Source organism: Ixodes scapularis, unplaced genomic scaffold, assembly GCF_016920785.2.
Source record: "Ixodes scapularis isolate PalLabHiFi unplaced genomic scaffold, ASM1692078v2 PGA_scaffold2__306_contigs__length_199485367, whole genome shotgun sequence".
Lineage (NCBI taxonomy): Eukaryota > Metazoa > Arthropoda > Arachnida > Ixodida > Ixodidae > Ixodes > Ixodes scapularis.
The window spans coordinates 56,267,241-56,400,457 of NW_024609857.1; the positions used below are offsets into that span (position 1 = coordinate 56,267,241).

Sequence of the window (133,217 nt, forward strand, 5' to 3'; positions counted from 1 at the left end):
TGTAAGACCCTGGGTAATGATTGTTATTGGCTACTCAAGTTTTGTTTTTCATTCCATTCATTCCTACGAGGATGTGCACTATAATTTTGTGTGTTGCTCGCTAGCGACGCCCGTTAGAATACGTTAATGGCAACAATACGAAAGGAGGGCGCAAGATCGTCGTCGCCCTCCTTTCGTATTGTTGCCATTAACGTATTTTAACGGGCGTCGCTACCGAGCAACACACAAAATTATAGTGCACATCCTCGTAGGAATGAACGGAATGAAAAACAAAACTTGAGTAGCCAATAACAATCATTACCCAGGGTCTTACATTTGCACCACAAGCTGCAAAATTCGTTCTACATTTGACTTGTCGAGGCCTATTACTGCACTTGTAGATGTCCATTTCTATTCTGCCTATTTGCTTTTTTTATGTGCTGATATTGCATCGCTTCCCCGCTGATATCAGCGGGGAAGCGATGCAAAGTGCATACGGTACAGCCGCATTCGCTTTGCGACTTCTTGTGTTCGGTGCACAATTTGTCGCGCGCTATCTTCCGTTTTCGGAAATCGCTGCTGCAGCCAACGACTGCGCAGTGGTAGCCCGATGACCAAATATGCGCGGACATGATACATCGACGTATTAACCCACCTTATTACAACTCACTTCGCTGTCAAGGGCTTCAAAACCCATTTAACGCGCACCACTTCAGCACCTTGTCAGCCGGCTAGGCCTGCTCCCGCATACCGGAAGTGTTAGAACCGGAAGAACTATTCCCGCTGTGCGCCGAGTCGCCGAGTCGAGGCTACGCACGTTACGCGCTGGGTCGAGGTTAGACGGAAAAGGTTTCGAGGGAAAGGAAAGTTGCGGAGGAGGAAGCAGACGAATTCCTGGAGAAAAGGGGAGGAAATCTCCTCTCTGCAGCGTTTAGTCTGCTTCCTCCTTCCCAACCTTCCTTTCCCTCAAAAACTTTTCTTAACCTGTAACTGACTATAGACGGGTGTCCTCGTGAAAGCACGGGACGCCATAATCTCAGCTTTTCTTCCTAGAATGTCGACTCAGGTTCCAGCGATATGCAAGCTTGGACAGGCCGGTTTACAAACCAAAGAAAACAAGACAAGGCAGTTTGTTTTTAACAATGGCTTTATAAAATGCCACTCTTACACGTACAAGCATAATTTAGGGGTGATTTATAATCCGTTTTTGTATATTTGTTTAAAAAAATAGATACAATATTATACATGAACTACTAGATGCATAGGTACAATGCAGGCTGTAATAAGTGTCGAGGTGAGTGATGAGTGCGCCCAGGCCTAGGCTTGCAGGGCGGTGTTGCTGAAGGTGTACTCCTTTTCTTCTTTTGCAGTATGAGTCGACAGCTGAGATGTGACGCCAGCTATGAACCTCTGAAAGAAGAAAGGGGGAGGGATAAACGTTTTGTATGGCGAAGCTTCACTCGGTCTTTATGAAGTCGTTATTTACTAAAGCCTGTCAAAATTTATGAAGCATATATACGCATACCACTTGAGAAAAAACAAGCATTCATTGTAACCTCTTTCTAACTGAAAGGGTTGCATATATCAGTATTTTCTTCTATTTATCATAAATCAAACTAACATTTTCCAAAGTTACATTTGCCAAGGTAGTTTCACTTCGAAAAGTTCTCTTTAAAAAAGTATTCTGCAAAAAACAGATACTGCCCGGAACCTCACCAATTTCACTTGAACATTTTGTTGTGAAGCTGCATACTTATATGGTGAACAACCACTGGTTTTCGTTTATGCAACCGAACGTTGCACAATGCTAACAATGTTTCACGAATGAGACGGAGATTATTCAGATTTGTAGATGTTGAAAAGGAAGAACTGACATGAACTCCCTCATAATCGGGAAAAGGTCAGCATTGTAGTGAAACGCTTCCTAAGCTTGTAGTGTTAAAGTTCGGGCCCATAAATCAACGCCGTTCATTGATTCGATATATTTTGTGTGCCTTTCAGAAGAATAAAATCGGTAAACTCGGATAAATGCGGACGATATTTACGAATGATAACTGCAATTTTGCACAGTTTCCGTAATTGAGTGGTTTGCAATGCTGGAGTCTCAGTTGTAGTGCTCAGTGTAGGGTTCCGGTTTTCAGCGTTGTTTTCAGTGCTTCCCATGGGATAGTGTCTGGGCCAAAACTCAAAAACTTCGACCACCTTTATCCGCCATAGTTGTGGCCCAAGCCACAGGTATGGCGGATAAAGCTGGATAAAAAGAAAAATTCGTTTTAATGGATCTACAGGGTGTCCACCCGAAAAATTTACAAGGTTCCTTTTCACCGCAAAAATAAACTACGCATCACCGAATGCTCATTATCCACTCAAATGTAGCGCAAGAGGTGCGAACCAGATGCCAAAGTTTCAGCATTAACAGTTATGTTATTCCAAAGTTATCGGATTTTCTGAAACTTTCGATGAAAAAATGGGGCCCATTTTTGCCCGTTTTCATGTAACTGGCGCGATACAGCTCCATGAATTAGAGAGCTCGGTCGGCCGCCATTTTCCGATTGAAAATTTAAGAAAATCAGATATAACTTTTGAATATCAGTTAGTGCTGAAACTTTGGCACCTGGTTCGGACGTCTAGCGCTACATTCCGTTGGAGAATCAGCGTTCGGCGATGCATCGTTTATTTGTGCGGTGATAAAAACATTGTAAATATTTTGGGGGACACCGTGCACACAGCTGCCGGTCTGCTGTCAATTTATTAGAACTGATCCAGCCTGGCACTATTTTACAGAAGCCTGGGCAAAGCTAAGCCCTTGTTGACCTGACTAAAACATTTGCACAATCTCATTCTGCCCAATTTATGCTCTGGCAACAAAATAGTGTATCTAATTCCTGTAGTGAGCCCTATAAGTAAACTAAAATTACAAACACGACCAAATGTATTAACATCACGATCTCGGAAACTGCTTTTGCTTTTTTTAATGCAGATATGATATGGCAAGTAGAAACTAAAAACAATTAATAGACGAAGCGCCCACAAGAAGAAAAGACAGCGATAAAAACGTTGATAATTAAAAAAATATTAAAAAAATATATTTTAAAAGCTTTATATATACTTTCATAGCCTCCCGTATGTACCTTTTCTATTTTCTCTCGTCCCCAGCCACGTATATAGTTCACACATCCGGGATGAGCGACGAAAAAAACAACAAGGCATTACAACCTGGATCGAGTAAAATAATGTAGAAGAGGAAAAACAAAAAGGATTGACAGTCGCGATAACATCGTGAACACCTAGATGTGTTGCGAAAGCAAAACATATGTTTTCTCTCATACCGGAAGTTCCACAATTCAATTAAAATGTTAAAAGGCGCGAACAAACAGGACGAAAAAAGACACACGTACGACACGGATAGGCGCCAACTTCCAACTGATTTATTGGAACACGAAGCATCGACAAACTCGATCCCAATCGCCTAAACACAAGCAACTGATCAAAAATTCTTATCGCTCATTCCACACATCCTTTAAGAAACACAAAAGCCGTGAAAAGACAGACAAGATGCCAGCGCAGGTGATACCACATTTGCACAAAGTGTCCCACAATTTAAAAAAAAAGATGACTGTTAGACAAAAAGCTAACGTAGTCTTCTCAGCCCCGTGCAAACTTTCAAAGATATGCTCCGCGATGACAAAACGAACGTTTGTAGTGTGCTCAAAAAAACATGTAACAAGACACACCAAATGCGTGACTAAGGCGGTTTATGAGATTCCTTTTAGTTGCGGCCAAGTTTACAACGGTCAGACCGGCCGATGCTTTAATGAAAGAGCTCGCGAACACAAGCTTGCCGTACGCAATAATTCGGATGGGCATCTTGCGGAGCACTGCAAACGATGTGGGTGCGAACCTTTGTTTGAGCGCACAAGGTTTATCAAGAAAGGGAATGAAAAAATGGAAAGAGAACTAATCGAAGCTTTTTGTATACACAAAGCGGCTGACAGATGCGTAAGCATGCCATTTCTTTATCTGTTAACCAAAAAATTGTGTTTCTTAAAGGATGTGTGTAAAGAGCGATAAGAATGTTTATCAGTTGCATGTGTTTAGGCGATTTGGATCGAGTTTGACGATTATTCGTGTTCCAATAAATCAGTTGGAAGTTGGCGCCTGTCCGTGGTCGTACGTGTGTCTTTTTTCGTCCTGTTCGTCCGCGCCTTTTAACCTTTTAATCGGTATAAATCCACTAGCCCCAACCAACGTTTTATTGCTCCACAATTCAAGATGGCGACGACAACACCTCGTGGAAAAGGTCTATAGACCTTTTCCACAAGGGCGCCTCAATCGTGAATGTCATCACATTCAGTACGGGCGAAAACGTAGTTTTTCCGTCGCCACGCCCACAGAACACATTTAGGATATGAGCGTAACCGTAAACCATTCTCGTTTAGCTTTCCCTCTATTCTTTCACTTTTTGTTATTATTATTTTTTCGTCGCCCAACCCCGATATGCCTACCAGGCGGCTGGAGCGGACATAAGGCCGCACTTCCGTTTAAGAGAGAGGAGGATCAAACGGAAGACAACAATCCTCGATATCAGCATTATGCAACGTTAGCGGCCACTATCCGAATCACTTTTCCAAACACGTATGGCAACAGTCAAGTACATTTTCAGAGAATGGCCGCTCCCGTGACATGGCGCCAATATTGGGGATATTTTAAAGCGCTGGATATTCCGGCTGATACAAGTGCCGCCATCATTTGATCGTTACGCGGGCGATTCTATTAAATTCCAACGAAGCTTCGCCATTTCCGGCCCATTTGCGCATCGTGCATCCCGCACGCGAAAGCGCACGCACTCTATTGGTCTAAAGGGACTGGTGCCGACGCGCCACCGGCGATGTTCCGCCATTTTCGGTTCATGCGCATCCCATCAATGTACAAACTTGGCAGTACTAGTATACATAGAATTCAGTCGGTGCTTTAGGGTGCGTGCCTGCCGTTTGCTCCTTGTTTCCCTTTTCCGGTAGCCAAATATATATTGTTCTCGCGGCGAAGTCTTCCCTGCATTGAGGAGGATAAATGGAAATACAAATTCTTCCTCGATTCCAGAATTTCAAGATGTCTTTCGAAACATCTCTGGCCGGTGTAACCTGCCCCCCCCCCCCCCCCCCCCTTGCAGATGTGAGTGCAAAGACCACGTGTCCTTTCCATGACCCTGACTATATCAAACCCAGCCAGGGGGCCAGTTGCAGAACTCTAACTGTGAATGCCAACGGCAGTATGTTTATTCAAAAGCAACCCTGTTACTTCTCGAATCATTCGTGACTATAGTTTTTGCTACGACTACTGTATTTTGTGTCATTCTTACCTGTCGTAGAGAGCCAGGCGTCGTAATAAGGAAGTAGATCATGTAGGCTGGGATCATGACCATGGAAACAAGGGCCATGAACCAGCCCATCATCTCGCCCCACCACGGATAAGCATACGTCTTGGCATACACTACGGGTTGGTACTTGATCACAGAAAAGAGGAATATTGCCTGAAAGACGATTAAAAGTGTCACTATTAGTTGTGCAACTAAAGTAAGAGCCGAAAGCAGTTCTGGAAAAATAATGAACTATATTAAACACATACAATTGAAAACGAGCGTGTTGGTTAATAGATACAAAACTTGAAAGTATAAAACAGGGAGGACGAGGACGGGAACAGGACATGAAAGATCTCCCTTTCCCGTCCTCGTCCTCCCTGTTTTTATACTTTCAGGTTTTGTATATTTTAAACATAATACCATGTTCTACAGCTTAAGTAGAAAGCTACATAAGAGATGTTGTACTACAAGAGGAACAAGTAAGGGATGCAATTACACTATCGCCTCATTCCATTGCCCACTTCGCCAACGCTGCCAACAGCACAATCGGATTGCCTTGGATATGTACACTTCGGATCGCGCCATGGCCGGCAGCGTGGGGGTGTTATTGTACGCAAGGTATCAAAGCAGATTTCAGGTTTTGAACCCTCCCAGTCATTTTTTCCACACAACTGTATTCTAGTAAACTCTACCTCCCTTCTACTCAGAGAAGAGACCTCCCTTAAAGTCTCAGGCCCAAATGCTGGTTGACCGGTCACTAAGAGACATGTGGCTTCTTCAGCTTATCTGCTCTATTTAATCTCTTCATAACATCAAGGGAAAATACTTTATCTTAGTGCTAATGTGCAGTTCATAACGTATGTACTCATACAGCTCAGAGATTTTGGTTACCTTCATACTTATAGTTGCACTCTTACTGCCAGTAGGCCATGTGGTGCTTGGGAGATAAATTAAATGAACCGAAATTGTTGTGAATTTCCTAAAGTAAATCGAAAACAGCCAGAAAAAAGTATTGCGGTTGACTTTTAAGCTCTTATATATTTGTGGTTTATACTGGACATCAAAGACGGTTATGGAAAGTTTGAAGTATGGATAAAATCCCTGAAGCTCAAAACGTTATTAATCATATTTTTATTTGAAAGTTAGTATTGCAATTATAGTATGTATCTTGATAATTTATTTTTACTTTAGAAAAATATCGTCAGAAGTAGTTCAGTATGTAAACATACAAGCAAACAAAGGATGAAACTTTGATGGTCCACATACCACACACATTGCAGGCACAATTATGGACCAGCTCACTCGGAATAGAATGCTAGGCCGGCGTCCAAGCATTTCCTTGATGTTATCAGAGATGTTGCTAGTTCCTGTAGGGGAAAAAAATATTTACCACATTTAAGCGCACTGTCCCGCTATGGCATGACCATAGTAAAAACCGAGCTCTCAATTTAACTTTTCATGAGAAATTATAACTGCAGAAAATGCACTCTGAAATGGCTTTAAAATACTACTAGTGTTTCAGTATCTTACAGAATGTAAAACGGATTATTTTTCTACCTTTAGTCTTCTGTGAAATCTACAAAACCCTTAGGAACTGCATATCAAATCAGGTCATTTACAGTAACCTGTGTACTGAGAAAGTAGCGCATAAACGGAGCAAGGCTTGCCATATATCCAGGCCAGGGCAATTGCTTGGAAGAACACCACAAAGAGCAATGTGATCCCAGTCACGGCATAGTTGTCCATCAGCTGTAGAAGGTACATGCCTCCCTGCACAGTAAGAGGAAAGATACGTTAAACGTCTCAGAACCACTGTGCTAAATGCAAACCTGTATAACTGGCGATGGAAGTAAATGCATATTTGCTCAGATAGTCAAATCAACAGTCTAAATTTTCGGACACGTCACGTGACGCGTGCTCCGCGTATCGGAGTGCTACATCGCCGAAGCCAAGCGTTCTCAACAATCGCCGACGGTTCCTTTCATGTTAGAGGTACTGATCTCTCTACCCTTATCTTTGCTAAGTTTTTACTCCGTTTTATACGCAGCATACTCTGCTGTCAAAGCTACTCGCGGAAGCGTTTGGCATTGGCAAGCCTTTAATTTGTACCTTTTCTCGTGCAGATCAAGTCTGGTTCAGACAGTTGCGTTGCTCGCGTTCCGAATGACCGTACCAACAGCCATGACAAACTCCACAGGAAAACTGCTCACCATACGCCATGTTGCAAGCGATGCAAACAGTAGCTTTTGTAAAGCAAGCATGAGTCATGGTTATGGCAGTGTCCCCGTCGTTGCAGTCGTTTTGGTTACTGCGGACGCACCCGATGCAAACGTGTCAACCAGCCTTTAGACGCTTGATAGAGCTTTGGGATGGAGTCGGTAGCTCTGACAGCGTTGCACACTATGTGTAAAACGGTGTATATACTCCTTACTGCTCGCGAGGAGACATTAGGGAGTTCAATAAAGTCGTTTTTAAAGGTCCGACACTGATCCGGGCGCTTTTAAAGCATGTCTTGAAGTGGAAGCGCGAGTTCCCGATACCAACATTTTTCTAGGGAGATGTTATTTGCCGGCATCAACGCGTACTGCAAAGAGGACAATTTAAGTTGTGTCAAGACTACCGGCTGATATAAATACGTAAAGCCCGCGTCGACAACAATGGCAAAGGACGAGCGCAACTGCCAAGTTACATCTTCCCAGGGTTCTAACTAGCTTGCCAGTGCTCGAAGTAACTTAATTTCGAGTAGTTAATTCGAACATGCGCATTTAGAACATGAAACAAAACCCTTTATAATTGATCAAGTTGAACGTATAAATTTCAAACTAACGTGAAAATATTTCTTTTTTCCGGGACCGCGCCTATACTTCGATTTCATTAGAAGTTCGAAGAAACCAAGTAGAGAGTAAAGTTTAATTCATTCGGGTTTAAAGCAGAACGCCAGTGCATGACTTTATAACATCTAAAGTGTGCCAAAGCAGAGGGCCCATTTACTTCTAGAACACTTATAGGTATCTCAAGTGGCAGAGGGGAATCGGTGTCCGAGTGGGCTAGCGAACTCCAGCTGGGAGCACGTCTAGCGAAAGCTCGGGTTGCAGAGCCCAGGGATCCTTCCTGAGCTCAATTCCCACCTCTGCCAATTTCGATCTGGATAAGCATTATACCGGCGTGCGGTCGTGTATCACTGATGCGTGGTGCACGTTAAAGACCCCAGAGTAGCGGTTGTACTACACGAGATAAATTTCTCATCTACAACTGAGACACCAGATGCCGGATGGGGCTGACGAACTTTCGGTTATATAAACGTATACACAACACAATTACTTTCATGTGGCAGAAGTAGTAAACATAGCCCATCAAATTCGACAGCAAGGGGAACTCGAGAACGATCCCAGGCTCGCGGTAATAACGTTCAAAAAATAAATATAGCCCTTATGTTTCTTGAGTAACATCAAACTTTTAATGCACCTACCTGAGTCACCATAGGAAGCCCCAACAGAAATTGGAAGAGAACCATGAGAAATGTGATGAGTTTTCGCCGGTTCATCAGGTGAGGCCATTGGTCAATTATGCCAGCAACTATGGCTTCTGATGGGCAAAACTGTGAAACGAGTTTCGCATTAAATCGAGGCTCTGGTTTTACATGTCTTCTCTAAGAGCCCAGAGTTAAGGACTAACCTGACTGTTAATCCCCAAGCAGAGCAACATCATGAAAAAGAGTATTGACCACACTGTGGATGCAGGCATCCGTGTGACGACTTCAGGGTATACAAGAAACGCTAAACCTGGTCCTGTAAATACGAATAATATTTTTAAATTCGCGCAAAAAGAAACAATAAAACAAAGCTTGCATATAGGTAGTTTAATTGAACCCGGCTCACTCACCCGATTTGACAACATCGCCAACCGATTTATCTGCCAAGTATGCCATGTGACCGAGCACGGAGAAGATCACTGTCCCTGACAGTATGCTTGTCAAGGGGTTTATGGAACACACAATGGCTGAATCTCTGAAACAAATTAGCAAAGAATGTATAGTCTGCCCAGCGAAAAATTTCACCCCCATGCAACATTTGGAGTGATCCAAAGTAAAGTTATATGCAAAATGCTTTACCTGAAGAAATTTTGGTGAAACTTGTTGTAACTGCCTAATGTGACCACAGAGCCAACTCCAATCCCAAAAGTGTAGAACACCTGGGTTCCCGCAGCAATCCACACCTGTCGGAGTTGCATTAAAGAGATGCTCAACACAATTTCAAGATGTTTTTTTTCTAAAAGAAATGGTGTTTCTATCTCTAAAGATTTAGCACCGTCCAAAATATCCTGCAGTTCCAGAGACTATAAAATAATGCAGAAAGAAACTAGTAGCATACATCAAACACCAAACCTGCTGCTCATATTCGAAAAGAGAGAGAGGCACTGTGGATGTTTGAATCGAATTTGGTGTAGGGTAGTACAAGCGACTGAAAAGGTACATCCGTTTCCGTTTTATTCCACTAAACATCTGATGCCACTGGTGAATCGGTTCGTTTTTTGTTCAATCGATTGGTCGGACGAATCGTTATCTGTTTTATTTAGAACTTAGTTGGGAGTGCCTGGTGTACCTCTATAAAGTTGGTTAATGAGCTAAGTGCCCCTCTAAGAGTGGGCAGTTAGTGACTCGGCCAGCTGCCTGCTAATGCTGTACCGGTGATTGATGGCCGCAGCCGTCTAACTACCTTTGGCTTGAGCAGCTGGCTCCAGTCTGGGGTCACATAGAACAAGAGGCCGTCCAACGATCCATCCAGCGTGACACCCCTCACAAGGAGGATGAAGAGGCAGACGTATGGAAAGATGGCAGTCACCCAGACAATCTGTGCAAGGAGAAAAATACGTAGGTCATGTTAGTTAGCTACATCTGTTATTTGTTTTTCCCACTTACACCGTTATCTTTTTGTTTTTGTTTGTGAGAGTACAGTAAAAAATATTCAATACAAAACACTTAAGACTACTTCAGAAAACGTATACTCTCAGGGTTTCAATAAAGCAATGTTTCAGAACTTGGGGATGGCCATTGCGACCAGGCAAATGAAGTATGTGGGATGATAAACACACTATTTCAGTATATACGGTACAAGAGTGTTCGTTTTCTCAGGCACACACAGCCTATGCGAAAGCTGACTTTTTGATCTATCGCATCTAGTCTGCTGTTGTAGAGATACACTCTCAAGTGCAACAATTGACTCCATGCTTAAGCGTGCTCAGGGTTTATTTGAAAGGATAGTTACTCGCTCATATTAGTTAGTTTTAAACGTGACCAGAAAGTCATGTGAGCTACTGCTGAGCCTACATTGTGCTAAACCTAGTAGTTTCTTTAGTTGATTCTGGTTTGGCTGCCGATCAGCTGGAAAATTGCATGCACTGTTCAACTATCTATTGTGTAAAATGTGTACCCCAAAGTTATTATTATTATTATTTTAACAGGGCACGGTTAGTTAATGCATTTTGTAGGCACACCGTCTTAGGCTTATTGCTGAGAACTTACTTTTCCACTCTGGTTGAGGCCCCTCCAAATGATGACATAAACAACAGCCCATGACACAAAAAGGTAGAGTGCGAGTTCTAGCCTCATGCCTCCCATCTCGTGAAGTCCTGACGAAATCCCAAGCACATGGTTTCTGCAACATTGAAATAACAACAAACAAAAACGATTTTTAACTTGTTTTTCAGATTACCTGACAAGCACATCACACATCTTGTGCTTCCACCTTTCCCAGTACCAGTTCTACTTCACCCCATCATTGCTATTGCATAGGTGAAAAGTATCGGTTGGAGTAGTTCTAAAGCCAAAATGGCATGTCATCATGGTGTCGAATTCTTTGTAGGCCTCTTCTAGTGTATTTTCTCACAGGAAATCTAGGACATTCATGGACAACAAACCACCAAAGGGTAATAATGATGTAATTGAATTTGAACTTGAAACTTAAACATCATATTTTCTATAACAATCCTGGCATTTGTAAACATGAATATATTTTTGAACCCATGTGTCACATAGGATGGTTGATTCAAGAATGATTTGCATGTCCTGTGGAACTGGCGTGTTTAGATGTTCATTTTTCCCGCGGTCTATAAATGAGTGGAACACGACATCCAGTGACACTGTTGAAATAGACTTGTCTGAGCTGTTTTTTGATAAAGTCCAAGAGTATATGTAAACGTTCTTTTTCCATCTTGTAATACTTCTCATTCTAACATACTAACCATTTTGTTCTTAGCCCGAGACTGAGGCAGGAAAAGAGGAAAGTTTCAAAGTAGAAGTTTCATTCAGAGAGAGACGTGTCTTCGACTGTTCATTTTTCTACTATTTTGAAACTTCCCTCTTTTCCTGCCTCAGTCTCGGGCTAAGAACAAAATGGTTAACATCCACCAGCTCGCCTGCGCAATCACCACATTATCACTAACACACTAGTTGTTTTTTTATCCATTGGTTATTTTGAATTCGGTTATAATGTGCAGTTTGCCTTTATGTGTATGTGCCGATTCTACTGTAATGCTTTTCGAGGCGATGTAAGTTTTGATATGAATAGAACTCTGCAACTTCAACACTACTTTACCAAATCTGTGCCGAGGACACCGGACAAAAAGGTTTTAATAGGAAGCTTGAGGGCCATATGCATCATTGCAAAATTTAGAAGCAGGTTAAAACGCCTTGGAACGAATTTTTCTTTGTATTCGCCAGCACCCTTCTTTTTCGGTGCAAGGTTTATCCCAACAAGAAGAAATAACATCAAATGGCGCGCACTGTCTCAGGACTGGGGCTTATCGGTTTCCAACGCAGTTTTCCAAAAAGAAAAAAAAAAAAAGAAAAAGAGATTTACCCGGTTCCAAAGTGATCTTTTTCCTGAAACTAAGGGCGGTTAGCTCAAACAGTCGGCTTAAAGGGCTCGGCACGCAAAATTGGCTCCACGATGGTAAAAGGTAGAGGGTGAAGAGTCCCGGAAGGAAAACACTTCAGAATGCGCGAAAAACACCAAAAACCGCCAACGTTAAACATAACATAACCAAAAATGTATGATCTGGGTGAAGGAGAGGCTAGAAGAAAAAAGGTGCGTTACGTTACGCAAGCACTCAACCAACAAAACGCGCTCCTCTGTTTGCCCATCCGTCATAGTTGGGCGCACCAACAAGGTCGGTTTCTTTCGTTTTCGCTTCAATTGTTCGTTCACTGCGATGCTATCTCTCGCGGCTCCCTCTATTTTCTCGTCTGTCGCAAGGAGTTTCCGTTTCTACGGAAAAATAAAAGAAAACGGCTTTTGGGAAGACAGCTAGACTGCAAGAGCATCTTTTTTGTTTTGTTTGTTTTGGTTGTGCAAATGTAAGTTTCAATTTTAATTTTTTTTTTTACCTTTTGGTTGCAGATTATTTAGGGATCACCTTAGAATATAGGCCACAGTAGTTTGAACGAACATAAAGTATTTTGGGACTTTTATTTAGAGATAAAAAGTAGGCATTTCTGAGAAGTGTATATCTGTGATGAACACTTGGGAGTGAGAAGGCTTTATATCAAGGAAAGGCCATTGTCCTTCTGTGGTGCGAATACAACGCGGTGAGGGGTGCTTAAACAAGAAGAGCTACGTTAAAAAAATGGGGACTCACTCCCAGAACTCAACGATGGGAGTGACCGAGCGATTGTGGGGAGGAAGCTCAGTGCTGTTGTACTCCCAACAGTTTTCGGTGTTCCAATGGTTTCCGCAGTGCTTCCAAGGGAGCACTTCGGTGAACGAAGAGATGAGGTAAAACAGGATCCACGCCACAATCACCATGTAGTAGATATTGGAGAGAGTGACTATTGTCAATGATGCTATGCCAATGCCTGGGAAAAAGAACAGATACATATTACTTCAGTTGTAAAAAAACAGCAATGTTCATCTAGGCACTCTCTTAGAAACATTCTTTTGAATGAAAACGGAGCATTAAGGTAAGTCATAATAATTGTCACTCTCTTTCAATAAGTAATGAAAGCGCACCTTGGCACTTACCTCAAACTAGCCTAATATAAAACAAGGAACTTTGCGATCACAAGATATATGTAGACGTGAAATTTATCTTTTATCACACAGCAATACCAAGAATATAATTGTAAATTGAAAACAAACAACAGTATTCTGTTCTGTGTGTTATGGTAACACACCTCCAGGTAGTCCCGAAAGCACGCTTTTCGTGTGACTTAGAATTCTACGGCATGTCTGAATCTTGATCATACATAGTAAACGACATCAAAGACTTCAAAATCAAAAGTAAGAGGCCGACAGCACAGAAAATATAGAACGTCAGTCACCAAGTGAACAGCAAGCAACGAAAGAAGGGCCCCTACCCTTGAACATCGGTACCATATTCCAGATACCGATGCCTCCTCGGCTGAGGTACTGGCCCATCGCCACCTCCAGGTAGAACATGGGGATGGCCGTTGTGACCAGGCAGATGAAGTATGGGATGAGAAACGCACCTGGAGAAATAAAAATCCATCTCAGGTTACGAGATGGGACACATGAGCTAGCGAGGACATTTAATTACAATGCCCCTATTAGGTGCACCAGTGCCATATTTTGGCAGAAAAGCACAAAGCAGAGAGGGAGAGAAAGAGAGTGAACCTGCATAAATTTGACATTCAGAACTTTAGTCAGCATTGCTGAAAATATTTCCCCCTTTGCATCAACACTAAAGGAAAATACACCAATTTGTACGAAACATTATTTTGTTTCGTACAAGTGGGAAACATGGATATCTACATTGGGCACAGAAGCGACATTCGGAGGACTCTACAGACGGTCCTTGATTTACCTTGCTTGCCTTTGTGTATAAGGCAAAGGTAACGGTTCCCCATCTTTTGAACTGGAGGACGTCCTTTACTGATTTTTGTGTAGCAATATTTTCAGTTTAACTATATACATATCGATCGTGCCGACTGTCATGTTGTCATGATTACAGTTCGGTAACAATTTGCTGTTTTACGTGCTTGGTTATACGCCAAATTTTATCCTCCAAGGTTATTTTTTTTTTTTTGACAAGCACGGACATTGGCGGTTAAACATTCGTTCAGCTGATTTCTAGATACAACTGTTGTGGGATGCATGCAAAATTTAGTAAGGGGTCTCTAACACCAAAACACATATTCAACAAAATGTGGCTTTATATTTTTTGCAAAATACTCAAAAAAAAAAGAGCACGCTCACATAATTTTATTTTTATTTTTAGTCAGGTGTGTACTTCCTGGACTTTTAGCAGAAAGATACCTCTGGTTCAGTACTTAATTTTTCTCGTCTCCATGATCACGTGTTGTCTTCACTCAGGGAAATCCTACTGTTTTCTCAAGCGCTTTTTTTTTGGCGTTTGCGTTGTAGGAACCGAAAACCGCGTTGAAATTAACCAGTGCGGTTCGTACCTCCTCCATTCTCGTAGCAGAGGTAGGGAAATCTCCAGACGTTTCCGAGGCCCACGGCGTAGCTGATGCAACCGAAGACGAAGTCCGCCTTTCCCGTCCACTTGCCCCTTTCCTGAGGCCCTGCCAGGTCCTGCTGGCTTCCCAAGCCGCTAGTGGTGCACGAAGACTCGTCATTGTCGTCCACCTGGAGACGATGTTTGTACTGAGTGGAATACATGAAGGTTAAAGTAATACAACCATGCAGGTACTGATGCTACGGTTATTGCAGTCTTATTTATTGTTAGTTTTTCACTCTGATCAGATCATTTATTCATTTTGTTCGTGGAAGCTGTTTGTTTCGTTTGTTTCATTAACAAATCATCTTGTCTATGCTGTTTCGTTGTCCCGACGAGTCTTGGCTGATAAGGTAAAACATAATTCAAAATGTGTGAAGTTAATATTGACATAGGAAAATATGCCTGTCTCTCGAACGCTAAAATGTAGTGTTTAAATGAAGGGAATGTATCCGCTTTGTGAAAAAACGCGTCTTCCGGAAGTAAAAGAAACGCGTTACTAATGTGTTGATAGATTTATGAGTAGCCGCTTGTCAGTAAACATACTTCTCCAGCGTGCAAGTTTTTTCACAAGACACGTATCAACGGGATGTTACCATAACTGTCAATGAAATGTTAGACAAAACTTGTCAATAATGGATATAAACTGGTGGAAGGGGACCAAGGAATACGGAGGCGCAGCTAACATTTCGACTCGAAGCAACAAGATGTGCTGGGTTTCTGAGAATGACGTTTATATGCGCTCGTGATACAGGGGTGGCTCGTTTTCCTGGACCCCAATATTATCTGGCCATAATTTCGCTGGTCTGGCTCCGACGCTTCCCGGAAAGTAAGCGCACGCGTGCCTTGTTTCCACAAGGAGGCCGTAGACGAGTAACTGAAATATTTGCCCCCAGCTCACTTGCAGCCGTTTTTTTTTTTTTGTTTTATTTTACTCTGGGCTGGTTTTTACCAATAGAAAATATACTGTTAATTCGGTGTGCTCACAAAATAGGCATACGCATAACTCTATAGTTACTGAGAGGGTAAGAAACGCAGGGCGTGATATATTTTGTTCAGGCTTCGTGATTGGTCCGTCGGCGTTCATAACAGCGACTACCGCAACCTCGCTGGCTGTGGAGCGTTAATAAGATGCAGAAGACTCGACACGCCCTTTTCTTAACGTGACAGACAACAATACTAGCGTTATGCAATAGTGCCATTTATAGAATAGTCATGGTAGCAAAATGAAATTACCACTGCAATCGCCAGTAAACTATGTACGCATATGTGCACTTGGGCAGACCTAACCTATACACCAACTCATGTTTACAAACAAACCGGAGCGCCCCTAGCGGACGCCACCGGCGCCGCGCATGCGCGAGGGGGGTGTGGGCAAGAAGCTCGCCGTCGCCCATAGACAAACCATTGAAATGCGATGTTATCGGCGTCGGTGTGAGTCCCCCTACTCTTTTTCGCGTTCGAATTGTTGATTTTACGTCTTCCTGGCGATGTCTGACTACTTGAGCGGCGTCAGCGAAATTACCGAGGCTCGTTACACCGCAAAACTTCGCGCGAATAATGTGACATGTGGCGATTCATTCCGCGTGGACGCCGCAGTATGTACGCTAAAACCTGATTCGCATGATGAGATTTCGCTCGCAATTTTCAGTCGCGACGCCGCTCGGGCTGCAAAAGTGTGAACCGTAGCTGAAATGGTCGACTTCGATACTGAAAATCGCAAGCAGAATCGGACCAAGTCAATTAGGCATAGGTAGTGATATTCACTGGTAACAATGATCAACATCTTGTATTTACTGTTTACATCGAGCCTGCTTACCAACCTTCAAACGTAAGTCTTTTGAGGCCTGCACTTACTTCTTATTGCAAGTACAGGGCCAACATATACGGGCCGGCGTCGTCTAAGAGAGCAGACAAGCAGAAACGTTTGAGAGAGCAGACGACAGCTCGAACGATCAGGCGGCCGTTTGAACTTAGTTCTTCCCGCCCAAGCAATCGTTGTCCGAAGGCGTCTGCTTTTCCCTTTTTACGGCACATATCCAGATTCTCGGACGAACCGAGCACCTGAAAAGTGACCTTCAAACCTTTCTCGACACTTTTGGTACGGCCCCAGTCGCGGCGTTTTGACGAGAAAGCAGGTTTTTGTCTGGTTCCTTTCAAAACAACGCAGGAATACACGTCTGGCATGGGGACTTCTGCCCACAGCCCCAGACCGGAAGTGCGACCGACGCGCCACCACCGCGCCGTGACGTCACAGAGATGAGTTGGTGTATATAGTTCCGCGGGAGAGTATCGACCTCGAAAATTTCGCTCCGTTGCTGAAATTCGATCGAATGACCAGTTCGGTCGGTGCATACCCTCCGGCAGATGGGGACTCCCTGAGTTGTAGTGTACGAAGCAGCGTCGCTTTCCTTGAACGAAGCACCGCGGCTGAAGAAGGACAGCATAAATACGTGAGGCTTCGACGCCTTCTTTTCCATGTTGGAAGCCTCTTGGCGTCACTGGTCTGCAGGAGTCTAAGACAGGGAGAAACACATGGCAGTGGCAACGTGAGATGTTGATGTGAGAGTACTACGTTACTCCCCAATAAATGTTATCGCTTGGTCGGATGTTCTTTAAATCTACACTAAACACTAGTCAATAAACAGTATCCGCATGGTCTTCATAAAGCAAGCAAACATTTCTAGCAGACGGCATCCCGTGGCCTTCGAAGCCTGTAGGTGATATACTTTACGCTTGACTGCAGCAGGAATGTATTTTATATGGTGGCCTTTTTGGAGTATTGGAGTACCATCACGAAAGTTCCGTACAATGAACTACAATACTGTAATGCTTAGATTGAGCGAATGACATAAGGCGAAACACAGGGAACTTTTCCCTTGGGTTACCTTATGTCGTTTGAATATGGGATATAAAAATGACAAGCACGGCTCCATTTTACGCGATGAAGAAAAGGAACTTCTAAGATCCTTTATCAGTCGTACAAATACTACTTGAGCGTCGGTCAGTATGCAAAAAAGACAGATACGCACACTTTTCAGACCATTACGGAAAATATGTTCCCTTGAATTTAGCAGTCCTGACATGAAAATAATCATGGATGCCTTCCAGTGAAGTTTGCGACTTCTTAAACAGTGGCGTTCCTTTACGCTGATTCTAAGTTCAAGGATATTTAAACACCCTCCTCACCGTTCTTCACGCTAAGGTTACCCAGCTATTGCCAAGCCCCAGGAAACCATCACTGTTCTTTCTCCCTTTCCAAATCTCTATCGGTAACTGTAAGTGTTCGTCGTAGTCTTATGTAGCTGCCACGCCATAATTACCGAATACCAATGTTAATCAATATATATCTGAAGATATACTTTTCCAGCAATACGGCGAGACAGTCAACAAAAACGCGTCTCTCCACGTATGAACGAGTTGGCGCGAAAAACGTCCGCGAGTGGGATATATCACTACGCGACCAAGCACAGCCTCAGCAGAGGCCATTCCATTTAGTGGATATACAACATGTCGGCTGTCAGTTACTTAGGTATTAAGGCGAAAGCCTTATATGTCCCATTACGCGAAAAGGCGTCGGTGTTTCCCCTAAAGAAAGAGTTCAAGTCATTAGAGAGGGACTTCCGAAATGAACTACGTGAGATAAACAAAGAGTTAAAAGAAATTAACGAGGGGACGAATTTCATAAATAAGGACGTGGAAGACATAAAGGTGAAACTTGATGCTGTTGTGAGCGAGAACACCGCTCTTAAGAAGGCAAATGTAGAACTGGTTACAAAATGTGATGCGATCGCAATGTCGCTAAAAGAAAATGAACTAAGGCTCGTCCAGTGCGAGCAATACTCGCGGCGTCATAACATTGAGATAAAAGGGATCCCTAAAATTGACACAGAAGACGCCACTGAACTGGTAACTAAGATCGGAGACATAATCGGAGAACCGATTGCTATTTCCGATATTGAAGTATGTCATCGTGTTCCGACTAAAGAGATGAGCAAAGCAAACGTGATAGCTCAATTTCAACTCCGGCAAAAAAGAGATACCGTCCTTAACAAAGCAAAGCAAAAACGGATAACGTGCCAGGACCTTGGCCTGAATGAAGAAACACCCGTTTGTGTGAACGAGCATCTGTGCCCCTCTATGAAAAGGTTGCTCGGAATGGCAGTGTCGAAGAAGGGTCAATTTCAGTGGCGTTACGTCTGGGTGCAAAATTGCAAGATTTTAGCTAGGAAGGCGTATGGAGCCCCTATCGTTCAAATCTCAAAAGGAAAGAAAGTATTTGGTTGGGTACGCTTTTTTTTTTTTCGGTATGGCTGTAAATCTTGGTACTATGACACTAGAAGATCTAAGTGATTTCTTAAAAATCCAGACTAATACAAAAACTAGCTTTTTTCATTTAAATGTACAGTCTGCACGATCGAAAGGAGATGATCTTGCATCGTTTTTGATTCAATCGAAACTCCTTTTAACGTTATAATGTTAACAGAAACATGGTATAAGGACGATGATGATGCTTTTGCTATTTCTGGTTATTATAATTTTATCTTAAATCGCGACTATGGTCGTGGAGGCGGTGTGTCATTGTAGACTAATGTTTCCGGCTTTGTGCTCCTCAGTGATTACTCTGTTGTTACGCCAAACTATGAAATACTCTGCATTAGAAAGAACTGTTGTATTTATTCTGTCTTATATCGCCCGCCAAAAAAAATATTTCGGTCTTTATAAATTTTTTGGAAGAGTTATTTTGTTTTGCGAACGAAGAAGGCTGTAAATTGTATCTGGGTGGTGATTTTAATATAAATATGCTCGAAGCTTCCCGCATTACCGATGACTTTGCAAATTTGTTGGCGTCAAATAATTTCAGTAATGTCATAATTCCTCCAACTCGCGTTTCGTGCCCAACGTCAACATTGATCGATCTGTTTATAACCAACGACTGTGAAGACAACGTTAGTGCTGGTATGCTGGGCTATGGGTTAAGCGATCTCCTCCCTATAGTTATATTCATTAATAACAATGCACCATGTAATAGGGCTATTAAACCTCCAGTAATGTCCCGAAATATTATCGCTACAACACTGGAAAAGTTTAGAGAAAAAATCGGTGCTATCGATTGGAGTCCCGTGTTGAGGGAAACCGATGTTGATAAGTGCTATAACCTCTTTTTAGACCTGATAAAAGGCGCATACTATTCTTCGCTTCCGTACAAGGAAATTCATTGTAATAAGAAGTGCAAAAGACCATGGGTCATTAAACGACTCTTAAGACTTATTAAAAAAAAAGAATTTTCTTTATGGCAACTTTCTTAGGACACGAAATGAAAAAAATATTGCTAGAATTTAAAAAATTTAGAAGCTTTGTCAATACAGAATTGGAACGAGCTAAACACCGCTATTATGCAGATCTGTTTGATATATCTTGCTTAAAGCAGCCCGAAGTCGTATGGAAACATTTGCACTCCTTAATACGGAATCCAACTCAAGATAGAGCAGTCACTAGTATAAGTATAGGCGATAGAACTATTTCTGGCGTAGAACTGGCGAATATGTTTAATGATTATTTTGTGAGCGTAGGGAAAAGTAGTTATAACAGTTCTGAAGCAAATAATGTCCCCAGAATAAACAAAACTATGTTTTTAAACCTATGTGATACTAAAGAAGTACTATCTACCTTCATGAATATAAAAAACAGTCGTAGCGATGACTGTGAGGATCTTCAAATTGGGCCGGTGAAATTTGTAGTTGACTTGCTGTTACCATGTATAACTTATCTGTACAATCTTACATTGTCTTCCGGTATATTTCCTAAAAGGATGCAAATTGCGAAAGTACCGTAGTGTATAAAGGTGGTGATCGCAATGACATAAGTAATTATCGACCTATATTTATCCTTCCTGTCGTTTCGAAACCGATTGAAAAAATTGTGCACTCTCGACTACTACATTTTTTTTTGAAAAATATTCACTACTGACTGATTCTCAGTTCGGCTTCCGGAAACATAGATCTACGGAAACGCGTTATTGGTGCAGAAGGAAATAATATTAAAAAATTTTGAAAACGAACTTCTAACGTTGGGTATATTTATAGACTTAAGCAAAGCTTTCGATAGAATAAATCACCAAATTCTTCTAAATAAACTTGAACATTATGGCATCCGAGGTATCCCATTATCGCTCATAACGTCTTATTTACAATATCGATCCCAATATGTTCGAATTAGAAATTATGTATCTACTACTGAACGAATTTACTCCGGGGTTCCTCAGGGTAGTATTCTAGGGCCTCTATTGTTTCTCGTATACGTGAATGATATAGTAAGCATCGAAAATACCGCTAAATTTATAATGTACGCCGACGACACTGGCATGTTTTTTTTTTCTAGTTTCAAAGAAGACCTACTTACCTCCATAGCAAATGTTTTTCTAGGTAAATTAAAAAATTGGATAACTATTAACTCTCTCATTCTTAATACCACTAAAACTAAGGTTGTCCTGTTTCAATGCCCGGGAACCATTATTCAAATATCACGTGATTTGTATTTTGGGTCATGCACAATAGAATGTGTTGATACCGTTAAGACTCTCGGTGTTATATTTTCCAGTCATATGTCATGGAATAATCACGTAGCATACATTCATAAAAAAACTTTCTAAAGTTGTTGGAATTATGAATAAATACAGTCATATACTTCCCGTAAACATCAAAAGGTTAATTTACAATTCCCTTTTTCATTCTATATTCTGCTATTCCCATTTAGTGTGCGAAACAACCACTAAGAGCAATTTAGACAAATCGCATCTTTTACAGAAAAAGGCTGTTAGAATAATTGAAAATGTACCTCGTGATTATCACTCTCTTCCTCTTTTTGAAAAACATAAAATCATTAATATATGTAATATGTATTCCTCTAGATTGATTTTAAATTACCAGCAATGTGTAAGAAAAAATATTAACATAATGTTAGACCTTGCAAAACTAGAAAAAACACCAGTCCATTTACGCATGGCGTCATAGGCCCCCTGGCGTCTTCCTGTATTTAGAACAAATTTCGGCACTCAGAGATACCGCTACCAATCACCACTATTGTTAAACTTCCTTTTTCCCATGGAATTGATATATACTCTGTAAACAGTCGTACAATACAAGACATTTTGTAATAAAAAATCACTATTTACGTTTCAGATAGCTCTAAATATGTGTACTTAGGTAGATGTTTTGTTGTTGTTGTTGTTGTTTTGTTGCGATTGTTATATACTGTGTTCTTTTTTTTTGTATTCATGTCAGTTCAGCTGCTGCTTTGTATTGGGGCGCTGGGACTCGTCAAGCTGCTAACGTGCAGCTTTTTTTCCAGCGCCCTTGTCACGAATGCATTTTGTGGCAGAAAATAAACTGATTTGATTGGATTTGATTTGAAGATGACCATAAAAATCCGTCATCAAGCACGCGCCGCTCAAGGTCAAAGAGGACGCGCCTCAGAAATAAAACACAAAGAAAAGTAGAGCAACACAGATATGCTTCGTCCCGGAAGCCGTGAAGTCGGCGGGGGCGCCGCGCATGCGCATGGGGGAGCGTGATGTCACCGCCGGAGTGCAATGTGCAAAAGGTGCGCTTCGGACTTCCTCTGTGCATGTTGTGTGCTTCGTGCGATGGACTGTGATGTGACCGCGCGGGACTATAATGCTTTCGCATTCCTACACCGTAAGCAGTCTTAAGTGTCCCGTAATTTTTTGCAGCGCCCCATGTGCTGTTAATCAACAAAAACAAAGCAGCGTTTTAGGAAGTTTTACTTCCCTTTCTCGAAAACGTTGCCCACGTTCGCAAAGAACCGTAAAAAACCAGAAACCCGCAAAAAAAAAAAAAAAAAATGCAAGCCACCATTGCAATGATTAGGATTACTGAGAAGTTAAATGCCTGTATGCGGAAAGCAAGTCGTCTGCTCCTTGAGCAGGGGTTGTGGTAACATCAGAACGACGCCGGGCTCTGATTTGCTTTGACTGAAAGGATAGTGGCTAGATCTCAATGCTAGATGCCTGAAAATCTACCCACCTTTTTTTTTTTAAGAGATCGGCGTTTTGACATTATCGCAACCAATGTGCGAGAAGCAGACTAACTTGCGCTCCGGATAGCGTTCGCGTTTTCGACGTTTTATCGCTTCCTCATTTCCTATATCTTCATCACCTCTCAACTTGCCACAGCATGGAGCCCCTCTCAGTTTGGGAGATTAGAAAGTGAAGGGGATTATCTTTTACGCAGAAAACCGAGGTCGTATGTCGGCTTTCAGGAAACGTAGGGTTGTCAGTGACTATTGGCCTCGAGATCGACCTAGAGGTGGCGCTACGGTCGCGCTATCATCATCATCAAAGCGGGGATAGGAGAACGGCCGCCCCATAGGCTTTCCACGTTCGCGCGCGAGATGGCGTAGATTCTTGCGTTTATTTTGTCGCATACTACCGGTGGTAAAATAATTCTAGCGGAAAAGGGTGCGGTACTGTTCGGTGCTTCAGTGAAGATCGAATCGTATTGCCAGCGTGCGGCCTAAATTTATATAATCGCTTCTGTGGGTGCGTCGTCTGCTCTAGGCGGACGTTGGAAAGCATGGATCACATCGACTGATGCCTGTCTCCGGCTGAACTGGAATATTTGTGTTAAATATTTGTTTCTTTTAAAATGTGTATCGATTCATCAAAGTGGGAATTAGAAACAACAATAAATTCCAACCCAGATAACATAATACTGGTACTGTGGGCTGTGAAATCGCAGCTTCTATGCTGTTTTTTTAACTTCTAGCTTTTGCAGTAATATAAATATTTAGATCGAAGATAAGTTAGCGCTGTATTGGAAATTACCATGCTATTGAGTTCCTCTGCTCTTTTACTTCGCCATAGTGTGGGTAAGTTTTTTGGAGTCTGAACAAACCTACTGCGTTGCGATGAGGAGGGTGTGTCTCTTCTAGTTAAGATCTGGGGGGCTATGTTAGACAAATGTTTTGTTTCTCCTAAAACGAAACGGAAGTGACAGAAGTGACGATATCGAGTCTGCGTGGTTACAGGCTCAAATGACGAAACTTCCCTCTTTCGTCATTTGAGCTTCTAACCAATCAGACGTGATATCGTCACTTGCGTCACTTACGTTTCTTTTTAGGAGAAACGAAATATTTGTCGAACATAGCCCCCCTGCCAACTGCACGGTTGGCAGGACGACTGAAACAAGTGAAACAAACTGTTCTAATATATCTCCGCCGTTCGCCGTTCGCTTCCTAAAACCTGCACCGACAGGCAGTCGGCGCTTCAAAGAATGCCGCTACTTGTAAAAAGATCTTACCTGGAAACTTTCTTATATCAGCAACGTCATCTTGAATTGACGGTTACGGTAGTCGATGACGAAAAGTGTTTTTGTCAGCTTGTTTTTACCAAGACACAACACAACGGCTGCTGCCGCCACGTGTGGGAAAGCATATCTTATCGTGTAATCTTGTTGCGTCGCGACGCGGGTCAGAGATTTCTTCTCACGAGTGCTTACTACCTATGCTTCTTGGCAGCCCTATACGTATACCGGGAGTTTCAGCGAAGACTAACGAAAATCCCCAAAATTAGGGTATTCGAGTTCAAAATATAATTTTCTCGGGACTGCATCACTCGTGTTGACAGATGTCAGAAAATACGCGATACTTACTAATTAGATCGATAATTAATTAAAACGACTAATTAACTTTTTAATTAGTGAAAATAGTCGTATCGTTCCAATTAGAAATTTCCTGAGCGTCATCGAAAACCACTAAGCCAGTAATTTTAAGAAAGACTTTGAGCGCGTGAGAAGCCGTAGTAGTGTGCTATATAATTCCCACTCGAGGAGCAGGTAAAAGGCTAGCGGGTTGCGATAAGACACCAGCGCGATTTTTCCGACTCTTGTCAGAGCCTCAGCTTCGTGCCTGCTCCACGACTGGTAATTTCAGCGCACGACTACGCTTCCCTCGCGCTCAAAATCTTCCCGGAAATTACTGATTTAATGGTTTTCCAACACGCTGAGAACATTTCTATAGTCGAATTCACCTTATGATGTACCGCAGGAAAGGCTACAAGCGCGAGCTCCATGCTCTAGGGCACATCTCGGCGACATAACATTTCAGTCAAACAGCGAAGAAGCCGACCATACTTCGTTTCCTCTCAAGTCCAGACGACGCTGCGAGCTGATGGGACCAATCGAAGAACATCAAGACTGGAGCAATACGAAGTTACGAAAGATGTAGGTGGCAAATAAAATATCGGGACACATTTTCATGTCATGTACTCAGATATCGACAAAGCAATCTTGGCCATCTACATCTGCTACTCAATTACTTTTTTTTTTTTCATTTCGATTGAGCGAATAAATAAATAACACGAAACAGTGTGCTTATATTTCTAGAGAGCGGTTGGATTTTTTATTGAATCATTTAGCGCATGCCATTCTTTCAATAGCAGAGCATAGATCACCCCACTTAGAGAAACCGAGTTTAGATAACACAAACTTTCTTCTATCGAGGTTGTAATAAAAGACTCCTTGCCCTCTGCGGCGTTGACCTCGAGTAGCATTTTCTTCGCTAAAAAGTATACAAGGGATAGTTCAATGCCTCACGTTCGTTTGTAGAGTGTTAACAAAAAACGGCTCATTATTCGAGGCATTATTCTTTTAAACCGAAGCTTCCATTCCTTTAAAGACCGCTTCAACAAAACGTGCCTTTTTTTTTATACTGATTTATTTTTGTATTTTCACCGGCAAGGGGGAAGCAGGGACAAACAAAGTGCGTAGCTGCCTGACGGGGTCCTTCCCTACCCGCATCCAGTTGAAGGCAGAGAAAGCAAGCGAAACAATATGCGACAGTGGAATAGGCTAAATCAGGAAGTTGAACATGATATGGTATGCATAAACAATGTTTACTTAAAAGTCGGACAACCAATGAGTCCGCAGTGCAGTCGGAAGAGCTTGGGCCAAAAGACGTGTTTAGACTGACGATTGCCGAAGACTTAACGAGTGCCGCCACGCCGCTAAATTTGGCAAACCGCTGACGTAAGCTCGTCGCATTTACGCCGTCGTGGCAACAACAACGCGCAACCAGCTTTTTTGCGCGGTTTTTCTTTTCGCGTTTGTTTTTTTGGGAGGGGTTATACAATAGCGGGCACAAAAGAGAAGGTCAAGGCCAAAGCCTGCGACCTTGTCAACAGCTTCACAGACTTTATCTGAATTATGTCAATTGAAACGAGAGTGTATGCATTTCAGACTTGCGGCTCCTGTGGCGGTGATTGAATGCAATCTCTCCTTGGATTTTATAGCCGCCACGTGCGACTGCAAAATGTGCACTTAATAGCTACCATAAAATCTGCGATCTGGTCGATGACTTGGTACTAGCAGGTGGTTAACTTTGATATCATTGCGCGTGTTAGGACGAACAACAGCAACTTGAGTCATCCGCTTTCGTTTGTAACGAATATATAGACATTTTCTACGGGTCAAGGTGATGTTTTATGCACAAAAGGTGGTTCTTAATCGACCGGGGAATTCTCTATGAATTTTCTTTCTTTCCGCTTTGACACGGTGCTTAGATTACCGGTTCTGAAATCTTCTCGTTTCTCTATGGGAATATTCCTCTAGGGACAAAGAGAAGCACCAGACGCACGCGGCCGACATAAAGAGTTCACCAATCAGATCGCTCAAAAAACCTAACGGATAGACGTGTGTTTTCCGAGAAGCCACCATGGAGAAAGTCGTTGAATGCTTCTACTCTTTCATAAAATTTCATAGAGTCGTCGGAAAGACGGAAGATTAGAAACGCTATCTACACTTGAGACCGAGGGGTCATATTATTTCGGAGTAATTGAAACGCCCGTGAGGGGTGCTACATCTGCTTAAAAAAAATACAAACTTTTTCAAGCTTTTTTAAAATTTATTTTTATTTTGTTTACTCCCGCTTGTATCAGCGCCGCTGGTGGTGGCAAAACAATAAAATAATAATAAAAAATGAGAGCCGTTTACAATTCCCTGTAACGCCGGTTGGAGCGCATCTCTTGACGAGGAGGATGGAAGCGTACTGAGGGTTAGGTGACTCCTTGAGGTCACGTGACCTAGAAAAAGGGGGGTCACGTGACCACAGGAGGATCTCGTGACCTCAGGGTGGTCACGTGACCTCAGGCGGTCACGTGACCTCAGGGGGCCACGTGGTCTCAGGCGGGTAACGTGACCTCAGGGGGGTCACTTGGCCTTAGGGAGTCACATGACCTGAGGGGGGTCACGTGACCTTGGGGGGTCACGTGACCTCGCGGTTACGCCGCTGGCGACGGCGACGCCGCTCAAGCCGCAAACGGCCCCTAAGAGCTGCGCTCTAAAATACTAGGGCAGGAGCCTCCGGAGTTAGTGACCAGTAGGCAGCTCTGCTCTGGCGTGTCCTCTCTTGCGCCTTAAGTTCTCTTTGCGATCACAGCTGCTCCAGAGAGTGCACTCCATATTTTCGACTGCTCACGCTGAGACATGACAAACCTAAACGCAACCGTAGCTTCGAAGCAGGATGCAGCCCCCGTACGCTCGTTTTTCCTGTACACTTCGTTGTGAAGCGGAAAAGCACGCTTGCAGTTGGGCGGGGGGGGGGGGGGGGGGGGGGGGGGGGGATAGACAAAAGCGCTTCTCTCCTACTTCGTTTCACTTAAAGTCCAGACGCAGACGGCACCGCGATTAGATGGGACCAATCAAACAGTCCGAAAAATACAAGCCACTGGGTCTTCCCTCTTCATGATTGGGTTCAGCGATGATAGAACACGTACAAACACTTGACAATCACTCGTCGTGTCGTGTATGCGTCGTCCGCGTTTTGACTGAAGGTGAAACGAAGTAATAGTTCCGAACACTATAGTTGCCAACAACTCAAGAAACACGGGGGAGGGGAAGGGGGGGGGCGTGGCCTACTATCTTTCCGCCTCCAGATTGGTCCTTCGGCGTTCTCATCGGCTGAAGCCGCAACTTTATTGGCTGTGGAGCGATAATGAGATGGTCAAGGGACGCCACGCCCCGCGATATACCAAATGGCACACCTAACACCTCCGGCATCCGGTGTCGTTTCCACGGAAGGTTGGTTTCACAACTGAACTGGCACACGTCGAATATAGCTCGATTCTGTTTGATTCTCGGCAGGAGGAAATGGACATATTAAAACACCCTCTAACTAAAAAATAAAAAAAGTAAAAACAATTGTCTTCACGACAGCTGTATTAGCAAACGTTAGTCACACGCGGCGACAGACGCCTTGCTCGAAACAAAGCGAAAACCTGGTGTGAGGCGGCCTGACACGCCTCGCGTAAAATAGGTTTGAGCCCGATCGTACAAGTATATAATGGAGCCTTCCCGCGCGGCCCATCGAGCCACGAACTTTGCTTGCCCATCGCTGATCACGCTTCGTCTGCATGACTGAGGTTCGTAATACGGGCGATAAGAGAGCCTGTCCGTCTGCGGTGTTCGCGCCAATGGCTACATTTGAATTACTGCGATTGCATGGAATCGAGACTGAACGACTATGATTGGCTAGAGCAGGAAGAAAGAGGGCTGGTTAAACGTGATTTGGTCCCCTCTGGATTCGTTGCGCCACGGTCGCGTCCACGCAAACGCAGCCACTTCTCGAGCCTTTACTGGACGGCAATGAACCCTGAGTTAGGTCCAAACCGCTGCTCGCTACTCGAACGAGGGTAGTAGGTCAGACGGCCAGCGCTAGGCAAAATGACCTAAATCCGCTTCCTCTTCCCTTTAACGTTGTATATTAACGCGTGCGCAATTTGTCCCGATTGAGGGAGAGGATGAATAGAGGCGGCTGGGCTTTGGTGTAACTGAGCAATTTCTGTCGGTCATCCCAGTCGTCAGTTTAGAATACCTGTCGACGCACCCGCGATCTGACGGGGACAGCAGAAGCGGCGTGTGATCGAGATTCACACTAAATGTTTCTAGTAGGCTCTTTATTATTCTTTAGTCTTTCGCTCGTTTGTCTCGGATTTTATTTGTTTACCCGGAACGTCAATCACATATTCCTTCCTTCGTTTTGTTTAATATTTTTTTTACGGTGCGTTTTGTTTTTTTTTGTTTTAGGGCGTTTGGGGTGTTTGTTTGAAAGCTATATCCCAACGCCTTCCTCGTTTCCTTTGTCTTGTTTGCTGTGGGAGATAAGTTATGCACTGTAATCGCTGCGATACTTAAAAGAAGAAAAACATACCTTGTTTATTTTTTGTATGGCGGTCCTGAGACATTGGTCATACAAACATTGTCTGCTCACATGTTCGGAGCAAACGTATGCAAGAAGAAAACATGCTTGAAACATGCGTGAGGCGTAGATAATTCTCATCATGTTCAGAGTGAAACACCGCGTCTCTTGCATGGTGCGCGAACAGTGTGGCGGCGGCTTTACAGCTTCTCTCACGTAGAACTTTCTCGAGGAGCCATGCTACGCTAACACCGAGACTAGCGACGCAATTCGAGTGCAAACTGTCCTCGACGCCGGTACGTTCACGGACAATGGGACTACTTTCGGCCAATCGCGTCCTAGGGCAATCAGTAAACTGTAAACGGTGGAGAGTACACGAAACACTGGCAAAGATAGCGGGGCTCGGCTTATCTGTGCTTTGCTATTGTTTACGATGGCAGCAATCGTGGGATGACTGAATGTGGACGAGCGGTGTCGGGGACTGAGCAACGCTCGATTAAGATGCCAACTTCTCGGAAGTCCACGGTGTTATCGGTAGACTTCCGGACGCTGGAGGCTTATCGTGAGTGAATCGCTCTTTTCATTTTCTTTTTCATATTGGTCAAAAAAACAACAAACAACAGAGCAGCCTTGGTGTTTGGTGACTTCGCTTTGTTTCCTTTCAAAAGTGACCGCAACCTGGCGAAGATGGCCCTGGTCAACGATATGCCAGGATTTAAAGAGCATACAGCAGTCTTCAGGCAGCGCGATCACAACACACGTCAGTGATATTTGCGCTTTGTGAAAGCTTCGACTGCGTCCGAAGTGACTATATTCCGTCTCGAAAGTTATACGCTAGCTCTGTAAATAAAAACGGAGCCATGGGGCATTTTTGTTTTTATGTTTGCGCAAAACAAAACAAAAAAGGTCGCGGTTCTATCATATTGGTATACCGACAAATGCGGATAAATATAAACAAGTTTCCGCACAGTAAATGACCTGTACGTCACGCACATTATTCCGCAAGAATGGAGATCTTTTTTATATAAAAGTAACAGGGTTAAAAAGAAAAACGCTCGAGGCGAATGAGACATTAATAGCATATTATACGTCACTCATCTATTAATTCGGACACTCTAGCCTGATAGGTTATGTACATTGGCCGCCATAGTTGACCATGTTTCTGTTGAACGTTTGCTAAAATCAAACTTACACGACGTAAAGAAGAAGAAGAAAAAAAAAAGAAGTCTTTAACTTAGCCGAAAAGTTTATTCCGGCTTTCGACGTCTATTGGGTTACTGCTAACCCAAAAGAGGGTTCTTCATATTATCGCAGATGTACCCTTCTTGATAATGTCGTGATTGCGCAGGCGAGCTGGTGGATGTTAACCATTTTGTTCTTAGCCCGAGGCTGAGGCAGGAAAAGAGGAAAGTTTCGAAGTAGAAGAAAAATGAACAGTCGAAGACACGTCTCTAACAAAAATGAACAGTCGAAGACACGTCTCTAACACAGCTGTGTTAGAGACGTGTCTTCGACTGTTCATTTTTCTTCTACTTCGAAACTTTCCTCTTTTCCTGCCTCAGTCTCGGGCTAAGAACAAAATGGGTACCCTTCTTGCACCTTTCTCGGGAGCTTTTTCTTAAACATAACGGCATTCCTATTGACCACTTGTACCAATTTCGCCTGCTGGTGATGTATAATATGGCATTAAAACATAACGTTTCTATCCTTTTCGCACTGTCGGGCTTAGCAAAACTAGATCATAAATATGTCACACGTCATGGCGAAATTTGGAGCGTTTCAATACCTCGTACGAATTACGGCTTTACATCATTAAAATACGCATTACCATCTTTACTTAATAAACTCGAAGCCAATGGTATCAGCATCTATGGGACATCAAATCGGATGTTGGCAAAAATCATATTACAGACAGCATAATTTTTACCTCTTGTGCCTGGAGTTTTTGTATCTGTGGTGAAACTTTATTCAACTTTAAAAATATTTGTTTTGATGCATTCAAGCTGAGTGCAACAATGTGAATAGTCGTTATTGTGTTTTAGTGTCCATTTTTGTGTTTTCGTTGTGTTTCCAATGCTGCTTTCCCGCCAAAGTGTGTTAGGGCGCCAGGACCTCGTCAAGCTGCAACCGCAGCTTTTTGTCCCGACGTCCTCCCTTTTTGTACCAGCCAGAATGGGAAATGAAATACATTATTATTATTATTATTATTATTATCCTCCGACGCCAGTATCAGCCGAAGCAACAAATGAACTCCTGATAGTCTGTTAATTTTTTCAAAGAGCGGAACTAACCCAAAGGCGTCACAGCTGAATTTGTGACCTTTGCCTGTCTTGTCAGTGCTTTTGCACCTTGACCTCAAGTTTTCACAATGTTGCCAGTCCATCAAGTCGTCTGTCTCTTTGTTATTTCTCTCCTTCCCGTCGCTTCTGCAACGCGTTTCGCATCGTTTAAGACTATCGTTCTAAGTAGATAAGTTTGAGCATGATTTATGCACGCGCTGTGAACAACGTATGCTCTGTGCGAAGTTGTTGAGGTTAGGGTAAAGTCCTTAGATGAACATATCCGAATTAGCGACAGGTACTCCTCCCCCGCCCTCCTCCTTTCGCTCCTGTCGACTGCTAGCGCGCGGTCCACCATGTTCTTCCTAACTCGCTCATCATGGCTGTGTTCGAAATCTTCCGAGTTACTCCGGCGTGTCATGTTACGTGACGATCCAGATAGAACAAAGCTTGACGCAGGTAGGTTTTCGAACGCCAAGGTACCAAACCGTTATTCGAGAGTGAGGTCGAGTCAAATCCCCCATGTTCTTCCTAACCGGAAATGGAACGCCAACGCAGGCCAATGGGGGAGAGCGTCGGCACATCAATCACATTCGCTGCTTCGCAAAGCGTTGACCTTAGGCTAGAGTAGCTTCCACAGTGTTGCCTCCCGCGCTGCTGCACGCGAGCACGACGATTTGTGCAGTTGATTTGTTTTGCGCGTCAATTTGCATTCGCCCTCGTGTGCAGCAGACACCAAACGAAGCCACGCACTCGTTCAATTAGGTTTGACAGCATTCTTTGCTATGTGCCAAACAGAATATAGGTGGTGTTGCTTTTCGGAGCGCTGCGTAAACTTCTCCCGCCTTGACACCGTCGCAAGAAAAGTTCACGTCATGCCTTTGCTAAAGCGCATTCATACACACGCGTCTACAGGCAGATATCCAACTAGCCCATATCTAATTGGACTGAACTTGCAGAAGCACATGCTCTTTGACAGTAAGGTGTAAGAGGCACCAGACGCGCATACAAGCATCTGGAAACCGTAGCCAACACCAGACCGTGCCCAATGGCACCGAACTTGTGGAAGCACATACCATTTGGCAATAACGCATAAAAGGCACCACACGCGCTTGCAGGCACCAAGAACCCCCGGCCAACATTTTAGCCCATGTCCAACACCGAACTTCTAGAAGCGCATGTCATTTGGCAATGAAGCATAAGAGGCGTCACACACGCAGAAGCACCCAGAAACCTTGACCTACACTCTAGACCATGCCCAATTGCACCGAACTTGTAGAGGCTCATGTCTGTCGGCAATGAAGCGTAAGAGGCGTCACAAACGCATGCGGGAATCCAGAAACCCGAGGCAACACCCTGGACCATGTCCAATTGCACCGAACTTGTAGACGCGGATGACCTTTGGCAATGACTCCCAAGCCCATGGCCGGTGGCACCAGCCTCGTTGAAGCGCATGTTATTTGGCAGTGAGAGGCGCCGTCTGTGCTTCGTTCTCGGGGCGCTCCAGTTAAGCCGTTATGTATCTCTTCTTCGCCGCGAGGTCACCGTTGGGGCGACGCCCGGCGCCGTCTAGTCGACGCCACGTGACGTGCACTGCGGCAGTTTATTTTGACCGACTGCGCGATGTTGGCGTCGCTGCGATCCCGGCGGCCCTCTATGTATAGCCGCTGCTCCCGCAGCTACCACGGCGGCCGCGGTTTCAGTAAGACACAAGCTCTACGCTCGCTCGAAGAAACAAAAGCCGTGCCTGGCTAATACCACTCGGAATATTCGGCCTTGGATGACGTAACACCGAGACGTTCTTCGTAGGGGGGTGCACTTTGTGAAGACGACCTTTAAGGGCCTTGTCAAACAAGGTGAACAAACAGTGACTGCTCGCAGACGCGTCCAATAACCTCGTTCCCGACACAGCTCAGCGTCACTAATTGGTCGCAAAAGAGCAGGTTTTAAAGCGAACCGGAATGAAGAAAGGTTGCCTGTGTTGCCAATTTTGCTTTGTTGAAGGTTGAACTTTTGTGCTAGTCGCACAAGTGGAGACAGGGGGTTATAACTGTTTAATAATTTATGAAGCACGGCCACACTAAAGCTCCTTTTTGTCAACATTGTACATGCGCTCTGTGGACAGACAACGCATACTGAAAAGGCATCTGGTGCTAAACTGAAGTTAGAATACTGATGTTATATTCAATAAACAACAGCAGCTAATTTGCTGCCAAACTGCAACAAAAAAAGGCGTTCGGATTTTTTCTTTCGTTGTTTAGAAGCAAACAAAAAGTTAACACAAAAGAATGTGATTTACGATCGCGCATTGAGTTTGATGTTTCAGCGTCCTTACACAGGTGCCAGCGTCCTTACGTAAACTATGACATTACTCAGCCAACGTTATTGTTGTATTTTGTTGTTTTAGCTTATTGATTGCTAGACTCAGGCACCACTGTCGGCTCTTCTGGCCCTCTTTGGTTGGCAAGGTGTACTGACGCTATGCCACAGGACGCATTCCGTGCAAGCGTGTAACGCAAGTTACAGGTCTACAGCCAAATGGATTTAGGTTTCTGTGGTTTCCGCAACTCTTCAGGCCCTGCATTTTGTGCAAACAACTATTTACTTTGTAACCTTGAAAAATAACTGTATGGTATGCGGAGGCCCCACAGGAATTGAATCCCCGCCCCCCCCCCCCCCCTCACACACACATATACATACATACAAACAGTTACAGCCATCCTCTGCACCCGATTGCATCAAACGTTATCTTCGGAAGTGGTCTACGCACTTCGAAGAGAGGCTCAGATTCTCTCGTGGGCGTCTCCAGCTGGAGCGGGCGCCGCGATGCGCTCGATATGTACGGGCTGGGGATTTTCCACCAGCCCCCGCGACCGCCGCCGCTATTATTGATCGAGGAGCGACCGGTCGAATCGCAGACACTTCCGCCTCAGCAAACGCACTGCACGGCAGATCTATTCCAACACCCCGCAAACATCGAACACGACAACGAGCACGCACAAAATCAAACGAGAAGAATACAAACAAACAAAAGAACAGTACGAACAAACATTTGTAAAGAGGTTTCGTCTCGTTGAGGGATGTACACAAGGCAAGCAAAAAAAAGTATGATAAAAAAAGTACTTTGTGTATTTCAAGGTCCTTTCACGTCCTTGACGGTTCGTGGTCACGTTTAGGGGACCTTCATCTACACACTGGGCGACACTGCTAGCGCGAACGCGCCACTGGCGCTTTTCCGCGTTTTACCTAAAAAAGGATAATGGCAGGCAAGAAATGTCGCCACGTACGTTAGTGCCTCATACAAGGACTTCCCATTACATTAGTGAATGTAATAACAGCCGTTTTAACCCTTTGACCCTTGATTCGAGCTAACAGTGTTACACTATGTACTCAAAGCCCAGATACATGTATCGGGGCTCTCAGTCGCGTTCTAGTTCACTGACATCTGTTGTATATTTTGTTGCAGACAGCTCGGATGTATGAACATCGGAGACATCACAAACGTCTATAAACCGTTTAATGTAACGAAAATGAACGAGAAATTCCGAGCAAACTGTAAGGAAATGCCGAAGACTTCATTTAGTCGGAACGGATGAAACATGCGGTAAAGAGTAGAGGTACAGAGTAATTCACAGTTAGTTTCAGAGAGTGTTACTCGATGGTGTCTCGTTTTTCTTCACCGTCGAAAAAGGATGCCCCCGTAAGCGTAGTACGGAGCATTCGTTGGAACGTTATTTGCCGCGAGACAACTCGTCACTAGGGTTACTGATCAAAGAACAATCACCGAGCAGTAAGTGATTTGTGGGGAAAGGGAAAACAACTTCTTTTTAGATCCTCGCAAGCAACACGAAAGAATAATTGTAGTGCCGATGCTTCTTCGTTCAGAGCTGACGCAGGGCCCGAAAGACCCAAATACGCGCAGCAGATATTAGTATGTGATAATTGCGTCGGCCAACATATTTATGTTCTCTTCTAAGAAGTGACCTGTTTTGCGCAGAACAGCAAGTTTAAGAATACCGTACTTAATATTAGCACACGTTATAGGCAGCACCTATGGCGGACGTTAGCGAATATTAGGCAAAGACTTCTAGCATGTAGTGTTTTTTTTCGCCGCGGCCACAAACGCAAATATTTCTTGCATCTCGCGCTTACAGCGCCATCGAAACGTAGCGGTCTTATTGTTTCACGTGAAATGGTGTAACGACGATAATATACTTTAATGCTTGGTTTGGAGAACACTGTCAAGCTGATTTGTTTTGTACCACCCCATCATCAACCCAGCCAACGACAATACAATACGCTCCGGGGCGAGTTCGGGTAACTATATGCGCTATTTCTGACAAATACCGCGTCCACCCCAACCCCAAAACAGGGATCGGGTTCCCAGCCTGCGCAATGGCGAGGACTCTGTTTCCTTGGACGCCCGTGCGTATACGCTATTCTAAAACGTCCTAATTGTGACCTGGCTCGTCGCAATGGAGGCTGCTCTTCGTGGTTATAAGCGTTTGGGAACGCTGCCAGACCCCCCCCCCCCCCCCCCCCCCGACCTTAGTTTACCTTAGCGTTACGATGCACTCGGTACCCAAACTAATTCGCCAGTTTTGCTGCCAGAGTTTACGACGAGGGCACTCAACCTTACGCGTGCCAGTGTTATTTCGTGTACCTCAGCAGTTGTTTTTCATCTCTGCACTGATCGAACGCACATGCGAACGCTAATCGAATAAACAGTGTTAGACAAACAAAACGAAGCTTCTATACGCGACCCTGGCACCCACTATAACAGCGTATCGCCTTGACTATCCGGTACGCAAGCTCGTCTGCCCCTGGCGCATCTCGTGCGTTTGTTTACCTCCCAAAAGTGCGCCCGCCAGCTTTCGCTTCTCCTTCCCACCAGCCTCAATCAACGACGGCGCGTGCTTGGCTGCCCCGTCATCGCGCGTTTCCTGTGCGTTCTTATGGTGCCCTTTGATCGGCGCGCTCCTTCCTCCCTGCGCTCCGATACGCCAAGGACGGATTTCGGAACACTTGCTCCGCCGCGTGGCAAGTCCCAAGACATATCTCGTCATCGTCCCGCCGCCAGTGAGATTGATAACAAGAACGAATCACGAAGTAGGGAGCGTGAACACGATAAGCCACGCTCCCCGTTTATTAAGTTTTCATTGATTATAAGGCGCCTAAGGTACCTACGGATTTGACAGCCACACGTGCTTGACATCCTCCAAGGCCAACACTACGTTTAATTTTTATGTTTTGTACTCGTATTTTTTAGCAGTATTTCTTTACTTTGTCAGAACGCCCGGATAATTCTCGTTCGATCTCATTATGGTCCTACGTGATTATATTACGCAAATACGGTCGCCCACAACTCAACAAGCGCGGGGTGAGGTAGATATTATCATCAAGCTCGTTTATGCGTGGTTCGTTCCTCGGCGCTCCCATCAGTCAACGCCGCGGTCTCGTTGAAGTGAAGCGATAATGAGGTGCTCGCTACACATCACGCCCTGCGTTTCTTAAAGTGACTGGAAAGTGCACCACCTGCGCATCTACACGATTCACTAATTCCCCAACGGAGAAGTGTGTTATAAAGATGGCAGAGACTCTCGAGAAGCCGGAAGTAATTGAGATAGGATCTTCGTTGTATACGGTGGTCGCAAAACGGTCCATGTGTCAAACGCGTTGAGCCGTGACGTGGCAACATAAAAGTTTCAGTTCCTGCATATCTTGTTTCAAAAAGAAAAGAAAAAAGGGGAAAGGGGGGGGGGGGTTCAAAGGCGAGAAATAGAGTCGGTCGTAGGTATAGGTGGCCGCTTTTACTTAGCAGGCTGTCAAGGGTCGCTGTAGGAACGCTTTTACTGTCACCAGTCGCCAAGCGTGTCAGTATGGGGCAATGCACACGCCTCCGCAAAGTGCCCCCGAATAGACGAAAGCGTCACCCGCTCACGCCAAAATACCACTTGTTGCGCGCGAGCCTCTACGTCCCACTCGAGGAATGCGAACTTTTTTCGACATTGTCGCGAGTGAATTTCACTCGTCTTTCGTTGTCGGGATCGCGTATAGAGTCCCGACACTAAATGTAATGTTTCAACCACGACGTTAACGAGTCACACGCTTTGTTCGTATGTATACTTGCCCGCTTTCGAAGTTCAAACTTGTCTTTGTTCTGCCTTCAAATGCTTGGCAGACGCAAAGTAAAACTTCAGCGAAAAAAAAAAAATATATATATATATAGTGCAGGAAAGTGAGGATGTTGCTGCTTTCTTGGCAGACTCACTATCCTGCATGAGCCGCTACATAAGAGGTGTGTCAGACGAGGCAGTGAAGCTAAACGGGAAAAAAAACAGAAAAAAGAGACCGCTTCGTATGTGCGACCACTCGAGCGAGGCGAGCAGGCTTCTATTGGTGACGTGAGTGGTCGAAAGCGCCGCTGTGATCGGTCTTCCACGATAGGCCGAATGAACCCTATGACGTCAGCAAAGGATTTCCCATCGAGGATATCAGAGGAATGGAAGAACTTCAATCTTGACGGTGTTGGCAGTGTTGGTTTGAGAGTGCTATGATTTCAAGCTTCCACCATGCACTTTACAAACACCTTCAAGCTTGTTGTTCACAAGGTAATGACGTCACGAAAGGTAACCATAGGAGGGCGCCACCAAAACATCTCGCCGCCAATAGGGAGTATTCACTGGCGGCCATATCCGTGTGCGCTGCTGCTGAGCGGGTGCTGACGGCGAGCTTCCACAGTCCTTTTGGAGCGTGCATTTAGCACCATCAAGGTTGCCGGTCTTAGCAGGCAATTAATGTGAGCTCGTTCTGAGCATGCGCTCTAAACATCGCCCTCAAATATGGCGTCCAGTGAATACCTCCTATAGACCTTTGCGAAAAAGGGCTCCATATTTTAGTGCACTGTACTGAGGAACCGTAAATATAAGAAGTATTCACTGGCGGCCATAGTTGTGTGCACGACTGCTGAGCGCGTGCTGATGGCGAGCTTCCACAGTTCTTTTGTAACGTGCATTCCGCACCCTCAAGATTGCCGGTCTTAGCAGCCTATTAATGTGGGCTCGGTCAGAGCATGCGCTCTAGACATCACCCACAAATATGGCGCCCAGTGAATACTCGAATGGTGTGTACGGCAGTGAAGGTTGTAGGCTCAAAATTAGGTTTGAAATGTGCTTTTGCGGAACGAGTGCACGCGCTAAAAGGCACGCTTCAAACCACGAGACGTGCTATATAGCTCGCGCCTGTCACCAACGCTGCCCCGTCAGCTGAAAAGTGCACGGAGTATAACGTCACGCGGTCGTGCCTCTCACAACGACGCACAGAAGGCACGAAAGGAGGCGTGTAGTGGAGCCGGCAGTTTTTCGCAAGACCGACTGCGGTCTGCTGTTCAATCGCGGGACTCGGTCGAAATGCGACAGAATTGTATACTCACAGCGAAGCTAAACAGGGAAACCAAGTCCGGCTTATCTTCGCCCGAGTCATTTGCCTCTCACGTAACACATATAAAAAAAAACAATAAAAAAAAACATATAGCAATTTTGAGATTAAAATGTTCATAGCTCGCTCAACAACAAAAAAAAAATACACACAAAAAAACACATATAACATAGTTTTAAGCTTAAAAATGTACATAATTCATCGAGCAAACAAAAAATAAATAACAACGAGAAAGCAAATGTACGGCTGTCAATTCGTGACTAGAAATCTTCGTTGACCTGAGGATCATATGACAATACTCTCGCATTAGTTGTCGATAGGTGTTACAAAATAAATGTTTTGATGTTATATCAGGTGTGCGAAAGTAACGCCGTTAGGCACACGCGTATCGTACCAGTCCCACACAGACCCCTGGAACAAGAAACGAAGTCAAAAACAAATTCGAGATATGTACAATTCCTCTCCTGTTTTTTTTTTTTTTTTTTGTTTTTTATAGGTCGCAGTTACATTGTTTCCTGCAAAAGCCGATGCTCATTACAGACATGAAGATGGGAGTATAATACGGACAGACGTGTGAAACATGTTCGAAACATGTTTGCATCATACATGCTTGGAACATGTCGGTGGACTTTTGTCTGACTAACGTGACGGGCCCGTCGGCACAAGGAAAAAAAAAACACGCTTAAGGCAGTGTCAGCAGACGTTCTTCTGCATGGTGTATTGGCGGCGTGGCCACGGCTTTGTACGCTCGCCTTCCACGACGCACAGCCCGAGGTTCACCGACTGCTCATATAGGGCATGGGCTGGATAGAAACCAGACACTATAACGTGGCACAAGTAGGCATACACACGTATACACACAAAATGAACCTTTTTGGCTGTATTTCTGTCTTTGATACGTGCTCGAATATCTGACGTTTTCGAGAAAGACAAAATAACAACTGGCAAATTCTGTCCATCCCACCCTCGCAAACACGGGTGCGGCGCTTCGAACACACTGCGCTCTTAAATTCGCAATCGAACGTCTCTTTCGATGTGAGATTAGTAGCGATACCTGCACGGAGAACCACCACGAATCCCCGTGTGTGTGTGTGTTGGGGGGGGGGGGGGGGATAGTAGTCTCGCGGAAACAGAATACGTTATGCGTACAAAGCGCGTCTAATAGATGTGCACGCTTACGAAAGTACACGAAAAAGCAAAGTGCGGACGCGACACCCCGCCAACTGCGTTCGTCGGCTTAACGACGAGAGAAGAGGTGGGAAAGCAAGCTGTCGCAACAATTGGCAGAGGAGCGGTTCCCCCGTGAGCCATTAGAGGAGGTGGGAGAATAACGAGACCTTATGAAAGTCACGATCCTGTTACTTCCCCGTCCTTCTAGCCGTCCTTATGTAACCCGTTAGGTGTGCGACGTTTACTCGAAAACTCCATTATTTCCTAGGGGAATGGACGAGTCAAACGGTGCTCTTGCATGGTCAAGGCCGGCGAGCTTGATTGATGTTTACCGGTACTAATCCTTTACCGTTTCAGACAATATTTTCTTTTCACATTTTTACCGCGCACGAAGCAAGCACGAATAATTACGTGATGCTTTGGATGTGTAGACGCAAGCCGATTAATTAGGCATGCAGGCCTTAGTTATAAAAGCTCTGCAAACATCGTGATAAAATGTGAACGCCGTCATTTTTCTTTTCCCCAAGATTTCGTTCTTGTTCGAAGCGCCGAAGGACAGAGATGGTAAAAAAATGTATTAGTTTTTTATTCCTTGGAATTATTTTTCTGGGTGTTAAGTGCTAAGCACGAACGAGCGATCGTAGGTGTTTGATGAGAATATTTCGATATTTTTACAACCGAAAGGCTGTCATCAAAACCCTTTGCGAGGTGGAAAGAGTTCATTCGGTGACATAACCATGCACGGCATATTTTGGTGTTCGAGAAATGCGCTACACAACCCAGAGATCCTAGGTTCAATCCTAACCCCCCCCCCCCCCCCCCCCCCCCTTTTCCGTTGCGACCTGGATTAGTATCGTACCGGCGTGCGGTCGTGTATCACCGCTGGGTGGTGCACGTTGAAGACCCCAGACTAGCTGTTGTGATGCACTGGCTTAACTGCTCATCAGCTGAGAGATAAGTCGCCTGTTGACGCAGACTAAGTTCGGGCTGTAGAAACATACACACGAACTCCCAATAGTGTTCGAGAAAATGCAAAAGATTGACTTCATGTTTGGTCATCCTGCCAACCGCGTTTACATGCGGTAGCTTTATAGGGTGTGTGGTGCACTTAGTTCGGGCGTTGCCTAGGGCAGGATGACCCTTAAGTCGAGGTCACACTGCTTACACATGATACAAAAGACAATCTGCAAACAGATTCCAACGCGAGTCACAGTGATAGCCGTGCTTCGATCATGCTGCATGGCAATGAGTTCAGGGGGAAACATGGAACGCCGCATTCGAACCACGGACATTGCGGTGACTCATGTTTGCAGACTGTCTTTGTATGATGTATGAGCAGTGTGACCCCGGCTTTTGCCTTTCAGTGCCTGGGGTGGGTGGTGCCCTTAGCTCAGGTGGTGCGTCGGGCAGGGTCTTGTATGGTACGTCAGACCATTGCCCTTTTGTGACGCTTCGCGCATACCACTTCAGCCCCACCCGGATACAAAGCATTTGAGCGGAATTCTATGGGTCACCAAGAGGGAGGAAGCGCGCTTTACTGCCCTTTCCACTCCTATTCGTTCGCGCGTTCTTTCTACACCACCTGTTTCTGCTCCTTCCTTTCTTGCCCTATCCACCGCTCTCCGCTCCAGGCGCTTTCTTACACCACCTGCTTCTGCTCCTCCCGTTCCTGTGTGCTGGGCCCGTAGTTCAAACAGCAGCGCACTCCGCTTCCAGGCCGGTGACCGCGGTTCAATCCCTGGCATCGTTTGACGTTTTACCTTGTTGTTTTTTTTTAAATCGTTTAATGGTTACAGATTGAACGACCTAAACATCCCGTACTCACGCGGCTCCTGAGGTTGGTTGGCCCAACAACCGCCTAAAAAGCTATCGCGTAAAAAAAGTTGATGTCGTGCTTGTTCTAACTTCGTCGCGCACTAGTGCACGACACAGCACAAATACAATGCAATATTTCGCTCAGACGGTATTAGCGAACACCATATTTTACGCGTCGGTTGGTGCAGAGAATGAGTACATTCCACTGCTAAGCTGACTTGGTTCGGACACGTGACTGCGGTCTCTACGCCTAGTTGCGCACAGAGAGAATGGTCAGGTGATAAATGAAAGGGATTAGCCTGGCGAGTACTTCTACCGTCGTGCCAGCTATAGTAGCGAACGGAGTATAATTTTGATGACAGCCTTTAGGTTGTAAGATTGATTCATTGGCGACATGTTCATTGAATGGTCAAAAATGGGAGAATCCTACTCTATACTCAGTTAACCCTTAAGCTGAGACTGCAGTGGAAGCTACATCTTCGTTGGGCCAATCATAGACATCTCTTTCTCCACGCCATCCCGCTCCCAGCCGCACCCACGTGCGGAGAGCCGGGTCAGGTGATAATATGGAGGCGTCTGATTGGTCCGGCGGGCAGGTAGCCCCCACCGTTGTTTCAGCTTAAGGATGAAGGGAGTATAAAAAACGCCTGGAAGTTCACTTAACTGCAGTACTCGAGCAAAGCCAATCGCGGCGAACAAAAGGAGGATCTCGGCGAATGATGAAGCTGAGAATACGTTTAGACCTGAAAAATGCTATGTGCGCAGGGACAGTGAGGAAGTGAAGCGATTGTCCCTGCGTACATCGAATTTTTTGGTCTAATGGCACTCTGAACATCGTCATTCGCTGGGATCTTTTTATTGCTCGCCGTGATTGGCTGTCTCCTTGTTCTGCTGCAAAGTGAACTCACAGACGTTTTTTAGAGTGTAGGCTGTAGGGAAATATTCGGTGGCGACGAGGCCTGGAAGAAATTACGCGAGGGTTCACGATAAGGGTCCCTGCATCCGTATCATGGTCATGGTCTAAAAGGGTGCAGATAATGGTTTTGCAACGTGTGTGTGTGGGGGGGGGGGGGGGGGGTCCCTTGGGCCGAGGAGGATTGAACCTGGGATGCATGAATTCTGCAGAGCGAGCTTTCGCTCCTCCTGCTCCATCCCCTGAAGGCGCCATGGCTTCAATGCGAGAAAGGCTATAAAACCCATCGATCGTTCATTCGTGATGACTCTCAACTGCAACGTACATTTTCCATGAAACATAGTCATGAACAGTTTTGCTATGGGGCAACCAGACGTGGACGCTATATCCCTGCTCTTGAGTGCAATAATCACCTTTATTAATCGCGTGCTCCACCGGTAGCTTTTCATAGCTATGATATTGTTTGTGTGCATTATTAGGCACAGCTAATATTGAGACCAAGATAACTCCTGACCCGTGAATGTGAGTGCCTTCTGTCATATCTAAGCAAATTACAATTGAGGAAGGTGATTCATTTGCAACCTCGTCATTAGGGAAACCCCCTCCCTCGACAAAAAAAGAATTAACAGAAAAAAAAAAAAGATTAAGAAAATCGACTACAATTTAGAAAAGTTGAAAGTGGTCTCCAACATCTTTGGAAGCGGTTTTCAAATTGTTTTAGTTGAAAACATTCTCGTTCATCTGTCTTTCTTGTTTGCTTCCCACATTTATTTTGTAGGCGCCTTTCTTCACAGTTAGATAAATCGGCTGCCAAACGCCGTTTCATGGACGTAATTGTTGTCCAGCGTCCTGAAGCTTGAGAGCAATGTGACCCAGTTGGGACACCTGCACGGTCGGTACGCGTTAGCGAAGCCAGTGTGAGCCGGTTTCTTCGAGCAATCCGGTCAAGCACGTTAGCAAACGCGTTGCTCGCTCAGATGAGAAGAACCCGTGCTTGCCGCGAACTGTGCGCCGCTGTAACCTCTATCTTTCATTGAGGCGGCGACGCGTCTGGCCTGTCTAGTCGAGCCATTGACTCATGCAACCCGTGCGGATGTTTACGAAGAACATCTTCAAGGAGGTCCAGAACCCTTCGACGCGACAAAGACACTCTTTGCTTTCGTTTTAGATAGCGTGAAGACCGATAAGGTTGACGTAATCAATTCGTCACGAGTCTATCGAGCCTCCCGATTGGTTAATTGATAGCACGTGTCTGGAAACAAATACCAACGAACGACGTCCCCAAACGAATATCGCCGTTGGTCCCAGCGCACGTGGAGTGCCGTGTTGCAACGGTCGGGTGTTTCCGCGTGTTGGCGTCACGTGCCTATCGCGAGATAACGTACCACTCCAAATCGAGACTCCTGTTTTTTGTGGTTGTTCTTCTCTCGCATCAAGCTTGCCATGTATGACGACGGAACTTTATTTATTTTTTATTTAGAGAGCTTGCGGCTGGGTGTTGGAGCTCAAGACAAAAATAACATAAACACAAAAAAAAAAAAAAAACTTTTAGATTTGAGTGCGAGTAGAATAGACCAATCTCACTAGCGTTCGGCACATGTGTGACGCTACTACTCGCTCTAAGCAGGTAGTTAGGGGGCGCCAGAGTCGAGCGACAGTCAGCGCCCTCTGTCAGCGCCGATACGAAACGATTGGTAGTCTCTGCGGAGCAGCGGTGGTAGTGGTGCACGTTAGATGGGATGCCTCAGATCGTGCTATATTGCGGTTTTAAACCACTTAATGATATCCACTCTTATTCTCGAGAGGAATCTTTAAGAAAGGGGCAAAGGTTTTTAGAAAGCAAACACTCATATGCGACGATTGAAAAGTACGGGACGGATGTTTCGGCGAAGTGTCGCTCGCTCCCAACAAGGGAAACACGTGTACAACCATGACGTTTACGCCCTGAGATTGGGAAGGGAACTGATATATGTTAGAAGAAACAGAAAAAAGTTTCGCCTGCACGTTGACCAATTTTTTACGCGTACGACATCACTGTCGTACGCGTGAAATCATCAGCTGAAAATAGGTGGTATTGTCTGCCGGCCATAGTTGAGCTCGCTGCTGCTGAGCACGTGTTGACGGCAAGCTCTATACTCTGTTTCACCTTATGATGTACCCAGGCACGTAGCCAGAATTTTGTTTCGGGGGGGGGGGGGGGGGGGGCCGCCCATGACAAAATGTTGTATGAGGGAGAGGGGGGAGAGGGGGCCCCAGCAAAATAGAACATTTCGGGGGGGGGGGGGGGTGGGGGGCGGGCCCCATGGGCCTCCCCCCTGGATACGTGCCTGGACGTACCGCAGGAAAGGCTACAAGCGCGAGATCCTTGATGTGGGGCACATATCGGCGGCACAAGCTCTCGTGCGTTAAGAGCAGCTCCCAACGCTATGAGCTCGCGCTTCTAGCCTTCTCTGCGGTACAACATACGTGAAACAGAGTACACAGCGCTTCCAACACACATATTGCGCACCATCAAGAGTGTCTTCTTTGGGAGACCATAAATAAGAACTCATCCTGAGCATGCGCTGTGAGCAGTCCCCTCAAATAGGGCGTCCAGTGAATATTAATTGCCTTAAGACGATGAATGATTTACTTCTTTTATGCAGTTCAATCCTCTATCCCGAAAAATTACTGACAGCGTGTGCGACTATCGCTACGGCGCCCTCGGCGACTGCAAGCATGATCCCGCAATCAACTTCTGCCGCTGTTCCTTGTACCAAAGTTGGGAAGGAAACCGGAACAGGCTCAAGGTCGGGGTGCCATCGTTGTTATGGCAGTCCTTGGCGCAGCAGAACCGGTGCGTCTTCCTTTTTTTCGGGCGATTATTTTCGCCATTGCCGGGAGACTTCTTTTTAACCGTTGCCACTAAACACTACTCGAAAACTACACACATCTGTAGGCAGAACGCAGGTTTACAGCGTTGCAAATGGCGGAACCTCGACGGAACGGACTGGCCATCGTTTCAAAAGCTGGCCGCTTGTCATGGCGCGATATGTCAGGCAAATTGCATTGCACGGAGGTCATAGCTTTAGTTCACAGGAGGCAGACGGCCGTGAATGCGAGGGCTCGTGCCTTTTCGTGCTCTACACGCGCAAAGCTCCAGCGAGCTTGTCGCACGTGCGAAAATACTAAAGATCCCTCGATGCATTGCGGCAGCGGTGGCGTTGTCAAGCTGGCTGGTTATATCGGTCTGGGGACGGGGACTTGTCAAGCTGCACGATGCAGCTTTTTTCCTCGGTCTCCCTCCATTATTTGTTTGATGGAAACATACATTATTCTGCTTCTTCTTATTCTTCTGCTTCTTCTTCTTCTTATTATTATTATACTCCGTTCATCCTTAAGCTGAGAGTGAAAGCTCCGCCTTCTGCTCGAGCTTTCGGCCCTTGCTAACACGAGTGTGAAAGCTCAGGCACGCGCAACCAAAACACTGCGAAAGCAAACGAGCTCGCGCTGAAGGCGGAGCTTCTAGTCTCAGTTTAAGGGTGAACGGAGTATAGGGGCAACATCTATTGGCAACAAGATGTTTCGGTGGCGCCCTCATATGGGTCCTATGACTGACGTCACGACCAAGATTATTAGTTGCGAGTGACAAGTTCGATGGTGCGTAAAAAGTGTGGTGGAAGCCTGATCATCACGTTCCTAAATCCACACCGTCAAAGTTGAAATTCTGATATTGCTCTTTCCGTCGATGAGAGCAGAGCTCATACTACTAAAGACGTAATAGTGAGCGTTCGACCAATCGTAGAAGGCCGATCACATGTGACGTTTTCGGTCGCCCACGTGTCGCCAATACAGGGATTACTAGCGTACAATTGCATGCATGCGTTACAAGCACGTGCGCACGCGTACAGGACGATTCAGGAATGAAGCAATGAAGCGAGCAACAAAGAAAAAGCTGAAACACGACACCTTTACTTGTTTCATGCAAACAGGCTCTCTCTACGAAGTCAGAAGAAAATCAAATGAGAGGCATGTTTATAGACAGCATAAGGTTGTTCTGCCATACTAGGGAGCCACTTGTTCACACTGTAGATGAGGGATCTAGCCACTGTTGCACAACCGCTCTTCTGTTTTCTTTTTTTAACGTAGTATGCACGTCATGCGGTAGTAGTACACGTCGACACGCCGGTACGATGCCGTCATCCATTTGATGTGAACGACTTCCCTATACCCGCTAATAAAAATGTACTACCTTTCTAGTTTTGTGCAACCGGATCAGAGCCTCAGTTGTTTCAGGCAGCCTCATAAATTTAAAATCATAGTCCCCTAAGCTCGTTTTTCACTTTACCGAACAAGTTGCACTCGCACGTAGATATCTCTGGGTTGTACGGCGAAAATTACTACACCTCCCACTTGAATTGTTTCGACAATTTCTTGTGAAAACTGCGGCCTGAAATTGGTTGCGTAAGACTGAACGTGAGTCTTTCTGTACGGGAAGAAATAACTCGCACGTCCCGATAAGCGCTTACAGTCCTCAGGCAACTATGTTGAAAAGGAAATAAAGCCTGTTTCTTTAAACGAACATACAGCGATTACCAAACTTCACGCTGCAGTGAGATGGTCCGTTTTTTTGGCACGTTATGTGCTCTTCGTGGCCATACCACGGTCAAACTGCGTGGTGAAGCTTGGACTCCTAAGTCACAACCGAGCCTGAGAAAGGCATCCCAGCTGCTTCAGTGGCCAAAATAGATTGGAGTGGGCCCCAGTAGATCAATATTTGGGTAACGTAGTGGCGTTACGTTTGACCAGTACTGTACATAGTGTCAATATAGGTTTTTATTTGTGTGCCGTATACAAAGGCTCAACTTACTGTTTTTACATACCTGTTAACTTGGCGTTGAACGAATCTGTTATTGTATAACAGGCTGAAGTTGAGCTAGTTGGTACATAATTTAGGTAAATGGTCAGCTAGAACGAGAGGGACAAACACAGACAGGGAGAGACAGAGACATACACACCGCTGACTATCAACTAAGACTTTATCTTTCTTCTTCTTCACTGTGACCCACAAATTCACACCTAAAGTAATGCCAATGAATGACCCTAAATCCTTACAGTACACTAATAAATGAAAATACAGATTAAATAATATTAAATTAAAATTTAAACTAATTAATTACATTAAATTATTAATTAAATATTAATTTTGGTACAACCCACAGACCACCGCCGAAACATGTCCCTCCTAGTCCCTTTCACGGCGCCGTGCCACACTGCAAAAACTGCCTTTCTTTCTTGCTGACCGTGATGGAGGGCATGCTCACGCAGTCGTCGCCGGTTTGCTCAATGGCCAGGGCCTCGAGGATCTCGCGCGCGAAAGCATTCCTGTGTCTGTTCATAATGGAGACGCTACTAAATTGTGGCCTGCACCCGCACGTGCGGCAATGGGCAGCAAGGTGCCCTGCTCCCGTGCCTTGCACCGACGCCGCGTGCTCCCTGACTCTGTCGTTAACGCAGCGTCCCGTCTGCCCAATGTAGCAGCTCCCACATGACATAGGAATCTTGTATACCACACCGGTCTGGCACATGGTGTACTTATTCCTGTGTGCAGTATTGCAGGTTGGCTGGCGGTTCGTGGCCCGATTTACTTGGCGGCACATAGAGTTCCCTCTGTTCGGTGCCGAGCACACCACGCTGACGTTTTGTCGTGCAGCGATCTTCTTGAGCCGGTGGGTGACACCGTGGATGTAGGGGACTACTGCGAAGTTCGCTCGTGAAGTCTGTCTGTATGCTGCACCACCGCAGCTAGAGGCGGTAGACAAGGTTGCCCTTGTTCGCACCATTGCGTCCCGAGCTCACGAAGAACAGAAATCACAAATCATCACGGAAGGCATTGAGTGCTTCGCAAGCCAAAGGTGCTCGGCACGTCCAGGCTTGGGCTTTGGCAGCGCGGTACAAGAACTACGAAGCAAAGATCTTCGGCTTTGTGTCTCAGATAAGGAAGGAGGTTTCGTAGTGCTTGATGCTGGGACCTACGGAGAGAAGGCCAATGCTGCGGTAGCAAAGAACTTCGTCCAGGTTGATGGGAAACGAAGCCAAAAAGCGAAGCTTGCCGTTAAGCGGCTGCTTGAAGATCACAATCTACCCAGCCTAGGCACCAAAGTGAAGGCTACGAAGGGCGGTCACCTTGACGTTTTCTTCTCGGCCAAAACACATAAGGTGGGGGCACCGTTTCGTGCCATCGTCTCCGAGAGGAAAACCTGGCAAGCTCATGTGTCAACGTATCTTGCAAAGCACCTGTCCCAGGTGCATTGCGATGACCCGTACAGAATTTCCAACTCAGAAGAGCTCATTGCCTATCTTCAAGTACATGGATCCCAGGTAGTATCTGGATTTTCCATCGACATCCAGGATATGTACTATTCTATTCCTCACACTAGCCTCATGCCAATTCTACGAGAGACCATCGAGGAACACGGCGTAACGCCTTTTCAAACCGCAGCAGGGATCAGCATAGACGCCTTCTTGGAACTGCTCGGGGTATATTTAACGGCGACCGTGATCTCGCATGAAGGTCTAGACTACGTCCAAAGAAGTGGGATATGCATTGGGTCTAGAGTGGCACCACATCTATGCGATCTGTTCTTGGCGGCGTGTGGTAGGCACATACAATCCACACTGAACGATGCTAGAGTAAAAGCCATCTTCAGGTACGTGGACGACTTCTTGATCCTGTGCAGCACAGACATCGAAAGTGAAGAAAACGGATGCAGGAGCACGATCATGAAAACATTCCACGAATGTTGCCCCGACCTGCTCTTCACTCATGAACTACCCGTGGGCAAGTCTATTAAGTTCCTGGACCTCGCACTTGAGTTTAAGGATGGACATGTATGCTGGAGGTACGAACCTCGTTCCAGTAAAGGTTTTCTTCCGTTTGCATCCTGCCATTCGAAAACCGTAAAACGGAGTGTTGCCAACACGGCACTCGTGTCAGCGCTGCGCAAGTCATGCAACCATCAAGCTGACGCCAGCTTTCAGAAGCAGATGGCCCGGCTTCGTGACTCCGGGTACCCAGGTGTCCTCCTTGGAGCCGTATGTGAGGCAATTTGCAGGAAATTTTCAAGAGGATCACCCAGTACCGAGCGAGACAGACAGACTTCACGAGCGAACTTCGCAGTAGTCCCCTACATCCACGGTGTCACCCACCGGCTCAAGAAGATCGCTGCACGACAAAACGTCAGCGTGGTGTGCTCGGCACCGAACAGAGGGAACTCTATGTGCCGCCAAGTAAATCGGGCCACGAACCGCCAGCCAACCTGCAATACTGCACACAGGAATAAGTACACCATGTGCCAGACCGGTGTGGTATACAAGATTCCTATGTCATGTGGGAGCTGCTACATTGGGCAGACGGGACGCTGCGTTAACGACAGAGTCAGGGAGCACGCGGCGTCGGTGCAAGGCACGGGAGCAGGGCACCTTGCTGCCCATTGCCGCACGTGCGGGTGCAGGCCACAATTTAGTAGCGTCTCCATTATGAACAGACACAGGAATGCTTTCGCGCGCGAGATCCTCGAGGCCCTGGCCATTGAGCAAACCGGCGACGACTGCGTGAGCATGCCCTCCATCACGGTCAGCAAGAAAGAAAGGCAGTTTTTGCAGTGTGGCACGGCGCCGTGAAAGGGACTAGGAGGGACATGTTTCGGCGGTGGTCTGTGGGTTGTACCAAAATTAATATTTAATTAATAATTTAATGTAATTAATTAGTTTAAATTTTAATTTAATATTATTTAATCTGTATTTTCATTTATTAGTGTACTGTAAGGATTTAGGGTCATTCATTGGCATTACTTTAGGTGTGAATTTGTGGGTCACAGTGAAGAAGAAGAAAGATAAAGTCTTAGTTGATAGTCAGCGGTGTGTATGTCTCTGTCTCTCCCTGTCTGTGTTTGTCCCTCTCGTTCTAGCTGACCATTTACCTAAATTATGTACCAACTAGCTCAACTTCAGCCTGTTATTCAGTTCCTTTCTAGTTATTTGAGCTCCCCTTTTGTATGTTTTGATTCACTTGACCCACGGACTCTGGGCCTTTTGATCGCCACCACAACCTGCCGGGCGAGGATGCTTTCACGCAGCGTCGCGAAGAAGATAATTCTCGACGATGTTCGGCAGTTTTTCGGGGCTGTTGCACCGTCGCAAGGACACGCCATGCGGGTAACAAAGATACTCCGGTCAGAAACGTGGCGCCAACAACGCCTTCTCACTGACTTCCTGCGTGCTAAGTGCCCCACTCACCAAGTCTTCAGAAACCAACTGGCGATGGCACGGTATTCCACAGAGAGCCTGTGGAAATCCTGGTTTCTTCCTGCCCTGAAGCAACATCTCGCACTGAGGAAAGAAGAACACGCCAAAAGATGGCCACTCCAGACCTTTGGTCACGTCCATCTCTCAGAAGCGACAACATCCATTCTCGAACAAGGACCGAAGTATGCTACACCACCGCAGCTAGAGGCGGTAGACAAGGTTGCCCTTGTTCGCACCATTGCGTCCCGAGCTCACGAAGAACAGAAATCACAAATCATCACGGAAGGCATTGAGTGCTTCGCAAGCCAAAGGTGCTCGGCACGTCCAGGCTTGGGCTTTGGCAGCGCGGTACAAGAACTACGAAGCAAAGATCTTCGGCTTTGTGTCTCAGATAAGGAAGGAGGTTTCGTAGTGCTTGATGCTGGGACCTACGGAGAGAAGGCCAATGCTGCGGTAGCAAAGAACTTCGTCCAGGTTGATGGGAAACGAAGCCAAAAAGCGAAGCTTGCCGTTAAGCGGCTGCTTGAAGATCACAATCTACCCAGCCTAGGCACCAAAGTGAAGGCTACGAAGGGCGGTCACCTTGACGTTTTCTTCTCGGCCAAAACACATAAGGTGGGGGCACCGTTTCGTGCCATCGTCTCCGAGAGGAAAACCTGGCAAGCTCATGTGTCAACGTATCTTGCAAAGCACCTGTCCCAGGTGCATTGCGATGACCCGTACAGAATTTCCAACTCAGAAGAGCTCATTGCCTATCTTCAAGTACATGGATCCCAGGTAGTATCTGGATTTTCCATCGACATCCAGGATATGTACTATTCTATTCCTCACACTAGCCTCATGCCAATTCTACGAGAGACCATCGAGGAACACGGCGTAACGCCTTTTCAAACCGCAGCAGGGATCAGCATAGACGCCTTCTTGGAACTGCTCGGGGTATATTTAACGGCGACCGTGATCTCGCATGAAGGTCTAGACTACGTCCAAAGAAGTGGGATATGCATTGGGTCTAGAGTGGCACCACATCTATGCGATCTGTTCTTGGCGGCGTGTGGTAGGCACATACAATCCACACTGAACGATGCTAGAGTAAAAGCCATCTTCAGGTACGTGGACGACTTCTTGATCCTGTGCAGCACAGACATCGAAAGTGAAGAAAACGGATGCAGGAGCACGATCATGAAAACATTCCACGAATGTTGCCCCGACCTGCTCTTCACTCATGAACTACCCGTGGGCAAGTCTATTAAGTTCCTGGACCTCGCACTTGAGTTTAAGGATGGACATGTATGCTGGAGGTACGAACCTCGTTCCAGTAAAGGTTTTCTTCCGTTTGCATCCTGCCATTCGAAAACCGTAAAACGGAGTGTTGCCAACACGGCACTCGTGTCAGCGCTGCGCAAGTCATGCAACCATCAAGCTGACGCCAGCTTTCAGAAGCAGATGGCCCGGCTTCGTGACTCCGGGTACCCAGGTGTCCTCCTTGGAGCCGTATGTGAGGCAATTTGCAGGAAATTTTCAAGAGGATCACCCAGTACCGAGCGAGACAGACAGACTTCACGAGCGAACTTCGCAGTAGTCCCCTACATCCACGGTGTCACCCACCGGCTCAAGAAGATCGCTGCACGACAAAACGTCAGCGTGGTGTGCTCGGCACCGAACAGAGGGAACTCTATGTGCCGCCAAGTAAATCGGGCCACGAACCGCCAGCCAACCTGCAATACTGCACACAGGAATAAGTACACCATGTGCCAGACCGGTGTGGTATACAAGATTCCTATGTCATGTGGGAGCTGCTACATTGGGCAGACGGGACGCTGCGTTAACGACAGAGTCAGGGAGCACGCGGCGTCGGTGCAAGGCACGGGAGCAGGGCACCTTGCTGCCCATTGCCGCACGTGCGGGTGCAGGCCACAATTTAGTAGCGTCTCCATTATGAACAGACACAGGAATGCTTTCGCGCGCGAGATCCTCGAGGCCCTGGCCATTGAGCAAACCGGCGACGACTGCGTGAGCATGCCCTCCATCACGGTCAGCAAGAAAGAAAGGCAGTTTTTGCAGTGTGGCACGGCGCCGTGAAAGGGACTAGGAGGGACATGTTTCGGCGGTGGTCTGTGGGTTGTACCAAAATTAATATTTAATTAATAATTTAATGTAATTAATTAGTTTAAATTTTAATTTAATATTATTTAATCTGTATTTTCATTTATTAGTGTACTGTAAGGATTTAGGGTCATTCATTGGCATTACTTTAGGTGTGAATTTGTGGGTCACAGTGAAGAAGAAGAAAGATAAAGTCTTAGTTGATAGTCAGCGGTGTGTATGTCTCTGTCTCTCCCTGTCTGTGTTTGTCCCTCTCGTTCTAGCTGACCATTTACCTGTTATTGTAACCGCGAAGAATCATAGACCAGCTGTAATAACATCCGCAGTGTGACACCACGCGGAGAGGCAAAAGTCAGATGTACTCCTTTCATTCTACACGATCAAAACTGTGCAACTAGTGTCTTGTACCGCTGCGTCAGGGCCCGTAATGTACGAGATTTGCATCAAAAAATCAGGTCACAGTCAGAAGACTGTCAGACGGGCTCATACTGCTCTAGTTTTCTTCCTTTCAGTATCATCGACAAAAAAAAAAAAAAAAACTATAAATAATTTAGATTGACGTCTGTTCCTCTCATATTTTAATGAGTGTTTCCGAGCAAAATTTACCAAAGCGACTGCCGTGGCTCCTTCCTGCCACCAAATGGCAGGCGTGTCACGATCCGAATTACTGTTTCATATCACAGCATGTGCCTCACTAAGAATCTTACAAAAATGAGTAAAAAACGCCTAAACTCTGTATTAGACATACATTTTTTTTCAGCAAAATTTACACCGAGGATGCATGACGTATCATAAATCCGGGGTCACACTGATCATATATCATACGAAAAACAATCTGCAAACACGAGTCAACGCAATATCCGTGGTTCGAATGCCGCGTGCCCAAGTTTTCTCCTTCAACTCATTGCTATGCGGCATTCGAAGCACGGATCTCGCGCTGACCCGCGTTCGAATATGTATGCAGACGGTCTTTTGTATGACGTATGAGCAGTGTGACCCTGGCTTAACAAGTACGCAGAAATTACACGAGCACGCATGAGTAATTGCGCATCACACCAAAGGACAGCGATGATACTCATAAGGGTTTGTCGCGCGAAGAGGAGAAATGCCGTTCTTACCAGCCGGTTCTCTATGGAAGAACAAAATCCTCGCTCAGTCATGTGAAAGTACGAACCTTGCCCCAGATTTCGGACGATTCCGACAAATTCTAGTGGGAGCGAGGAATTCCCGTTCCCGTCCGTATAAGACGGAGCTTTTTCACCGGGTCAAGTTCACGGAATCGGCTGAGCATATCATACGCACGTGTGAAGGACGATCGTCGCGCACACGATCTCAGAGGTTTCACGTTCGCTCCGATTCGCGCTATCGCTCGTTGAATATTAATCTTGCGACTTCTCAGTTACGCCGTACCACATGTCAACAACGACAGTTTAAGAAACGCAGCGCGTGCATGAGTTTCTTTCTTGCTGTTCTTGCTTTTTTTTTCACCTCTTTTTTTGCTGTTGCCGTGTACCAAATTGTAAGGCTGTAGAAGCCTTGCCAAGCCATACTGTTTTTTTTTTTTTTTTTTTACGTTTTAACTTTGCAGTTTACATTAATTCTTGATGTAAAATATATTGATTGATTGGCTTAATATTGGCTCCGGATCGATTATGACGTACAGATGCCTGGGATTCGCCACGCCCTTTGTTTCTTAAGTTGTCGATGACCAATGTACATAATCGCGCTGAAAACGACCCGTGGGACGGAAGTCTATAAGATGACCTGCCACCCGAACGCCGACCCGGTGCTCGTCTTCTCACTGATTGGACACCAGTGCCAAACGAACGTCCTTTTCGACTGCATCTGCGTTACTCCCGGCGGGGGAAAAACACCACGTGATTAGGCGTATAGCGGCGCCCTGCTTTGTGAAACGAGCGCGCTCCTGGCTTTCGCAAAGAACGAGCGCGAGAGAGAGCGGCAGAAAAGCAGAAAAAAAGAAAAGCAGACGCTCCGTCGCTCGCCTTGCCGTAACGGTGGCAACGGCTTAAAGTATGTACAAGTGCTTAATTTTTTTTCTTTTTCTTTTTACTAGCTGGCGTTAGAGTTTTACTCGGCGCTGCCGCGTTTTAATTGCTCTGTTTTCCGCGCGCTCCATTTACTGCGTCTCACACTCCAACGGGCTCAGAGAAAGTCGCACTCACATTCCCTCCGCAGAAGATGGGAACCAGCTACCATTCGCGCCATCCAGTCTCCGCAGGTGTACAATTCCTCCACACCAACACGCATCGCATCCTGCGCTATCCTTTGCCACGCTACCACTCGTGTTCGTCACTTTACAACAACCCTTCCCAAGCTAGAGCTGGCTCCCTCCACCAAAAGAACACCGACCCGACCTACTGCCACTCTTGATACATCACGTTCTCAACGTGCCTGGGAAAGAGTGGTAGATGTACTCCTCAAACACCGGACGAGGTTTTGTTTTACAATAAATGTTTCCCCTCTCTCCGTAGTACGGCAAAGCGGCAACATTTTTTTCTTCTAAATCGTTCATATATATATATAACGAGAGGTGATGCAGGCACAACTCCCGTTTATATTGAAACCGGGAGGAATAGCAAAAGACCTTTTGAAAACTTCGTCGAGCAACATTGGAGGCCGCCATTTCTTGGGCACGAAGCGTGTGATTGGACCCGAGTCCTCGTCGAGCACTGACGCAGCCCTCGTGTCCAATCCCTGCTCAGAGTACGTCATCAAGCCATGGCGGATTCGGATTAGTGGCGCTGCAGCTACTATAATAGGGGGCACACTTTTGAAAAGGGTACATTGCACTCGTGTTTCAAGAATAAACAGGAATGGAGGTTAGGCCAATACACCGAGACCGCACAAAAGATGTACACCTACAATTTAGCCGAACTCCGTACGCAGCGAACGCTACGAAGTAATGGTACCCACCAAGCAGCGTCAAAAGCGCGAGTCACTAGGCCTTTTCCTGTTTATGATTGGTTCGGCGATGATATAAGCAGGCACTTTTAACGCTGTCTGGGTGGTCCCACCAACTCGCAGCCCCGCCAAAAAACAAGTTTTTGTGCAAAAACGTTTTATTCGTTACATTTGATTACAGTGGAGCTTTGAAATAGGTAAAATCAATCAAAAACTTATTGGGGAAAACAAAAGGGAAACCCTCGAGGATTTGGGGTGACCTGCCGGCATCTCATCCCGCGTCGTTTCCGGGTGCGCCAACAAAAATAAACTGGTCTCGATTCTGCTGGCACACCGTCAAGAACGATCACCGCCTCCGAAACGCGACGAATTTCTCCTGTGACACGTCTTCGCACAAAAATTCTCATCGTCCAAAAAAAAAAAAAAAAAGAGAGAGAAAAAAAAAAAAAAAAAAAAACGTAACTGCGACGTGAGTTGTGTTTAGCGCATCAGACTCAGCCTGCACTGCTCAGGCAAACAACACTGCTACAGCGAGATTCCGTCGCCACACCGATGAGGGGGCCGCAATCGCTGACTGCTTAAGAAACGTGGGGCGGGGCCTGTGAGTATTATCACGCTCCTGGCTTCGTGATTGGTTGTTCGGCCTTCTTATTGGCTCATGCTGCAGTCTGATTGGCTATGGAGCGATAATGAGATGCTCGGGACTCGCCACGCCCGTCGCCTCTTTAGCTGTCGATGGCCATATAGTATTTAGTATCGATATTATTGTAGCCGCTGTAGGGGACCAGCGTTTTCGGAGTGAAGAACGCTCCGAGCCCTGCGGCCTCAATGGGTCTGCGAAAATGATCCACCAATTTCGGTTACTGGCGCTAAAAAAACACTGGTTTTTAGTTGACTACAACAACCAATTTTTTTTTTTTCGAATTATCTAAATTTTTTGTTTTACTGCTCGTTTCCAAACCGGCTGTTTCTGAACCAGTTGGCGAAGCTGAAGCATGAAGCACTCTTGCTTACAAAGAACATCCGAGTACCCCTATTTCTAGCAGTTTATTTTTAGTTCTGCAGCTAGTAGAGAAACCTTTAAATCGACGAAAAGCAGAGGGAGAAAAATTGTATTTTTTTTTATTTCAAAAGAGTGAAATACTGTGTGCGCTAAAGCACAACGAAAAACAGTATACGGTTTCCTTCAATTTAAATTATCCTCTAAGAGTTGCACATATATCTTCACATCATGTCAATTCCTAGCCGTGTCGTTTTTGTCCCTTAAAAAGGTGTACAGAATACACCCCCCACCCCCGGCCCCCACAAACACACACACATATATATATATATATTTTTTTTTTAATTTTAGTATTTAACTAAATATTCTTTAGTATGTAGAATTCGTAGTGCTCTGCTCTTCGATACGCCTCCTCTGATTAAGCGAACGAGATGCAAACACTGGTTTCGCAAACGCAGGAAATATATTTTGTTTGCAACCCTGCTTCTGGAACATAAACGTCGCCATCTGTGCACCGGAACTGGAGCCGTTAAAATTGTGCTGTGTGTACGCATAACAACGGGAAGTTAGGCAGCCGCAATACGCGTCTGGTGCCTCAGTTGTCGATGAGAGATGTATACCCAGTGCAGAACGTCACTGGTAACCTGGGGTCATTAACCTGCTTCACGGAGTAGTGATACACGACCGCACGCCGGTTCGACGCTTATCCAGTCTAAATGTGCAGAGGCCGGGATTGAACCCCGAATTCCTTTGTTCGCAGCGCGAGCTTTAGCGCTACATGCGCCGAGCTACGAGGCGCTAACACTCTCGGCCACCGATCCCCTCACTCAACCCCCGGGGCCATTGCTATCTCGTTATAAACCAAGGGAACATATTGCGTAGTCTTTCAAACGGTTCCCGCAGGTTCGTGAACTATTTGGATACCGTGGAATATACTAACATTGCCGGATTTAAGACCTGGGAAAGCCTCACATTTCAATGGCACACCGTGTTTGTCCGAATTTTATTCTTTTTTAAAATTTTAACTAACATTAGCGGGTTTTTCTTTCAGCTGTATGATTCGGAAAGCGAATCACTTTCATTTACAGAAGTTAATCACCATACGCCCAAACGTGTTTATGCCTTTAAAGGAAAACACACCGCACTGCGCCACCACTAAGACGTTCACGTGCTCAGAATTCTGAATCGAACACCTTTTCTAGCCGTCTAGTGCATCGATGCTGTGAAAATTGTTTCATTTTTCAAGCTTGTTTTCATATACCGATAAAAAAAAATTAAAACAAAGAGTAAAAAAAGACAAACGGAGAATATTTTTAATTAAGACCGCTGAGGGGCCGCATATTTCTTTACGAAAGCTGCAATACGAAATTAATCGAAGTAACCCGGGATTTAGTCTGGGAACTTCCAACAGCATTTCGTAAGTCACGAAGAGACCTGTTTCTTTATCCGTATGTCTTTTTTTGTGGCGACCGCGGCAGGATCGTCGTCGGCGAAACCGCTAAATACACGAGAGCTGCTGTCAGGCATGTACTACTTTTAGAAGAGTGCTGGAAGCAAGAGAAAGAAAATGCTATAACAAAATGCACCGGATCGGCGTTGGGTTTAGGCACCTAAAGTGAGACCATCCAAACACTTATAAAACTCCTAAAGCTGAAAAAAAAAAAAAAAAAAACTACAACAACAACAAACGGAAGGCAACAACTTATTTCTTACCCACAAAAACCGATGAAGATAGAGGAGGTACTCGGTAAACTTTGAACAACCGAAATGCTGCAGCGGAACGGGTATGTTGTTTAGTGATCGTCTATTATATAAGAAAGCATGCACGCACGCAAACGAGCACCCAAGCTCTAAAATATCTCGGAACATCTAGGAACGTACTATATGTGTACGTTCCCAATACGTAGGCACATGCTAAAACATTTTTTTTGTACGTTTCAATATGTAGGCACATACTGGAACGCTTGTTGTGTACGTTACAGAATGTAGGCACGTATTGGAACGTGCTATATGTGTAGGCTCACACATTATGGCCCATACAAGAATGTTACACATGTTGTACGCTTCAATATACAAAGTAACTATACTCTTTTTTGAATAAAAATAAGTTTTGCGAATGGTTCATACGCCGTGCGAAGTATTTCTCACTAGATTTGATTGTCTGAGGATGCTTTTGGCGTTCGAAGCGCGTACTTGTTAATATATATATATATATATATATATATATATATATATATATATATATATATATATATATTAATTCTTCAGATAAAAGCAAGGAGCCGGACTTTTTTTCTTCTTCTTTTACGGTTCTTGAGGTAAAAACGAGTTAAGTGCGTACCAAAAGTAGGGACTTTTTTTGTTTTCCTTTGTTAAAACTTTGAAATCTCTCTTCAGCTGATCAATTGTTCCCACTGTCAAATGGTATCAGACATCTTTCGATTAATATTTTTTTTTCTATAACACGCTCCAAACAAAAGTGTTACATGTAACAAAAATACAGTATCAATGTAAGAAACAGCACCCAGGTGTTCTTTCAACCTAACGCTCGACGCAAGAAGGAAAAAAAAAAAAAAAGAAGAAACACGAAACCTGACCTTGCCCTCCAAACGCGATGCATCACAAACGCCGCAGCGCACGAAAGGCGCCGGTACATTTCTCCTCGCGTTCAGACGGAGTAACTGGAGTAGACCGTTAACGGATGTTGTTACGGGAAGCCGCCAATTAGCACGGCCTTTCTTGACTCCAAACGAATAAAGATACAAAATAAACTATCGCGAAAAAACGAATCAAAATATATAGAAATGAGCGTACGACAGGTTCAAACCACGAAATGGGTCTTCTTACCTCAGCGTGATGGAGATGAATCTGTCTGTCAGTCACGGATGAAGGAACTCAAAATGACAGGCGTCTTGCACGAGATCCCAGTCTGTTGTTTCCTCGCAAGACGCCTTCTCTAACGAGGAATCCTCAGGGTGAGAAAGAAACACACACTTGATACTGTCGCAGTCCGTTCTCTACGTTTTCTTCCCGATGGGTTTCTTTGATATATTTTTTTCCCCGATACAAAAATTGAACGGACGAACTTGCTCGGTGGAAAAAAAAATCCGAGCTTGACCGTTATTTCAGCACGTTGCCGCCGGCTGAGGTGGAAAAATCTTTCTCCCTCGGAAGAGCGCGCCTTTCTTTAGGCGAAGAGCAGACGAACCATCGGAAATTTCCACCCTCGCCGTCCATTGGCCCCGGCACAGCGCGACGCTCGCGACGCCGGTATAGGTCGCGCCCCTGGCGGACGCCGCCACAAACACCGCGGCTTCCGCGCGCCGAGCACCCGCGCACTGGGCCAGCTCCAGAGAGACGATATGGGACTCGCTGCATTCGACGACCGCCTGAGTGGCTGCTGGCTCAGCTGGCTCAGCTGCTTTTGGCCGCGCTCGCGGTGTTACTTTTGCTCTTTATCATTCTGCTGGCGTCTGCCGTAGCATTTTTCTTGCTTCCATTTCGCTTGGGTGATGCTGTTGATACGCGACCTGGCCGTATTCCATCTCAGGAGCTCTATGCGGCGTTGTGAATTTAGAATGCGGATTTGTTTTCCTTCTTCGTTGCTAGAGCGCTTGTGCGAATGAACGAGTCATCTTATGGAGGCTGAGCTCGCGTACCTGTATGTATAACTGCAGAAAATGGTCGGTACAGAATGTTCGTTCCGCTATGACGTGCGAACGCCCGCGAGTTGGGAGGCTACATTGAAGCTCTTGCTGCAATGTTCGACAACGTAAAAGAGCAGTGATATGAGCTGGCACAGTGTGGTTCAGGTAAACTGCACTGCAGTGTTCTGCTAAGTACTCGACAAATGTATTTAAGATACTTAATACCCATTGGAAAATGTATTTAGTGTAACTGAACAAAAGGTTACGGCGCAAACGAGCTAGTCATGGTTAAACATTTGACTAAAACCACCGGGACTGCGAAGAGCAGGGACGGACAAACACAAAGTCTCAAGTGTGAGTCTTTGTGTTTGTCCGTCCCTGCTCGTCCCAGTCTCGGAGTTTTTAGTCAAATATTTAGAATAGTATTTAAGTTACTTTTACTACGAAATATCTTGCGTAAAGTAGAAATACTTTGAAAAAGTAATTGAAATACATTCGAAGATGCTCAGCAAGTAGGTTGCCCAGCTGGTAATATAAAAATAAAATAAATAAAGGTTGTTCTACTTGTGACGACTTCGCTGAAAATGACATTCTGCTGTCATCTTTATGACTTTCAGAAAGCGACTTAGCTGCGGTAATCAAAGTTCACATTAACGGTATCGTGTGACGATATTTGCTTGGGATGTTTTTTTTCCACTTTTAATGAGCTTACTGGCACTAGTGCGACCCCGGTATACTTGCACGCAACGCCACTGACCAAGAAACTCCTCCGTTGCGGCGTAGTTTCAAGGATAAGAGCGAGCGTTTTCTTTCAATCTCCGCGAAATTTGAAGACGCAGCTGGGGGTCCCAGTATCCCCCAGTGAGAATATCTGAGTGCGGTTCATAGATTGGGCTCGAACATTGCGTGAGCACTCGATTTGGACTCGTGATAAGCAATAGCTCGACAAGAATTCGGGTTGGGGTCCGTTCCCAATCGCTGTAATAACGACAATAGCCGAACCATAACAATGTGGAATTCAGCGCGCCTTGTGATCAACATTGGCGGCATATAATTGGCTCCAGATCACGTGGCCGCTTGTTCTGACTGCGAGTGGAGCGGATGAACGCTGCTAGTTTTTGTTCTTTTATTTTTTTTTCTGCATCATCAGGGATTCGTCCTAAGTGGCATTTTCGCAAAGTACTAAAACCGTTACATCGCGCCTTTACATGATTATGAATACAGAACATAATCAGTATCGAAATATCTGAGGAGCAAGGGGGACTCCCCTTGTAGGCATGGTAACTGGCGTGCTTTAGTTTGGCGGCAGGCTCGTGTCATGACTAATTCCGCAAGAAGTTCGTAATATGCCTTGCGGCGATTCGGCCGACTTGACCCGTAGTCCGGCATTGTATTTATTCCTAACAAACGAACTAGGAGTTGATCAGGCAGCCAGACTTGACGATGGGTATACGCGAGTGAATGACAAACGTGCACGCACAGGGGAAACATCGGCTAGAGGAGAGCAGCCTCTTTCGCTGATCAACAATTAAGAGCGAGTATTTTGTCTCCCAAGCCAAGGGTGAGAGGAGCGCGTGTGCCTTCATACTGTAAAAAAAAAAAAAAAAAAAAAAAAAAAAAAAAAATATATATATATATATATATATATATATATATATATATATATTAGGAGGGTCAAGACGGAAGCACGAGTAATCCAACAAAGTGTCCACGAAACCTCTTTTAATCCCTGACTCTACCTGGCGGAAAACTGGGCTGCAGGATTCTGAGAGCGATGCAATCTGCGCAATCGGAAGGAGATAAAAGAAACGCTTTTGAACTAGCTTGGGAGCCAAAGTTAATTCCCAATAGGCACACAAGGGGCTTTGGGGAAGCCCGATTTATATCGGTGCAGCTCAATAACGTCAGCAGGATCTAGCTTTTTTTTTTTGGGGGGGGGGGGGGGGGGGGGGCGAAAGAGCTTTCGCGCTCACTTGAAAACGTGCTCGCGCATTTTCATACCAGAACCCCCTGAACCGGCGATTCCCGAGAATGGTCTACTATGACCATACCCAGCGTAGCGTCACAATCTTCCGCTGACGAACCACTCTGGCTTGAAAGAAAAGGTGTAAATTTCCGATGACACCACCAGCACTTTGCTAGCTCCCAGCATAACGTGCTATTAAAAAAAAGAAATAGACAGGAGGACTCATAAAGGCTGGCGTAATTGGGGCTATTCAGTTAGTCTTTTGTTGGCGTTCCGAGACTGCGTTTTTCTCGGGCCTTGTTTCCTCTCCTGTGTTTGGTCGCTTGCCTTCAATTAAGCAATCGGTTCAGCTTTGCCTTGGAGTCTGACGATTCCTAGTTCCGTAGATTGTTCCAGCAAACAAATATGTTCGAAGGTTGAGAATCGATTTGAGATAGTGAGTAGAAGGTAGTGAGAAATCTAATCAAGATAAAGTAGCAGATACTCTAGGCGAAATGTATTTGCAAGATACCGAAATACTACCAAACGTATTTGAAATATTTTGAGTAGAGTATTTAAGATAGGCACAAATCTGGGCCAAAGCATTAACGTAACCAACACAATATATTGTGTTGGTTACGTTATATATATATATATACATATACAGGGTGTTTCAGAAAACGCAGGCCAAATCGCATCTGCGAAAACTACTCATCGCAAGGAAAAAAGGCTTGCGGCGTTTTGGTCCTGGGCCAGAGACCCATTTAGGAAAATTATTAAAGTCCAAGATAATTAAGTTGTTAATCATTTTTGCGTAATTAACTTTTTTAATATTGTTCCGAAGTGTTTGGAGACCCCTGGTGGAGATAAACACATGACTGTCCTTTTTCTTTTCTCTGGAAAGGGGGAAGGAGGGGGTAGTTACGGATGGCAAGGGGAGAGCGGGAAAAGGGGGAGGGGGTGGGGAGAGGGGGGAGTGTCATTACGTTAATATTAATAATCGTTATTTATTAAACGTATGAAGCAATGAATGTTGAGTGGATTCCAATTTTTATGCTGGCGGGTTAAAGCTGAGGTTTTTGCGGCATGCAGTTAGACTCTTTTGACTGCTCCAGTTTTCTAATTCGTCGAGACGCAGTGAAACACGATATTTTGTCTAGAATGTCCTCACAAATGCGTGTGTCGCAAACAGAAGTAACACTTGCCGTATCTTGACAGCTTATGTTACGTGTCATGTAATCTCTGCGAGAGCTCAAGATAACTGCCGTGGAATGTGACCCTGAGTCATACCATGAGTAGTTTATTTTTAAGTTGTAGATTTTATGCTACGTTGAGATCACGTTAGGTCCTTAAGAAGGCAAAATTATAATATATATTCTACGTACCTTCAATTTTCTCAGTTCTGAAGGTGAGCCCCTGATTGATATTTTGTTTGAATGTCTTCTAAATGCCTTCGTGATCCATTCGCGAAAGCAAAAAGGGAGCTTTGTATTGAGTCACCAATTCGCGCAACAAACATACTTTTTTTACAGCGTTTATAAGCTTGTAATAAAATACTGTGAGTACTTCATACTTTGCTAGACCAGAAAACACGTCGTCCTGTCGACGAGGGTTTTCACAGAAGGAGCTTTTATACTCCGTTCACCCCTAAAGCCGCGGTCAATGCACTGTTGCCCCCCATTGCACGAGCGTTTTACAACAATCTCACACGTTTCAATGTAATAAACTCCCTTGCTCGAACTTAACAACAGTTACTTCTCGATGTTCTTGTCCGCAAGATGAGCAAGTGAAGAAGTGGGTAGGGCTTTTGGAAGGTCAGCCTTGGAAACTACAAGTCCTTCTCCGTGAAGGTTGGATTCGATGTTCAATTTGAAGGTGGGGGACAAAGAGAGAAGGAATAAAAGGTAATTTGTATGAATCTTTTAAGTGACCCATGTTCGGGATACAAGGGTGTGTTCGATTTCTGATAACTTTTTCTTTTGTTGTTACTGTAGGTTTCTTTGTGGAAGTTCAATGATGGCTGTAGGCGACCTTAGATTTCTGGGTGTATGACGACTCGTGGAAGCAAAGAAAGTAGCTGAGTTTGAAACATTCATCTTTCTGTGTCTTTTCCTCCGTCTAAAAGTTTTGCTTTTTGTACCGCAGTCTCTGGCACTGAAAAAAAAAAAAAAAAAAAATCGATGCCCAAAAGCAATAGGCGCCGACTACGGGGGCGCTTTTGAGAGAAAGAATTGGAAGAGGCTGACAAGGTGGGCGTTGACCATCCCTCTGTTACAGTTGTCAGGCAAAGCAAGACCCCACGACGTTATGAGCAAGGTTCTACTACTCGCATATTTCCATCGGCGATGGACATGTGCCGCCGGCGGTTCATCGAAGTGCTCGACACCGTGCTCTTGCCACTGAGGAACAGGTATCCGCCTGGCGTGTGGCAACATATGGCACACATCGAGCAGTTTGCCATAGGAAATCAAGATCTCACGTAGGTCACGAAATTCTACCTGGGCGATCTAGAACCAGGACGCCCGTTGCTACACAGAGACATGCTGATAGATATTGTAAAGCAGCGCAACTCTGTACCCCTACAGACATTCCACGACGTAATGCAGATATTTTGCCGGAGATGGCGAAGTTAGTCAAAATTGCGTTGGCCATACCAGTCACGTCATACAGCTCAAAGAGGTCATTTACTTCTCTATGGCGACTCAAAATCTTTGTACGGTCGATGATGGGGCAGGCTCGACTGGATCACCTGGCGGCACTTCTTCACACTCACAAACAGCTCGCCCGCAAAATAAATTTAAAAAGACACTGACACCCCCCCCCCCCCAATTTTTTTTCCCAGCCGATTCATAATAGTGTCAGAAGAATACCCAATCAATGTTTTTCTACAGCGTCACATATATTTTTAATGAAGTAAAAAAACGCAACTGCTCGAAACCAAAACCGAGACTGGTCTGGGGAGGAAGAGGAAATATAGAAGAGGAGAGACGTGGCAGATGTCACGTGGCTGTGATACCGTATAAACTGGACCATTGGTTGAAGTGGAATATAGGTCGACCCCCTAATTTACAAATTGCAAAAAGCGAAAAAAAGTTTTTATGGCAAGAAATTGCAACCTTACCTTGGTAACAAATTTGGCCAAGCAAGACGAGAAAACACGGCACATTTATTTAATTGCCTTGTACGCAATAAAACTGGAAGTGCACGAGCGTTGCTACTCATATTCTTCAGAACCTTCGTCCGACAATGAGTCCACTAACGAAATTCAAAGGGATGATGCCGTTCCTTTGAATTGCGCCCTCGAGAGCCCGGAGCCACGAGCGCCCTCGACGGCATTCGCACGGATGCACTCCGACGTCACTGCTAGCGATCTCTAGCTCTCCTGCACCCGCCTCCTACCAAGCGAGGACCACACAGAATAAACCCTTAAGATGAATTTCACTTGTAGATACGGAGCGCTTTCCGAAATCCGATAAGGATTCGAAATTCCGCTCCGTGGGACCCGCTTCAAATCGACGAGGGGAAGATAAACTCGCATTTTTGGAGCAACCCAACACCTCCCAGCGACTTCCCCCACACCCCTCCCCACCGCTTCCCCATCCGCCGTTCGAAATGGCCGCTGCTCAAACTTGTCACTATGACTTGACAAGCCCACTAACGCCTCACCGACTGACTTTTCCGACGCAGAAATAACACGCGACACAGGCCGGGCAAAATTATACGTATACGGCGCCCATGTCGCAAATAACGAAGACGTCCGCGTTCGGCACCGTCACATACCTTTCGGCCACCGCGAGGCAGCGGCCGGGGCACGGACGGCGATTAGCGGCGAGATGTTTTGGTGGCGCCCTCCTATGGTTCCCCCTTGTGACGTCATTACCTTCCGAACAACAAGTTCATTGGTGTTTGTACTGGGCATGGTGGAAGCCTGAAATCATTGCGCTCTCAAAGAAACACTGCCAACACCGTCGAAATTAAAGTTCTTTCATTCCTCTTATTTCCGTGGATGGTATACCCTTTCCGACGTCATAGTCAGCTTTTGGGCCAATCGTGGAAGGCCGGCCACAGCGACGCTTTCGGTCGTGCACGTCGCCAATTGCCCGCGGTGGAGTTGTGGGCCGGCTTGCTCAAAGCATAGTCTTAATTGAGACTGCTCGAAGAAAGCGCTGCCAAGGCTAGCGCTCGAGCTTAAACAGAATCTCAGACGCTGGCGCGCCCGAGCGTTGGCAGCGATTTCTTTGAGCAGTCTCAACTGAGTCACTACTTCTAACAAGCCGGCCCAGATTTCTGGTCCGACTTGCTAGAAACAGCGTCTCAGCTGAGACTTTGGGAAAGAAAGCAATGCAAAAGCCAGCGCTCGAGCTGAGCGGGACCCAAGCCGCGTCTCAAGGCAGTCGCGCGCCCCACCCTGTGCACTGCTTTCTTTCACTCAGTCTCAGCTGAGACGCTGTTCTAGCAAGCCGGCCCTGGTAGGACTTTAATGAACACAGAGGTAACAAACCATCACTTGCACGGTCGTTGCCTAATCTCTTCCTTTATTTCACGGGAAAACGCCGACGGAATGCAGTGTAGAAAGGTAAACGATCATTGGCTGCAGAATGAACAGGCCTAGCATAGTCGATCCCGCGGCATAATAAGAATCAAAACTCAAATTTTGATGATAAAATATGATGGTATACGTTACGGTGTATAAATACAATGGCAAAGAATGAATCGATGTCGTGTTCGGGCTAGTTGTGCCGTGCAGTTATAACCTAGCGTCTGCCGGCTTTTCTGTCGTTCTTTTTCTCGTTCTTCCTCTCACGATCACAGATGTCGGCGGTTACGATTTACCACGCTCCACAGTCACGGCTTTGTATCCCTGATCTGCGCGAGGTAGAAGCGTTCGAGCCGTCACAATCCCGCGTAAACTACCGACGCACCCGAACAGATCCAACTCGACGACCCGAACGTGGCCCCACCGGGCCTGGCCCGCTGACCCCGCCAACTAGCGATGGGACGAATCACCGGAGATTCGGATTCGGACAGATTCGGAAATTTCCGAATTTCCCGCGGCGAATATTCGGCAGATTTGGAGATTCGTCGCTGGTTGCAGATGGCAGTGGCGTGAACCTTGTCGTAAACCTCGCGAATTCGGTCAGTTGTGTTTTTTTCTAGGTACTGTTGCTGCATATAACCAGATTTCGTCTTATTTATTTCAACTTATGGTATGTACTGTACTGCCATTCTAAACCTTGGCACGCGCCCAGGTCCAGCTGAGCTGATCGGTGTGGTTCACACAGGCCTAACCAATCCACGGTCTCATTTTCCGTGCGGTTTCGCGGTGATCGGTAAAATGTAGCGAAATGCTGTGTATTATGTGGCGCAACGCACAATAAATATATTCAGGGGAGGAAATGCTTCGTTTCCTTCTCTAGAGCTGCGTATGTCTGTACCTGTAAGGAGCGAGAGCGAGATGAATGCTGTTCGTCACAACTTCGACCGCCTACCGACACCGGTGGCGAAGAAAAACGTCGCGCTGTCGTTTCTCCGTTCTTGGCAGCAAGTTTTGTGTACGTGAAATTTATATGATGAAAAAGAAACAACACAGGCGTGTCCAAAGCAACTTTATTGTTCGGAAACAAACACTAACTAAATCGGATATCATTAACCAGAAGGGTACAAATGCAGTACAGGAGACTAATAGTACGGCGCAAGGTTAACAATACCTCAGTGAACACACGCTGGAGATAATCGAATGGAACATGCTTGTGTGGTGTGTGCCACTATGACCGTAACTATGGGCACGAAATGTGTCTCTATCGAACAGCACGTAAGCATCGATCGCTTGCGGTGATGAAAACATGCGCTTGTATTTCATGTCGTAGAACACCTGAGACTGTGGTGGAAGAAAATGGAAACTTTTTAGTAGAAGGAACACAGAAAGGGACGTTCCTTTCTGTGTCTGTTCCTTCTACTAAAAAGTTTCGAATTTCTTCCACCACAGTCTCAGATGTTATATGACATGATTAGCAATCACCAGCTCGCCTGCACACTCACTGTCCTTTCGCTTGTATTTCCACGTGCCCCAAGCATGCCTATTTTGGTCGTAATCCGAAACCGAAACCAATTTTCCCGCGATACCGTTCTCGACAAACATCCAAAATAATATAAGCAAGCGGAAAATTTTATTTATTAGTATGATATTATATTACAACATTATTTTGTACACTTTGTAGATTTAAGTGAATTTAATATCACGAAAAGCTGAAACACTCATCAACGTGACCTGGCAACCATGGAAACGATCCGAATCTTTCTGAACTTTTCCGAATCTCTAGAGATTTGGCTACTCTTCCGAATCTTTCCGAATTTTCAGATTCGGCTCCGAATCTCGCTTTCGATAAAGATTCGTCCCATCACTACCGCCAACCTCGCCACGCATGCGCCATGCCGAGGAAATGACGTAGAGTGCTCTGTACTTCCGGAAAGATCTGTGAAATACCGCAGAGAAAGTGAGGCGGGGATTTAGAGATCTGCGAGCAGAAGATGACCAGCTCGAGCCAGATCTGCGAGCAGAATATGCGCGCTCCAAATGGAGCGCTTTTGGAGCGCTCGATATCTGCCAGCGGAATTCACCATAAGATAGGTAACCAAAAAGTTAGCAAGATACTGCTCTTCGTAAATATAGTATTTTCATAATCTTAGGATTTCCCTCTTAGAAATAAAATGAAAATTAGCCCAGTGGAGATAAAAAAAAAAAAAGAAAGAACGCATTTCTTTTTTTATTTTAGTAAAAATATGTAACGCGAATAATCCCCGGAAAAGAGTACCAAGGGGGACAAAGGGGACCGAAAAAATCCGCCTGGTCCGGGTTCGATATCCGGACTAGGCGGATTTTTTCGGTTGCGCACCAGTCACTTAGCTGTGTTCAGAGATTTGTGTTTGTCTTTTGTCCGTATTGTTCACCTTCTCCAGGGATTATTTTCGTCATTCTGGTCTAGCTCGCTTGCACCTTTACATTTAATTGCATTATAACCAATGTAACGCGTTCCCGTTCCAATGATGCAAAATGTAACGGCGGCGTTCCTTAGTTCCTCCTAAAAGGAACGCGTTCCAGGAACGCCGTTCCTCGGGACACCGTTCCGTACAACACTGCTGCAAACACGAGTCACAGCAATATCTGCGGTTCGAATGCCGCCGTGTCAAGTTTCCTACTTGAGCTCATTACCGTGCGGGATTTGAGGCACGGATCTCGCGGAGACTCCCGTTCGGATCTGGATACAGACTGGCTTTTGTATGACGTGTAAGCAGTGTGACCCCGGCTTAGGTTAACCGTGCGGTGGGAGCTACGCTCTCGCCGGGCCTATCGACCGCCTTTCGCTGCTAGTGGGTGTGGGCAGGAGGCTGATCACGTGGCCGGGGGATCGGTGGCCGAGTGGTCTAGCGCACACCAGCTTGGAGCACGGGGAGCGAAAGCTCGCGCTGCAGAAACCAGGATCCTGGGTTCAATCTCCACCCCCGCCCGTCTCGGTCTGAATGAGCATTGTACCGGCGTGCGGTCGTGTATTCTACTGCGTGGTGCACGTTAAAGACCCCAGGCTAGCAGTTGTACTGCTTGGGCTAAGTTGTTCATCTACAGCTGAGTGACAAGTCGCTCGTTGAAGGCAAACTAACTTCAAGGCTGTATAAGCATACCTAAAACCATTTTTTTTTCTCACGTGGCCAAGGAGAGATTTATTATTGGTTCAACTGGCACATCGTTTCCACCGCACTGTCATCTCGGGAGAGAAGACTGCCTTAACTGGAGGTTCGGCCCACACGCCTGTAGCCTTTGCTGTTACCCGAATTCAAAACGGATGTGCAAAAAGGAGATAAGCGTTTCTCTTTGCCGTCGAACGCTGCACAGTATAGGATATTACCGACAATTACATCGAAGAAATGCCGCACGAATAGTTCGACGCATTACGGTGTTTGACCGTGCGTTTCACCACAACGTGATACGCAATGTTCCTCGGGACCGCAGACATATGTTCGTAGAATTCGTCGACTGCATTCTCGTAGAAACACTCGGGCATTGGGTTCTCAAAAAGCGGTGACCTCACGGATTTCGTGAGAAACCATCATGACACCGCGGCGTCTAAGCAATTTGACACAGATATATCTTACACTCACATGATTTGCACTGCCGTAATGGTGCCCTGTATTGTGCACCTTACGCCAAAAAAAAAAGAAGTAATAGATTATAATTACTATTACTCTTGGCTAAACATATTCGATTAGATTACTTGATTACTTGAGAGAAGAAGTAAATTACCATTGTATGAAAAAAAAAAAAAAGCACCCGTTGCGTTTTGATTATTTCAGATTTCCGAAACGGCATATCTTTCTGCCGATATGAAAACGAGCCTTTCGTACCGCCCATTATTGAATTAGAATTACTTGATTACAAGCTTTTCCTCTTCTAAATCCACCACTCTTGGTAGACCGTTCCCTTATCGGAAACTTGGTTCCAGGATTCCTTGGTGGGAAAGTTGTGGAAACAAAGGGTGCCATTAGGAAGGGGTGGGAAAAGTAGTAACGGTCACAAGTAATTTTATTACTTTCAGAAGTGATTCGATTACTCTTTGTAATTACTACCTAATAAATATAATCAAATTATTATAAAAGTAATCCGAAAAGTAATTCATTGGAAGTGATCAATTACGTGTAGGGAGTACTTCGCAAGTGGTATGGTGCCATATATCCGCGAAGACTGTTCTTTACTGTAAAAGGTTAACATCACCGAACAGGCATTGCAGAGCAAGCAGTAGGTTGGATTAATCCTCGCCATTGTGTGAGGACGTCACGTTTGGCTCAACAACTATCTCGTGGTCTGTACTCTGTTTACATTCAGTACGCAAGAATGTGTCAAACCAGTTTTTTTTCTGTATGTATTGTAGTTTTTGTACAATTCTGCGTACTTGTAAACTACGTGGTGGAGGCCTCGCTCGGGTGGAAATGCCTTTTGTTTATAGATCGATTTCTTCCAAATTCGGCTCTTGGAAGTCCATATAAACTTCATATCAATAGCTGTGGGTCATTTACCAATTTATAACGATGCGGTTTGACCATTGTCAATGTTTCGTAAAATCAGTGCCAAGATCTCACTTGGATGTCACGTATTGAAGGAGAAAAAAAGTGGAAATAAATCAAGAAGAGCGCTTGTTGTGAGCGCCTTTGCACACCGTTTTCTGTCTCGCAGATAGACTTTTAATTTTGGCTCATTCGTTTTCCTCATTTCAGATAACAACTTCCTGGTCGAAGTTCTTCCTTTTTGTACATCAAAGATTACCCGACAATCAACTGAGCAATCTTCATTGCAAGGATTTATAACAAGTAGACAGTAGCATGGAAAGAATTTGGGTCACCGGAGACGCAACTTTAGCAGCTACCAATCTTTCTTCCAGGTTTCCATTACTCCTTAACTTCCTACGCCAGACAGAGGCAATAGTTGCGAAACACTCAGCACGTTTGTATTGGCGGTGTTTCTAAATGCGACAGGGCATTTCTTTGGGCAGTCTTCCAAGAAAAATTCGGTTCTGTAACACGAAACGCATTCGCATTCGCGGAAGAGTAATAAGTGGATAAATTATGAGGAAAGAACATATTTCTGAACATCCCCTATGGAGGATCAAACACAGGCTGTCCTAGGTTTTCAGTTGACGCTCAACCATAGTGCTCAGACATGTGAAGCGATAGTTATTACGTGCCATTCTAGACTCCTCGTCCCGCGCACGCTTGAGTCGCGGAACGAGTCGCTCGCTGGATGTGCCGCAGTTTTCTTGCCTTCGAAGACGAAGGAGACATCTGTACAGGAGCGGCGACGTACTGAGATTGACCGCCTTTAAAGGAACATGTACAAACGTTAGATTGACTTACCCACTGGCTCACCAGCACCGTTTTCTTAAAGGGACCGTCAAATAAATGTTGGGGGGGGGGGGGGTAAATGATTTCATACTGGCACTTCGCAACTCGCATATCGTTTAGTGGGTCAAACGAAAGAAGGTAGAATTCAAAAGGCTGCTTTTCTGTACGAAGATCTGAAAATATAGCGGACTATCTCGTACCTCCTTTCCTTCGAAATTTCTCCGCCTTTTCACTGTGATGCATCCGCGGCAGCCAAAGCACGTCAGCCGGCCCCAGCTCGCGCTTTGGACACGAGCATGCACTGCGTCGCTCAGACGTATGCGCTCGGCAACGATCAATCCGTCGGCGAATATTTGGATTCGCGTTCGTGGCCAATGAGTGCCCTGACGACACTTATCGTCACCTCACGGATGAAAAGTTTCATAGCGTCAAGCGGTATTCATACGGGGAAGAAATCCGCGGAGGGATGTGCGTCACGTCGACAGCGGACACAAATCCATCCTCAGCTCTGTCGGTCTCACCGGCGAGGGGCAGGGGATGTCAGCGTTTGCAGTTCAATATAGCGGTTTCCCTTCTTTACACCACCGCAGACGAATTTAGCGACCTCTGCATTCGACACCACAGTGTTTAATGAAAAACTATTGTTAAAGAACAAACGGATCCACCGCCGAACCGGGATTATTTGTGTCGCCCGAGCAACTCTACCTCCTGCTGCATTCACAGTCACACTGGCGTTCGAATCGCAACCGCGAAGCGAATCCTCTTGTTTTTATCATCGAATTCGCGTGAAACTGCACTAAATCTTTAACCAACCGCTTTAGCAACCGCTTCGCGAATGAGGTTCAACCGCCAGTGTGAATGAGGCCTCCCTCCGCCGCGGATCTGACACCACAGTCCCACATCGCAAGAGCCTCATGATTTCGTCGCGTGATACGCGCTTCGGGGAGAAATCTCCGGGGTTTCTCTCTCGCATGAATACCGCTTACAAAACGCGGTGGGAGCTTAGAGTCATCGCTTGCGGTGAAATACTACGTCACGACCACGTGATTTCTCATTTCAATTTTCAGTTAAGGATGAAAGCTAAGGATGAATAATTTGAAAAATCATTTCATTCCTGTTAAAGGTCGGTTGTTCTCATTTGAGACGGGTTTGTCCAGAGCAGCCAAAACGACCGCAACGATCAAAACATCGGAACAACAGCGACTCACGAAGTAACTTTTTACATTGCTTGGCTCGTTGTGTACATCTAACACTCCTCCCGGTGACTTTGCCGTTGCTGTCGTTTAAGTCGCTCTGAACGCAAGCAACGCAGCTGTCTGAACCAGGCTTTACATTACGCAACTTACATACGCGTACATAAAAATACGACCGTATGTCACGGCTACATCCGTACTCCGTATTCCGCGTGCCCAGCTGCTTCCCTAACTGGATGCAGCGCTTTTTACGAAGCACGGATGTGCCGGGTGACTTGCGGCCGTATCTCGACGTAAGCCTATCTAAGCCTTCTAGTAAAAATGAACAGTGATGTGTGAACTCGCCTTAGGTGTTCGTCACAATTTAATTTAATTTCGGCCCTTGTCCGCAGCGCAGCGAAGCAACGGAAACACACAGGTCCGTTGCTTTTTGTTTTGTATTTTGTCCGAGTTCTGTTTTGAGGACGTGCTACTGCATCGGTGGAGTTACGCATAGGTAAGTCTTGTTACCAAGAGCAATGCGTAGACTGCGCGAGCGGCGTGTTCAGACTTCCAAAAGAGAGGTCCATGAACGCCTCCTCTGCGTACGCAGCCGCCCTTGATTGTTACACTTGAACCCTCGATTGATTTCGAAACTGGGTTGGCCGACAAACAGGAAGCCCGGCGACGTGGTGTTTAGAGGTCGCCGGCTCGGTCCCCGGACTGCCACCCACTCGGTGGCCCACTGTTAACGCGCACCACAGCTCGGAACATGTGAAACAAAAGCCCGCGCTACGGAACGCAGGTGTAATGTACCTGATAATGCTGATGATGCTGATGCTGCTGCTGCTGCAGGTGATGATGATTGTGCGGCTTCTTCCCTTTTTCTCTTTACTTGTGTTGCGTATATTATCCGCTGAGGGGGTTGAGAAAAAGGCATGGTGCCCGACAGTGCCTCCGCCCCCCGAATTCAGTTCAACAGCTTAAAAATACATACACAATATAGATACAAGAAAACAATACAACACCAACAAAAAACAACAACAACAATACAACACTTGTCTCGTCACGTAGCAGCATCAATAATTCAGAATACAAACGCTCTCAAATACATGGTAATAAGGCGATGTTTATTAAGAAGGTATATATGTATATAAACAACCCGATTTTGAACTTCATATGGTGACACTGCAGATACACAAAGGGAAGACAGAAATAGACACCAGTTCGTATATAAAGAGAAATATTGAACCAAGGCTACACAGATTGTATAAAAATAGAGAAGTAATTTATATCGTCAAATTATATTTATATTAAGTTATCTAGAAAACGAAATTGCGATATCACTGCAAACAAGAGATCCTCTACAGCCTTGTTTTAACCTAGAAAACGGAGAGAGTAATCAATGACGATAGCTGAGCAATTTATTAATTTAGTAATCTGATATTTTAATATTTCATTGCCGTAATTAGCTCAGATGTTTAGGATTCTGCATCTCGGGTCTCTTAATGCGCATGAACTAGAAACCTTTGCCATTACCGAGTAAAACTTATTTCGGTGTATCCATTGAAATAATTTAAGGTGATATATTTGGGTTGCTTTTAATATATTATATTCAATAAAAAATGGTGCGGTGCTCAAGTTTCTTTTTTTTTTTTTTTTGTATCGCCTTGACAATTTTTGCAAATACGAATATTTTTTTTTCTGAATGATAATTTTGTTATACTTTGATTTAGTTGTCGTACCCCACACTAGTATTCCATAACTAATCTTAGAGTAAAACGGAATAATATAACGTAATTTTAATAAAATGGGTATCGATTTTTTTATTTTATATATTATACCAGTAATTCGAGCAAGCTCAGACTTTAGTTTATTGACATGCGTAGGCCATCCGAGTTCTTCTCTAAACCAGACGCCTAGAAACTTTTGTTCGGCCACTTGCCCGAGAATCGTCTCTTAAAATTCGATGTTAATAGGGCTTACGGACTGGCTTGAAAATTACATATGTAGTCTTACATGTTTCAATTGATTTATTCGTAACCAATTTGATAGCTTAAGAAGTTAGGCATCGGGCGAGCTCAAAAAAGCGTCGTGCCCTAGCCAAGACTCAAATAATAATAATAAGGTTTTTATGCTTACTGTCCTAAATAACGCACCACCAGAGCTCCAGTCGAGCCTTTGTTGTCCTCACACACTGGACGCATGATCGGTTCACACGTGTTTCCGCTGTTGATACACCCGCACTGCTCATGTGGCAGTTTCCCCTGGCGCATTAGAGTCCAGGCTGCCCTCGCATGTCGTCTGCTTGAACTCCAAGGCGTCCGCGTGGGTCCATTCGGGGTGAGGCCGGCAATGATCCGTCGAAGGTGGCAACAGGCCCTGGCAGAAGTGCACCAGGGCCTTCTGTCTCTGCGTCTTTCTCGCACACTCGACAGATGGTAGAAGTCGCTTTAGAATCAAATCGTTTCATATAAATCAATGTCGACAGGGCCCCCGCCCGTGCCTCGAACAAAACACGACTGCCTAAACTGTTGTCACACAGTTCAGCTGCAGTCGATATCTGCTTTCTGTTTTCTCTGTAGACCAGCAGAGCTGACTTTCCTTGGGCTACTTCATCCAGCTGAAAGGTCTCGCTCTCGCGCACTCTCCTCCGAACTTAGCGCCCCACTTTTCTTTCCTTGAGGCTTCCACGGGCTCAGAAAAGAAACCATACTTTTTCTCGAGTGGGTAAAGCCGCCCCTGCCACCCGGTCTGCACTCCAGTGAGGTGGGTATATACAAAAAGGTTTTTTGGCCGAACGGCACCGTTGCATGTGCCGCAGTCTTCCATCATACCCTATTTTACTCGCTGCCTCCTTTGCCTCGAAGCTCGACAATCCCAAGTTTCCTTAAGCAAATTCGTTGGCGACATTGCCGCGCCAGCCCAGGGCCTGGCGACCAAGCTCTCACTGTCGCCTCTCCGGGAGGTTGCGTACATCCCCAGGGACGCAAACAACAGCGTTGAAGAATGTCAGTCCAGGCACCGTCACTGGCTTCCACACCTCCCGGATGACCGGGGTTTCTAAGTACCTAGGTACAAGTTATTGGAAATCGATATCTCGGTACTTTTATTGTACCTGAAGTACAAACCTAGGTAGTTTCATTTCTCGGTATCTGTATCTGTATCTTAGGTACATTTTCTATAACTTGTAACTAAGTGAACTTACTTTTTACAGGCACTTTTCTATTCCCTTCGTCAAAATGGTAGAAACTATGAATCTTGAAGGATTAACACACTACCATGTGCCGTGATTAATGTTGAATTGGGTACGACCTGGGCCCGTTTTCTCGAACGCGAACCGTGGTTTAAAGTTAACTATTGCCCCAGAAGAGGAAATTTTAGGTCACGTGACTGGGAGAGCAGGGGCGCCGAGGGAGGAGCAGTACCTACAAGCAAAATGGTCGCGACGTCGCTTAATGAGGGTTAATAGTTCTGCTTGGTTCTGCTGAACATTCATTTCGATCCGGATGTTATATTAATGACGCACCATCAGCTTATTAGCACGTCAAGCAAAGCGGTAGTTCAGAGGGACCACTAAACTACCGACGGCAGCATTCCGCGAACGCATCACTCTTCAGCAGTCCGGGATCCGAGACATATGGCGGTGTTTAACCCTTGCAAGTGTTTTTATGGTGAGTAAAAAAATGTCTTGCGAACAAGTGTTGGTATATATTTATACTAACACGTTTAATTTGTTACACTATGCACGCCAACTCGTGAGTAGCGATTACTTTACAGAGAAAGGGGGTTATCCTCGATAAAGTCTTCCTTCCCGGTGAACAGCTGGGACATTGTACAGTTTTTTTGTTCGCAGTGCAAGGGGAGTCCTAATCGAGTGGCCGTGGCAGTGCGCCGATAGTATGCCGACAGCATCGAGGTTTCTACATGTCCCCGGTGGCCAGCAATTCAACGGGGACGAGAAGCTTAGCTTCTCGACACCGGTGGATCGGTTGGGCAAACGGAAGAGGGGGCAAACAGTTGAGTTCAGCAGGAATCGCAGAAACGTTCATCGCAAGGAACAAAAACAAGACTACAGCACCGGCGTTGACAGACTGGAAGGCACACGGGAAAGTTAAGCGTTGTTTATGGCGAAACGTATTGAAGGAAATGTTTCTTACATTTTCGAATGTTCGTCGACAAAGTCTAGCATAGTAGCAAAAATTTCTTCGTACCATCTGAAGCAAATAAAGTGGTCTTATAGTAAATCACTGTATATTGACTTAAAATACCGTACTCGATCGATAACAACCAACGGAAAAAGAGGATAAATAAAATGACTGACTTGTTTCACCGATAGATGGCGCATCTTACTGCCCAATCAAAAATAATTATGGTTGTTCTATATCCAGCCGTTTATTACAGGACCTAGGTACTTTTTCCTTCCTAGGCACCGTGGTTTACCATATGGGTTTACCATCGCTTCGAGAAAACCGGCCCTGGGAGGCACTGACTTGATCGAACGACGTTTTAGCGAACGAAGCCCCGTCTATGATGTTTCATCGAACGACACTTTAGTGAATGGCGGTGTCCATTTGAGCGAACGGTGGATTATCGATGCCGATCTAGCTACACCAATTTATCGAATCGCTTCGGAACTCCGTTTAGGGAATATAGCGACCTGCTCCGTTCATCTCGAATTGAAATCGACTTCATTGCGTGTTTGAAGCTCCTCTGACAGCAATACAGGGGAGGAGAAAACTCGAAAGAAGATGTGCGCAGTCTCTGTTTCCTGTATCTTGTCCTGGTGGTGGCACTCTTGTGCCATAAATACTATATAAAATATAATTGAAAATAAATTATAAGTACAATCGTAAAACAATGTAACATCGCGGATATAATACAGTTTCCACTCAATAAATCGAACTAAAATTTTGGCAGTTATTAAAACTGAAAACGATCCAAAAGAAAAAGAAAAAAAAAACGCAATTTTCTTCCGACTATTAAAAAAAAAAAAATTGAGGAAGCTTGAAGTTTTTTGCGCGTCGTTGCGAAGCTTAGGTGCATATGCACTCGACTCATGCGTTTCTCATGCGGCCGACGTCTTCTGGGCCCGTCGACGTCAGCACCGGCTCGAGGGCAAGAACGTCAACAAGCGAGTTTCGGCGGTTCCGGCGTGACGTGGTAAACAGTGGATGTTGTGGCCTCGGTGAATCAATTCGAGCGTGGGGAGAAGGCTAATGAGGACTCAACTGTGATGTGGACATCGCACGGACACCAACAAAGCACATTTATCGAACTTGTTTTTCTGTGTATCATTAGTATAAAAAGCTTTGCTTACAATATATTCCGACGAATTTGAGGAAAATAAAGAAAGTACCTTTAAAGTGACCGTACCTGTACCTAGGTACATTTTTAAGCCAGTACCTAGATACCTTTTCGTATGAGTAACTGTAAATGTGTCTTAGGTACATTTTTGAGGTAACGTTTACAATCCTGTGGATGACAACGAACCTGTTGCAGCTCCACAGGCTACGTTTCCGGAGGATGTTGCCTCCTCGCACGGCTGACATGTGTGCATGGTGCTCCTGAAGGGAGTCCGGTGTGTTGGAAAGGATGACTCCCAAGTACTTGTAGGCACTTTCGACCTTCGCGGCCTCGCCACTCAACCGGAGGGAGTTGTCCGTGCGCGTTTCGAGAACTGGACGACTGCCGACTTGTTGGCATTGAACTTTAAATGTCGTGCGGCAGCCATTGTGGCACATAGGTCTAGTAGCCGCTGCGCAGATCTTCCACAGTCTCCGCTGTGAGCACGATGTCCTCGGGAAAGTTTAGCCCTGACAGCACTCAGTTGACTTCCTCGTCATTTTCCAAGTAAGCAAGGGAAAAACTCACTTCCGACGGAAGCCGTCTCTCATCCATCCCAGCCACGTACAACATATAGAGAAACGGGGAAAGCGGGCATTCCTGTCGAAGGCCCCTTGTCACTGTCACTTCATCCGACTCTGCCCCTCCCAGCTCTGCTCGTACCGCATTTTTCAAGTAGAGACGACGCACGAGGTTGGCACACCGCTTCGACAGTTCCAGCTGCTGTAAGCACTGTGTTAGCAGTGCGCGTGGATAACTGTCGTACGCCTTAGCAATGTCCAGAATACAGCACATAAACGTCGTGCTTCCATTCGTGACTTCAATGCACTACGTGAGTGTAAATAGGTTGTCCTCCACTCGGTGTCCCCGTTTAAATCATCCCTTAAGTTTAGTAAGGCGCTTTAGACTGATATCCATTCCTTGAGCATACAAATATAGGGCCCACTTGTGGGCGCTCCGGAGCATTATGGGAACTATGACGGTGTCACGCCCTTCAGCCAAGCCACGTCTAGCCTAGTCGAGCTTTTGCATGCTAGGTGGTGCACGCTACGACTCCAACTGCCTCACCATTCTTAGTCCAGTGATGCACCCATGGCGAGCTAACAGTCCTCGAAAATTGTCGGTAACAGATACGTCTCTAACCAAGACGAGCTGCGTTTTTATTTTTTTTTAAATTTTTTTTTTATGAGCGAAGGAAAATAAAATATACCAACTAGCTCAACTGATTTCCGTAGCAAAATAAATGGAAAACACGTTGGATGCGTGAGTGGTACCGTCGCTCTTTTGTCGCGATGGCCCACGCGCGATGGCCCATTCAAAAAAGAATGCTGGCCTATGCAGAACGATGGCCCATCCAAAAGAGGAAACTGTACAGACGTGCTGCGAAGGAGGGTATCTCACTTCATGTGGGCAACGCAAGCGCAGCACAGGGTGCTACAAGTATTGCCGTCTGCCGTACACCAGGACCAAACGCGAACGTAGGCAACGTGGTTCTCGCAGGCGGTACGGTGGCGCAGCAGACGACGGTGCAGCGACCCTCACTGTTCCCATAATGCCTCACAAGCGCCACTTGAGTGCGCGCGCTACTTTCCAGAAATGAAGTCGCTCAATAAAATTCAGGCTTACTATAGTACCGCCAGCCATTCTTGTGGAAACGTGCAAGACACGTGCCACGAGCGGGTGCTTCGCCGTCATTTTCTTCTAAGCGCCGCTCATTTCAATGCTGTGCCACCATTTGCTTCCGAGTGTCGCTCGAGACACGGGCCTCATGCACTTGCGCATTTGTCACTACTTGAAAGACAAACGCAAACACAACGAGGGGCTGTAACCAGAAATAAAGCCCCTCGATGTATTTGCGTTGGTCTTGCAAGTAGCGTCAAATGCACCAGTGCACGAGGTCCATGTTTCGAGCGGCCCTTGGAAGCAAATGGTGGCGCAGCTCTGAAGTGAGCGGCCCTCGGAAGGGAAAATGACAGCGGAGCACCCGCTCGTGGCACGCGTCTTGCGTGTTTCCCAGGGGCTCAGGAAGCGGGGGGGGGGGGGGGGGGGGGGGGGGGGGGTGCGGGGAAGGCAGTCGCCCTTACAGGTGCTAAATCCCTGGGGCATACCCTCACACTCAGAGGCCCCCCCCCCCCCCCCCCCTTTTCTCCCCTCCCAACACCCGTGAGGCTTCGTCAGTGGTCGTTCATATATATATATATATCGAGAGAAAGAGAAGGAGGTGAACTACACGATGCCACATGAGCCCTTAGACGTCGCCCTCACACATAAGATATACTTCCGGAGCCCCTGGGCCGGTTTGCTCATTTTGCGGATGTGGCCACGGCTGCGGCCAAGAGAGATTTTTATGTCACGTGACCAGCTCCATGGGGACACGGAAGTACGTAGCGTCCCTGCCTTGATGGCGGAGAAATCCGTATCGCCTCAAGCACAAAAGCCTAATTTCGCTCGCAGAAACTGGCTGCAGGGACTTTCAACTGGGGTCCAATTGACCGCCCCTTTATACTGTAGGAGCGGCAGGTAAAGTTACGGCCAGGAAGGGTAACTACGAGCCAAAAAAACAAAACAAAAAAAACACGCTAGATAAAAGCGGTGGCAGTATTCCTATATACCTCCGCCAGCGACGGCGTCTCGCGCTTTCTGTTATGGTCCGATTCCTTTTTCTACGAGACATCGAAGAACCATTTATGCGCACTGTCATTCAAACAAAATTGGCGTAGCTCTTGCCTACTTTTTTGGTCTCAAGCTCCGGGGAGCAACCATCCAAAATAGGAGGGTTTCTCAAGGAGGTTGTCGATACGTAAAATTTTTTGTCAGTTCGCTTTTCGAGGGACTTTTTGTCATCTGTAAATAGGAAGGGCCTGTCCAATGTCCTGTATGACACCTTCTTCTCGGAGCCTTTGTATCGCGCAGTGTACAAACAAAGCCCTGGCCAGGATGTTCTTTGCCGTGTTAAGAAGATGGCGATCTTGCTGCGTGCAAAAAGTTTCTTCTTTAAACTTCACACCTCGACCCTCCCAGTGACAGCATGGCTCCACAAGAAAGGCATTTTTGTTCCTTGGACCACCAACTACGTACTGTGTAAAACACCTGAGACCATAGAGCATGTATTTATTTTTTGTTGGCACGCCCTTTTGTTTTGGGACGTGTTACAGAGGACATTGAAAAAGGACTTAGAAATAACGTCACAATCGATTCGTTTTCCTCCAGTTACTTCTCATGAACTTGTGCCGTACGACCTCATAATGCTACTTGGTCAATACAGTATTTGGTGCTTCATGATGGCAGTTAGAAACGCAGACCTTAATCCACGGCCAGTTGAAGCATACTTCGTGGAATTTGTAACACAAATACGCTGTACCTGCACGTATCAAGGTGACCTGCCTCCGTGGGTAAAGAAATGTGAAAAATTATGTGAAAACTCCAAACTTTCTAATGATATGTGCTAAGCAAACGTATATGTAGCCTGAACATTCCGATGGTGAATAAAACTGTTATAAAGACAAAAACAAAATGAAGAAACTTTCTGCTGTGGTCGAGAAGTTAGAGCGCCGGTACTTGTCGTCGCGGCGTGAAAGTCCCGGGTTCAATTGGCGCCAAAAACTCTTCTTGTTTTTCTTGTATTTGACTGCACTCTCACTAAGGATGTAGACAAGGCTCTATGAGCCCTATAAAATCATTGGGTGGGTAGTTCTGACTCTCCAGTTCGTTGTTTATGACCTCGAAAGAGCGCATTCATGCCTCTTTACCAACTTCCGCCATGCCTCCTGCATCTGCCGTGCACTCCGCGGAAAGTAAAGAATATCTTCCCATGCCCGTCTCTTCGTTCGCCAGGTAACTGTGCTGCTGAATTTCTCTAGAATTTGTTGTTTCCGTTCACCAACTCCTCTAATTAATTCCATTTGTTGATCCAAAGTCATTTTAGGTGTTTGCGTTACAGAGATCATTTGCGATGTCGAGGCCTGATTCATTTCTGCATTCGGTTGTGATCGTTTGCTATTCTAACTAAAATTCAACAAGTAATGTGTTAATATTACAAAACGATTGCCACTGCAAAACGTAAAGAGTAAAAAAATATACTTTTTTTTCACATTCCATGCAAGTAAAAGTATGATCTCTTTTATTTCGGTTTCACGACTTTCTCAAACGTTTCACTTGTTGCCTTGCCTGCAGGATTTCGCTCAATCAATGCATCCACAGCTGCTAGTCTTTATTTTTTTTTTGTTTATTTTGTGGAAGTTTTTTTTTAATTGTTACAGCTGCAGCCTTTATTAGTACTAAATAGGCGCCTCCTGTTAGTGAAAAGAGTCGTAGCAAGAGCGTTGTATATTAAAAAAAAACACGTAAAATGGTAGTTGCCGGGGAAAGGATGCTTGTTTCGGCTCCGTTTGTGTGAAAGTCATACCGATGCTGTTATCTTGGTTTTCTTTTAATGAACATTATGAAACGATTGCATTAAAGCGTTAACTTGACTTGATCCTTCTTTTTTTTTTCGGTGCTTCGATTCAACAGGTGGGACTAACAGTAAACGCCGTGTAAGGCGAAGGAATGCAAGTGCAGGATTCGTAAAAAGGATTACAGTTAAAAAATAAGACACGCGCAAAATACAAAAAAAAAACAACAACAACTTCCTAGTGCGATATGAACCTTGAACTTTCACGCCGCGACGACAGATACCAGCGCTCTAAAGCGAAGAAAAAGCGCCAAGCAAAGCAGAGATGCTTTGCTTGGCGCATCTCCGTTTTTTTTTTTTTGTCTGCTTGGTTATGAGAAAGAATAAGTTCCATCCTATATCACACCCATGTGAAAAATCGTGACTTGCGCGAGTGATGGAATATCTCTTCAAAGCTTAAATGCCGTTTGAGAGCGCTGAATAAGTTACATAGTCTCGCTATTTTTTCTTTTAGTTTTGCTGTTATCGAAGAATGATTGTCTATTCCACCTTACATACCAGAATTTTTTTAGTATAATATGGGAGGCTTTCCTCTGCACCAAAGCTCTGTTAATAATTTTTTTTTCGGCAGCTGTACATTTTGCAGACCTTTGAATACCTAGGTCTTGTTCTGGTGCCAATACATCGTTCTCGTGTAGCATGGATCAATAAAACCGAGCTTTTTTTGACTTCTGCATTCTTAGCCGAAGCTTATACATCAGAAAATGTCTGAATTGATTTCATCTAGTCAGCATGCACCATATGAAAATAAACACCACGACTGGCAAGACAACTATTGCAACTTCGCATGCTGTCTTTATTGAAGATCAATCCCACTTGGAGAAATTTGTTTTCTCTAACATGTCACAAAAATCACAAGTTCCTCTTAGACCCTTTCTTTTTCTCTGCATCGACTTTCTTTTTTTTTTTTTTTTCAAAAAGAAATGCAATCGCGTGACGCAGTAGCATTTTCTCCTGGAATTATACGATTTCATTACGCGAACAAAGAGGCGCCACTTGGCGTCGGAAACAAGGAGTGTTTTTCTTTGCATATGTTGTAACCAGACATGTACATGTTGCCCCCCAAAATTAACCAAATACCGTTACTCGTTACTCGCCCAAAAAGTAACTAAGTACGTTTCTCGTTACCGATTCTCAAAAGGAACACGTTACTTTACCTCGAAAGTAGCGAGTTACTGTTCTCGTTACTTTGACGGCCAAATACACAACTGCTTTTGTTTCATGGTTCATAGTTTTCTTTTCAGTAGTCGTTGCACTTAAATAATAGGTGCCTTTCGAAGTTTTCATCAGTTATGTATCCCCTCTTCCTTGAGAATACATCTCCGGCGATGCTCAAGAGTCGTTCTATCTGACGCGCTCGAAGGAGCGGCAGTGTTGTACTTCAGGAAGAGTTGCTTGAATCTGGGATTCTCCTCTCTCCTTTCTTCTCTTTGCTTCTAAAATTAAAGGTTGACAATGGTTCTGTGCCTTCCCGTGTTGGCAACCTCCGGGCTTACATTCAGTCTGCACGCGATTCTAGGAGCTTCAACCAACGAACTTTATTCCGTTCGCTGAGTGAAGGACATTCCCAACTCTAGATTTCAATTGACGTGTTCAGCGATAAACGTTGCTATGCGGAGAGCAAGTCATCTGCTTCTTGTGCAGGAGTTGCGGTGACGTCAGAACGATGCCGAGCTTTGATTGGCAGATATAATAAAACCTGAAACACCCGAAGAAAAGAAAAAAGGAAGACACACACATCGTCTCGATTGTGTGCGTCGTTCGTATTCTTCTGGTGTCTCAGGTTTTGTTATGTCTGCAATTCACCAGCATGCCTGCACTTTTACTTTTCTCTGATTGGCTTTGATTAAAATGATAGTTGGTAGACTCCAATATTAAATGCTTTAAGGTCTACCCACTAATTTGTTTTTAATCAGCCAATAAGGACTCGGCATTTTGACATCATCGCAACCCCTATGCACGAAGCAGACGAACTTGCTCTCCGCATACTGTAATACTGCCTAGTTGTTTTTCGGGTTGCCCATCTGCATTTGTCGCAATAGACTCAGGTTACAATTAAAATGAGGCTGTTTTAACAGTGTTGTACGTTACTCCTCGAAAGTAATAAAACACCGTTGCTAGTTCTTGGCCTTAAAAGTAACGTAACTAAATAGGTTACAAGTCCCAGAAGAAATTAACTATAGGTAGAAGTAACTAGTTACTAGTAACGCGTAACGTACAGAAAAAAATTACAGGTTTTTTTTTTTTTATTGCAAAAATAAATTACGAAACGCCGATCGCTCATTCTCCGCCGAAAGGCAGCGCTAGAGGTGCTAACCAGATACCAAAGTTTCAGCACGAACCTATATTTTGTTAAAAAATAAAAGACGTTTACAATCCCCTGAAACACCGAATTAGAGCGCAGTTCTTGAGGATGAGGGGAAGAAAGAGGAGGCTATGCTCCTCCTCCTCTCCTTTAATTTTATCTTTCTTTTCTCCTTTTTCACTTCCACCTTGTCGTTCTCTAGATGCTCTATTAAATTTGACAGTTGTAAGTAGGCGCTCTGTCCTGTCCCCTCCTTTTCCTCTTAGTCCTTTGCTCTTTTTAAACCACCGTCTAGATGGCGTCACCCTAAACAGGAGGGCATTGAGACACGCTCGGTCACCGATCCCCTAAGGTGTTTGCTGCTTAATACACTTTGCGTTTCTTTTTTCTTTTTAGCCTAAAAAGAAAGGCCGCGAAATATAAAAAAGACGACGTGACAACGCGCCCGCGCGTTTAAAGCCCCTCTATCCTGGGAAAAGTGGCGCCATTCATTGTTGTAGAAATGCTCGAGGCACGTGCCGCGCCACTTCTGGGAAATTCATGGCGTCTGAAATCTAGCTCAGCTACACTCTAGCGCAGTGCTGGGCTGTGCCCCCATGATCTTCCCAAGGGCTGCACGTTGCACGCGCCTCGTGCATCGACGAACACTGCGCTACTTCTGAAACATGTAGGGGCTTCATGCGCGTCTAGAGTGCGTTCATACACACGCGCGCTTTTGCTTGAGTGGTGACATCTCAGCCACTTTTCTGCCCAATCGTTTTTTTAGGAATTTTGAAGTGCGCGCAATCCGGTGTCACTCAGCTCGAGCGCGTAGCTTTGGCTAATGCATATACGCCATTTTACCGCCCAAGTCACGCACCGAGTGCGCGAGAGCGTCACGCGCTGGCACATTCAGGGCAACAATGGATGTCTTCACCCTGAGACAGACAGACATGTAGGCACCCTACGCGCGTCGCGCTTGCAGCGCTCTCAGACGTCCTTTGAAGGGACGAAGACACGAAGACCCCCTTATCACTGGCGCGCTGTCTGAAACAGGGCTGTCTGAAACGCGCTGTCTGAGGCGACATACTGCCTTAGTCATACAACCCAGGTCCGAGTCGTGCTTTTGTTTACGTCGTGGCGTCTTTGGGGAAGCTCGTGGTTTCGAACTCCTGGCGTGGTGTGAATAACGGTTCTATCTGCTCAGGTTCCAGCATGCCGCGGACATGGGTGGCGAGGAGTGTCCACAATGTGGTTTGGAGTTTCTTAGGTCGGGCGGTCCAGCTCCGCCAGGTGTGGAGGATGTGGGAAGGGAGGAGGATGGGGAGGATAAAGGGGGGGGGATTAGGTGGCTCTGGGGCATGTCCCATAGGTATGTTCGTTGTGTGGGTACGCTCCACACAGTTGGCAGTGTGGGCGTCCTGGACGTTTGTGAATGTGGTGGTGGAACACGTCACAAGGTAATGAGTGCGTTTGAGCTTGTCGAATATAAGTGACGTCGCGTCGAGAGACAATGTAGAACGGTGAGGGAAGCTGACAGCGGTCCGTGCGGCTGGCCTGGAGCCTTGCTCTTCGAATCTTGTGGTGGTCGGCGCGCGCCTCTTTGGGGTCATAGATTTCGGGCCAGATTGGAGGTTTGCTCGGTGGTTGTGTATCACGAGCGAGAGCATGCGCTCGTTCATTATTCTCTATACCTTGATGACCCGGGATCCATTCCAGGAGGACGCGGAGTTGAGGGTGTTGGTGCATGTGTGTGTTGAGGAGGCCCCGGAGGTGGTTGGGTTAGTTGTATTCGGCAAAGGCACGTAGCGAGCTTTGGCTGTCTGTACCTATCGTGTTCGGGTGTGTGGTGTGTTGATGCAGGAGGATGGCTTCTGTTGTTGCTTGCGTCTCTGCAGCGATGGGAGTAAAAACTTTTCTGTGATGTTTTATGACGTCATCTTTTGATTAGACCGATGCAGTTGTAGTGGTGTCGTCCATGTGCCTGGCGTCAGTGTAATAAGTGTCGTGCGAGGGCTCCCTCATGTCGTTAGCCCAGGCCTGTCGACGGCCTTGGTTGACTGTGACCTCCATTATCTCGTACAGTGATACGAAGTATAATGTCCGAGGGAGGAGGACTTTAAGGGTTCGGTGGGAGGTGTTCTGTAGGATAGCCGAGATTTGCCAGGATGGCCCTGCCTTGTTGTGAGGTGGTGGGGCGGTGATGGTGGGCCTCGGTGTTGGGCTGTCGTTTTCTTTTCCAGCGTACTGTGGAGAGCGACGTCTGTGAGAGAAAAGTTGGGTGCGTAGTTGGGAACCCCGAACTCGGCTCAGAGACATTTGCGTAGCGCCGTTTCTATTTTCTGGATTTGCGTTTTGGTGAGGTGTAGGTATGGATATACAAACGTGATATGGGTGTATACGGCGGCTCCGATGAGTTTCTGCAGCTCATGTTCTTTTAGGCCGTGTTTGTGACGAATGACTCGAGTAAGCATGTAGTGAAGTGATGACTGTGTTTCACTATGTTAGTAGTCTAATCCGTACTGCGGCCGTCTCGCTGCCAGGCGAATCCGAGTATGCGAATGTAGGGCTTGCGGGGATGGCTTATCCGTTGACGTGGAGTGTTAAAAAACCTCTGTATTTGTCGTTTTTTTTTTGTTTGGTTGTGGTTGAGGACGACCGTGAACTCCCATATCTCTGAGGCACACTGAAGGCCGATGGACCTCGCGTGTTCATTGATAATGTTCAGCCCCCTTTGCATTATATCTTCTTACTCTCCTGGGCTGCCTGTTGTACTCCAAAGCATGATGTCGTCCGCGCAAATTGCATGACTGAGGTCTTAAACTTACAATAGCTTGAAAAGGAGATTCTTCATAACCAAGTTGAAAAGGGTGGGAGAAAGGATTGAGCCTTCCGGCGTACCTCTGGTGAGGGGATAAGGCTTGGCAAGTTGGCCGTCAGGATCAATGAAGCGGATTGTTCTTTGTGAGATGAAGCTTTGGATGTAGCGGAACATGCAAAAGCCTGGTTGTGTTTCTTGACGGTTTGCAAGGATTGCCACGTGAGTAACACTGTCAAAAGCTTTCTTGATATCTACTCCTGCGATTGCTCAGAGTTGTGCAGTGCTGGGGGCGTCGTAGACATCCTCCGGTGTATCTATTGCGACGTCCTGTGTGCTGATATGCCTGCGGAAGCCGTCGACTGTTGGGGCGACCTGTTGAGTGTTTTTTAGGTGCCATTCTAGGCGTGTGAAGACCAACTTTTCCATTAATTTTCCCGCTCACGATGTAATGGAAATGGGCCAGAAGTTGGCAGGTGTATTCGGTGGTTTGCCATGTTTCGGAAGGAGGACCACACGAGCGTCTTTTCATGCCCGTGGGATCTCTCCTGTGGTGCATACCTGCATGGTTATTGTGGTCGAGTCATTCGTCTTGCTTGTTGCTGGGCACTTTGCGGAGCATTCCACATGTTATTTTGTGCGGTCCCAGTTCTGTGTTCCGAATAAGGCGCATAAGAGTCATGGAGAGTTCCGCATCTGTAAAATTCGAATTGATGCCGGTGTCTTCGTCTGTGGGTTATGAATTCGGATAGTTGACTGAGTTCGAGAGGTGGGAATTGGGGGGGGGGGGGGGGGGGGTTTAAAGTATGTTTCGGATCTTTCCGATCAGGTCGTCCCGTCAGTGAAGATGTCTCGGCTGAGTTGCAGCTTCTGAAGCGTGTGACGGGGTTTGTTTTGTCCGAGGAGTGTCCGGAAGAGTTGCCAGACGCGGGCCGTGTGAAGTAGTCCCTTGAGATTGTCAGATACTTGGAACCACCTTTTTTGTGTCCAGCTTCTCAGCATATTCGTGACCTTCCTGCGTCAGCTCGTAGATGCCAGCCTCTAGGATGTGGTTTCGTTTATTATGGCGCCATCGTTTGACCAGGCTGCGCCGTTTAGTTCTGAGTGTGATAAGGCGCTGATACACTTGGTGGGTAGCTTTTAATGTGACTGATGTCCCTGGTATGTTTATTAATCGTATTTACAACATGGGAAATCCACTCATCGGTGCGAAGGTGACTCGAGTCCGTGTCCTCGAGTTCTGCCCGGGCTTGATGCAAGTTCGTGATGCGTATTGTGTTACGGCTCTTTTTCGGGGACCGAGGATGGTTGCCGATAGTTAGGCAAATTTCAAGGATTTGGTGGTCGCTCCCAATTATTGGCCATATTATCCCATGTCGCCAGGATGGGGCAAAGGGTCCTCGCGAGATCTGGGGACGTATCTGCTTCTTTATTTGTGCCTTGTCTGGTGGGGTGTGTGGTGTTGTTCAGGAGAGTGAAGTGGTTAAAAACCCGCGAATGTATATAGTTTGCGACCTAAAGGTGTTGTTCGGTCATAGCCCCATGGGGAGTGCGGAGAGTTGCAGTGTCCTATCAGGAGTGTCGTTTCCTTTTCGTTTCCCATGAAAGTGCCTATTTTGAGGAATGCCGCGTCTGGCTGGATGGGAGTGCAGTAGCTGTTGACGACGTGTAGCCTGTGGCGGCCGACGAGCGTACTAGTGACTAAATGTTCTTCAAAATGAGAATTGATATGCGCTGTATCTGCTTGCGTAGTGGGGAGGTCTTTCTTGACGTAGATAACCGTCAAGATGGAAGTTATGGTCTCTTGCTGGGTGCCCTTACGACATTGTTGTATGGTCAACAGCGTGTGCATGTCGCAGCCCAACAATGGGTAGGCACTGTAGTTCCGTGCAGCAAAGTATGTTTGAGTGCTTGCGGGTAATGGCCATGTATTGGCGCATGTGGCTGCGTTTTTTGCGAAGGCCTCTGTATTGTTGATGGTGTGTTATTCAGCTTGCGCCGTTTCGGGTGCGGTGATGAATGACCGTTTCTGCGGGTGACGTTCTTCTTCGATTGCGGAACGGCAGGTGGTGATTTCTTGGAGAGACGTTACTCTTTTGTATTATAGGTGTAATAAGTTGTTGCAGGAGGTCGGGGAGGATTGGGTTGAGTATTTCTGTTATCATTTGTTTTAGTTCGTGGCGAGAGATGGGTAGGGGTGAGGGTGGGGCGGTTTGGCTAGGATGGTGGCATTGTAGGGTGGGGTTTTTGAGGATGGGATTCGGGGGTGTTTGAGCTGGACCGCTCACCCGGTTGGGGGGCTTAGAGACCGCCTGCTGTTCATGTGGGCGTTGCGGTGCCAAGGTCCACGGTGGCATACCGAATTTCTTCGCGTGGTAAAGTTCTCCTTCGGCGACGTGAAATTACTCTGGCGGTAGTCGCCGTCTGGCGGTGGCCGCCCTCGCAAGCCGTCCTTGAGTGGTTGGCTGCGGGCGTGACGGGTTGCAGCGGACCCCCTGCGACAGTGACTGTGGCTTCAGCTGCGTCTACAGGACGTGTCCCGGGGGGCGAAGCGATTGACCGTGGGAAGTGCGGTCCACAGGTTGATGCCCCAGACCGGAGGCGGTTGTGGTGGCCGGGCACGAGCTTTACTTCGGAGAGTTTCTCTTCTCCCGAATAACCAGTGTGGTTGCTTGACGGGCAAAGAAGAAGGGGACTGTGGCTGGGTGTTCTCCGTGAAAGTTGTAGCGTTCGAGCTCACAATCGTGGTGGGTTTCCACAGGGTTTTCATTCGAGGAAAATTGTTTGCCGCAGATAGTGCAGCGTACACACTCGTTGCGGTTGGGGCACACGTTCGTGCGGTGTTGTAGGCTCAGTCAATACAGAGATTTAGAATAGGGGGCCCCAACGTTTGGGTTCCCCTAAGAAATTGGGGGACCTCAAACGCAACAAGGTGGGCGTTGACGGCCTATAGAACAGGGGTTTCGCAACGCAACGCAGCGAGCTTACGTTTCCGGCTTGCAGCGCCAATGCGGCTAATGAGCGTAATAATAAAAAATAAAAATATTAAAAAAATGTAAAACACGTGCGCTTAGCAAGTACTTTTTGTTTACACAAATCAGTAAAGGTAAAACCAAATAAATGCCGGCTAAAACAAAATACAATCTAAAATCAGTATAAATGTTGTTGGTTGCAATCAACCAAAACAGTCCAATCCGTAGCACTCTGCGCAAAAACTGAGGCGACACGAGCGAGCATATTCTGCGAGCAGCTGCTCTATTTAGATCGCACCTGGAACGACTTTGAAGCCTTGCAAGACTAGTTTTAGCGCTAGAGGTTTCGTGCCACGAACGAAATCACAATCGGAGCCTCGGAGTAGTGAAACGTTGCCATGTCAATGGTTACCGCGTTTCTTTAGGCTTAGGAACGGCCAGAATCCGAAGACGATCTTTAAAATCGGGCGAGCCAAACACCCACTTCTTTTTTGTGACTTGAGCGAGATAAAGCGAAGAGAAAGCTGGCTGCATCATTCATGGGCAATGAAAGTGGTTAATACTGCAGCGACCATGACGATTTTGCTCCAAAGCAAGCGGAAAGAGCGCCACCCGGCCCCAAGGAAACAGGGGCCCCACGCTATTTTTCGAATTTTGCGTTAGGGGGGAGCGCACACCCAAAACACAAAACTAAGTTTGGGTTCGGCGCATGCACAGTGGGAGGACCCTATTTCTTTGGGGTCCCCAAGCTTTGGGAACCCCTATTCTAACACTCTCTACTATATTGTTGCTTCGGTGTGCGTTATTTCGCAAGACATCGAAACATGTTTCGGTGCTCTCAACCTGTCCTTGGTCCTTCGCTGAGGATAAAAAGTATTTCCTGCTGTGAGAGTCTACTGGCTTTTGAAGTATCTTCGATTATCCTAGGCGCCGGAGACAGGTCGTCTGTTTAGTTCAGTGGTACCCCATGAATCACACCCCTGGCATCGGATGGGTCATTGACCATGTGGGAGCTGGTGTTGTGCGTCTTCCTGTGCATGATGATTTGCTTGAGGGCGAGGAGTTTTTGAGTGCCGATGTTCGGTGTCGATTGAGAGTAGGTTCTGCGGTGTTCTCATTTTGATGTGTGTGTCGGAGCGTTCTTGCTTTGTGAGAACTACAGCGCGCTGTATGTTAAAAGGGGGCGAGGTTGGTGTTGTCAGTGAGTTTCATTAAAAAGGCCGGTTCCCACATGCAGCGAAGCGCTGATGTAGCGCTCCTCACGTGTCGTCAGCTACTTATCGTCTGCCATGAGCAACAGTTTTGACGGTGCGACACAAAGCGGGTGAACGCTCCCGTCAGCACGCGCTTAGCGCGAGGTAAGCGCTATGCTTGTAGCGCTCCGCTGCAAGTGTGAACAGGCCTTAAAGGCCCGTTCACACGATGCATTTTTCTCGCGCATCTAGTGTCGCGAAACGTAGTTTCGCGAAATGGTTGCGCCGTCTGAACGAGTCCGAAAAGGACGCGCGCATCTAAAAAAAAGTTGCGCGCACACCTCGCTTCTGGAGCGAGCTTTTGCTGAAACTTTGCCGACTCCTGTCAATCACTCTGAGGGCGCCACTAGTGGCACTAAAGGTCTGTTCACACGATGCATCTTTTAGGCGCGCAACAGTTTTGCGACACTCAAGTTTCGCGAAATGTGCTCGTTCTCACGTACCGCTTCACGTGCAACAACGATGACCTTTAGACTCGCGAAAATAGTTTGGGTGTTGACCATAAAGTGGTGCTTCAGTTGAAAGCCAACATCATCATCATCACAATTAGCCATTCAGCGTCGTGTCATTTACTTCCATTTACTTAATTTACTCTTAAATTGTCATTTACTAGTTGTTGAATTGTCATTTACTGCCATTTACTTTATTCACTGTTGAATATGTACAATTTGGATGGAGGTTGACAAAGAAGAAGACTGTTGTGGAAGTAAATGAGAGCTGTACGCGGTGCTGGTTTCGAGACGGTACTGTGTACGTCCCTTTTTGTTTCCTTGTCTCAAGGTTTTATTTCTTAATTATGACTAAAAGTAGACGCGAATTATCATCATCACCAATTACGTCTTCGTCCATCCCTGGATTTTTTTCCGATATGCTACTCATTTTTCCTTCAGTGGTGCTTGACGTGCTTGCGGAAGCGCCGGCAGTATCCATCGTTCGTCGTTTCCGTTTTTTTCGGATTTGGCTCGGCTACAACACCGGCAGTGAAGTGGTCTTCTCAAACAGCTCGCTCCCCCCTCAGAGGCCACGTGAGAGCGTTTCTGAGCGGCCATTGGCGGCGCCCTCAGAGTGATTGACAGGACTCGGCAAAGTTTCAGCAAAAGCTCGCTCCGGAAGCGAGGTGTGCGCGCAACTTTATTTAGATGCGCGCGTCCTTTTCGGACTCGTTCAAACGGCGCAACCATTGCGCGAAACTACGTTTCGCGACACTAGATGCGCGAGAAAAATGCATCGTGTGAACGGGCCTTTATTTAGCTTATTTAGTGGCTCTAGGCGCCGCCAATGGCCGCTCAGAAACGCTCTCACGTGGCCTTTGAGGAGGAGCAAGCTGTTTGAGAAGACCACTTCACTGCCGGTGTTGTAGCCAAGCCAAATCCGAAAAAAACCGAAACCCCGAACGATGGATACTGCCGGCGCTTCCGCAAGCACGTCAAGCACCACTGAAGGAAAAGTGAGTAGCATATCGGAAAAAAAAAATCCAGCGATGGACGAAGACGTAATTGTTGATGATGATAATTCGCGTCTATTTTAGTCATAATTAAAAAATAAAACCTTGAGACAATGAAGCAAAAAGGGACGTACACAGTACCGTCTCAAAAGCAGCACAGCGTACAGCTCTCATTTACTTCCACAACAGTCTTCTTCTTTGTCAACATCCATCCAAATTATACATATTCAACAGTAAATAAAGTAAATGGAAGTAAATGACAATTCAACAACTAGTAAATGACAATTTAAGAGTAAATTAAGTAAATGGAAGTAAATGACAGCTGTATGCTGTGCTGGTTTTAAGGCGGTGGTGTGTATGTCTCTTTTTGTTTCCTTGTCTTAAGGTTTTATTTCTTAATTATGATTGTTCACCAGCATGCCTGCGTTTTGACTCTTAGAATGTGGCGGGAGATGGAGAACAGGACGCTGAATGGCTAATGGTGATGATGATGATGATGATGATGATGTTGGCTTTCAACTGGAGCGCCACCTCTATGGTCAACACCCAAACTATTTTCGCGAGTCTAAACGTCGTCGTTCTTGCACGTGAAGCGGTACGTGTGAACGAGCACATTTCGCGAAACTTGAGTGTCGCGAAACTGTTGCGCGCCTAAAAGATGCATCGTGTGAACAGACCTTAAGAGTAGCTCATTTAGTTGCTCCAACCACGCCTATGCCTTTGTCTTTTAGTGTTGGGATCGGAGCGGCTCGCGTGAGGCGTGTGCCGCCATCGGTGTCCACACCGGCTCATCGGCAGTACAGAGTCGTATATAAAGAGAGTTTTGCCATTCATTGAGAAGTATCGAAGACAAATGAGGAGGGGTGCTATTGGCCGAGAGCGGGCTGCACTCTCGAGAAAAAAGGTTGTGAAAGGGTATATTGTCACACCCTTTGTCCCATATAATACACCCCAAAACTTAAATTCGACGTACAGCGCCCTATGGTCGAACAGACGGCCCAAAATTTTACGAGGGGCTTGATAACCGTGTGGTACAACTTATCAAGATAGCTAACGTACGTTTTACTGACTACAAAAAAAAAAATAATTTGGGTTTTTCTTGGCCGTACTGTAAAAACTCGGTGTTTTCTTTATGTGGTCTTTGATACGTACTTTAGATATTTAAAAAAGTTATATCGCACCGTTATCAAGCGCCTCGTAAACGTTGGCGCCGTCTGTTCGACTATAGGGCTTAGTACGTCGAAATGAAGGTTTGGTGGAGTATTATATGGGAGTGTGGGCGTGTTCCAGGGCATCTTCACGGTTTTGAATTTGGCGGGCCAGAAGTTGCGAATAATATTTTGGCGGGGCTTGCGAGAAAAAAAAATTAAGAAATGCGTCAGAGTAACTCTTGGTGACTGAAAATATGGTGCACGGGATTTTTTGATCACGGTCTTGAGAAATCAAAATCTAGGAGAACGATCGACATGATCTGTAGACCAGGCGCCGATGGCCGGGAAAATGTTGTTCGAGCGGCCAGGCTCCGACCGAGCAAAACAGAGTTCGAGAGGCACATTCGATTCTTACATATTTTTGCACGATCACAATCGAAACGTCACGTATACAATTTTTTCAACCATGAAGAGTTACTCCACTTAACGTTTACGCACTTACTACAAGTGTTTCTTGCTACCACCGCTAGGAGATTATTTTCGGCTTCTGGTTGGCCAAGAGAGCACGTCAAGCCTTCTATCTGCGTCTTGAGCACGCCCTGGCTCTTCCCACTCCCCCCATTGACCAAACTCGGCTCTGCGACAGTAGAGTCAGTATAGTGTTGGTCACGCGCGTGCACCGAGTGCACGCGCAAGTGGGGTGGCACGTGCGGACTGCAGCGACTTTCTGTTGCCCTGTCGATTACAGCACCGTGATTGTTATCTACACGCGCAGCCTCACAAGTTCCCATTGTCGAGTAGCTGCATTCCAAACACTTCTCAAAAGTAGCGCAATGTTCGTCGATGCACGAGGCGCGTGCAACGTGCAGCCCTTGGGAACATCGTGGCGGCACAACGCAGCACTGAACTCGATTTCAGACGCCGTGAATTTCCCAGAAGTGGCGCGCGGCACGTGCCTCGAGCATTTCTGCCACAATGAATGGCGCCACTTTTCCCAGAATAGAGGGGCTTTAAACACTTCTCCGTATTCTAGTACGCTGTACCTTTGCTGCAGGAAACTCCTGAGATAAGGTATAAACAAACGGCACATTGCGTTTTATATTCGAACCTGCCTAGCGAGGGTCTCGCGCTAATTTATTCTTATGCAACGAGGTTGTTGTTCGCGTGGTGGTGACAAGCGAAGCAGTTAAGTGAGGGCCTGAAAGAATTTACTTGGAGTCGCGACATTTCCGCAGTATAATTTGAATTGTGGGCAAACAAAAACCAATAGTTCGAAAAAAAAAAAAGAAAGCAAAATGAGATATTGTTGTTCTCACCGGTACACTTCGAGATGCAGCGAAAGTCAAGAAACAAAATTACAGCGGCGGTCATGGAAATCCATAACTGATAAGTGTGTGCCGATGACGCGATAGTCGAAAACAAGTTTTTCTCTTTCTTTTCCTTTTTTTTTCTTTTTTGGTGGGGGACGGGGGGGGGGGAATTGTTCCCGGGAATAGGAACCAATTCGCTAACAGCCCTTTCAGAGGAAGCAAGCGTGAAACAAAGATATTGATTTCAGGAAGATAACGTTCCTTCCCGCCTGGCCCCATTTTGTTTTTTTCGTCAGCCGTCGGGCCAGCGGTAACGGAAAGGTTATCGGCGCGGTGCAGTTGCCATGGTGACGACGAATTGCCCATACCTGACTGAGAGAAACTATACGCGTGCATTACCTTCGCAGCCGCACGGAATCATCAATCCTGCAGCTAATGCGATCGGAGGGCGCAGGCCAGCTAGCTGGTTTAAGACTCGCATACAAGGACGGTACAAGGTCGCCCGGGACAGTTTTATTTCATGAGATCAAATGAAAAATCCTACAAGCACGCAACTATATAAGCTTTTCGAAGTATTCTCCGTGGGCGTTGGGGAACCACTGCCATCCTTCTTGGCAGCTCCCTGATTTCCTTGGGGTAGAACGAACTGCAGCTATGTGTCTGTAGTCAGATCAGCGTGTCCGTGCGATTCATTTCTCGCCGGTTGTTGCCCATCGGAAAACCGTTGATACCATTCGTACACTCTTGTATGTAATGTCGTTCATTTCCCCTTACTGTGCTTGCAATCTTCGGGGAAAATATCCAGCGGGTTTATCTCTCTCCTTCACCAGAATATTGATTGTGCATCTATGCTCCACAGCTACCGACACATTGCTCGCCACTATGACAGCTGGAACTGCTGCGCATGCATCAATTACGTCGTTCCAGGCATTGTCTGATGTTTATGAAGAGTTACGTTAACTCCCTCCGCAAATTTCACCATGCTACGCTTGTTCAGCGATTCCTTATGAACCAAAGTCCCGGTCGGTCTTGGACGACCCCTGTATTGATTCCGGAGCAAGGGGAAGAAAGGACAAACAAAAACAAGGGATGAAATAACTGAGAAAATGCAGGCGAGCTGGTGAACTTTCAACGTCTTGAACAGCCGAGACTAGGAACAAAAAGTGGACAACACAAGCACAGGTTCACATTTTGTTCATATAGTCTCGGGTGTTCAAAATGTCGAAACACAAAACGTTTTGCATTTGTCTGTTCCTTCTTCCCCTTTTCCTTGCCATGTCAGACCTACAAACATTTTTTTTAACTTTAATTTCAGTGAAACTTAGGTTTTTACCTGCCATGCGAATACAGAATCTCTACGTGGCCTATAGGAAATCATGTTTACACAAAACCAAAATGGTAGGATATTCGACACCGCGGATAGTGCATAAAGTAAGACTGTGGATCATGAAATGAAATGGGAGCATCTCTAACGCTGTAACGTCGGTGATTTCTTTTACGGTCGCCTTTGTGAATGATTTTTAGGTTTCAACAGGGTTAGCACAACACCACCGCAAGAAGTTCATTAAATGAAACTGTTGACGCAAACACAACATCGGCACCTTTAAAAAAAAAAATTTGGTTCGGGCACTCCAGCGGGCACGCATATATTCACTAAATATCAGTGCCTCATATTTTAACCGTACGATGCGGAAACCTCCTCCTATACGGGGAAGCTCGGTGGTGCCGAACGCGCGCGGCATTTGAAGAATTCGTGACGTCGTCCGTCCCGGTCAGCTCCTGCCTTACAACTGTTAGAGCCCCTCAAAGCATTTTTTAGTCGAAATACAAAAATAAAAATGGCGCAAACCGTTTCAGGTATTTATGAAAGTAGTTTTTGTCCAGTAATTTAGATGAGAAAAGAAACAAATGCAGCTTAGAAAGTTCGAGAAACAACGCGCGATGACTCGTGGACATACCCGCCACCAAGCGGTGGAAGAAGCGGCGCAAGCGCGCCCGCGCGTGATGTCGAAGCGCGCTCGCTTCGGGATCTCGGAGGCCATGCCCCGCGGATTCTAGCAGACAACGCCTGACGCCGGTGGCGCATTTTGCGAAAACCGAAAGTACGAATTTGTCCTCTCGCGAGACCACAGGAGACCCGCTCGAACTTGCCCGGAACTTGAGCGTCGTCGAGTTGGGGCCGAGAGGCTTCGCCAGGGCGCTCCGGACGTTTACGAGTAGGGTCCTCGTACGGTACAACTTCCAGCCCCGCACTTCTATCGAGGGTTCGGAACTCCGGCAGACCCGGTAAATTCATGCCGAAAAGCGCGGTGGAGTGCTGAAGCTAACAACGACCCGTTGATGAGCATGCGTCTGCAGGGGAAGCGACCATCAACGTAAGGCGCTGTTGATTGGCCAGTCGCTTCGTCTCTATATCATTGGCCGCCCAGGCCAGGACCAGGGACGTTCTGAAGGAGATTATTTTTGCTTGTCTTTGTAATTTTAATTTGACTTTAACTTTTAAAATAAATCAGATTTCGAGAAAAGAAAAGTTTCACTAAGTTACAGCGTTCAGTGCGCTCAAGTTTGCTAGATAATTTTATGGCTGCTTTTCAGTTATAAGAAAAAAAAAAAAAGACAAAACAAGAATTTTGGCGGTCGCTCGTTCATGCTAACAGTGTTACCATCGTTAAGTACATAAAAATAGAAGCAAAAAATAGTTATTCCAATAGGTAACAGGTTGCTTCGAGATCCTTGCCTCGGAATGTTCCTCGGCGACGGGAAGGAATTCGATGCGGTTAATAATAGGGAGTAGCAAGAAAAAAAAAAAAAAAAAAAAAGGATAACATTCGTGGATCTGCGAACCTTCAGAGACTTGTTCGACATGACTTGGGTGCAACGGGACACGAATATAGGATCGGTTCGGGCACTTTGTTGCCAACATTTTTCCACCTTGAGAGTACGACTACGTCTGCTTTAAGGCGGCGGTCCAACGGCCCCAACCATAATAGCGGTGGCAGCTGTGCTAACGCTCCTATTCGCCTTTCAATTGTCGCGTCTGTGCGCGTGCCACATATTTCGTTTATTCTGCAAATAAATGAAAAATTCATTGTAACTGTCTTAGTTCAGAATGTGAGATGCATTTTTTAAAACTTAACGCGCAATAAGAAAACAAAAAGTGCAAGTTTTGATATTTTCAAAGACATCCCTCTGCGCATATCAAGTCCATACACTTGTAATGCATTCATGTCGCGTTCTTTTTTTTAATGAATAGATGAAATACTTGTACTGTACTTACGTTTCTTTCTTAATTAGTACACTGCCATTTTTTTAAATATTTATTGAAAAGTGTTTTTTTTACGCGATTTTGAAATGTCGTAACTCAATTTCACATCATAACGCATCACCGACATTAAAGGGTATGCTTCTGATAAACATAAGAACTCAGCATAAAAAAATATTAGAGGTGGAACACCAGCAGTCATTCTGTAAACACCATTTGATCATGACAAAATTTAAAAGAATTCCCTTCACGCGTTCTTGGTTTTCTCAGATAGCGTTCTGGAATCTGAGGGGCTAAGCTCGACTTCGGCAAGAATCTCTCCGATGCGACGTAACGGGGGAGGGGAAGAGCGTCTTTTGACTTCGCCCCGGCGAGTTTCCCACTCCTCCTCTTACATTTCCGGCCCCCCAGGCGGCAGCGAGTTCCCCAGCGTAGCTCCGATTTGTCCCTACGCTCCGCAGTGAAGGATTTAATTTTATTTAAATCGGGGGATCGGTGTACGAGTGGTCTAGCGCACACCAGCTCGGAGCACGTGGAGCGAAAGCTGGCGCTGCAGAAACCGGGATCCTGGGCTCAATCCAGTCCACACCCCTGCCCGTTTTGATCTGGATGAGCGTCGTACTACGTACAACGCGCATTGCAATTCGTTTCACAACTAGCTTCCCTCTCTACATATTTTTGTAAAAAAACAATCACAATCACGATAGTGCATCTTCAAAAGGGCTGTATAAGCGTAAAATTATTCATGGTACTTAGCTTATCTTTGGTGGCATAGTAAGGCCGCATGCACAAAGTGCAAAATCAAGCTCACGTTTTTTTTTTTTTTTTAAGCTGAGGGAAAGGATTTTTATTTTGTACCCTGCAGCTGGAGTGCCCTCGTTTTCCTGACCGTACTTTTCCGCTATGCTGGAGGAATCCATACGCTTCCTTTTATCCACGTGAGAGCTTTCCAAATGCAAGACGTCTTTTTTTTTTAGCAGTGTCGTAATGTTTTTCGCATTTCGCTTGTTTGTTTTCATCGAACCTAAAAGATCAATGAACACACTTTTTATTATCAACTATTTAGAATTTGCGGCACACGACTGCCCAGCCACGCCCCGGGCCGGCCCGGGCCGGCACGGCCCGAAAAATATTTTGTTCAGGCCCAAGCCCGGCGCGGGCCCGAAAAAATGCCTGCTACCCTGCCCGACCCCGTGTAGCGCTCTAGCTTATTTCCTCGTTATCAGCGTGTTCAAAGATCGCGACGCGCCCTTTTTGGGAAGACTTTTCTTCTGAGTGAAATGGTCGACAAATGGCGCTTGTCGGCGAGTTGCAAGCGATGACTTGGCCTGCGGAGAAAGAGAGGAGTCTTATCCGAATTTGTACCCATCAGACTTTCTTCAAAACGAGTTATAATAATATTATTTGGGATCTGCGCGTATTGTAGGGCTTTCATTGGTCTACAAAATGTGGTCCGCGAGAAAAAAGAGTCCATATGTTTTTAGATGCGGAGCATCTCTTGCTCGGGTCTATGTCCCGCGGCGTCGTAGTCCGTACTCACACTACGCATGCGCAGCTCTCCTCCTTCCCTCTCTCCAACGGCTGCGCGTTACTCTCTCCGCTCTCTCTCTCTACCAGCTGCGTGCACTTCGCGTGCGTTCGCTTCTACTCACACCGCGCGCGCATGCGCAACTCTCCTCCTCTAGTCTCCTCTCCTTCAAGTGTCAATATAAGCAGCGGTAGCGCGCTGCGCGCGTTAAGTTCACCCACTGTTGACTCCACTCCGTTCTTCCGATGTAGTGTGATGGAAGCAACAGTCCCGTCAGTTAGTGGGTTGGCGCAAGCAAGCGTCAGCACCACCCCACAAACTAACAGCAGCGCTACGTCCACTGAAGACAAGCTGCGCAGCGAAGGGCACGCGACGCTGAGCGCAAACGCTTGAAGCGAGCGGCAGACCCTGAACTATGCAGCGAGAAGCGGCGTCCATTCGTCAACGTCGAGCGGCGGATGCTGAACTACGACAACGTGAAGCAGCGGCGGTTCGAGAATGTCGAGCAGCAGAACCTGAGTTTCGGGACCGTGAAGTTCAACGTAAACGTACGAAGCGAGCGGCGGAACCCGACCTTCGAGAACGGGAAGCCGCGTTGGTTCGTGAACGTCGAGCAGCAGAACCTGAGGTTCGGGACCGTGAAGTTCAACAACGTTATTAACACCGTTAATAACCCCGTTAATAACGATCCGCGACGCTCCGCATCACCCCATGGTTCCCCTCGGGAAGATGGTGTAATTTTCTTTTGCCCTGAGATGAATAGGCGGTTTTGTGATATAGTACTTGGTATATGTGGGAACTAACTCATTTTAAACAATATAAGATTAAAAAAAGAGACCTTTATCAAAAATGACTTCAGTGCGCCTTTAACACGTATGCATAAAAACACCTAAAATTGTGTGAAATTATAAGTAAAGTTGATTGTAATTCGCAACAAAGGTTGCCGTTTTCCAACCGTACATTTCAAAATATTCCATCTTTATTTCCGGTTACATTAAAAAATGCTATACTTTATTTACATTTCATAGTAGATCGCGATAATACCTTGGTAAATGAAGCGAATATTTAATACATCTTCATTTGCACAATACTATCGAAATTATATAAAATAATAATAGCGTCACTTAAGCTTTCTTATGATGACAAGGTAATTAAAATGGCCGAAAATCACCAACGGGAGATTGTTAGAAATTTGATTTTATTATTTTAAAATCGAAGGTTTCTTTTTTTTTTTTTATTTTGCACTTACCATTATGAAACTTATTTTCAAAGTGTCAGAGGAAAGCCTTACTGCCGAATTCCAGAAACCTCACTCAAACTACACTCGAGCTGAAGGGCCCCTCCACTTCCTCGTGGAAGGCGCGAGGGCCGGCGCTGGCCAATCGCGAGGACGGATCCGCCGTCGCGATTGGCCAGCGCCGGCCCTCGCGCCTTCCTCGAGGAAGTGGAAGGACCCTTCAGTTTGAGTGTAGTTTGAGTGAGGTTTCTGAATTCGGCGGTTAGTGTATTGGTTGAGGAGTGACAAAATAGAGAGTGGTCAAACTTGTGATGCGCGGAAGGTCGGAGAAACGCCAGTTGTGGCCTCGGACGCTTCAATCGTAAATAACACGAAACAAAACAAAAATTACCAATTTTTCGTTGGCGTTTTTTTTTTTTTTCTTCATTTCAAGAATGAATTTAAAAGTAATATATTTTTGTAAAAATTAAACTAGTGACTCAAAATTATGTTGGAATTGAGATGAAATCGTCCAGATACGTTTTACACTTTGATAGAAATATTGTATGCATGCACACAGGCGCGGCGAAGTACCGAGTATAGTTACCGGAGATATCAGAACGATCTACTCAAACTACCTACCTTAGTCTGCACTTCAAGAAGTACAGTTTTCTTTAGGCTCAGCTTTTATCTAGGCGCCCGTTTCCGGCTTGAGCGGCGTCGGCGTCGCCGTCGGCGTAACCGCGCGGTGTATTATGGGAAACGCCCCGTAATGCACCACGGTGACGCGCGCGTTGCGTAATGCACCACGGTGACGCGCACGGGAGCGACGAGGGGGAGGAGAAGGAGGAGGGGGAGGAGGAAGAGGGGAGGAGGCAAGGAGCATGGGAGGAGTAGATGAGGAGGGAGGCTTAGTGGGTACGGAGGAGGAGGAGGGCCATACCGTTCCCTTCATACTCTCCCCTCCTCCTCCTTAAGAGCTGCGCTCTAATTCGGCATCAGAAGGAGTTGTGAACGTATTTCATTTTTTATACAAAACTTTGAGACTGGAAGAAACTCAAAGAAAAAGAAACGAACAATGAAACAACAATCAAAGAGTTTTATGCGTCAGTTTTCGTCCAGTTTTCGTGTTTATTCTTTCTTGTTGTTAAAAAAAAAAAAGTCCTTCGTTTTTTTTTGTTTTTTTTTCTTCAGTCTTGGATTGTTGTCTTAAAATATGTTTGACCATCTCCAGATAGTTTGAGCCCTAACTTTTTGTTCGCTGAAGCAGTAAACTATAAGATCCAGTCGCTTTTCAATTGTTATAGTATAGATCAGATCAGTCAATCGCCAAGCGTCGCTACCTTTCTAGCAGACGTCCTCGTTAGCCTGCGTCTTTAAAGAGATGGCATGCTAAACGTTTATGCCTAGCAATTTTTTTTTTATTCACGAAAAATAACAAGTCCAAGCCGAATAATATTTTTCTCACTTCGTGATGTTTTGCACAGAAGCATGTACAATATATATATAAAAAAAGTCATCCAGCTCGTATCCTCCGATAGACAGTCTTGGGTAAGTTACTTTTAAAAAGTAATTCGTTACAGTTACAGTTACTTTCAGAAAAAAAGTAACGAAGTTACCGTTACAGTTACCGCAACAAAAAAGTAACTAGTTACAGTTACAGTTACTTTTAAAAAGTAACGACGTTACTTTTCAGTTACTTTTTATGACACAAAAATAGAAAAACTAGAAAACGCTTTTTACCAAGTTTATTTACATAAAATTAAAAAGTATGCTTTTTACTTCATATTGTAACTCAGCAGCACTTGCTTTTCGAAATTAGTCTCTGAAAGTTTCCCTTGTTTGATAACAAACACGTCCCTGCCCTTGTTGAACAGGCGCTCGTCTAACGCGCTGGATGGGATTGCTGTGTTGTGTCGCCGGAACAGGTGTTTGATTGCCGGGTAGGCGTTGAGGCAACATGGTGTCATTTTCTGCGGTCAAGTTGTTAGTAACCACCTCCACCACAGCAAAATACTTTCTGTACGCCGGCCATGGTAGTTCTTCTTTGTTCTTATCAACATTTATATCCTTGGTAGCACTAGCACATTACTGGCTCGTTGACGGTTGCCCTGGGTTCATAGAGTCCCTGAACATTATTCAGTTCGTACCCGGCAAGCCAGAAACAAACCCACCGGAGTAGTGGCGCAAATCAAAATACGAAACATGCGCAGTGCGGAGTGGTGGCGCTAATCAAAATACAAAACATACGCAGTGCCCTCCGCGTGTATTGTTGTTTCACGTTTGATTCACCCGATTAAAAAGCGTCTGCGCAGAAAAAAGAAAAACCGCAAAAGAGATAGTTCTTCAAGATACTAAGATGCAAGTGTTCAGTCACAAAGTACAAGCGCGTGCTAAAGATAACTACATTTTTTTTTTTTTTCACCAAATCTACACGTGGCTATATTCGGGTCGTGACTGGCGAGAAAGAACGTTTGTGAAAAAAATAACTTGACACTCGAAATGTCGGAACAGACAATTTGGAAAGCGCCAAGAATGGCTTAATTGTACTCGTTCAGTGATATATTACTTAAAAAAAAAAAACTGGAAAGTAACGTCAAAAGTAACGTCGTTACTTTTATCGTTACCTCATGAAAAGTAATAGAACTACAGTTACAAGTTACATTTTTAAAAAAGTAACTCGTTACAGTTACAAGTTACCAAAAGAGTAACGAAGTTACAGTAACGCGTTACTAGTAACGCGTTACTACCCAAGACTGCCGATAGATGAGCTAGCTGGGCTAGCTTGTTGTGCTTAGCAGCCGAGCACACTAGGCAGCGCTGGCACCGCGTGACGCAGTCGAGAGCACGCGGTGAACCTGCAACCTGCACAGGGGCCACGGTATACAGGGGCATAGCCTCCTATATACTGACCACGGTGGAAGAAGCACAAATGTTTCGTCCACCGTGATACTGACAAATCCTGGCAGATCGTCACGAGAAGCGGCCGCCGAAATGGAAAATGTGGAGCGGCAGACAACGGATGAGAGGAGAGCCACGTGAGTGGCGCCTTGCTGCGGCCAGACGCCGAAACGCACTTCTCTTGAGCGAACAAGTGCGTTTCGGGTCCTTGCCACTGCAAAAGCTCTGTGCTGACCTCCAGGTTCCCCGAGAAATGAATCTTTGATGCTCTGTGCAACCAGATCCTCGCTCTCCAAATCTGCGACCGGGCACTCTATGACTCCGTCGTCGAATTGCCAGGCTTTGTGAGTATAGAGGAGGCTATGACAGGGGACTATCCGGAACATCGGTGCCACGAGCCATACCACAGTTTCTCGGCCACACGGATCGGTGTCACCATTTGGGGTCCAACCTTAAGCTTTTTCAAGATGGCCGCTGTGGAACCAGCCTAAAGGGGATACTGAACAAAACATTTTAGTGTCCATAAAAAGAGCGAAGGATCTTTTGACGAGCTAGTAGCCGCCGGTGTGCGCGAGCACACGCAACGGAACTGACGTCCTGATCCTCCATTTACGCTAAAGCCTGGTTCATACATTTGCAACGGTTGCATGCAACCGAAACGATACTCATGAATTGCTTCGCGAAGCCAACCCTTGCATCGCTTGCCATGCTGTGTACGGCGAACACTTGTCCCGGTGGCTTTGTCGTTATGGTCCTTTCGGTTGCATGCAAATGCAACCAATGCAGATGACAGTGAGATGCATGGGCTCCGGGCAAAAGGAGAATGAAGACAGGTTTATGATGTCCACAGGAGGGTCTGGTGTAAAAGGTAGGCGATTAAATTTTAACAAGCACGTAGCTTTAACTAGCGGAAAAGAAAATCCTGGGGGGCTATGTTGCACGTTTTTGACTCCCAGGAGACTTCGGAGAAGGAAGTGACGTCAACGACTAGAGCAAACGCAGATTGGATGTTGACAGAAGACAACAAAATCAACATCCAATCTGCATTTGCTGTGTTGTTGACGTCACTTCCTTCTCCCTAGTCTCCTGGGAGTCCAAAACGAGAAACATAGCCCCCCTGCCTTCATTCTCCTTTTGCCGAAAGCCCAAACATTTCACTGTCATCTTAAAATAGCGGATCATGACATCAATTTCGTTGCGTGTTCTCGCGCACACCCGCAGCTGTTGGATCGGGGAAAGATTTTGCGCCATTTATTATGGACACTGAAACGTTTGATTCAGTATCCTTTTAAGTCGTTTTGAACACAAACTCTCTGTTGGGTTTCGCAAAAAAAGTGACACGCTTAACCGACACGCAGGTCACGTCACATCATAATGAAGTCAGCGGCGGCCGAAGCGGTGACGTGCCGTGACACCCCCCTTTTTACTGCCCACTCTCACCCCCCTAAGCGCAGCGCCCGGGGCGGTCCGCCACCTCACCTGCCCCCCCCCCCCCCCCTCTTTGTGACGCCACTGATGTCACGTGACTCTGTGAAATAAGTTGGTTCTATATCAAGTCCGTGCGTCAGATGACGCCACGTGACAATGAACATCATGCTCGGGTGTCACGTGACGTCACATATACACAGCATGTGCCCAGCTCGTTCGTATCACATTCTGTACGTTTTTTAGTTTATCAGATATGATCAGGACGTGCTTAAATAGTTTTTCAGTAGGACAAGAGGCAAATTAATTGAGGACTCAACACACGAACTGCAAAGACCTCATCAGTATGTAAAATTACTGTCCATGAAGCACGCCTTTAAGGAAATCGGGCTCGGTGACATGCAGTAGGTGATGGGGGAGATTTTTTGGGTCAGTGCGGCTGAAACCACTTTTCCACAAGGTTTCCACGAACATGTTACAAATAACACTATTGGTGGCGAGATTAAAGCCCCTCTAAGCTGGGAAAAGTGGCGCCATTCATTGTTTTAGTATGCTCGAGGCACCTGCCGCGCGCCACTATTGGGAAATTCATGGCGTCCGAAATTTAGCTCAATGCTGCGCTGTGCCGCCATGATCTTCCAAGGGCTGCGTGTTGCACGTGCCCCGTGCATCGACGAACCTTTCGCTACTTTTGAAACATGAAGGGGCTTTAAGGGGTATTCACACGAGGGAGAAATCCCGGGGATTTCTCCCCGGCACGCGCGAGTCACGAGATGAAATCGCGAGGCTTTTGCACATCGCAAAGCCTGCCGTTTTCGTCGTGGGATGCGCGTGCCGGGGAGAAATCCCCGGGATTTCTCCCTCGTGTGAATACCCCTTTAGGCGAGATATCTTGGTGGCACCAAATACTTAACTAGGGGGAATACATTCCACTCCTCTCAAAAATAAAATAGCCTAGGCGCGGACACGTTTTCTGGGCTTGGCGAGAGTCACCTATCGTCGGGGAGGTCTCGGCTATCGGGCTGTAAATGATGATGATGATGATGGTTGTTCTACAAACCAAATTCATTGTTGTGAAAATGCTCGAGACACGTGCCGCGCGCCACTTCTAGGTAGAACATAGCGTCTAAAATCTAGCTCAGGGGTGCTATGTTGCGCTTTTTGGACTCCCAGGAGACTAGGGAGAAGGAAGTGACAACAACAACGCAGAAAATGCAGATTGGATGTTGATTTTGTTTTCTTCTGTCAAATATCCAATCTGCGTTTGCTGTATCGTTGACGTCACTTCCTTCTCCCTAGTCTCCTGTGAGTCCAAAAAGCGCAACATAGCACTCCAGTGCTGCGCTGTGTCGCCATGATCTCCCCAAGGGTTGCACGTTGCACGTGCCTCGTGCATCGACGCACCTTGCGCTACTCTTGAAACATGGAGAGGCTTTAGGTGGAATAGACCCTTTCCGAAATTCAGTGCCATCCGGTGGTTTGTAAAGCAGTTTAGGTTTTGCCATATCAATGGCGGAAATGAACTTGTATCGGCACCGTCACTTTAGCAAGTCAACGGCACGCGAGGAATTGTTCAGTGTGAGTTCTTTCTCGATTACTTTCAGTTCGATGGTGACCTAGAACCTGCATTCAGAACAAAGCTTCAACCTACTGAGATGCCTCGAGAAAATTCTATACACCAAAGTGCTTCAAAGCCGATTGTGTGCCGCCCACAGATTGACTGAATCTGAGTTATTAGAAGTAAACGCTTACGTAGCTCTTGTGTTCCATTCCCACGTCGCGTCGTACTGAACCCCCTTCCCCCTTCCCCCCCCCCCCCCCCCCACCCCCTTATGTACAGGCCTCGCAAGATCCGCTTAGGAGCATCCTCAACGTTTTCCTTTATCAGTCACTAGAAGGCCGCCATTCGTATGGCACAGATGCCGTTCTACAGATGATGATAGTGATCAAAGTGGCCAGACTGAATTTCGGAAAGGGTCTATTGGAGACGACACCGCCGCGGCCGCCGCGAACATCCACGTGCACTTGCGCGTGGACTGACGCGGACCTTATCTCCGTCAGGGCTAGATTCGGCGCTGTTGGCGTTCTGTCTAATGCAGATGAGCGGAGTGGAATGTCTTCCCCCTAATAAAGTATTTGGTGGCGCCCTCCTATGGTTCCTTCTGGTGACGTCATAACCTTGCGAACAACAAGTTCGATGGTGTTTGTAAATGGTGGAAGCTTTAAATCATTGCGCTCTGAAACCAACGCTGCCAACAACACCCAAATTGAAGTTCTTATAGTATTATTTCCGTCGATGAGAAATCCTTTGTTGACGTCATGGTCAGCATCGGCTGATTGTGGCAGGCCAACCTCTGCGACGCTTTCCATCGCTCACGTTGCCAATAAGTGTCGACGGCAAAAAAGAAAAACGAAATCGGAAAATACTTTGCAGCCTTGCTCCCGTTGCCATGGTTAGTCCAGCGAGGTGACCACGGCCTTCCTCCGCTCTTGAGCGTTTTTGGGTGACTTCCAACGTCGCGAAATGGATTCCACTTAGTCTTATCAAGCCACTTTCACTTCCGAACGTTTTTTGTTTTTTTGTTTTGTGTAGGCACGGTTTTTTCAGAGAAGAAGATAAACGCGTCACGCAAAAGGTGCTTCTTTGTCGCGCTTCTTTAGTCTTGTGATTCGTTGCTCTCTCGTGCGTTAACACTCGTCCTAGGGGCGGGCGTGCTTCTCTTTCTTAAAGCGCCCGTGTATGTAGAATAGTTGTCCAGACTATTCCTCCTTGCCGACGCCCTTGCTCAATAATGGTGTCGCACATGCAGTCAAGGAGAAAGACGCTGGGAGAGGGTGAATCCCATTACTTCTTAGTTTGGGAAGCTTTACTTTTTCCAACTTTCCCCTCCTTCTTTTTTACTATCGTTTCTTTTCCAGCTTAATTTTTTGGAAGCTGAAAACCTTCTAACACAAAGCACAAGTGTTTAATGAATAGACGGATGGGCGCATACAGCTGTACCCCTTTGATTGGACTGCGGCTTGCGCCACCTAGCCATCGTTTTTAATGTCAACAGGGAATTCTTACCAAACGTTCTAAGCATCGAAGTTAAACCTTTCAATAGAAATACTTGTAAAAGTTACGATCCGTTCGATGAAAGCGCTTCTTCACACTCACATATACGCAGCCTTCTTGCGTCACAGATCGACAGGAAAAGGATAAGAAAATATTTATCCTTCCGGTCGACCCATATCTGTTTTCAAGCAGCGTCTCCTTGCTTGTCTTTGTCTTCGTAACGTCTATTTTTTTCTCGCAGTTTTTATGTCCCGATCTGTGCTGTGACAATACCATCTAAACTAGAAAATCCTGTGCACTAGAATTTTGACGTCACCACCCGAGGGTCGATCGCGGTCTCAAAGTGGGCACCAACCGTTTGCGTTTGCATAGGACTTGGTCGAAGCAGTACCTCGGCTGACGCTCGGCACCCAATCACCGAGTTAGATAAAACAAGGTTGTTTTTGTTGTTTTTATATGTCCCATCAAAATGGCAACATACGAATTTGAATGCCGTGGGGAAAGGGCACCAGGAGAAAAAAACAAGCGGGAGTGGGGTTTCATTTGTTGATATATTCACCTTTAAAAATCTCAGCTTTAAACCATATTAACGCTATATGGTGGACGATTTAGACGAGCCAAATGTACTGTTACCCCATATCGCACGAGCGTTTTACAACAACCTCACGCGTTTCAATCTAACAAACTCGAACTTAACAACAGTTGATTCTCATTGTTGCTGTCCGCAAGACGTGCAAGTGAAGAAGAGTGTAGGGCTTTTGGAAGGTCAGTCTTGAAAACTACAAGTCCTTCTTCATGAGGTTGGATTCGTTTTGCAGTTTGAAGGTGGGGGATGGGGGGGGGGGGGGGGGGGGGAATCAAGAAAGGTTAATTTTTTGTGTATCGTTTAAGTGACCAATTTTCGTGATACAAGGGTGCGTTCGATGTCTGATAACCTGCTCTTTTGTTAGAAATGTAGGTATCTTCGTGGAAGTTCAGTGATGGCTGTAGTCGGCCTTAGATTTATGGGTGTATGAGGATTCGTGGAATCAAAGAAATTAGTTGAGTTTGAAACGTCCTTCTTTCTCTGCTTTTTCCTTCGACTAAACGTTTTGTTTTTGCACGCCAGTCTCGGGCACTGAAAAAAGAATGGATGGCCACTAGCTTTTCTGTAGCCGACTGTTAACAAGCGAGGGCCACACAAAATAATCCCTAAGATAAGTATCCAAAAAGTTAAGGAGATCCTGCTCTTCGTAACACATTGTTTTCATACTTGTAAAATTTCCCTCAGAAATAAAAGAAAGAAAATTGCTCCACTCCATGAAAAAAAAAAAAAAAAAAATTAACGCCGTTACTTTTTCTGTTTTAGTAAAAATGTAACGCGTTCCCGTTTCAGTTCCAACGATGCAAAATGGAACGGCGACGTTCCTTCGTTCCTTCTAAAAGCAACGCGTTCCAGGAACGCCGTTCCGTACAATACTGGGTTGAACCAGTGTTGTGCCAAATACTCAACTAAAGTATTAAAAATAAGATACTAAATACCCATCTGAAAATGTGTTTAGAGTAGTACTTAAGCGACCTTTACTAAGAACTATCTTGAGTAGAGTACAAATACTTTAGAAAAGTAATTGAATCACATTCCAAGATACTCGGCAAGTTGGTTGCAAGCTGGTAATATAAAAATAAAAATGTCAAAAGGGGTGCTCGACTTGCGATGATTTCGCTGCAAATCACATTCTGCTGTGGTCTTTATGACTTTCAAAAAGCGACCCAGCTGCTGTAATCGAAGTTTACTAAACAATTCGTTACATGCAACATAATTGGTACCGAAAGATTTTAGGAACATAGGGACCTCACGTATTGTAGGCATGGCACCTGGCGTGCTTTAGTTTGGCAGCAGGCTCGGCTCATGACCCATTCCGGAATACGTTCGTAACATGCCTTGACGTGATTCGGCGGACTTGATGCAGAGTCCTGCATTGCATACCCCTAACAGCCGAACTAGAACTTGATCAGGCAGCCAGACTTGATGGTGAGTACGCGAGGGAACGACAAACGTGCACGCTCAAGAGAAACATCGGCGAAAGGACAGCAGCCTCTGTTGCTGATTAACAACCAAGAGCGAGTATCTTGTATCCCCAGCCAAAGGCGAGGAGACATACATTTTTGACAGTTTGAAAGTAGTGACAGTTTGTCAGTTTGAAGGTTTGAAGGTACAGGTGAAGGTGCCTTCAAACTGTCAAAAATATGTGAGGAAGGTCAAGATAAAAACAGGTGTAACACAATATACTTTCCACGAAACCTCTTTCAATACCTCGCTCCGCCTGGCGGAAAACTGGGTTGGAGGATTCTGAGAATGAATCAATGTGCGCATTTGGAAGGAGATAAAAGATTTTGAACGAGCTTGGGAGCCAAAGCTGAGCCACTATAGGCACACAAGGGGCTTTGGGGAAGCCAAATGGAGATCACTGCAGCTCAATAAAGTCAGCAGGACCTAGCTTTTTTAGGCCGAAGGAGTGTTTGCACTCACGTGAAAACATGCTCGCGCATTTTCATACCAGAACCGAGCGTTGGAGTCACAATAGGGAGTTTTCGTAGATGGTTTTCGCCATCACGCAACGCTCTCCGCAACCCGCTACGATACCCGGAACTCCAGTCAAGACCATCGGCGCGCAGGGACAGTAGCGGCTTCTTCGATGCAGAGGGCTTAACGGAGAGGGAAACGCGGTCTACGAAAACTCCCTAATATTCCGCTAACGGAACCACTCTAGCTTCAGACAGAAGGCGTAAAAGCCGGATGACGTCACCAGCACTTCGCTAGCTCCAGGCGTAACGTGCCATTCAAAAACAACTTAAAAAAAAACTCATCTCCACGTGGTGAATGATGTTGATTGGGGCAAAGCTCTGGTGGTGCTTGTCTGCGTAGACGCTGAGCCGCAGCCTGCCGAGCCTTTCGTTCGTTTTCAACCATGTCACGCTGCGGTCAAGTGCTCAAATGCGTATATAACCACGTTCCATACCACACATTCTCTTTCTGACATGGATAAAAACGAACGAAAGGCTCGTCATGCTGCGGCTCACCGTCTACGCAGACAAGCACCACCAGAGCTTCGCCCCAATCAACATCATTCACCACGTGGAGATGCGTTTTTTTTTTTGCCCTACACGAGCACGGGAGCACATGCTCATGAGCAGGTGAGAGCGTGAGCTCACGAGTAGGAGCACGTGCACCCGACGGCGGACGGACATACGAACATGGCTAGCCCCAAGAAGCTTCGCTCCTAGAAAGAAAACGTGCAGGAGGACACCTAAAGGCTACCCTACCTGCAGGAAACAAGGCACGAGCAAAATGCTATCTCCGAACACCACCTAAAGACCACCAAATAGACAGCCCATATAGATAGCCCATAGGGCTATCTATCTGGTCTTTAGGTGGTGTTTGGAGAAAGCATTTTGCTCGTGCCTTGTTTCCTGTCCTGTGTTTCGTCAGTTGCCTTCAAGTCTACAATCGGTTCAGCTTTGCCCTGGAGTCTGGCGATTTCTAGTTCTGTAGATTGTTCCGGCGACAAAGATTTTCGAAAGTTGAAAAATGTGTTTGAGATACTGAGTAAAAGAAAGAGTAGCAAATACTCTGGACGAAATATATTTGAAAGATACAGAAACACTACCAAAAGTATCTGAAATACAGCTGATTGAGTGGTGTATTTAAGATAGGCACAAGTCTGAGACGAACTGGCGATACCAACTTTTACGATCGGCTTGGCGGCTGTGTGATATAACTTAGTAAATAGCCAATGTACGTATCAAAGACTACAGGAAAAGACAACCACACAGGTTTTGCAGCAGGGCCAACAAAACCTTGAGTGTCTTCTTTTAGTCTTCAATCCGTGCATTAGCCATTTTAATCAGTTGAATCACTCGACTGTCAAGCCTCTCGTGAAAGTTGGTATCGTCGGCTCGACGTCCTTGGACTGGACGTCGAATCGTAGTTTTTTGGGTTTTATATATGGGACAAGGGTTGTAAGTATTAAGTACTACGCCCGCTATTTCTGAGAGTGTACGGTGTGCAAGTTTGCCTGGTTTTTGCGCACCACGAGCGTTTGTTTAACCGTCTGATGCGCCCATGTACTTATGTTTTCCCCCGACCTCCACCAATTATGGCGCGTGCTTTGCTGCCTTTAACCAACCAAAACATCGCAACAACCGTGACTCATGGATAGCTTCGCAAAGCTACACCTTGCATCTCTTGCCGTGATGTGAACGGCGAATACTATGTTCACACTACGGACGTGACACGCTGACGCCGATGTTTTATAACACACGCAAACTCAAGCGCAACAAGCGGAACGAGTTCGTTCAGACCACGATTGCTTGTAGTCCGAACCAAATCGTTCCGCTTCTTGCGCTTACGTTTGTGTGTGTTATGAAAACTTGGTGCGTTGCGTCCGTAGCGTGAACATAGCAGAAGACTTGTCCTGGTGACTTTGTCGTTATAGTCGTTTCGGTTGCATGCGAGCGCAACCAACGCAGCTCTGTGAACCAGCCTTAAGGCTGCGGTCCCACGGCAGCCATCTTGAACAAGGCGTTAGTTCAACCAATAGATGGCGACACGTACCCGTGGGGTGGCCGAAACATTGGTTAACAGTGGGATGGCTCGAGCACCATCACGTTCCCCTCGTGGCCTTGCTCGCGCCGCTGCCAGCTGTGCTCAGCTAGCTCAAGTAGCGTGGCCAGCAAACGGATGTATGCGAGAATGCCAGGCTGGGTATAAATTGTTCTCTGATATAGGGAGATGCGGTTCGGTGGTTGTAACGGGCTTTCGCAATAAATCTTACCAAGAAGGAATCAAATGTTGATTCACGTGTTAATATTCTATCAATGAAAATTTCTTCTGCAGGAATGCACGCTCAGTAGACTCAATCTTCCAAGACACCAGTGGAAGCGGACGTCAAGTAAACTGCTTCGCGATTTACGGTTTTACGGTACTTACCGCATCATCTTAATGACGACTAAAAAAAGGTCACGAAATATTATGTTTCACGGGGTCCCGAAGATGTTGTGAAGGTGGTTACATTATAGTTCCCAGAAAACAAACGCCGTTGCAATATTTTCGAAAGTACCGACACACATAATGTTGTAAGTACAGCTTAGGAGGAATATGATGAAAACCATCAGAAGAAATAGGGAGGCGTTTATTTGCAATGATGACGCTATGAATAAATGGCGTTTAGCGACGCAGGTTATGAGCGTTCGGGAATTTATAAATTCACGTGATTGCTAACTATGGACATGCGTTTTTGTCGGGAGATGGTGTTGCGGTGATGACCTGATATTGGACGACTCGTGGCAGACGAACAAGCAAGTTTCGTCTCAGCGAATGGTAAGTGTCCAGTGTCAAGCACAACACGTGGCTACCGACGTTGTCGACGTTTCGAACACTTACCGCTTTCGACAAAAGTCCTGGCACCTAGGCTAACTTTCTGGAAAGACTCGAAGTCTTCCTTGAGTCCAACGCCATCATGAACAGTAACTGAAAACGATCCACTATTCAATCGGTGGGTAGCGAAAACGTATCCGCATCTGCAGAGTCATGGGCGATGTGCACTCTAAGTGGCTGGACGTTTACACGATGCCTGCCACGACGTCCAAACATGTCATTGACGTTCTACGGTCTCTTTTACCTACTTTTGCCCTACCAAAAATACTTCACTCTGATAACGCGCCAAATCTTGCTTCAAACAAAATAAACCATTTTTTGAAGAAAAAAAGTGAAAGTCGTTTACCACTCCCTGTAACGCCGAATTGGAGCGCAGCTCTTGAGGAGGAGGAGGGGAGGGTACTGCAGGAGGGCCACGTGTTCTCGGGAGGGGGGGGGGGTCACGTGACCCCCCCCGAGGGCACGTGACCTTGGTGGGGTCACGTGGGGGCAAACACGTGCCCCCTCAGAGGTCACGTGACCTCGGGAGGGGGTCACGTGACTCCCCAGGTCACGTGACTCCCCAGGTCACGTGACCCCCCGGGTCACGTGACCAAAATTTTTCCGCTAGATTTAGCGGGGAAATTTTTTCCGCTAGATTTAGCGGGGAAAGTTTTCCGCTAGATTTCGCGGGGAAATTTTTTCCGCTAGATTTAGCGGGGAAATTTTCCGCTAGATTTAGCGGGGAAATTTTTTCCGCTAGATTTAGCGGGGAAATTTTTTCCGCTAGATTTAGCGGGGAAATTTTTCCGCTAGATTTAGCGGGGAAATTTTTTCCGCTAGATTTAGCGGGGAAATTTACCCATAATGCACCGCGCGGTTACGCCGACGGCGACGCCGCTCAAGCCGGAAACGGGCGCCTAAGAGCTGCGCTCTAAAAACCGGCATCAGGCATCACATTAGTGCACCATACCATCCTGCAACTAACGAGCATGCAGAACAGATGGTGTGCGAAACAAAAAAAGCCCTTTCGAAGCTTACGGAAGAAGCATTTCAGTGAAGAATCGCCAGGTTGTTGTTCCAGCAGCACGTCGACGGTCTCCTCTTACACGGTAAAAACACCCGCCGAAGCAATATTCGGCGGACGAAGAGCCAGACCCCTCGATCTCATGATACTATGGCTTACAAACGAAGATCGAGAGATTCCCAGATCGGGAGTAATTGCAGTTTATTCGGTCGGACAACTCGTCTACGTAAGGAATTTCAGCGGAAGTCGGGCCTTCCATGTAAAACTTGAGTAGAAAAGGCTCTATGTTGGTTGACCAGAAGGTGTCATCTCTCTGTATACGTTGGATATCAACGCCCTTGAGTGTAAATATAACTAAATCGCAAAACTCTCTTTGTGTATTGTGTAACTGCCCTTGTATTTGATAGTAGAAGCTATTGTGGGTGATTTGGACCTTTCACACCAGGCTCCTTTTTCTTATTTTTCGCCTCATACTCCGCAGTTTAAGTATGCTTCAAGAATCTTTTGTAACGGGGACACTTTACGTCAATGAGGCCATTTGTTCCAAGTAATCAATCAGGGAATGCTGTTAGAAATCCGTCCCTCCTATTAACAAATAAGCCGCACTTCTGCACAGTGCAGTTTTCCTGTTCCACGTACAGATATAAACTAGCATCCTCATTGATTCTACCATATTCTGTTGCGGGTGAAGAAAGTCTTTGGGTACACGATACTTGAAACAAGTATGGCACTGTGCGTTGTGGTTCGACACTCCCTAATGTCGTCGTCCTTATAGAGCCTCACCATTTAATCATTACCTCGTCACCTCATATTGCTCTTCATCAATAGCAAGTACAATAGGCTACCGCCATATTACAATCCAAGAATTAAAAAATTGAGTCGTTGAGTCCTTCAACAAGTTTATTATTTATATAATGTTATTACGTTACATTACCTCGAGACGATCGACGCCCATCATCGATCTGCAAATACTTATACCTGTATATAAATTAAACGCACAAGGGGGGGGGGGGGGGGGGGTCGGTGGCCGAGTGCATGGTCTAGCGCACACCAGCTCGGAGCACTGGAGCGAAAGCTCGCGCTGCAGAAGCCACCCCGCCCCTGCCCGTTTCGATCTGGAAGAGCATCCTACCGGCGTGTGGTCGTGTATCACTACTGCGTGGTGCACGTTAAAGACACCAGGTTTGCGGTTGTACCGCACTGGCCAGAGCCGTATATGTAGAGAGTTTCATCAATGGGAGGCGTGGGCAGAGCCAGGGCTTGCGGCAGACTCGGAAATAGGGCTTGGCATGCTCTCTTGACCAACCAGAAGCCGAAAAGAATCCCCTAGCGGTGGTAGCGAGAAACAGTTCTGAGCCGATCGGTCATCGAAGGTTTCTGTTCGTATATGGTTTTAATAAGTGCGTAAGAGTGAAGTGTAGTAACTCCTTGTGGTTGAAAATAGGGCGCACGTGTTGTTTCATCATGATCATGCAGAAAGATGTAAGAAACGAATGCGCCGCTCAACTCTGTTTTGCGCGGACAGAGTGTGACCGCTCTGACGGCAGATTCCCGGCGCTCGGCGTAAGGATTATGTCGATCTTTCCGCTAGTCGCACTCTTCCACCATCATTTTAGATGAGTGTGATTGAAACATCACGTGTACCGTATTTTCAGCCATCGAGAGTTACTCCCATGCAGTTATCAGGTTTGTTTCTCGCGACCACCGCCAGGGTATTATTTCCGGCTTCTGGTTGGTCACATTCGAACATCTGAAGACGCCCTGGAACACGCCCAGCCCGCTTTCGGCCAATAGCGCCTCCTCATTTGTCTCCTATACTTCCCAACGAATGGCCAAACTCTCTACATATACGGCTCTGGCACTGGCGAAATTGCTCATCTACAACTGAGTCAGACGCCCACTGAGGCGGACTAACTTCCGGCTGTATAAACATGCAAACAACAATTTGCAATTAGACGCATAATAACAAAGAGCACAGCGTGCCGCCTCTTTTCTTTGGATGCCTTTTTTTTAAACCAGCGCAAGCTCGCGCATTCTTTTTTTTTTTTTTGAGACGGTTAGAACGGTCGCACATAAAACCCGCGTTTCTCCTACCTGGCCGCTTCCTCCTCTCATTATGTCTAGTTGGTTATAACTAAATAATCTATAATAATGGTGTATTATTCATATTTACTTTCAGTTTCAGTCAGGGAAAAGGAGTTTCGCGGGAAGTAGAAAAAATAAATTAGCTGCGCTTAGAGTATCGGCACTCTCTTCCCCGACAGTGTTGTGAACGCCGCCATTCTGGCGCTTGTGCAGAGCAGGCGCAACTGCCGATCGTCATGATTCAAAAGTGCGACATCCTCAGCATGAGATTCGGTGTTAGGAAGCTCATGTAATGTTGCTTCGCTTTGTCGCACACTGTTTAAAGTGGAGGAGGGAAAAGCGTTTCTTGTGATTTCAGATAAAGCTTCAAATAACTGGCAACCATGATTTTAAGCCACAATATGGCCAAGTGTCGCTACTCTGACGCGTAGCTTATTTAATGACACTATTCATGCTCTTGTTCAAGAGGCTTCTAATAGCTGGAGGGGCCAAGACGTAAGCCCCGTGGATTCCACAAGCCACTACCTTTTGACACCTGCCTCTTCTTCATTGTTCCCGCTTGTGCCAGTAAATTAGCTACGGTTCAGAGTAACGACACCTGTCCATATTGTGGCTTAAGATGATGGTTGCCAGTTACCTGAAGCTTTATTTAAAATCACAGGAAATGCTTTTCCGTCCCCCACAAATCTTTAAACAACCCGCGACAGAGCATTGCAATATTGCATCAGCTTCCTAGCACCGCATCTAATGCTGAGGAAGTCGTGCTTTTGGATCATGACGATCGGCAGTTGCGTTTGCACTGAACAGGACCCAAAATGGCGGCGCCCAAAACAATTTTGGGGAACGGAGTGCCGATACTTTAAAGCTCATTCAGTGACTCTAGGCATGAAGTGAACTCGGGTGTATTATTTTCCTCTTCGTTTTTATTGTTTATTGATTTTAATCATATCGAATAATTACCACATTATATCACGCTACGCGTGTGTAATTATTTGTCTTAGATTTATTAACCTGCCCCTGTACTTAAACCATTCATTTATCGATAGTAAATCTTACAATATATTTTTTAAATGTGAAGGTAAAAAGACACGGCGATTGATGATGATACAGACGCCAACGCCGCCCTCGGAAATTTTTCGAACACTAGAAATCAGCACTTTGTCTGCCATCCACCAGGTAGCGCAACAAAACACCCAAACAGTTTTTAATTGTTTTTAAAATTAGCTAAGCTCTACACCCATTATGAAACCAAAGCAAGATCATTGTGAAAATTTAATACATCGCAATGTATGCCTATTCCAAACAATAAATGTTATTAGATGCCAATAAATCTGTTTGATGTCCAAAAAGATATGCGTCAAAAACAGGTAAGTTTGAAGGGCTCCTGGAGCGTTATGACTTCGAAAATGAAAAAAAGCCATCGTCCACCTCTTGGGCAACCATTGTAGCTCTAAATGTTATAAAATATTTTATCATAGTTTAAATATTTCCTCAGCGGCATTTGAAGTACGATGACTCAAAGCACAAAAAAGTGCTACGTTTGATATAAAATATCTAAACAAGAAATTTTTACTCAACATTAACTTTTTTTCTGCATATTACCAATTATAAGCACTACATCTGTAGCTAATTTCATTGCCCTAGCGCTTGTCAATAAAAACATATTTGTGCTGAAAAATGTCAATTTTAGGGCAATATTTGGAGGGATGAAAAAAAACAAAGTAGTGCAAATACCAAAAAAGTGTATCGTTACATTTTGCTCCGACATCATCTTAACAAAACTGCTATATTGGAACCGTGTTATCTTTAATGGATCGTTCATAAAACATGAACTAGCGGAGCAAGTGAGGGTCCGCGCCATCATATTCGCAACGCTACAAACGCGCATGAACAGTAAAAACCAACACATACATAATATCAAATGAAAGAGAATTGCATTACCTTTCGAATGACATATATCCCACAAAACAGTATTTATAAGGAGATGAGTAATGACCTGCCAAAAAGTACCTAAACTGCCACATTCAGTGGGACCGTGGCCTTAAAGGGGTCATAAAACGATTTTCCTTCTTCTTTCTCCTTAGCTTTAATCCTCAACTCAAACGCGAACTGTGAAATCACGTGGTCGTGACATTCCTTCGGCACCGGTGCGATGACTCCTAGCTTCCACCGTGCTTTTTATGCACACCATAAAACTTGTCATTCCCCAGTGACAATAAGTTCCGTCAGGGCACTCATTGGCCACGAACGCGAATCCAAATATTCGTCGACGGATTGATTGTTGACGAGCGCATACGTCCGAGTGGCGCAGTTCTCGTGTCCAATGCGTGAGCTGGGCTCTGCTGACGTCAGTTTGGCGCCGGTGACGCGCTTGTGGAACCGCGGATGTATCATAGTGAAAAGGCGGAAAGCTTTCGAAGGCAAGAAGGTACAAAATAGTCCGCTATATTTTCAAATGTTCGTACCGAAAAGCTGGCTTTTGACTTTCTAGCCTCTTTCTTTTGGCCAACTAAACGATATGCGATTAGTAAAGTCCCAATTTAAAATCATTTATCCCAACCGAAAATTCGTTTCATGACCCTTTTAAGCGTCCGAAACACAACGTAACGCAAGAAAACGGGGCTGTGTGACCGAGCCTTTAATCAGAGCGCAGTAAAATGCCAGACGATACATTTCACGGACTAGGACGCAAGGTCATTGCGCAATCGCTGTGTTTGATTGGTTCATATATAGCCAATGACACGCACAGAGAGACGACACATCCAACTATGGCGAGCTTTTACCGCTGCTTCATTGGTCACTACAACTCGTGGCGTCGGCTATGCACCGAAACAAAGTATTCGACAAACTCCAGCGGCGTGCATTTCATCTCCTTTCCTCTCGTTCACATTTCGGCCGTCAGGACGCGCCAGGTTTCCGCATGCATGCTCGGATAGGCGGTACCTTCCCGCTTTTCTTTTTTACGACTTTCCCGCTTGGTGGCATCGCTTCCTCTGGAGTTATGAATGCTCTATACTCCGAGATACCTCAAGAAACGAGCAAGTTCCGACATATTTCGTACGCTGCGCCGAGTATATAGTGCTTCAAGATTCATTTCTCATAGAGAAAAACGATGCTTTTTTTGGTTTGAAGTTTTGTTTAGTAGCAAATAGTTAATCGTAAATCTACATACAAGAATCTCAATGGAGAGTTTGCAAAAGTGCGCTCCCTCCTGTAGCTGCTGCATGAATTATCCGAGGGCGTCATTTTGGGCGCGCATTTTGAGCATGCATCGGACACAAGTGTCGCGTCAGCGTTCCGCGCGTACTCAAAACCAAATGTATTCGACACGAGCCCTGCGTCAGCGCTCGGCTTGAACTCGGATCCAATCACACGCCTCGCGCAGAAAGTAATGACCAAAATATGGTGGAAGCCAGTGTTGCCTTTTTGAAAAGGGTCTATTTACCTCCTAAGAGTGAACTTTGTAAAGCCCCGCGAGGAGACGAACTTTTCTTAAACTTCCCGAGCCACGAACTGCAAACCGCCGCTCACGCACTTGCAACCCAGTACGACCAATACCACCTAGAAGACAAGGCCTGCGCATGACGTTACGTTAGTAGTAAAGCCCCTTCATGGTATCAGAAGTAGCGCAAGGTGCGTCGATGCACAAGGCACGTGCAGCCCTTGGGAAAATCATGGCGGTACAGCGCAGTACCACTGTAGCAGTACGGAGCTAGATTTCAGACGCCATGTTCTTCCAAAAAGTGGCGCGTGGCACTTGTCTCGAGGATTTCCACAACAACGAATGACGCCACTTTTCTCAGGATAGAGGGGTTTTAGATAGTAGTAAAGGATAGTGGATCCCCGACCCGCCCCAAGCGGCAAACAGGCTGAAGCTTGCCGAGAGTATGGGCCACGTGACAACTACGTCGCATTCAGTGGCGGCCACAGCTGTGTGCGCGACTGCTGAGCGTGAGCTGTAAGCGAGCTTCCACAGTTCATTTGCAATGCAAAACCAGGAACATTGCCGGTCTTAGCAGCCTATTAATGTAAGCTCGCACTGAGCATGACCACTGAAGCGCGCGATCAAGCAGACGAGCTACCTATTGTTCGCTGAGGGGATCTCCTAGTGATGACGTTTAGAGGAGGAAATGCACAGGCCTTGTCTTCTAGATGGTATTGGCACGACCGAGAGAGACGAGGCCGGTTTTTGAGCTGCTTGTGACGGCGGAGGATTGGATGCTCTGCTGCAAAGCAGGTCGTACGCCGTCTCAAGAGGCTTAAAACCCAGTCTTGTCTCTTTCGGTCGTACTCAGTTGCAAGTGTGTGAACGGCGCTCAAGCCGATAAAGCACAACAAGGAAGCGTATTCGAAGGAACCGAACGAAGATATCGAAAGGATCTTGCAGTTGCAAGCAAGCCGGCCAACTTTCGTGATGTTGGCAGCCTACGCGGGTTATCTTTGGACGTCCGTTCACCCACAATCGCGAGCACCCGATCGGGACACTTCCCGGTGGAAGTGTTTACTCGCGCTCTCCATCACTTGCATACAATCGCGGCGTTTCAGCTTTCCTAACGTAACCTTCTTGATGTGTCCGCTCTTCGACGCCGACTTACCCTCTTGATTTTCTTTTCTTTCTTGCGGAAGGTGGACAGCCAACACATCTTAAACTTCGTCTCACTTTCAGTTCTACCGCAGCCGAAAATCCCGTGGAACCAACCAAGCAGCGCTAAAAAGTGCATCGTCACGGTGCGCCTCGTCTTTTTGTGTTGGCTGTCAGCGGCTAAACCAATCACGCGCGCGCATAAAAAAACGAAAAAAAAAAAACACGCAGGATCACGCCGCATTCACAGTGCTTGCGATAGCAAACGCACAAAGACGACCAGCGCCATGATGATGCACTTTTGCCGCGGCACGATTGGTTACATCGGATCAGCGTCGACTGCGGTCGAACCAGAAAAGAGGGAACTTTTCCTAAATTCCTCCTCTCGATTTGAAAAAGAGGGAGGTCCTCCTCCTTTCGGCGGGGAGTAGATCAGAGACCCGCTCATGCAGGGAGAGGAGGAGAGAATAATGCGGGAGAGAATGAAGAGAAGGAAACCGGGTACCGTTCTTCGGCCCGGTAAAACACGATTGCTGCAGGCCGGCCTTTAAGGGAAACGGAGGTAGCGAGGTCGTAGCGATCAATTTTCGACGTCCTCCACGAGAGGCCAGCGCGGAAAACGTATCGAACACGAGCACTCGCAGTAGCGTTCGGTTGGGCTTCGCGTTCTGTCTAATTAAACGCGAGGCATAGCAGGACGCTGACGTATAACCGGTGTCCAATATGTATATGCTCCGCATTGACCATTTTGTACGTGACGCGTCGAAGATTCGGCTCTATGGCATTGCTGCCTGGGAGTTGTTAGAGGAGCCTTTCATTTATGACACCTTCTAACTGCTTTTGAACAAGCGCGCCTTTTCCCGTTCGCGTGGAGAAACCAGCTTTGCGGTAGGTAAGACACCTGCGCCTGCGCCATGCCGTCTGCAGCGCCGCCAGTGCAGTGGGACGGCAGAGTCACACGTTGGTTTATAAACATATATGAAAGAATCTTGTTAGGGTGATTTCCATCTAATTCGATCAAATATGACGGGGAAGGGCAATGGCACGAAGAGGGAAATAAAACTAACAAAAAGGTAACTAAATTCCAGCGATGAATAAAACTGTTCTTGAAAAATGAGAACCTAACATTTTTTTTCAATTGGATATTTTTATCGCAACTTTGACCGTTGTTTCATAAATTGTCGTTAAGCTGCTGGCATTGGTTATCTGAAAAGATGGCCTACCTTCAAAAAGTTGACCGACTGACTTGACGAGCTATCTACTACAAGTTGTCTTCTGACGACCAGGCGCGACGAGTCGTCCATAGATCCGCACAGAGTCATGATAGCTTTATTTATATTGGAATGTTTATTTCATACAGCATGTCACGAAGAGAATCGTACATGATGAATTTAGTGGCCAGTAATCTGTGATTGTGCTACACAACCAAAGTCTTGAAGCAATGAACTATATATATATATATATATATATATATATATATATAATTTAAATTCCATACCTAGGCTAGTGTGTCACAGAGCTCCTCGTTCAATCTCCACCCCGCCCGCTAGGACAACTGGTCCAGGCAAACCTCTCCGTCTTTCCATAATCTCTCTTTCACTGACCTACCGGTTTCGATCTGAGTGAGCATCGCAACGACGTGCGGTCGTTTATCACCACTACGTGATGCAGGTTAAAGACCCCAGCCTAGCGGTCGTACTGCCTGTTTAAATTTTCCATCTACAGGAGAGACACATGCAGACAGACTGCCTTAAGGCTGACCAACTTCCCGCTGTCTAAACAAACGCACGACTCAATTACAATTACGGAGCTTCTCAACTGCACGCGATAAAACGCAAGGGGAATCCTTCACTAAAGCCTTTAAACCATTTAATGATAGTAGAGTGGGCTAGAGTCGGTAGAGAGGATACATATTGTTTTAAGTCTACCAGGCTTTGTATGGACCGCGCGCTGAAAACGGTTCTGCAATACTCTTTCGAACTGATATCACAGATGACACTAATATCAACGGCGTGATGTAGCATTGGCAGCTGTATAACAGTGCCTCTACCTTCTTTTTTTTTTTTGTGGGATTGTTTACAAAGCTGCGGCGAAGCTAGTATGCCGGAGCGCGCGGTTCACAGATGGGTCTTGTAGAGCTATATTTAACTCTCTGTCACAAAAATATCCGCCTCTATGATTCTGTCGTAAAGCGCTGGCCTACGGATCCCCAGGTGGCGGGTTCCAACCCTGGCCGAGGTGCCCGCGATCTGACGGAGGCTGATTGCGGAGAAAGCGCCGTGTTAAGCCTGATTCACATGGTGCGATTTTCTTCCGCGAAATCGGTGAAGCGATGAACCGCACATGCGAAATTTCGCGTTTCCTTTCACATTGATTGAGAACATATGCGATTTTCCGCACTTGCGAAGCACATGGTTGGAACCCTTGAATTCGTTTGACGATACTAATTTCGATATTTAACAAAATTATAAAATTTTCAGATTTATTTATTAGCTTCTGGTAAAAAGTACGCGGTATACTTATATTTAGGGCCGATTCAGACGTTTGCATCGACTGCATTCGCATCAACGAAAACGACGAAAACAACGAGTACGACGAATGCGACAAGGACACCGGGAGAGCAACAGCTCATAACTGCTTGAGCAAGCTAGTTGTTGCGTTGCTTGGCATGTCGCGCAAGGCGAACAGTTGTCCCGGTGGCTTCGTCACGTGGACGATGTTCCATATTGAAAGAGGGCAAGTAGCAGCACGTCTTGACTTTCATAGAGCATGATGGCCGCTACTCTAGATGCCGACGAGTTCAGACTGCTCTGTAAAAAGGAATACCTACTTCTGCGAAAAAAAAAAAAAAAAAAACTGCTTCTCCTAGACGGAAGCCCGCGGTGATGGTGGGTCAGGCCGTGCTGGCAAAACAGAGCCAAAGAATCGGAGTTTTACTCATTGGTAAGTCGACTTGTGCTTTTCTGCGAGCAGGTTCTGGAATACTTTTTCTCTGCCGACCCTCTTTATGCTGCACAGGCACCCGGAGCAGTTTCGAAGATATTACCGGATAATGCCGAACGCCTTTGAAAGACTACACGCTTGCCTGGAAACAAAGCTTACGAAGCAATATGTCGTCAGAGAGCCCATTTCGTCGCGGGTGCGGCTTGCTATCACTTTGAGGTAAAATAGTATTCTCTTTAAACTGCACTGTTTGGAGTGAATACGAGGTGCAATTAAACTGGTTTGTATGGCGAACTCATTACTAGTTTCTCGGCTTCCAGACATTAAGGTACACAGCAATGTTTTGTTTTTATTCAGGTACCTGTCATCGGCAACGTCAATGCAGGATCTCGCACTGCAATTCAAGGTTGAAGTGCCAACAGGGGCATCCATCGTGCATGAGAGATGTCCGCATATATGAAAGGTGCTTCGCCCAAAACACATGAAGGTAAGCAAAGAAATCTGATTTCGTTATTGGTAACTTGTGGAAAAGAGGACGGTTTCACATGGAGCGATTTTAGTTGCGATTTCGCAGTTGCGACGGCGCTGTTGCGGCAAACAGGCAGGTTCAATGCGTTTATGAAATAATCGGAGCTGCGTCAATTGTCAAACATCTTTCGAGACGTCACCAGCGCCGCTGCGATGGTACGAAAAGACAGCCAATAAAAACGCGCCTCATCCAAAACCAACCATATTCTTAGTGTCGCATGCATGCTGTGAAAGAGTCGCTGGCGTCTCGTAATGAAAAAAACACTTGAAAATGGAGGTGGTATTCCAGTCGTGTGGTATTCACTGGGGGCCATAGCTTGCGCCGGTTGCTTTTGAGAGCACGTGCTGTTAGTGAATTTGCACAACGCTTCTGCAACGTATATTTCACACCGTCAAGATTGTTTATCTTTGCCAACAGTACGTAGCAGTCCTTTTTGAGCTCTAGCTGCGAACAATGCGCGCCAATACGGCGTCCACTAAATACCGCCTTTAAAGATGCCACAAGGCAAGGCACCCACTTGTTATCTACTGTTCACGACATCGCGGCGAAAGCTCCAGAAAATGACAGGCCGCGATGCATCGATGACTGCGTTGATGTGCTACTGAGGGTGGGTCCTAATCGTGCAAGCGAGATTAAATTTTCAAGCATTGTGGGCCACTTTCATCGTAACAATATGAAACTGTTACTGTCCGACAAAGAGGGAGGATTCGTTGTGGCACCCCAGAACATCTACCTAGAAAAGGCGGAGGTGGCCTTGGGAAAAAACTTCAACCGCCTGCCTGACTTCAAATCGAAACTTGTCAAGGCCAAGGCTCTACAACTGTGCCACAGGCTGGATTTAAACCAACTACGAAAACAAATCATCGCATCCAAAGGCAACCAATTGGCAGTTTTTTTCACGGCCAAGACCCACTAGGAAGAATGTCCTTTTCGCGTAATTGTGACCGAGAAGGGATCTTGGCAGGGTGAAATGTCGCGGTACCTTCTGCGTCATTTGTCTGTTCTCCAACTTGACGACCCATTCTTGATTTCCAACTCAGAGGCCGTGATTCAATACCTGAAAGACGACTCAACCCAAACACGATATGGGTTCTCCCTAGATGTTGAAGACCTATTTTATTCAATACCACACAGAGAATTGTTTGACACCGTCAGCGAATGCATCGACTCCAATGGAGCCATAGGTTTTCAAAACACCTGTGGCATACCAGTTGCGTCTTTCCTAGAGCTTTTGAAGTTTTATTTGTGCTCGACGTTTGTCACTTTTTCGGGAGAAACTTACATACAGAAAAAAGGAATATGCATCGGGTCATGCGTAGCTCCCATTTTGTGTGACATTTTTCTTTCAAAGTGTGACAGGGGCATATTCCAGGGCTTGACGTCCTATCCAGTCGCACGCATATTCAGATACGTTGACGACTATCTTGTGCTCATGACAAAAATCCCTGACGCAAACGACATCACCATCATCAAGAACATATTCTTAGGTCGGGCCCAAGGATTGAATTTCACCCACGAGACTCCGACTAACAACAACCTTCAGTTTCTGGATACGCGACTCACCTTTCAAAATGACCACGTCTGTTGGATGTATTCACCTAGATCCAAGAAACGAATACTCCAATATGAATCTGCACACTCAAAACTAGTCAAAAGGAGCATTGTGTCTAGTTGTTTGAGCGCTGCCCTGAAAAAGTCTTGCATTCATTCAGCAAGGGAAAGCTTTGACGCGCAAGTATCAAGGCTCAAAGCGTCAGGCTACCCTACCTCCATCCTGTCTGACGTTGTTGAATGCATGATAAAACAAAACAGAACAAGCAAGAGAAGTGGAGAAAGAAGAAGTCGACCGGCGGTCGTCCCTTATATACACCGCATCTCTCACAACTTCAAGAGAATTGCGTCTAAATACGAAGTGCCGGTTGTGTTTTCAGCCCCCGACAAGCTTAAAAAGCTCTGCCCCAAAGTCAACACCCCGCGCACAAAGCCTGACAAATGCAGTGTTAAGCACGGCAACAAATACGTCAACTGTTGCAGCGGGGTAGTGTATTTGATCCCGTTCACCTGTGGGAAGGTATATGTAGGACAGTCGGGAAGATGCATCAATGTAAGGCTCAGAGAACATTCGCTATCTTTAAAATCCTCTCCGTCGGGGCATCTCGCTCTACATGTGAGGGACTGTAGATGCGCCCCGCTACTGTCCAGCACAAGGATCTTGAAGAGGTGTCCAGATAAGCGAACTCGAGAAATCCTTGAGGCTGAAGTGATTGCGACCAAAGAAGACGCCTGCATCAGTGCTCCTTCGGTGGCTTTGTCATCAAAAGAATTAGAGTACATGAAATATTTCCCTTAGATATTCTTAATTTGCTTTACCTTCCTCTTTCTTTTTCTTAATATATTCACTGTCATTTCTTTCACTGTTACTTTAATCATGCCCACCATTTCCTAATGTTTTTACTAATTTCCTTTTTTTCTTTTTTTCTTTTTTCTTTTTCAATTCTCAGTCTTTTCAGATCCTTTCACTCCTTTCTCATAAATATTTCTAACATTTAACATAAGGGTTCTTCATCTTCCTCATCTTCCAAATTAAAACGTCAGTTGCGAGTAAGCGCTTGTCCTGTGTTGTCTCCCTCTTGTCCTTGTCTTTTGCGCTTTTTAATTTTCGTAACAAGACTCACTGTGGTGGTATTGGGAAATTGATTAATTCAAGTCCCCCCCCCCCCTGCCCCGGTGTACTCTTTCTACACACTACCAAACCACGGAAACATCCAGAATTCGAAATCAGGGGGTGTTGCAATTATTCGGGGGGGGGGGGGGGGGTGCTGTTGGGAGGGGGTGGCCTTAGGTCTAGATGCATTGGTCAAGAAATTCTGGGGGGTGTCGCCCCCAACCTGGAGATAAATAGGGGGGTGTTGGAAGGGGCTGGCTTTAAGTTTATATACATTGCTTAAGATATTCTGGGGGGGGGGGGGGGGGTGTCACACCCCACCTGGAGATAATTATGGGAGTCGGGTGTACAAATCACTGCAGCAAACTCGTCCTTTGCAGCTGCTCCTAACTATTCGCAGCCGAAATATCTAAATGAATCACGTTGAAAGCTGTACTGTCAAAAATGGTTTCTCAAAAAGTTTACACAACAGAGAGCCATTGATCTATGATTATAGGGACGAACTTGGGGAAGAGAGGGCTGCAGACCTGAGGATGTTGAGGGCCCCAATGCTATTACTGCGCCACCTTTGAAAGACGGGGTCACACATTACGCATCCTACGAATACAGTTTGCAGACAAATAGTAATTCGAGGCCCCGCAGCATCCCTGCTTTGTATGTCGCACGGCTTATGAAACACGGATGCGTCAGTGAGTCGCGTTCGATCGATGTCTGGAGACTGGTTTTTGTCTTTTGTATAAGCAGTCTGACACCGGCCTGACTTGGGCATAAATGATAGCTTACAAAAGTAAGTTGTGAGTGCCTGGAGCTGGGCTAGTTGGCTAAACATGCTTCTGAAAGATTAAGCTGAACGTAGAAAAAAGGGAGCGACGGGGAAAAAAAAACAAAAAAAACAGACACACAGCTTTTCAGATTCAGTTACAAAAGTATTCGCAATTGTTAAGCGTCAAAAAGTATTTCTCATATTTGAGGATGCATTTATTACCAGTATTACTATAGGTAAAGTAAGATTACATGAACGGCTTTTAAATAACAACGTAAAACCATGTGTGAACTTTGTGCTGTACTTCTACCTCCCATCAAGAATCACAGACTAAGGGAAATTGCCAAGGGCTTTGAGACAGGGCGGAATTTTCCTCATTGTGTGGGGAGCGTTGACGGAAAACACGGACATATCGAAGCCCTTGCCGATTCTGGAAGCCTGTACTATAACTACGAGGTGCTGTATATGGGTCTACAAATTTACTTTAACACATATCATGTTTTGCAAGAGCGCATGAAGTGACGTAACATTTGGCTTTTCAGGGTAACCTACTCTATAGTGCTGATGGCCGTCGTGGACAGCAAGTCGAGGTTTATGGCCACAGACGCTGGAGCGTATGGCCACCAAAATGAGGGTGGCGTCTTCAAGGCATCAAGGATAGGACAGTGCCTCAGTCAAGCTGCTTTGAATTGTCCACCACCAAATCTGCTGCCATCTTCCCATGTTATCGCCGCGTCCGTCTTCGTTGGAGACGAGGCATTTCAACTGAGGTCGGACTTTCTGAGGCCCTGTCCTGGTTGATACCTCAGCGATTATCTAAATATATTCAACTATCGACTGTGTAGTGCGAGGTAACCTTTAGAATTGTTGCACTTGCATTATAATAACAAAAATCACAGTGTTGCCTTTGTCCCATTTCCAGAAGGTGCGTCCAGAACGCATTCGAAATTTTGGCTACTAGATTTTGCATCTTTCGCAGGCCAATCGACCTCCTCCCAGACCACGCCACTGGAGTCGTCCGCGCAGCTTGTGTACTGCACAACTAACTACAAGACGACAAGTTGCCCATGCTAAATGTCAATGCTGATTGAAGTCGACCACTTCGGCAACATCGTTGATGGCCAGTGGCGCAAGGAGGTCTCTCAACAGACAAACGCGTTCCTCCACCTACCGAGGCTGAGTTCGCGGCACGTCGACCAATCTGCCCGAAAATGCAACGCAGTGGCCACCGCAGCGAGAGACCTGTACTGAAGGTACTTTGTAAAGGAAGCTGCAGTGTCATGGCAAAGGAACCGCGCTGGATTGAAATCCTAAGTAGTGTCAGCGGTGTGGTGACAAATCACGAAGTTTTCAAGTTTTTGTGTGTGGGGATCGTCTGACCTATTTCCGGTGGAACAGGGAGCTGAGGCCACCATTACAACAATATTCTGCCGCTTCGAGTTGGCTACTTTTGAACGGGCGCTCTGGTGAAAGACGGCTTCCGTGTGAGGCCCACTAGGACTTTGAACAGAGAAAGTAAAACATCTGTATTTTACCAATACCGGTGCTCTTGGAGGGGGATGAAATTAGGGACTCTCCCTGTTCATGAACGCTCTTAATGTGCTTAACTAGGAGTGGACGTAATTTATACTCTGCCGCCTGTGGAGGAGTGACAAAGTCCTCTCAGATCCTTGGTTGGATAAGTGGGACGAGTGTTTTCAGTGCACGTTCTGCAAGATCCTGAACTGAGGCGCAGTCCTTAAAGGGAAGCCGGAACACTTCTTTAAAAAAAAATGAGATAGAGCTTGATTCTAGCGTAGTTTTATCCCGTGGATATGAATATCGCGTCCGTTTTCCCCGAAGATGTAACTAAACTCGAGAAAACACGAAAAACACCCGACCCGTCGTGGCTTCATAAGAGGGCCTTTCGGCCGCAAAGCTCGTGTCGCCCGAGGGCCGCGCATGCAATCCCTAGCTTGCCAGGTGTATTCCCCCGTACTGGCACACGTGTTAACATCTTTTTCTGCCCTTCTTAAAAACAAATAGCAAGAGTACGCGTGCATAGCTTTGGTGGACGCTGCTTGAAGGAAGATTCCAAAAACTCCTTTTGTGGCGACACGCTCCTGGAAGGAGGGCCTTCGGCGGTACTTTGAAAATGATTTTCTGCAACCTCCATGCACCAAATTATAAAATAAATAATTTCTATATTCGAGATCCTGGAGGGGAAATGAAGACGATTTAAGTGTGTTTCCTCAAATACAAAACCGCTTCAGCTTCCCTTTAACTTGGTGTGTGAGAGTTATTTGAATAGTCTCCGAAGTATGTGCATTTAGGTGGTTCAGGTAGATCTGCAACGTGCTGGAGGTAGTGTAGCGTTGAGAGGGAGTGTGTTTGTACACGCCGAAGAAGCGTAGCATCTGCCCTCTTTGCAGTTTGGGATGGGCTGTAGGAGGTTATGTGGTTACGACGAAACTATAACAGAAGGCACGGCGATTTTCCTTCTCGTCGTGCCTTGCGTTGTAGCTTTCGGGTCACGTAGGGGTCGATTTCGTCTGGCCATTGACAAGGGGTACTCGGATCGTCGGCGGCGTGCGTAGATGAGCGGGCGGCCTTGCAACACCGGCGCACAATTAAAATATTTGCCTTTTGGCGCCGGTGCACCCCATGACTCCAGCAACGTGTTATGTTCCTCTTTATTCATATTTGATGTCTGCCAAAAAGGTGAGCCTGTACTTGATTTTTTTTTCTTTTGTAATTGCATCTTTTTTGTCTTTTGTTAGTTGTTATCTTTCAACATTTAAAGCCAGCAATAAAAAATTTATTTCTGGATCACCCCTGCCTCATGTCATCTCTCTAGTTCATTTCCACCCCGGACCTGTTGCCTGCAAATCAGTCACTTTTTTTTGTAGAAAATGGGTTGTGGTCTTTGCCTCTTTTACGGACAAACTGGCGGAAACGTTTTGAGGCAGGTATAGCCCAAAGTAGATCGACAGAATACTGGCTGATTCCCCACAGGGTGAGGTGCTATTTTACTGTTTTCGTTGGACCTACGCTGCCCAATCGGGTCTTTACTTAACACAGAACGCGTTTTATCGGCCGACTTTCATGAAATGAACGACACGCTGGACGTGCAGAACACATTCTGTACTTCAGTGTAGGTCAGCATGAACAAGCCAACGTAAATGTTTAGCTTTTTTTTAAATTCAAAACAATATTAGCGATTACGACATG

At 46.0% G+C, this 133,217-nt stretch overlaps 1 protein-coding gene across 2 annotated transcripts; it reads right to left on the minus strand.

Annotated features, from left to right (window-relative positions):
• Positions 1 to 1,108: 1,108 nt before the first annotated feature.
• On the minus strand, positions 1,109 to 60,369 carry LOC8037835 (sodium- and chloride-dependent GABA transporter 1). Of its 2 annotated transcripts, none has more exons than XM_029992221.4 (15): positions 59,796 to 60,369; positions 17,170 to 17,328; positions 14,760 to 14,943; positions 13,692 to 13,823; positions 12,974 to 13,190; positions 10,860 to 10,992; positions 10,054 to 10,188; positions 9,450 to 9,553; positions 9,221 to 9,345; positions 9,014 to 9,126; positions 8,808 to 8,936; positions 7,006 to 7,108; positions 6,605 to 6,705; positions 5,339 to 5,509; positions 1,109 to 1,389 (listed from the first exon to the last, which is right to left on the minus strand). In XM_029992221.4, the coding sequence occupies exons 2-15, from the start codon at positions 17,290 to 17,292 to the stop codon at positions 1,297 to 1,299; spliced, it is 1,863 nt and encodes a 620-aa protein (XP_029848081.2). In that variant the 5' UTR covers positions 17,293 to 17,328; positions 59,796 to 60,369; the 3' UTR covers positions 1,109 to 1,296. The 2 variants fall into 2 exon arrangements, with proteins under 2 accessions (XP_029848081.2, XP_029848073.2); XM_029992213.4 differs by having other exon boundaries at positions 14,760 to 14,961; positions 59,796 to 60,295.
• Positions 60,370 to 133,217: the final 72,848 nt, after the last annotated feature.

Bases quoted from the DNA above. Each gene is read 5' to 3' on its own strand.
- LOC8037835 (XM_029992213.4), bottom strand. From the start codon at position 17,292: ATGGAAAAGAAGGCGTCGAAGCCTCACGTATTTATGCTGTCCTTCTTC. The intron at 10,189-10,859 runs GTAAGTTCTCAG...CTCCTTGCACAG, and splicing joins GCCTCAACCAGAGTGGAAAA to ATTGTCTGGGTGACTGCCAT. The intron at 1,390-5,338 runs GTAAGAATGACA...TTCTTCTTTCAG, and splicing joins CGCCTGGCTCTCTACGACAG to AGGTTCATAGCTGGCGTCAC.